We start from the raw sequence: 144179 nt of genomic DNA, 5'->3' as shown, positions 1-144179 counted from the left end.
TCCGTCTCTCTCTCTCTCTCTCTCTCTCTCCCTCTCTCTCTCTCTCTCTCTCTCTCTCTCTCTCTCTCTCTCTCTCTCTCTCTCTCTCTCTCTCTCTCTCTCTCTCTCTCTCTCTCCTCGTCTGTTTCCATATCTTTTTTCTTTCCTTAATCTCACTTTACTTACTTTCTCTTGTTCATTTGTCCTCCTTTCTCCCTACTTTTTATATTCTTCTTCCCACTGTGTCTTTCTCCCCTCCCCTTTTTTCCTTCTCACTCTTGTTTATTCGTTTACATTTTTTCAGATTTTTCTTTCCTTACAAACTTTTATCTTCTCTTTTCCACTACATTCGTTTGCTTAACATTTTTTTCTCTCAGTTTTCTACAACACTTTCACTTCCATTACGTCGTTTCTCTCGTGTCTTTGGCTTTCCGTGTGTCTTCTGTTTATATATATTTTATTTGTTTCTTTCTTTTTCCCTTCCTTTTCCTCCTTGTTTCTCTTCCTGTGTCTCCATTTGTCTTTGTCTCTCTCTCTCCTTTCTCTTCTTTATAAATCATTTCGTTCAATTTATCTCTTCAACAGTTCGTAATTGTATCTTCAGCAGCCTCTTTATCTCTCCTAGTTTTCTTTTCTCCTTTCTTTGCTTCTCTTTGTCTTCTTTCCTCTTATTTCTCCTTCTTTAAATATGCCTATTTCCTCTCTACTTTTTTCTATTCCTGTCTTACATTTCGTTTCTATTTTCCTTTTATATATTATTTAATTCCTTTATTTCTTCTTTTCCTTTACTTTTGCGAGTTTGCTATTGTTTTTTCTATGTTCTTTTCTATTTCCTTGTTTTTTTTTATAATTTAGCTCTTTCTTATATTCTCCTTTTTTTCTCCATATCTCGTTGCCTTGCCGCCATATCTTTTCCAGCTCATCCTTTTCCTGTTTCCTTCTCACCTTTTCTTTCATCCTCTCCACTACTCGTCATCCCTCCATCTCTTCCTTCCATACTCCTTCCCTATATTTTGTTCTGTTTTCTGTTTCATTTTTCAATCCTCTCCTACCTCCTGCCTGCTCCCTTTCCTCCTCTCTATCTCCCCTTTCTTCTCCCTCTATAATTCCTTCTAACTTTCCTCTCCCTTCCTCCTCCTCCTCCTTTATTTTTCTCCATATACCTTTCCCTCCCGTCTTCCTCTCCCTCACACTCCATCCCCTTACTTTCTCCTCACCAGCATCCACTCTTTCTATCTCACCTCTCCCTTCCTCGCTGCTGCTCTCCTCCTCCCCATCTCAACACCTCTCCTCCATTCCTCCCCTCCCCTTCCTCTCTCTCTTACTCCTTCCTCCATCCTCTTCCTCCTCTTACTCTCCCCTCCACATCTTTTACTCTTTCTTCCTTCGCATCCTCCCTTGCTTCTCCTTTGCTCTCTCTTCCTCCACATCTTCAACACTTCCTGCCTCACCTTGCCACTATCCTTTCACCTCTCCCTTCCCTCTGCCTTCTCCCCTTCCTCTTCCTCCTTCTCCTCTCCCTCTCATCTCTTTCCGCATCTTTTACTCTTTCTACTTCCATCACTCTCTTCCTCCTCCTCCTTGCTCTGTCTTCCTCTTCGTCTTCAACACTTTCTGCCTCACCCTCTTCACTCTCTCCTCCTCTCCTTCTCCCTTTCCCTTCCTCCTCCCTCCCCTTCTCCGACCTCAACCCCACCACCATCTCCCTGCATGAATGGCTGGGCAGATTCAGTGCAGGCCGCAATAAACCAGAAACCAAGTGCTGGAAGTCGACGTTTGGGCCGCCATTACTGTTGCCTCTCTGCAGATCAAGGGTTTGGGAGAAAAAAAATATATGTGTGATCTTTTTGCAATGAATACCTCCCGCCCTCTCACTGACCAAAGAAAGAGACTGAAATGTGTATGTGTGTCCGTTTATGTTATCTCTTTCTCCATCTCTTCCACCATTCATTTCCTTGACGAAAAAAATCATGTAAGTGACTCTTTGTATGTAGCACCACCCCAACCCCTCTCCCCTCTCACTGCCTGAAAGAAAATATAGATTCGTTAATGTCTATGTGTGGGTGACCGTCCCCAGCCACCACCCGAAAAGAGAAAGGAAAAAGTTGAAATTAATGAGATAAGTGCTTTTTTACAGCAAAGGAGACAGTTCAAGGAGCATAAAAGGAAACAATAATAAAAAAAGCCCGTTACTCACTGCTCTTAAAAGAGTCCAGAGGTGGCCGAAAGATGGGTCAATTTCGGGAGGAGAGGTGTCTGATACCCTCCTCTTGAAAGAGTTCAAGTCGTAAGCAGGAGGAAATACAGATGAAGGAAGATTGTTCCAGGATTTACCAGCGTGAGGGATGAAAGAGTGAAAATGCTAGTTAACTCGTGCGTAAGGGATTTGGACAGTAAAGGGATGAGCTTGAGTGAAACGTCGTGTGCGGCGAGGCCGCGGGAGAAGCCATGTAGTTGCAAGTTCAGGAGAGCAGTCAGCGTGAAAATATCGATAGAACATAGAAAAGAGGCAATATGGCGGTGGAATTTAATAGGTAGGAGAGTATCAGTAAGAGGAGTTGAGCTGATGAGACGAAGAGCCTTAGACTCCTCTGTCCAAGAGAGCTGTGAGTGGAGCCCCCACACACGTGGATGCATTTTCCATACGAGTGCGGACAAGGCCCTGTATATGGATAGCAACTGTGCGGGGGAGAAGAACTGGCGGAGACGATAGAACGTAACCTCGAAGAAGCTGATTTAGTGAGAGGAGGGGGTCTTGAAGTTTCAGTTAAGATTCTGAGTTGGATAGACCGAGGATGTTTAGTGTTGAAGAAGGTGACAGCTAGTGTTGTCGAAGAATAGGGATAAATGTTTGGATGATTGTGTCGAGTTGATAAATGGAGAAACTGGGTTTTGAGGCATTGAAGGACACAAGGTTCCTTTTACCCCAATCGGAAATGATAGCAAGGTCTTAGGTTAAGCGTTCTGCAGCCTCAGTCAGGAGTCATGTACTTCCTCTTGAGAGGTCTTCTGTTGAAAGAAGTTGAATAATGCAGAGTGGAGTCATCAGCGTATAAGTGGATAAAGACAGTTTGTTATGGAATGAAGATCATTGATGAATAACAGGAAGGGAGTGGGTGATAGAATAGAGCCCTGTGGAACCTTTCACTGTTGATAGGTCAGGGAAGAACAGTGACCGTCTACCACAGCTGAGATAGAACCGCCGGAAAGGGAATTGGAGATAAAAGGAACAGAGAGAGGATAGAATCTAAAGAGATGATTTAGAAATCAAAGACTTGTGGCAGACTCTATCAGAAGGCTTTCGATATGTCTAACGCAACTGAGAAAGTTTCACTGAAGCAGCTAAGAGGATGACCAAGAGTCAGTTAAAGGATCAGAAGATGGACAGTAGAACACCCTTATGGAACCCATACTGGGGATCAGATAGAAGAGGTCAAGTGGAAGGTGTTTTTGAATCTTCCAGTTAAGATTGATTCAAAAGTTTGAGATGGAACAGTCAACTATCACATATTTCAAACTCTAGAGATATTTAACTTGCCAAATATCACTATGAGCATTATTCCCCTCATATGGTACGATCAACCTAATGGGTTACCGACTAATAGGACAGTAGTTTGAGGTTGGAACAGTCACCCTTCTTAGGCACAGGCTGTATGAAGGCGTACTTCCAACAGGAAGGAAACTTAGATGTTGACAGGCAGAGGCAGAAAGAATTTGACCAGGCAGGGTGTCAGCACGGAAGCACAGTTTTGAAGGACAATGGAGGCACTCCATCAGGTCCATAAGCCTTCTGAGAGTTGAGTCTAGAGGGCATAAAGCATCGTTATTGAAATCTCAATAACAGGCATAAAGAGTCAGAGAGAGAATGAGTAATTAAAGAATATACTTAGAATCGTCCAGAGTGGAGTTGTTACAGAAAGTTTGAACGAAGAAGTTCAGCCTTAGAGATAGAAAGAACTGGCGGTGCACTGCTATCAGGGTTAAGGAGGAGAGAGGAGAAGAAGAAAGAAGTGAAGTTGGAGGAGATATTTTTGCAGCTGAGAGTGCCAAAGTCTCTGGAAGAAGTGAGGTAAGCGAGGTTTTGACATTTCCTATGAATGAAAAGAGCTTTGGTAAGAATCGAAGAATAGATTTGGCACGAAATGCGGGCAAATGTGAGAATCATGGTTGGCAGGTGTTCAGAAGGCTCTGGTACCTTTTGTGAGCTTTTTTGCATGAGCACGATAACAAGCGTGATTAAACCAAGACTTTTTAGCATGAGCAGTAGAAAGAACGTGGGTGTATGCACTCCATTCCAGAGACAATCACCCTCTGTGATTCACGTTGGGCACACTGAGAGGTCTCTCCTGGAACCAGTAATCAGTCCACGGGAAATCGGAAGAGTACATCCTCCAGGTCGTCCCCACCGAGCACGAGGGCAAAATCTCAAACATCCTTACTCTTCGGTGGGTCCCAGAAAGATGTAGAGCGATAGGACAGGATACATAAATAAGGTTGTGATCAGAGGGCCCAATGGATAGAACAGTTTGACAGAGTAAGTAGAAAAGGTTAGAGGTACGGGAAGTGGTTTGAGTATGTTGGGCCTGTCTCAAAGATGGTCAGGGAATACGTGTAGGGTGCTGAACCAACTGTTCTGGATAGTTGAGGAAAGCCAAAGTTGTGAGGCTTGTTCACCAGGCTGGTCAGCGTGGCGGTGAAAGAGGATGGAAGCCAAAGCTGGTGGTGATCATTGAAATATCCCTGGGATGGAGATTTCAGCGAAGGAGAGAAGGTGGAGTCAAGATATGCTCCACTTTAGAAGTTAAAAATAGTCCAAAGAATTTTACATAGTTTATAGAAGGTTAGGTGAGAGATTAACAGCACAGATGTATTTAGTAATAGAATGACCAATGAAGTCTTCGCCAGATGGTGGAAGAATTTTGAAGAGTCAATGTCGTTGGGCACACGAGGAGCAAGTGATGTCGTTGCGCACGTAGAGGCAACATCCAGCTTTGGATTGAAGGATTTAGGATGGAGCTGGTAGGAGGGAACATAGTAGAAATTGCTGTCAGTAGCCTCAGAAACCTGTATTTCAGTGAGAAGAGAGAAGGTGAAAGTTTCGAGGGAGGAGAGATGGTGCTCCTGAAATGAAAATTAGAACGAAGACCGCGAACATTGCAGGAAATTGGGAAGAAAAGGAGTTCGATGAGTTATCATGACACCTCTCAAGTTGGCTTGAGCAGAAGGGAGTGCTCCTTGGGGAAATTTGTGGCCCCCCCCATTTTGCGAGGACAGAGCAATGCTATCGTGTGCCATTTTGAATTTCAAATTTTGGGAGAAAAGGTGTGTATGTTGTTTGAATGTAGTTTGGTGCGTAAAAAGATGATCTGTGTTTAGAGAGCATTATGAACTACTCTATGGTGTTGATGAGACAATAAGGGAAACAGTTAGATTAGAGACATGAGAAGGGTTTTGAAGGGCCTCAGCATCCTCCTCGGTTCATATATACACCTCTCACCGAGGTGAGTGGCTTACACACCCATTTCAGTAGAGTGTCTTCCCTACCTACTCCACTCACAGTTTGTAAAGTGTAAGAGGATGACAACTTGACCAAGTGCCACTTTTTACTTGACAGTCTTTGCCTCCCTTCAAACATAATTATATAAAGAATGGGGAAGTGTTGAGAGTAAAGAAGAGAAAAGGAGAAATAGAGGGAGGAAAAGAAGCATATAGATGTGAAATATATTAGGAAAAGAGGAGACTAAGAGAACAAAAGAAAAAAAATATATATATAAAAGGCAAGGGCAAATAAGAGGAAGAGCACAGGACAGAAGGGAGGATGGAGGGGGAGGGAAGGAAATTGACTCTGAATAAAGGGGAAACGAGGGAAGAGGTTAGGGAAGGGACAAGGGGAAGGAGGAAGGGGGCTATTGTGGCGTCAGATAGAGGAAGGAAGGATGGATGGGGCGATGGGGAGGACATGGAAATCAGGCGACTGTGATTTGTGGTGATAAGGGGAGATGGGAGGGGGGAGGGGAAGTGGGTGGGTGGGAGTTTAGAAAAAGGGAATGGGAAGAGGTTGGGAAGTAGGGCAATGATGGGGAGGTGATGAAGGAGAGATAAGAGGGAAGGGAGAGAGAAAAGAGATCATGGAGGAGAGTGAGAGAGAGAGGGTGAGAGTTGTGGTAAGGGGAAGGGGCAGGAAAGGGGAACAGGGGAATAGGAGGTGTGTGGTAGGGAAGGATTTTGTAAGGGAAGAGGGGAGGAGGAGAGGTGTAGAACGGAAGGTGTGGCGGGGGATGGGAAGGGAGGAGGAGGCAGGCGATGAGGGGCCCAGAGGGGGTGAGGGGTTCAGCTCCCTCAGAAATGAGTGAAATACAGTTATGCAGCATTACAAGCGTGACAGAAGTAGGAGCGGTGATGGCAGTGTCACGACTGTGTGTGTGTGTGTGTGTGTGTGTGTCTTCAGTGTGTGTGTGTGTGTGTGTGTGTGTGTTATTCAACTTCACCCTGTTTGCCACACACAAACCTTCCCTGCACATCAACACATTCACATTGGCGCTTGAAGGAAGGAATTTCTGGGTTATTTTTCGTTGTTATTTCATATTGATTTTTAATGTTATTTATAGATCGCTTAGAAATTATTCTTCTTATCATTGTTGTCATTGTTCATATTTTTCGTTTGTTATTTCGTATTAGTTATTTATTGAAGTCTTTGAGCGTTGTTCCTATTCATGTTTTTTCAGTTTTTCATACTGCTGTTATTTATTGATGTCTTATATATATTATTGTTTTGTTCTTGTACAGCTTTTCTTTGTCACGTTTTCCATGGCAGCCCCCTCACTGAAATAAAAAGGTTCCATCTTCTTGTACAGCTTTTCTTTGTCGTTTTCCATACAGCCTCACAAATAAAAAAAAGGTTCCACGCCTTCTAGAAAAGTTTCACACGCCTTCAAAAAATGCCCACACCTTCAAGAAAAGTTTCTACGCATTGAAAAAAAATCCACGGTAATCGCAACGTTCGCACAAGTCTCTGTAAGTAACGAATTAGTGGATAATGAGTGGAAGTGAATCGTGGTGTTAATAACGGTGAAGACGAGGACACGTCTGATGATGAGAGTTAATAATGCGTGGTGGTGATGTGTAGGTAGTGGATTGGGAGGTAATATAGTGATAGTAAATTTAATGGTGTTATCTACTACAGCGAAAGAGTTAAATACGATAAGAGAAACGGACACGTTTGATATGAAAAATAAGCACAGCGAGATTTGGGACAATTGGAAGGATGAAATGAGGACGTAAATGAAAGGTGGGCGTGAGGAAGAAAGGAGTGATGATGAGGTTACAGGGAGGAAAAAGACGCCGTGAGAAAAAGAAGATAAAATGGGAAGAAAAAGAAAATAAGGGCGAGGAGAAAGGGATAATTTGTAGAAGATAAAAGAAAAGGAAGACAATAAGGGGAGGAAAATGAGGGAGCTAGAATACGAACTACAACAAGAAAAGTAACAAGATATGGAAAGAAGAAGGAAGAAGATAAAAGAAGATAACAGTAATAAAAGGAAGAAAGAGGAAGCAGAATATTAAGAAGTGAACGGAGAAGACAAAGAAAAACAAAAAAATGAAGAAGCAGCAGATATAAGAAAACAGAAAAAGAAGAAATAAATTAGAAAGCGGGATAAGTGGGCGCGGAAATGAAACACAGATAAAAAATAGTCTAAAGCTAATGAAACCTGAAGAATGGACAGATTTCCACATAAAAGACCTTGTGAGAGAGAGATTTACGTAGATTTACATAGAAAATCAGACCACACAGACCCCGTGGTCCAGACTAGGTGGTCTGTCCTTAAACCTAAGTGATTCTACATTAATCAGAAGGCTCCAAAACGTTTTTCTATTCTAGTTGATATTAAGTTCAAGGAAGTGACGGTTGAGCTTGTTTTTAAAGGAGTCAATCGTGTTACACTGGACCACTGACGGTGGGAGCTTATTCCATTCTCGCACTACAACGTTGGTGAAGAAAAATTTGGTGCAGTCTGAATTTACTTGTCTACATTTGAGTCTTATGCTATTGCTCCTAGTTCGCAAAGTGTTATCGATCATAAACAATTTTGATCTGTCTACATTCGTGAAACCATTAAGTATTTTAAAACATTCGATCAGTTTTCCTCCAGGCGACGTTTCTCAAGAGAACATATTAAAAATTGGAAAATCTTTCTTCGTAGGATTTGCTGCGTAAGGAGGATCATTTTTGTTGCCCGACCTTCTGAACACCTAATTTACCAATGTCCTTTGCTTTGTGGGGAGATAAACCTACCGCATATTCCAAGTGGGGTCTGACTAAACTTTTGTAAAGCGGAAGTGTTACATCTTTATTCTTGAATAAAAGTTTCTTTAATGAAGCCCAACATTCTGTTCGTTTTATTTGCTGCGTCGATGCATTGCTGTGAGAATTTGAGGTTTGATGCGATTTTGACCCCAAGTCCTTAACGCATTGAACGCTTCTGAGTTTAACGCCGCGCATTTCGTAATCGAACTTCTTATTTCTTGTTCCAACAAAGACCTGGCACTTGTCTACGTTAAGGGCATCTCCCATCTATCCGACCAAGCTGAAATTTTGTGCAAATCCTCTTGGGGCTGCCTGTCTTCGTCAGTGAGAACCGAGTTAAGAACTATCACACTGGGCAAAAGGTTCTGGATCTTCAGTCAAACCACGATTTCCGCTGGCGTGGTTCATATTCCACCGGTTTTTCTGACGTGTCCCCGATCTTCCAAAGCCTGGTAGAGAGTTCGCCGAAGAACGGTATTACTCTGTCATCTATCATCAGCAATAACAAACAAATGAACCCATAACCCGAAATCGCTTTAGTAAACCCACATTCCGCTGGCGTGGTTCTCATATTCCAACAGTTTCTGACGTGTCCCACGATCTTAGCTGGTAGAAAGAGTTCGCCGAAGAAGGAAGACGGTATTACTCACCATCATCATCATCAGCAATAACAAGAAACAAATGAGAACCACGCCAGCGAAATGCCAATCTTTATGTCGTCTGCAAATTTACTAATGCGATTATTGGGTCCAACGTCCACATCGCTGATATAAATAATGAATAGCACTGGGCCAAGAACCGAGCCCTGAGGAACACTGCTAGTGACAGGAGCCCACTCTGAGTTAAATCATCAAACACCATTCTTTGTTGTCTGTTTACTCAACAGACTCGCGATCCATTGGTTCTTGACCGTTAATACCTATTTGCTTTAATTTGTAAAGTAATTTATGATGTAGGACTGTAACAAACGCTTTCTGGAAATCAAGATAGACTATGTCTAATGATTTGGTTACGTCATGAACTGAAAAGAGGTCGTTATAAAAGGTCAGTAGGTTTGGTAGGCAGGATCTCTTGTTACGGAAGCCATGTTGTGAATCCTTAATTAATGAGTGACTTTCAAGGTAACTCACAATTTTGTCTAATTATGCTCTCGAGTAGCTTACCCACTATTGAAGTTCAACTAATGGGCCTGTAATTACCTTGGTTATTTTTGTCTCCTTCCTTAAAAATCGGTGTTACGTTAGCCTTTTTTTTCCAATCCGAAGGGACGATGCCTTGCTGCAAGAATATATTGAATACAGTTCAGAGGGAGGAAAGAGTATTTCGCTCTTCGTCTCTTTAAGCAGTATTGGATGTACTTTGTCCAGGTCAGGGACTTTTATTTTTTTAAAAGTGATTGGAAGCTTTAAGGACTTCATCGGTTGTTATTTCAAAGTTTGTACGATGCATGCTCGAGATTTACATTAGTACTGCAACACACTACTGCTGTTGGTGGTATTCAAGTGGTGGGAAGGCTGTTAATAATATGTACCGAGGAAAAGTAGTTGTTTAGAGGTTTGCAATGTGATGGCTGTCAGTCACTAATTGCACCGTCACTGTTTGTTAAGGTCAATTCCACTTATGAATCGCCTTTCTGTTTGTTTATGTAACTGAAGAAGGATTTCGGATTATTTTTACGGTGTGCCGCAATATTTTCTTCATATCTACGCTTTGCCTGACATACTAATCTTTCACTCGTCGTCTGGCTTCATGATATAGTCTAATAATGTTTTCGGCCGTTCTATGTTCTTTCTTTAGCCATAATAAAACAATTTTCTCTCTTTGACTGAGTATTGTAATTTATCTATTAAACCAAGGTGGGCTTTTATTAGTGTTACTTCGGTTTTTCACTCATAGGGACGAATGTGATCTACTGGTGAGTAAATGATTTTCAAAAGTTTAGCCAAACTTCCTCTTCATTGCCGTCATCTGATAGTTGTATTTCTGTTAGTTTTTCGTCTGATTTCTGAAGTTAGCTCTTCTGAAATTAGGCACCATTATTCTATTTTCAGTCACTGATGTTTGAGCTGTAATGTCGACGCGCACCTTAATTTATGATCGCAAAGAACCGAGGTTTTCTCTACCGTGACATTACTGACTAGGTTATCTTGAGTCGTTATAACAAGGTCTAGTATGTTATTTTGTCGGAGTTGGTTCAAGAAACCTAGATGAATTTTTTCTTATAAAATTCGATCATTCTATATAACTCTCCATCTGTACTGACAGTGTCGCCCGGAGATCGATATGGGGGAGGTTAAAGTCTGCTAATATCACTGAGTCGCTGTTGTTAAGTGACTGCCTTAAAACTGTACATTTCAACATCTTTTCAGTGATTGCCCCGGAGGCCTGTATGTAACACATATATTTAAATTGACTTTTGCAATGTTGATTCGCACGCACAAATGTTCAACGTAATTGTCTCTTGGTGTTCCATCAGTTGATTGCAAATAGTTTTTGACGTAAAGGGGGACACTACCACCTCAACGGTTGACACGATCTTTGTTGAAGAGTTTGTAGCCATCTATATTGTATTCTGAATTTAAATCAATATTTGTGGTGTCGATAAATGTTTCAGTTATGAATTACGTCAAAATTTTTCTGTCAGAGCAAGACATCTCAGTTCATCAAACTTGTTGCAGGCTACGCATTGATACTAAGGACTTTTAAGTTATCTAAAGGAAGCAGTAATAGAGGTGGTGGTACTTGCGGATTCATGGTTACGCGTTTGTTGCGATGCATGACGTTTATTTACACGGGAGGTGTGGAGGGACGTGGCTGAGTCATTTTTGATTGGGTGTCACGTACTGGAAAGAAGAGAGATGGGGGGCAGGGAGGTGTAAATGCAAATCAGGGCGGTCGCTGCCGGAGCCAGGACATAATTTGGTGTGTGCAGGGCGGGTGGCGAGGACAGGGGCAGGCCAGCCACTCCGGACCTTCCGTGCTGGGTCAGGAGAGGTCAGAGCACCCTGCCGCGCCTCCCGTCCCCGTGTGCCCTGGCCCTGCCAACCTTTCCCTAATGTTTCTGCCTTCGTTTCTTGCTTTGATTTACAGAGGACGGAGCAATAGGATTTTGGGACCCGTGGTGAACATAAGTTTTCTTTCTTCTCTCCTTTTTTATTTTTTACTTCAGGAGGAGGGGGTTGTTTGGGGCTGGGTTTTCTGCTTTGTTAGTATAAATGGATTCAGGGATTGATTGTCCTGTTTCAACACTTTTTATACTTACTCGTCAAGTTTAGCAATATTTTACTCAGCGTGTGATATTGCAACAGAAAATGAATCGAAGGATAGTCTTTAACTTCTTTAGGGTAGCTGGGTTTTGTGTGATTAGGAGCAACAAGGATGATGATGATGAGGAGGAGGTGGAATGAGATAAGAAGGACGCATGCGTAATAGGCAGTGGTTGATGGGAATGGACTGTGTTTTGTCTGCTTTTGTATGTTGGAGAAAATGTGATGCGTTTTGGACGTTGTTTCCGTTGCATTATCAAAGGGAAATAACCAGGTGTTTGCTATTTTAATGTTTGAGGAAAAATAATTTGTTCTTCTTTGCTGCAATATGTGAGGTCGTTGTTGGTGTGTTTGCAGAAGAGTGTGTTTGCGTGGAATCCAAAACAAACAAACAATCTAAAACATCTCCGAAGAAGGGAGTTTTCCTTTTGACAAGAGGAATGTTTCCTTGGAGAGAATGTTGTGTGTGTTCACGCGATATTGTGATAAAACCCAGTATTAGTATAGTTTTCTTTTTTGTGTATTTATATTCAAAGGAAGTATTTACTGTGTTGCTTTTGCAAGTTGACCATTCTTTTCAGGTTTCAGAATATTATGCAGAAAATTATAATGTGGTGTAATCGTTGTGATATGTTTGGGGTGCAGTAATGTGTGTGTGTGTGTGTGTGTGTGTGTGTGTGTGTGTGTGTGTGTGTGTGTGTGTGTGTGTGTGTGTGTGTGTGTCGTTGCGGGTTGTGTGCAACAGTAGAAATTTTACTGTGACAGTTTGAAAGATGGAAATACAGTGAATGGAGGTTGGCAGAAAGAAAAGAAAATGAAAATAGTAGATTACGGAATTAAAAAGAAGAAAAAGTGCGTGACAAGATAAAAAAGGAAAAGTTTTGGGTCTTGGTGATACCTTTTTTTCTTTCTTTTTAATCCTGTGGTGAAAATATAAGCGTGGCTCAGTATAAGTAGGAAAAAGATATCTAAGAAGGAAGCTGTTCAAAGTGTATTTTTGCGGAATGAGAATTGAGTAGAGATTTTATGCAACATTTATATATTTTTTCGTGCTTGAGGTAAAATAAAAAAATCGTGGTAGAGCAATAGAAGTAGAAAATGAACATGAAAGAAAACGATAATTGTATTATGCGGGTTGAAAAGTGAGTAGGATTTTTAGCCGCAACTGATATGTCCTTTTCGTGGCGTGGTAGGAAACCTAATCGTAATGCGTTCACCGTAAAAGTGAAAAGAAGCAAAGTAGAAAACGATTAAGTGTATGACGCGGAATGGGAACTGAGTAGAAATTTTCTGTAGCGCGTCTGGCCGTATGAAGTTCTCCTTGGTAATGGACAGGACGAAGCGCGCGAGGAAAAATATGAACTACCAGAACTCTTTTTGTCATAATTACTAATGGATCCGGAGGATTTGATTGAAGGCAGGGTTAGCTAGGACGGCGATTGAGGAAGAGCCGTCGCGGGATACCCTGTTCACATCTTGTCCCTTGTTTTTGTATATATATATATATATATATATATATATATATATATATATATATATATATATATATATATATATATATATATATATATATATATATATATATATATATATATATATATATATATATATATATATATATATATATATATATATATATATATATATATATATATATATATTTCTTTCCTTCCCCTACTTATATATTTTACCTTTTAATATATTCAATCTTATCAAACTTTCTTTCTAGCACATTTATATAATATTTTTTTCTGAGTTACTGTCACCTATCCATTGTCTCCTTTACTCCTTCCTTTACTTCTCTCCTTTATTTCCCGCCATTTCTTATCCAGTCTTCCTCTACCTTTTTGGCTTTTTTCTCGTTTTCATTCATAGATATTTCACTTTCCTCTTATTTTTCCTTCTTAACCTTCACCTCATTTTTGTCCCGTGCATATCTTTTTTATCGGCTTTGCATATTATTTTTTTTAATTCGCCACTAAAGAAGTACTATCGTTTTTATTATCAGCACCAGTGCATTCAGTTATGATATACGTTAATAAAACCATTATTCACTTTTTTTCTGCTGCTAATATATATTTGCTTTATTTTCTACTCACCTATTCACCTTTTAGTAAAAACCTTACTTGGTCTTATTATTATTTTTTCCAAAGCATGAGTTTTCTTCATTCGTAAACTCAGAACTGATCACCTTTTACTCATTTGTTTCCCTCTATTTTCCAATAGACTAATTTAAATGTCTCAGAAAAAACAACCTCCCTTTCATCCGTTCCTTTTAATTATTATTTATATCATCGCCTTGCTGTCCACAAACCTTACATTGTAACCTCAAACAATTTGTCGCTGCCTCTTCCTCTTAGGGTCAAAATCCGTCAATGAAAACTTAATTCGTTGTTAATATAATACTATTCTTTCCTTCCTTCCTCTCTTTGCGGTAATCTCCAGGACACCTTTTGTAACTCAACACGTGTGGGTTTTTACACACACTACAACCTTTTAACCAATATGCCGATACCATTTCCTTTCCTCAATTAAAATCCGTTGCTGAAAACATTACTCGTTCATATTAGTTTAATGAATGTGTTCCTGGCACTTTTCCTTCCATACCTTTTGCATTCACTTCTTATACTCTTTTACAGTTCTTTGGCATTTTTTTGCAAGGTGCCGTGCGTTACTGAAAACCACATTGATCTTATCATCAGGTGCTAATAAAGTTTTGTTCTCATAACTTTGCCTTCGTCTCATTAGTTTTACTACTTGGTGCTCTTCTACCTTTGTCTCCAACACGCTAAATTAAGCATCAGTTATATATTTTCTTTTTTGTCTGCTCCGCGAATATTTTCTGTGTGTCTGTTATAATTCTTCTCCATCCTCCCAATTCCTTCTTATTCTGTTTTCCAACAAAATAATTTAATAATTCGATAAAAGTTTTTTTTTTTTTTTCATTTGTTTATATTTCCTCCATCTATACCTCCACCTCTCCTCTGTTCTTCGCTCTTCCTCTCTCCCACCTTTCCTGCTCTCTTCCCTTTCTCTCTCCTTCACCTTCACTGTTTCTCCCTCTTCTTCTCTCCACTCCTCCCTGTTCCTCCTCCCTTTCCTTCACCTTTCATTCTCCTCATCCTCTCCTCCACCTTTCTCGTTCAATCCTCTCCCTCTCCTACCTTCCCCAATCCTCCTCTCCTTGCTTCCCTCCCCTCCTCCTCCCTCCTCCCACCCCAATCTCCACCACCTCCACCATGACCCCTACCTTCCCTCCTCCTCCATTAACCTCATTCATCTCTCTTTCACCTCTACTCTTTGCCTTCCCTCCTCCTCTTCCCTCTTCTTTCCCTTCTACGTTTAGCATATCCTTCCCTCTTCTTTCATCACTCTTTCAGCACTGTCTCCTCTGTTTCCTTTTCCTCCTCCTTTTTATGTATTCGCTGCCTTCTCTTCCTCTTTATTCATTCATTCTTAATTGACATCTCATCTGTTATCCTTCGTCCTTCTCTTTCGTATTTTTTCCACGATACCTTACTTTTCTCTCTTCCTCCTTCATTCAACCTCTTCCTTCTTCCTCCTTCTTCCTCTTTCATGTACTCTTCCTCCCTCTTTCTCTCTCTTGTCATCACCCTTTTCTCCTTCTTCCTCCTTCTTCCTCTTTCACATGTATACTCTTCCTCCCTCTTTCTCTCTCTTGTCATACCCTTACTACTCCTTCTTCCTCCTTCTTCCTCTTTCACATTTACTCTTCCTTCATCTTTCTTTCTCGTAGTCATCCTTTTTTTCTCCATTCTCGTTTTCTCCTATCTTTTTTCTTTTTCCACATTCATTCAATCATCAGTTTATCCTCTCCTTTCTTCCACATTCTAACAGTTTTCTCACCCCTCCCTCTTTCTCTACATTCACCCTTTCTCACCCTCGTTTTTTTTATTCTCTTTCACATTAACATCCACTTTTCTTTTCTTTTCTTCCTCATTGTTTCTCTCTCCCTCTTCCTGGCACTCTTCGTTCATCTTTCCTTTTTCCTCCTCTGCTCCATTCACAGCCACTCGCCCTTTCTCTTTCTTCCTGCCATCTCCACATTCTTCTTTTATCACACTCTCCTGTCAAATTCATTTCCAGCAGCATACCAGTGTACTTTTTTATCCTAATTTTTCCTTCCGTCTCTTTGTTGGTCTTGCTGGCTCAACTTTTTACATTTTTATCAGCGTCAACAGATTGCCCATCTTCATATTGATGTTTGTTCTTTTCAAGCTGTTTTCCTGTAGCTTACCCATGCAGTATGAGCATGAAATTGTATAATAACATTTGTTAGCCCTGATGAACCCTACAACGGCATTATAAAATAAAGTCAGATGTTTTTTTTTTTTAACGTGCTTGGCCTGTGGCGCCGGTTTGCCTTCATAGTAGGGGCCTGATGGTCAGCCCCAGCCGTTGTGGCGCAGGCAAGTGTTTATAATTAGCGCCATCTTTACTTTTCAGCATTTTACATTTTACACCCTTGTTGCATAATATAAATTGTTGGTTGTGTGTTGGAGGGTCATGCGACGCCGATCTAGCAGTTTTGTGCTTAACACTTGTTTTAGTATTCTACACCACTGTTTAACCTCATGTTGTTTCCTCTATCTTGCATTCATGTTTTTTATTTTTTGATACTCATTTTCCTAAACATTTTTCAAGATTATTCAATTCGATTTTCAGTATTTTTTTAATCCTTGGATTCTTTTTTTTTGGCTTTAGTTCCGTTGTCTCTTCATAATGTTTTGCTTCTTCCTCTGCTCCAACCGTTTAAGATTTAATTAATTTACGCCCCAGTACCGCCTACCTGCCTGCCCTCTATTTTTGCCTGCTAACATTTTCAGTATAGCAATTCTTTATAATCTGTTTAAGTTCAAATCAAAGCTTTCTTTTCTTTTCTTCCTCATTGTTTCTTTCTCCCCTCTTCACAGCCGCTCTCCGTTCATCTTTCCTTTTCCTCCTCTGCTCCACATTCACAGCCACTCGCCCTTTCTCTTCCTTCTGCCATCTCCCACATTCTTCTACTTTTATCACACTCTCCTGTCAGGCTTCATTTTCAGCATACCAGTGTACTTTATCCTAATTTTTCCTTCCGTCTCTTTGTTGGTCTTGCTGGCTCAACTTTTTACATTTTTATCGGCGTCAACAGATTGCCCATCTTAATATTGATGTTGTTCTTTTCAAGCTGTTTTCCTGGCTTACCCATGCATTGTAGACATGAAATTGTATAATAACATTTGTTAGCCCTGATGAACCCTACAACTTGGCATTATAAATAAAGTCAGCTTTTTTTTTTTTTAACGTATTGGCCTGTGGCGCCGGTTTGCCTTCATAGTAGGGCCTGATGGTCGGCCCCAGCCCGTTGTGGCGCAGGCAAGTGTTTATAGTGGCGCCATCTTTACTTTTCAGCATTTTACATTTTACACCTTGTTTGCATAATATAAATTGTTGGGTGTGTGTTGGAGGTCATGCGACGCCGATCTAGCAGTTTTTGTGCTTAACACTTGTTTTAGTATTCTACACCACTGTTTAACCTCACCTGTTGCTTCCTCTATCTTGAATTCATGTTTCTTTTATTTTTTGATACTCTCATTTTCTAAACATTTTCAAGATTATTCAATTCGATTTTCAGTATTTTTTTTTAATCCTTAGTTCTTTTTTTATTTAGTTCCGTTCGTCTCTTCATAATGTTTTTGCTTCTTCCCTCTGCTCAACCGTTTAAAGATTTAATTAATTTGTAATTTTCCCTTACCTGCCTGCCCTCTATTTTTGCCTGCTAACATTTTCAGTACTTAGCAATTCTTTATAATCTGTTTAAGTTCAAATCAAAGCTCGTCTTGTTTTACCTTTGTTGACCAGTTTTTGAAGATTTTTCTTTACTTTTATTCCCAGTCATCCTAACATCATCCGTAGACTTTCATTCAAGATGCCTCCCTTTCTTCTGTCCCTTTTTCTGCTCCCTCCTACCTCCTTCACCATCGTAATCTCCTCTCTCCTCCTCCTGTTGTTCTCCACTTTCGTCTCTACCCTCCCCCCTCCCTCTAATACTCTGGACAACAAACTCATCAACTGGATTTTTTTATGTCAAAAGCGATCCTTCACAAGGGTTCAAAAGGTAAAAGCCGAAAATACACCAGAATATCCGTAGCCTAAAGTTTAGATGCGTTCATCCTTCAGCAAACCCCGTGACCCGTTTTGTGGGTCGAAAGAAAACGGGAGAAGTTTAACCGGTGAGTCCATGACGAGAATCTGTAAAAAGTTTTGCGCTATTATGCGGCTGTCGAGAGATTTTCCGCCCCCCCGCCGCCTACCACAAACACTACCAATAGCGATTCGCCTCTGCTCTGCAGAAAATAGTTGAGTTCACGATTAAAAATTTGTCCGAGGGGAACAAAGAAGAATAATCAAGGTTGAATTTATTAGTATTATGAAACTTACCTAGCCTAACCTAGAAAACAATGGCACTGGAACGTCAGAGAGAGAGAGAATGAACGCCTGAAGATGAGTTAAAGAAAGCGAATGCAGACAATATTTTTATAATCAGAGGATGTGACAGTAGAGAGAATAGTTGAGTTCGTGATGAAAAGAAGTTAGTCCGAGGAAACTAAAGGAAATTACTGCATGATTCACTAGCACAGACAGAAATATCCTACGTGGTACTTTTGTCCGTATATATGTACTCTTGCACATTGGCACGAAGCACCAATGACTGCGGGTTACGTCTCCAGGCATTGCTAGCCACTGAAACATACACCACAACACGAAATCTCGGAGAAACACAAAGTTGGCGGCCTCCCGACGTACCTAGTGACGTCACGACCAATCAACACCCGTTTCAGGTCACGTGATTTTTCCGCAACTTTAATCCATATTTTATACCACATTTACTATTTACATGAAAAAAATAGTACCATAGCTGAATTGGGCCTATTTTATCCATACAGACAGAATTTGAAATAAATATGTTGACCGGAAACATGGCAAGTAATCATGACCAGGTATGCTGAGAATACACGACTTTTAGCGCGTCAGCAATGGACCGTGATGGCTATTCGGCGGCGACTCGGAGACAAGTACTGTTTTGACTTAACTCGGTTCCTCTTTTCTATTTCGGAAAAAAAATGATGGCTGTCGTTTGGAGCCAAATGCCCAAAACGTGGTACCTGGTGAAAAAAAATGTATTTACCCTTTATGGTAAGATTTTAAGGTTTGCGTCTGTGGTGGTGTGTGAGACCACTGAGGGGGCGAATGTATGAGCCACCTGTCTCTAGGCAGCCCAAACAGGCAAAACACAGCTAGGAGGTTTCGTATTTTTTTCTCCCAGGGCTTTATTTTATCTCCAGCAGCTTAAGAATGATTTAACTTGCTGTTAAATAATGTTAGTTTAAGTTTCTGTAGCTATTTTTGACTTCTGGTCTTAAGATAAGTGATTTACAGACGCCTCTCCAGCGAGGAGGTGTCTGTAAACTATCTTAAGACCAGAATCAAACTCTTCTGCTATGTTAACAGCAAGTTAAATCATTCTTAAGCTGCTGGAAAGCAAAATAAAGCCGTGGGCAAAACAATACCCGACAACATGTTTCTGTTTAAACTTTCAACAGCAATGGTGACTGAAGTACCACGACAACATTTAACTCATTTTATTTTACAGAAATGAAAAAGAACAGTTAAATCAAACAGTACTGCTCAATTCACCACCGAATAGCCAATCCTTTTTTTTTTTACATTGGCCTATTGCGCCCGGTAAACTTTCCCGAGTGGATCCTGATGGTCGGTCAAGGCTTCTTTCACAAAGGAACACAAGAAAGAACAACGTTACAACAGCAGACCTGCTGGTCCTTACGAGGTTGTTTGTGACAAAAACAATTATCTAATCTATTCTTGAAGGCCGTAAATGTTGTACTATCAACGACATCACAAGTTATAGAGTTCCAAACATTAACAACTCGATTGAAGAAGAAGTGTTTAGCTTCGTGCGACGAGAATCTTTTACCACTTATCTTCAAATTGTGATTTCTTCTTGTTCTATTTGATCGATCAATTGTAAAGTAATCTTCCGCATTAATATCACTGAATCCCTTGAACATTTTAAACACTTCTATTAGATCGCCTCGCATTCTTCGTTTTGATAGGCTGAATAAATTTACTTCTTTAAGCCTTTGTTCATATGGCAAATTTCTCAACCTAGGAATCATCTTTGTTACTCTTCGTTGGACCCGTTCCAACTTTTCTATGTCTTTTCTGTAGCAGGGAGACCAAAACTGTACACAGTACTCTAGACGGGGTCGAACCAACGAATTATACAGTCTTAATATTACTTTTTCCGATTTATTATTAAAGACTCGTCCGATGAAGCCAACCAATTTGTTTGCAGTTTTAACTACCTCTGAACAATGCTGACCGGGCTTTAAATCGCTTGATATAGTGATTCCAAGATCCTTTTCTTTACTTACTGCAGAAAGTTGTTGGCCATTCATTACGTACCGAACGCGATTGTTATTTTTCCGATGTGCAACACTTTACATTTCTCAACGTTAAATTTCATTTGCCATTGATTGGCCCAACGTGCAAGTCGATCTATATCTGATTGTAAAGCTTCTTCGTCGAGTATTTCAGTTACTTTACTAGCAATTTTTGTGTCATCAGCAAATTTTGATACTTTGCAAGTGAGCCCATCATCGATATCATTAACATAAATTAAGAAGAGCATGGTGGGTCCTGATGGTCGGCCCAGCCCGTTCTGGCGCAGGCGAGTGTTTATAGTGGCGCCATCTTGCATTGGCTCATGCTGCCCTCCCAGAGCTCATCTTTGATCCTAGAATCTAGAGTCCGGGTTGATAGGTGGTCTTCTGGACAGCATGTGGGTAGTTTCAAGCCACTCGGCGGCGGCTGAAAAATCCCAGGTGGCACCGGGCGGGGATTGAACTCCATCCTCCTGAACACGGAGCCGTTACTCTGACGACTCAGCCACCGCCTCCCCGCGCTGATATCCCGTACTGATGATCAAGAGGAGGAGGAGGAGGAGGAGCGGAATAGAGTCAAGGGGAGACTGAGAAAAAGGAGGAGGGGAAGCGAAGGAAGAGGAACGGGTGGAAAGAAGGGAGGAGGAGAGATAGGAGGAACAAAACGTGGCGAAAGAGGAGGAGGAAATAATGGGCGAAGAAATTGAAACGGAGGAGGAGGACGAAAGAAGATGAGTAGAAACAGAAGAAAGGAAACGCGGAGAAGAAACAGAAGAGATAGGAGGAAGAGGAGGGAGAGGAAAATAAAGCCAGAGACAGAGCTAGAGAGAGACACAGAGAGAAAGCGACGTCGCAAGACATACAAATCCCTATCACGTCGTCATCATCATTAGATCTTTCAACACCTGCCCACTCGTGACTCTTAATGACCAGGTGTGACGTGACGGGCAGGTGCTTGGACAAGTGAAGGGCCGGCTCACGTTTTTAATAACCTAACATCACCTGGACCTAATGGATACGGATAGGAGGGGGAGGGAGGGGAGAAGGGCGGGGTGGGGGGCAGCGTAAAGGTAAAGGTGTAAAGGATTAGCTAAGTTAGCGTTAATGAGAGTTGATCTGCAGGTTATTAGTGCAGGTGGAACAGCTGGTGCACCTCTCTTTGATTAATAGTCGAATGTCACTTGGACTAAGTGGGTGCCAATTGTAGGAGGGAGAGAAAGGAGGCATGGACGAATATCTGGGTAAAGTGGAAAGAGGAAGGAGGGAGCAGGAAGGTAAAGGAAGAGGAAGAGAGAGGAAAGGAGATGTGAGAAAGAGAAAATGAAGTAGGAAAAGGATGGGTAGAAAGCAATAGAGAGAAATGAAGGAGACGAGCGGAAGGAATTCGGAGGAGATCAGTAAGGTACAGGAACAGGGGAGGGAGTGGAAGGGAAGCGAGGACAGAAAAGAAAAGAAATGGGGGAACAGAAAGGGGCCTTGAGGTATAGGAAGAGGAGGAAGATGAAAAAGAAGGAAAGGAAAAGGAAGAAGGGTGAGGAGAGGAAAAGGAGGAGGAATCAATGAGTGCGCATGATGGGATACAGATGAAAAGGTTAGAGAGGAAAGGAGTGGGTGGAAAGGTGTAATGGACTAATCAATGGCGTGTATGCTGCAGGCAGTTTCATTAATGTTCAGAAAAACTAAAACATGAAATATAGATCGACATTTACCGGATTATTGCACGCAAGAAGAAATGTAATTGCACTTGAAACACATGAATTGCATTTGCCTGGAAGATGAATTGGTTAAGCAGCGCGGGGCGTGTCGATCATGACTGAAATTGACTATGAATGATACAAATAATGTAAGGTAGACATTTGCTGTCTTAATACATACGGGAAAACAATATGTGATTGTAAAATGTTAAAAATACCAGTAAGTATTAGTAATAAAATAATAGTAATAATATAAACGACACTAAAATAACAACCGCAATAATAATAATAATAATAATAATAATAATAATAATAATAATAATAATAATAATAATAAGAAGAAGAAGAAGAAGAAGAAGAAGAGGAAGAAGAAGAAGTAGAAAAGAAGAAGAAGAAGACACGTTTGCATAACAGTCGACGAATAGATTAAGCAGATACATAAGTTGTGTTGCTGGAAAAAATTATCTCTTTTTGAATGCACTCCACAAACATTGACGAACACTTGCAGAAATAATGCAGACCAGGAGAGATAATAATTACACTGGACACACGCGATATTACGTTTGCATAACAGAGGAAAAAATAGATTAAGCGAAATCCGAAATAAAGTTACTGGGATTTGTACGGAGTTGCGAAATAATATAAATATAAACGAAATAAAGTTACATCATTAATAAAAACGGAAAGAAATAGATAACAATTATAACTGCTTTCTACACACACGAAACTACGTTTCCAGAAAAGATGAGTAGATTAAGCGATGCAGAAATGAGGTTACGTGAAAATATATTCGTATACAAATGAATTATATAAAGTAAACAAACATTTACTAAGTTAATTAGCGCAAGGGAAAGGATTGTAAATGGTTTTGGAACACTAAATTTCATGAAACACTAAATTGCATGTAAGACGACGAAAAGATGAGGCAATAGATAACTTAATTACCTGGAAAATCTACTTACATACGTAAAACAAAACACACACTAAACATAAGCCAACGAGATCATGATAAATAACCAGCAGGGGATGAAAGTGTCTACGGTCTGCACACACACACACACACACACACACACACACACACACACACACACACACACACACACACACACACACACACACACACACACACACACACACACACACACACCATTACGGTGTTTGCACAGAAGGCGACAAACATATCACGCAGCGCCAGAATTCTGTTGCTGGAAAATATACCTCAACGTAAAAAATGCGACTCTAAATACAGATCAACACATGCACATTTTACATGCACACGTGGATAAAGTAAATTCAGTAAAGTTTGTATATAAGAGGAAGAGATTATTCAGCGGCAGAATTATTAATTGAAAATGTACTCAAAATAGAAAAATAATGATACGCCAACTGTAGATAAAGAAAAGTATAATTCATTCACACACGCAGATAAATAAATATAAACAATAATAAAGTTTGCATGAAAGGTGACGAGGTGATTAATCAGTAGTAGAACTGTTATGACACCTGAAAATGTAACGAAATTATTATGCATAGACACTCTAACTATAGATAAACAAAAGCACAGCTGACAGGGAGGAAAGAATGTGATCGGTTGGCAAACACACGCACGTAGTAAAGGTTCCATGAAAGATGACTCGTAGATTATGGAGAAGGTAAACTGTGCAATTGGAAAACATCCCTAAAAATAAGGACACTTAAAATATTGATCAACAACAGCATATTTTATAACTCTAAGGAAAGAAAAAAAATACGGTTAATATACACATCAGTCTCGCTAGTGTAGAAAAGTGAAGAAGAGATTAAGCATTTGAATTAAAATTTGTCCTTGTCTTAAAAATACTCAAAAATATAGATAAGCAGGAATACAAACTATTTTCTGAAGGATAAAAGATTACTATGATTGAACGTTAGCATTACTGATGACGAACAGACTGAGCCATTCACAAACATGTTACTGTACAACACACTGCGTGCGAGGAAGACACAGAAAACAATTGTTAAACCCCAGGGACAAGAAGACTAATTGGGGGTTACTACACACACACACACACACACACACACACACACACACACACACACACACACACACACATGCAACCCCCCCCACACACACACACACATCAGTCAATTTGCATTCAAGGTGACGTGAAAAAAAAAAAAACAGATAAAAGGCAGAAATTATGTGAACGCGAAAATGAACTTGTGTGTTGAAAGGCTCCCCGGCTCGCAGGGTCTGACAGCAAGTGAAAAAACAATGATAATGTAATCTGATCAACGCGAGTGTTTTGTGCCTCGAGAGCATTACCGACGCATACTAATCTACGCGTTTTTTTTCTCAACAAAATCATGTTATGCTGCGTAAAGGCGCGTTTTGAAAAGATCGAAAGTGATGAGCTGAACGGAAAAAAATAACATAATGGCTCTTGATCTGAAAGCAATTATTTTTCGTCCACTATTGAACGTATCTGTAGAGGTAAAGGTGCAAAGAAAAAAGAATGATGAGGAGGAGGAGGTGAAGAGAAAGAAAGCCTCAGGCTCACTGACTGAGTGAGGTCATGTTTTGTTATTTTGTGCCATAAGCTGTCGCCTATTATATGTTTGAAGATGCCCTAAACTTAACCTAACTTAACAAAACAACCATACCATACGTCTTGACTCAGGAAAATGATCTTCTCTTCCTTACTAAACGAGACTTTCTATATAACACAGTGACGGCTTTCTTCGTTATTTTATGCTATAGGTGTCTGGATACCACGTGTTTGAAAGTTCCTTAAATTTAACCTAACCTTTTGGAAATACAGTGTTTGTTGCTTAAAACTTTTTAAGTTTTTAAGTTATATTTACCAAAACTGGTTTGTTTAGTAAGGCAAATACACGTGTGAAAATTTTTAAAATTCCAATAAACTCCCCAAATTTTTCGGCCCTGAAAATTCCCGGAAACCTTCCATGGAAAGTTTATATTTTACCGGAAACTTTCCCACCCTTTGCAACCCTACCCACTAGTCTGTTTAAGTGGAAATCCTATACTTTTTATTGAATTCTGCGTTTATCCCCTTTGTCTATTAAATCCAGGCAGTGGTCAATATCAAATACGTCTTTATATGCGTCACCTCGGGTCCGGGGTGTTTGTGTTGTATCGGTATTTATATGCCAACTCACAAGCACGTTTATCACATTAACTGAAGACAGACAGATAGACACAGACAGACAGTTAAATAGATATACAGTGAAGTTGATAGTTAACTGTTCTGGGCGGATAAATGGCAGATGGAGTTCAATGTAAGGAAGTGCAGTATTCTGAGTGTAGGTAGGAACAACCCCTCTCACAACTATTGCTTAAATGACACTCTCATAAGCAGGTCTGGGTGCGAGAGAGATGTAGGGGTCTTAGTGAGCTCTGATCCTCGTCCAAGGGCACAATGCATTCAAGCTAGAAATCGAGCAAATAGGGTACTGGGATTTATTTCAAGGAGCGTAAGCAACAGAAGCGCCGAAGTCTTCCTCATTTAGCATTAGTTAGACCTCATCTTGACTATGCGGTTCAGTTCTGGTCACCTTACTATAGAATGGATATCAAAATGTTAGAATCAGTGCAGAGGAGGATGACTAAGATGATTCAGGGGTTGAGAAACTTGCCATACGAGGAAAGACTCAAACAGTTAAAACTGCATTCTCTAGAAAGGCGAAGGGTGCGTGGAGACATGATCGAGGTTTATAAATGGATGAAGGGCTTTAATAAGGGAGATACTCATAAGGTTTTGTTGGTAAGAGAACCGGGTAGGACACGAAGTAATGGGTTTAAACTGGATAACTTCAGATTCAACAGGGACATAGGCAAAAATTGGTTTACTAACAGGGTTGTGGATGAGTGGAATAGGCTTAGCAGTCATGTGGTGAGTGCCAATAGAATTGTCACATTAAAAAATAGATTAGATAAATTCATGGACAGCGATATTAGGTGGAGTTAGATACACGGGAGCTTAGGGTCAAAGGAGCTGCCTTGTATAGCCCTACCGACCTCTTGTAGACTCCAACGTTCTAATGTTTTTATGTTCTTATAGTATATAGTTGTAATCTTATTTCATTACCTTATTCTTTATACGTCATTCATTTTTTACTCATGCATTTTTTTTTTGCATTGCCATTCACATTTGGTTCATTCAGTTATTCGTTCATATATTAATTATTCAGTAATTCGTGTATTCCTGTATTTGTTGCTCTGTTTTAATATTCTGACTTACGACGTAATATATTATTTTTTCCCTTTGCAGGCTTCCGGCGGAGGGGAGGAGGTGAGTTGCAACAGTGGCGGCCGTGTTTATGTGTGTGGGAGGGAGGAAATAATGATAGAGAAACAGAGAGAGAGAGAGAGAGAGAGAGAGAGAGAGAGAGAGAGAGAGAGAGAGAGAGAGAGAGAGAGAGAGAGAGAGAGAGAGAGAGAGAGAGAGAGAGAGAGAGAGAGAGAGAGAGAGAGAGAGAGAGAGAGAGAGAGAGAGAGAGAGAGAGAGAGAGAGAGAGAGAGAGAGAGAGAGAGAGAGAGAGAGAGAGAGAGAGAGAGAGAGAGAGAGAGAGAGAGAGAGAGAGCGTTAATGAATAAGAAAATTTCGAAAACGAGGTAAAATGAGTGTTTGGACTGGGCGCGGCGGAGAAAAAACTCTCACTGCCTGAACTGGAATGCGAGAGTCGAATGTTTTTTTTTCATTTAATCTTTTTTTTCCACTTTCCGGAATTTTCTTTGTAACATTTTATGGCGTCAACTTTTTTCTCTAATGATTTTAATTTTTTTTATTAAAGCCCTTTCTTTCAATTGCTTTTTTTTTGTCCTATTTTCTACGGATTTTATCTTTCAATTCTTTCTTTTATTTTCCTGTTATCTTATTTTTTCTTTTCATTTTCAATTATTTTCATATTTTTCTTTTGCTATTTTTTGTTTTGTGTTTTTTCATATTGTTTTCCCTACTAACCATTTTTCTTCTCCTGTGTCACCTCCAATTCTTCATGTTACACCCCTTCTTCCTCTTTTACCTCCTCCTCTTCCTCATTCTTCCCCTCCACCATTTCATCCTCTTCCTCCTCTGCACGCTCTTAGAGAAAATGTTTTCATCTGTTCCGTGGGTCACTGTTGTCCTGACGAACTTAGGATATTACTCAAGCAGGCAACCTCATTATAAACAAAAGAAGACACTCTATTGCCTGCCTTTCTATGTTGCGAAGTTTCCATGTTTCTTCATCTTTTTCTTCCTACACCTCCTCCTCCTCCTCCTCCTCCTCCTGCTATTACCGCTGCTCCTAAAAAATAATTAAAAGAGGTGGCCGAAAGAAAGATCAATTTCGGGAGGAGAGGTGTCCTGATACCCTCCTCTTGAAAGAGTTCAAGTCGTAGGCAGGAGGAAATACAGATGAAGGAAGACTGTTCCAGAGTTTATCAGCGTGAGGGATGAAAGAGTGAAGATGCTGGTTAACTCTTGCATAAGGGGTTTGGACAGTATAGGGATGAGCATTGAGTAGAAAGTCGTGTGCAGCGGGGCCGCGGGAGGGGGGGGAGGCATGCAGTTAGCAAGTTCAGAAGACCAGTCAGCGTGGAAATATCGATAGAAGATAGAAAGAGAGGCAACATCGCGGCGGAATTTAACAGGTAGAAGGCTATCAGTAGGAGGAGGAGAGCTAATGAGACGAAGAGCCTTAGACTCCACTCTGTCCTGAAGAGCTGTGTGAGTGGAGCCCCCCCACACGTGAGATGCATATTCCATACGAGGGCGGACAAGGTCCCTGTATATGGATAGCATCTGCGCGGGGGAGAAGAAGTGGCGGAGACGATACAGAACGCCCAACCTCGAGGAAGCGGATTTAGCAAGAGAGGAGATATGAAGTTTCCAGTTGAGATTTTGAGTTAAGGATAGACCGAGGATGTATAGTGTTGAAGAAGGTGACAGCTGGGTGTTGTCAAAGAATAGGGGATAGGTGTTTGGAAGATTGTGTCGAGTTGATAGGTGGAGAAATTGAGTTTTTGAGGCATTGAAGGACACAAGGATCCTTCTGGCCCAATCGGAAATGATAGCAAGATCTGAGGTTAAGCGTTCTGCAGCCTCCTGTCTGGAGTCGTGTACTTCCTGTTGTGATGGTCTTCTATTGAAAGAAGTTGAATAATGCAGAGTGGAGTCGTCGGCGTATAAGTGGACAGGACAGTTTGTTATGGAAAGAAGATCATTGATGAATAACAGGAAGAGAGTGGGTGATAGGACAGAGCCCTGTGGAACGCCACTGTTGATAGGTTTAGGGGAAGAGCAGTGACCGTCTACCACCGCAGAGATAGAACGGCCGGTAAGGAAACTGGAGATAAAGGAACAGAGAGAGGGATAGAATCCGAAAGAGGGCAGTTTAGAAAGCAAAGACTGGTGCCAGACTCTATCGAAGGCTTTCGATAGGACTAGCGCAACAGAGAAAGTTTCACCGAAACGGCTAAGAGTGGATGACCAAGAGTCAGTTAAGAGAGAAAGATCGCCAGTAGAACGCCCCTTGCGGAATCCACACTGGCGATCAGATAGAAGGTTAGAAGTGGAAAGTTGCTTTTGAATCTTCCGGTTAAGGATTGATTCAAAAGCTAAAGATAGACATGAAAGTAAAGCTATAGGTCTGTAGTCTGAGGGATTGGAACGGTCACCCTTCTTAGGCACAGGCTGTACAAAGGCATACTTCCAGCAGGAAGGAAAGATAGATGTTGATAGGCAGAAAGAAAGAGACGAAAGAGTTTGACCAGGCAGGGTGTCAGCACAGAAGCACAGTTTTTAAGGACAATAAGAGGCACTCCATCAGGTCCATAAGCCTTATGAGAGTTGAGGCCAGAGAGGGCATAGAAAACATCATTTGGACGTATCTTAATAACGGGCATAAAGGAGTCAGAGGGGGGATGAATAGGAGGAATATGCCCAGAATCGTCCAGGGTGGAGTTCTTACAGAAAGTCTGAGCGAAGAGTTCAGCCTTAGAGACAGATGAGACGGCAGTGCTGCCGTCAGGGTTACTGAGAGGAGGGAAAGAGGAAGAAGTGAAATTGGAGGAGATATTTTTGGCTAGATGCCAGAAGTCACGGGAAGAATTAGAAAAAGCAAGGTGTTGACATTTTCTATTTATAAAAGAAGTTTTGGTAAATCGGAGAATAGATTTGGCACGATTCCGGGCTGGAATGTAAAGGTCAAAGTTAGTGGGAGTTCGAAGGCTCTGGAACCTTTTGTGAGCTGCCTCACTATCTTTAATAGCACGAGAACAAGCGTGATTAAACCAAGGCTTCTTAGCATGAGAGGTAGAGAAAGTACGTGGAATGTATGCCTCCATTCCAGAGACAATCACCTCCATGATGCGCTGGGCACACACAGAGGGGTCTCTATCCTGGAAGCAGTAATCATTCCACGGGAAATCGGAAAAGTACATCCTCAGGTCGTCCCTCCGAGCTGAAGCAAAATGCCAGAAGCAGCGCCTCTTCGGCGGGTCCAGAGGATGTACAGGAGCGATAGGACAGGATACAAAAATAAGGTTATGATCGGAGGAGCCCAACGTAGAGAACAGTTTGACAGAGTAAGCAGAAGGATTAGAGGTAAGGAAGAGGTCTAGAATGTTGGTCCGGTCTCCAAGACGGTCGGGAATACGAATAAGGTGCTGAACCAACTGCTCTAGGTCGTTGAGGAGAGCAAAGTTGTAGGCTTGCTCACCAGGCTGGTCAGTGAAGGAGGACGAAAGCCAAAGCTGGTGGTGAACATTGAAATCTCCCAAGATGGAGATTTCAGCAAAGGGAGAGTGAGTCAAGATGTGCTCCACTTTAGAGTTCAAATAGTCAATGAATTTTACATAGTTAGTAGAGTTAGGTGAGAGATAAACAGCACATATGTATTTAGTAATAGGATGACAATGAAGTCTTAGCCAGATGGTGGAAAATTCAGAAGAGTCAAGATCGTGGGCACGAGAGCAAGTGATGTAGTTGCGCACGTAGGCGCAACATCCAGCTTTGGATTGAAATTTAGGATAGAGATAGTAGGAGGGAACAGAGTAGAGGTTGCTGTCAGTAGCCTCAGAACCTGTGTTTCGGTGAGGAAGAGAAGGTGGGGTTTAAGGGAGGAGAGATGGTGTTCCACAGAATGAAAATTAGAGCGAAGACCGCGAATGTTGCAGAAATTGATAAGGAGGAGGTTCGAGGAGTTATCAGGACACCTCCCAAGTCGACAGCCAGAAGGGGAGTCCTCCCTGGGGGAATTTATGTCCCCCCCCCCCCCCAGGCGGGGACTCCGAGGCGGTGTTTTCGTTTCGTTTTTACATACCGTGAATTCTTTATGGGGCATCTCTCTCCGTGGTGTGTGTGTGTGTGTGTGTGTGTGTGTGTGTGGCCTGCACTGAGTAATGAACGGAGGCACAACGCGTCCAGCCCCTCAATAAAACACAAGCGGCCGGAGCCTAGTAATTAGCTTTGTGCGTCATCAGTCTCTGCTAGGTTGTTGTGTGGCTTATGGTTTTATCTACTAAACCATTACCTTCATTTTTTTTCTTTTTTCTATTTGTTTACTAATTGTTTCTAGTTTGACGCTCTCCTTGTTTTTCATTTAATGTTTTCAGGTTCTGATCGTTTTTTTTTCCTGTTTTTTACCCATTTTACTCTGTTTTGTAATTGTGTAGCTGTCTTGATAATTTCCGAGCCCTCATGCAGTCGTTATTTCTCATACATATCCTCATTTATGTACCTAAATATATATATATATATATATATATATATATATATATATATATATATATATATATATATATATATATATATATATATATATATATATATATATATATATAAACTCCATTTTATATATTATTATCTTATTCAATTCCTGTTCTTAGAAATTAGTTCACAATTATTCGTCTGTCAATTCATTTGATGTTGTATGAACTTACTCCGACGATGGTTTCAAGCTCCCCATGGAAATACGAACACTACCCGTTTTCTCCGACACTTATTCGCATTCCCTTACAACAGTTCCTAAAGGTCATAAAGGGTATGATTCGGGTTGTCATGTGAGTTATTTCACATTCATGGTGCAGAAGCCTTGTCAGACTTTCACTATGGTCATAAAATTACCCATGGAAATACTTACACAACCCCTACAAAACCTTACCAGATGTTTGAGAACACGGGCACCTCCTCTCTGCGTTCCTAATTTGACTGTCTCACACACTTCATTCATTATTATTTTACAACAATGTACAAAGGCCACAAAGGAGACAAGTCGGGTTTTCATAAGTTATCTTCACATTCTTGGTGCAGAAGCCTTGTCATTCCACCCCCAGGCTCTACCAAACGTGGGTGTGCCAGCCCCGAAATGTTTGAAGATATGTAAGGCAAGGCAAGTATAGAGAAGAAATCGTCATACAGGCGGGAGGAAATCACTCGTTGGCAACTCCTACAGCCTTCATGCTCGGCCCCGCCACGTCCTCGTTGTCTGCCCAAACCGACGACTTCACACACCTCACTCCCACCCTGTTTCCTGACCTCAACATTCATTTTTACGAAAAACTGTGACCACCATCATCTTCCTGAGAAAATTCTACATCGCACTAGTATAGACTTGTAATAATAATGTAAAATTACACACACGAAAATCAGAGTTAAATGAAGTAGGGAATAAATATTTTCTTGCACTTATTTCCCTTCAACTCCTTAGTACTCAGCTGGTTTTCGTCGCATCACTTTTTTAAGTACAGATCCTAAATCTGCATGCTTTTCTGCTTCTGATGGTGTAGCGTACGTCCCGGGGTAAAAATATACATAGGCTCAAAATCGCCACCGATCATAAGCCGCGCCGTGACGGCGTTCGTGCGCATCGGCTTTTGTTTACTCAAGTCAGACTCGCCGCTCACCTCAAGCCAAAGAGACTATATACGAAGAGATAGTGGTATGTAGTAATTCCTCGGGCGTGCGGAAGTAGCGCCATCTATTGCAGCCCACCAAAATCGTCACTTTTCAGGGGTCGCTTTACTATTTTGAAGTACCCGCCACAGCACCCTATCCGGCCTTTGTTTTTTTCATTATTGTAAAATGATTTTACTAATGGGGTAAAGAAAAATATATTTGTTCTTATGTTTTATTAGGTATTATCTACACTATATCAATTTGTTATTTTAGGAAAAATATGGTAGAAAGCATTTGCTAATATATATATATATATATATATATATATATATATATATATATATATATATATATATATATATATATATATATATATATATATATATATATATATATATATATATATATATATATATATATATATATATATATATATATATATATATATATATATATATATATATATATATATATATATATAGTATATATATATATATGTGTGTGTGCGCAGCAAACATATCCAGTGCTTTAAATGCAAGCAAAGCATACAACATTCTATGCATGCTAAATTACTATAATGCCTTTGCAACTGTGGTAACCCGGATGTCACACTGGTCCTGTGTCCCAGGGTAATGGGTTCCCTAACACCACAGGCTCAAGGGCCAATGTTACGGAGATGAGCACCGAGGCCACGCGCTGCTACTGCGTATGCCCCCAACCGTACCTTTACCTTTTGCAACATGCTCTTAGCTGAGTAAAAATATCATACAAACTGTACAAGTGCCAAATAATGGCAAGCTTTGCATACTGCTTGACAGGGCAGAGAACAAAAGCTTCTAAGCATTACAACTGAAATAAACAATGGGAGACACTCAAAGCCTGTTAACTGAATATGACCCGATTTATAACAGGCAAAACCAACAACGGTGCGTTATATACAATAAAAACTGTATAAAAATGTTGCAAGGCACATCAATATAAGAGTAAGGCATCATAAAACATGCTGAAATACATGATGGAGGACATCAAGAAGGTAACACATGAGTTGTCTTAAATGGAATGCAATAACTTGGTGGTCCTGGGAGACAGCCGAGCCGGGAGGTGAAAATGGGATGTAGGACACGGTATGATCTCACAAGCTCTGACCTTGGTGTCAGGGTCATGAAGATATTAAGCTCAGCAGGCACAACTATGCAGCAGAGGCACATATGATAAAAGCAAATGAGACAAAATAAGGCAACTCATAGTGTAAGAAAATAGCAGGAAAGTTATGCTGCAGTATGTGACACACCAAATTACAGGACAGAGAGTGATATGTATTTCATAGGCTACATCAGTAAACATGTAGCATTTATTGCAGGAAGCACACATTAAAGTTGGATGTAATAAAATATGTTTTTAGCACACATAAAAGTTGGATGTAATAAAATCATTTAATATGAAACTCCTTGAACTGGCCAACCAAACAAACCACTCTCTGTCCACCCCACCCCCCTCAAAAAAGCATTAATTTTTACAAGGTTTATGAGTCATTAGTCAAGAATATCAACTGCCATTACATTTTGTCAAAAAATATCATACCTATGTGATTATGTATATCATATAAAGCAGAAAAAAACATTGCATGCTGTAATACAAACAAGATTACTCCTGGAAGCCACATTAATGATGCCAGACATATGATGATAGACACTTAGTGTGATGAAATTACAAGCTGTACTTCACATCATGAAACCAAGCCAAGTGTCACTGCAGCACATATTAGGTAAGGCAGACACCAAAAGCTTGTTACCTGAACAAGATTAAATATAACAGGCAAAATCCACAATAAAGTATTGCATACTGTTGGGTAGGGAAGAGAACAAATGCTTCCAAGCATTACACCTGAAATAAACAATGGCAGATATTCAAAGCTTGTGAGCTGAACAAGATCTGATTTATAACAGGCAAAACCAACAATGGTGCATTACATGCGATATCTGGCAGGGGATTCCTTGCATTACAACTGGAAAGTGGCAGACACCTAAAGCTTGTTAACTGAACAAGATCTGATTTATAACAGGCAAAACCAACAATGGTACATTACATGTGATATCTGGCAGGGGAGATAAATGATTCCTTGCATTACAACTGGAAAGTGGCAGACACCCAAAGCTTGTTAATTGAACAAGATCTGATTTCTAACAGGCAAGACCAACAATGGTGCATTACTTGCAATATTTGGCAAAGTATATGGAAAAAATTTATTGCCGTAACAAGAGTAATACTAAATAATGGCAAATCCCACGAAGTATCTAATCTTTTGACAAAGCCTGTGCTCTTTGCTGCAGGGCTGTCAGAGTCTGTTTGCTCCAGCCAACATTTACTGAAATACCCCTGAGTCATGAGTGAAGTGTTGAAACTGAAGGCAAGTGAAATACTGTGCTTAGAAATCTATTAGCATTTGGACTTTGATAGTATAAGGCCAGAGCAAACCTCCTCTCTTGTAACCCACATCTCCTACTAGGCTTAGATCTTGGCATCTTGCAGCATGTTGAACCTGACCTTAGAAAAAATCCACCTCTATTGGATCTAAAAAATTGCTGGCTCTGGGCAAAAACTGCCCAGGAGTTGTAACAGCCTGGGCTTTGAGCTGCCTTGCCTCCCGGTGCAGACGGCAGACTGTTGTGTGCAGCAATTTTCACTTTTCATGTCTGAAAATACATGCAAAAATATTTAATCACAATTAATCACAATTCTAAATAATAAAATATGTGCATGTGATTGCATTATTTTCAGTGCTATAAGGACAGTGAATCTAAGCATTGACATTATGTCTGCACGCCAGCTTCGATGGAAGGCTTCACTTAGATTGCCTGACAAGAGTAATATTTTCAGGAGATGGGGGAGAGGATACAACTGGAGACTCTTGACAGATATAATGTCAAGATCTAAAAGCACCCATTTTCCATATATATATCTTTATGTTCAGTCCATACTAAAACATTTATCAATGTGTTGCCACACTAAAAATCTAAAAATTCCCTGTTTCTGCAATGTTAGTCATACCTAAGCCCTGCTAAACCATCCAAGTGAAATGAGTTCCGGGGGGCAGCATGAGCCAATACTAAATGGCGCCACTATAAAAAAAATTGCCTGCGTCATGATGGGCCTGGGCCAACCGCCAGGTCCCTGAAGAAAACCTACCGGCGCTATAGGCGGGTGGGAAAAAAAAAAAAAAAAAAAAAGGATCACATCAGAAGAATGGACAAAGGTTTGTTAGTTTAAAATGGAACAGGATAAACAAGAAACAGGCAGGTATCTGTGGACACTACTGTTACTATCAATTGCCAGCCTATGGCAAAATTTGAACCTATGCTATCAAAAACATAAGACCCATATGCTGATAACTCGACTAATCGTAACGGTACTACAGCCATAGAAACATAATAGAGTTTAAATATATCATTCAAAATGTCAACCTTTTTACATACCTTTTTTTTTAGATGTGTAGCCTACTGGTGTAACAGTTAAATATTGAACTCAATTTGTATGCAGAGATGTGAGGTATGTTATTAAGCTGTAATGTTTCCAACACATTAGTTGTGATTAAAGCAACACAGAATAGTAACTAAAGAGGATAAATTATCACTGAGAACAAGAGGTTCCTTACTATATTGTGGTGAGCTTGATGGCCGAGTCGAGTTTCCTCCAGCCCCATCAAATTCAAATCCTGTTGCGAGGCAATTTTTTAATCAAAGTGAAAAATGGATGCAAATGGTCACTAAAACTAGTTATTATACTTGGTGTCACAAAGTCGGGCAAAGAATTTAGGGAAGGACTCCCGGACTTGGCGTCACTGATGAGGTAAATGATCTCGTGCACTCATTGGGCTATAATATATACATTGTTATAATGTGTATTATTGTCTTGTTACTATATATTACCTACTGATAATGGAAATACATGTCAGGATTAATCATCAAATACAAGGAAAAAAGAATCATGTATGGAAATTGTGAACTTTTAAGTTCATGTAACAAACAAAGTTTATTATACACAAAAAGGTTGGATACTTCAGATGTAAAAGATTTTTGGATATAACATCACCCCCTTCCTCCATATTGGTTCTTTAAAGCAAGGGTTGACTACAGCTGATTATTATTTGCGGCAGGTTACACGACACTTTTTTTAGTGCAAACCATTTGGAAATCAATGATCATTATAAGGAATACTTCTCATGAGTAGCTACTAAAACTTGACAACCTAGAAGGATGCACCATCAGACTGTAAAGGATAGATATATTATAAGACATAGCTACATTGGTGGATCCAAAGGGGGGCCCAGGGGGCCCGGCCCCCCCCCCCCCCATGGTCCTGAGTGATACAGGAAAACTAGCTCAAAAGCACGCTGCGGCTAAAACAATGCTTTGGCACAAAGTCCAGGCCGTTATACCCATTGATTTAGGTCACCACCAGTTTTTCAAGACCAGGACTGCCGAGAATGGCTAATCGGTAATGCTAATGCTCCTTCCACCCGCAAAAAGTCTGACGTCCTCCCAAAAACTAATTTCCTGGATCTTCACCCAAAGACATACCGTAACATGGTTCAGTGATCATGGACAAAAAAAAAATGTCAAGACAATCAATATCCAATCATTTCAGGATACATAAATCAGCATCCATATGAAGGAATTCTACAACTTAAAAGTGATGTTGAGCAGGGCATGTGTTAAGTGACTTGCACAGTCTATTTTGTGAAGTCATAATTAGATTAATAACACAACAATCAACAAACACTAGATGAAGTATTCATACCAAAATCAGTACATGGAGCTGGTGCACTGCAATGGGGAGCACATTCCTGCAGCTCACCAAGAGGGTTGGATGCTGCCATGTAGTTCAGGGAGTGGCTAAATGTCTTCACCCTTGGCCTCTTTCTTGGCCTCTCCCCCTTCAGCTGCCACATTCTCTTGGATGATATCGGACGTGTTCGGATCTGTTGGGATGTGGTTGTGTTAGATGTGGGATAACATACGACAGTGGAACATGGAAGGAAAGAGTATGTCCACACGGTAAAATACAGAGAAGAGGATTGCACTGCATTAGTTGAGTGATTACAAGATGTAAATTGAAATTCTTTGGATACTGAAAGGATGTACGGGGACAACTGGGTGAGAAGGGAGAGAGATGCAGATTTTTGTTATATAGCTAGATACACCAATAAAGACTTAGGACATACACATTCAGAAAGACCACAATTTTGGCTGCTAGACAGAAAAACACTAGATGTCAAAGTGCCAGGACATTGAAGGAAGTAATAATAAGAAAAGCAATAATAATTAATGAGTATAAATATATTTCTGATATTTTTGTTTATCTTAATGCTAGTATTGGAATTTGCAAACACTAAGAATATAATAAATAAATATTGATAAATTAATTAAAATAAATACATTAATTATTGTACTAATACTACCACTAACAATATTAACAGCACTGCATCTAATAGACTGAGCAATAAACTGAGTCTGATTTGTAGCCATAATTAAACTGTCTCTGTCTGAGTGGCCGAAAGGAAGGTCAATTTCGGGAGGAGATGTGTCCTGATACCCTCCTCTTGAAAGAGTTCAAGTCGTAGGCAGGAGGAAATACAGATGAAGGAAGATTGTTCCAGAGTTTACCAGCGTGAGGGATGAAAGAGTGAAGATGCTGGTTAGCTCTTGCATAAGGGGTTTGGAAAGTATAGGGATGAGCATGAGTAGAAAATCGTGTGCAGCATGGCCGCGGGAGGAGGGGAGGCATGCGGTTAGCAAGTTCAGAAGAGCAGTCAGCGTGGAGATATCGATAGAAGATAGAAAGAGAGGCAACATCGCGGCGGAATTTAAGAGGTAGAAGACTATCAGTAGGAGGAGGAGAGCTGATGAGACGAAGAGCCTTAGACTCCATGCACTCTGTCCAGAAGAGCTGTGTGAGTGGAGCCCCCCACACATGAGATGTATACTCCATACGTAGGCGGACAAGGCCCCTGTATATGGATAGCAACTGCGCGGGGGAACAGAACTGGCGGAGACGATATAGAACGACCAACCTCGAGGAAGCTGATTTAGCGAGATGGGAAATTTAAAGTTTCCAGTTGAGATTTTGAGTTAGGGATAGACCGAGGATGTTTAGTATTGAAGAAGGTGACAGCTGAGTGTTGTCGAAGAATAGGGGATAGGTGTTTGGAAGATTGTGTCGAGTTGATAGGTGGAGAAATTGAGTTTTTGAGGCATTGAAGGACACAAGGTTCCTTCTGCCCCAATCGGAAATGATAGCAAGGTCTGAGGTTAAGCGTTCTGCAGCCTCCAGTCTGGAGTCGTTTACTTCCTGTTGTGATGGTCTAGTATTGAAAGTAGCTGAATAATGCACAGTGGAGTCGTCGGCGTATGAGTGGACAGGACAGTTTGTTATGGAAAGAAGATCATTGATGAATAACAGGAAGAGAGTGGGTGATAGGACAGAGCCCTGTGGAACATCACTATTGATAGGTTTAGGGAAGAGCAGTGACCGTCAACCACCGCAGAGATAGAACATTAGGAAAGGAAACTGGAGATAAAGGAACAGAGAGAGGGATAGAATCCGAAAGAGGGCAGTTTAGAAAGCAAAGACTGGTTAAGAGAGCAAGAAGATCGCCAGTAGAATTCCTCTTGCGGAATCCATACTGGCGATCAGATAGAAGGTTAGAAGTGGAAAGGTGCTTTTGAATCTTCCGGTTAAGGATTGATTCCAAAGCTTTATATAGACATGAAAGTAAAGCTATAGGGCGGTAGTTTGAGGGATTGAAACGGTCACCCTTCTTAGGCACAGGCTGTACAAAGGCATACTTCCAGCAGGCAGGAAAGATAGATGTTGATAGGCAGAGACGAAAGAGTTTGACCAGGCAGGGTGTCAGCACGGAAGCACAGTTTTTAAGGACAATAGGAGGCACTCCATCAGGTCCATAAGCCTTCTGAGAGTTGAGGCCAGAGAGGGCATAGAAAACATCATTTAAAAGAATCTTAATAACAGCCATAAAGGAGTCAGAGGGGGGATGAGTAGGAGGAATATACCCAGAATCGTCCAGGGTGAAGTTCTTACAGAAAGTCTGAGCGAAGAGTTCAGCCTTAGAGACAGATGAGACGGCAGTGCTGCCGTCAAGGTTAAGGAGAGGAGGATAAGAGGAAGAAGTGAAATTGGAGGATATGTTTTTGGCTAGATTCCAGAAGTCACAGGAAGAATTAGAAGAAGCAAGGTGTTGATATATATATACATATATATATATATATATATATATATATATATATATATATATATATATATATATATATATATATATATATATATATATATATATATATATATATATATATATATATATATATATATATATATATATATATATATATATATATATATATATATATATATATATATATATATATATATATATATATATATATATATATATATATATATATATATTATTAAACAGCCAAGGCTGTTTAATAATGGAACCGTCTGTTATTGTTTGGCTTTCCGGAACATTTAATAACGACAAACGTGTTAATGACAGTGACGACCGCGACGGTGATAGTGATGCCGATAACGACGGTGATGATGACGATGATGATGATGATGATTATGATGTGTGATGTCGTAGTAATAAGGTCAGCAGTAACAGCAACATACCGTAAATAAAAGCACAACAACAACAACAACAACAATATCAATAACGAAAATAGAAAGCGAAAGGAAGTGAAGTAGAAAAAAAAGATCAAGAAGAAAAAAGAAAATATAGAGGAAGAAATGAAGAGGGAAAAGGAAAAAAACATATGTAAATGAATCAAGTTAGCTGATTAAGGGGCAACAAAAACAACACACACACACACACACACACACACACACACACACACACACACACACACACACACACACACACACACACACACACACACACACACACACACACACACACACACACACACACACACACACACACACACACACACACACACACACACACACACACACACACACACACACACACTCTCCTTCTCTGCCTAAGGAAAGACGAGGAAGAGGAGAGCAATGCACACACTGAGGAAAGAGGAAAACAAAGACCTGAAGAAAACTGAGCAAGAAAAAAGAGAAAGAAAAGGAAGCAGAAAAAAATACCTTACCTAAAAAAAATGAAGGGAGAAGAAAGTGATGAAAAAATTACTTCCTGCTGACTGAAGAATGAACAGAGGAAAGGAAGAGAAGAAGGAAGAAGGAGGAGGAAAAGAAGAAAAAAATAGATTAAATGATGGAGAAAAAATCTTTGCTTGAGACATAAGAAAAAAAACTTGAGAGAAAGAAAAAAGAAGAAAAAAGTGGTGAGATGATAGAAACATAATAAGGTGGCAGAGAGAGAGAGAGAGAGAGAGAGAGAGAGAGAGAGAGAGAGAGAGAGAGAGAGAGAGAGAGAGAGAGAGAGAGAGAGAGAGAGAGAGAGAGAGAGAGAGAGAGAGAGAATCGTAGTTTATTTCCCGCCATTTTCCTTTCAGCATTGAACGTAACTCTCACAAACCAAGACGTTCCATTTCGCCGTCATTCCACTTATACAATTCTTCTGTCATCACTACTTCCAATATCATCTATCACTTCCATATATTGTCGTTGTCATTCCTAAAAGGTTCGTTTATTGAGGCCTTATTTTACTTTTTTTCTGCCATTTAGAGGGAACAAGGAGGAGAAAGGGAAGGAGGAGGAGGAGAAGGAAGTGGTGATAGGAGTTCTTAGTATTGAAGGAGGTGAAATAAAAGTAAAAAAGATAAGGAGCAAAAGGAAGTCAGTGAAAAAAAAGCTGATGTGAAAAAAAAATGAGGCGTAAGAAATGCAGAGAGAGAAGAAACAATCTGAGAAATAAACTGAGGAGGAAGGAATGGAGGAACACAAAGGAACACAAGAAACACAAATGAAGAACAAACATCAGCAGACCCTCTGGTCCTAACGAGGTTGTTAGTGACAAGCTACACAGGAGCGAAGGAACTGAAGAAAATGGGTTCTTTACTAAAGGAGAGAGAGAGAGAGAGAGAGAGAGAGAGAGAGAGAGAGAGAGAGAGAGAGAGAGAGAGAGAGAGAGAGAGAGAGAGAGAGAGAGAGAGAGAGAGAGAGAGAGAGAGAGAGAGAGAGAGAAATACCCAGCACACACAGTGTGAAAAAGAAAAAAAGTACAGCAAAAATGGAGAATGAATGATATAAAGAAGGAAGTGAGTGGAACGTAAACAAGAAAATGAAAATGAAAGGAAGAGAAAGACAGAAATGCTAAAGAAATGCTAAATGAAGGAGGCAGGAGATAAGAGAAAATCAATGTTTAATAGAGGAAGGAGAATGAAGAAAAACGGAAGGAAGGGAAGGATAAAAAGTGAGAAAGAAGAAAGAAAGGAATCATGGATAACTATTAGCTCGCAGACTGAATATGGAAGAGAGAGAAAACACACACACACACACACACACACACACACACACACACACGTGACACATCAATATTTGCAATCATAGCGACCGAAGCTTTACGATGTAGTTAAATCGTATGTGTGTGTGTGTGTGTGTGTGTGTGTGTGTGTGTGTGTGTGTGTGTGTGTGTGTGTGTGTGTGTTTTCTGATGTCTCCATGCGCTAGGGGGAGGGATTACTGTGTGTGTGTGTGTGTGTGTGTGTGTGTGTGTGTGTGTGTGTGTGTGTGTGTGTGTGTGTGTGTGTGTGTGTGTGTGTGTGTGTGTGTGTGTGTGTGTGTGTGTGTGTGTGTGTGTGTGTGTGTGTGTGTGTGTGTGTGTGTGTGTGTGTGTGTGTGTGTGTGTGTGTGTGTGTGTGTGTGTGTGTGTGTGTGTGTGTGTGTGTGTGTGTGTGTGTGTGTGTGTGTGTGTGTGTGTGTGTGTGTGTGTTTTCTGATGTCTCCATACGCTAGGGGGAGGGATTACTGTGTGTGTGTGTGTGTGTGTGTGTGTGTGTGTGTGTGTGTGTGTGTGTGTGTGTGTGTGTGTGTGTGTGTGTGTGTGTGTGTGGGCGAGTTTATGTCTCCATTCGTAAACATTTGGAGTACATTTTGGAAACATTTGTTTGTTTTACTGTTTGTTATAATATTTTACGTCACTTTATTTATGTTTATTTGTTTATGTTGTTACGTACTCCAGTTGGATTCCCTTCGCCTCCCCTTTTGATGTGTGTGTGCGTGCGTGTCCGTAAAATTAGTTCTAAATTGGTTTTGTTCTGGGTTTAATAAATTTATACCCGCAAGGGAGACAAACTGTATGGTGATTGTGTGTGTGTGTGTGTGTGTGTGTGTGTGTGTGTGTGTGTGTGTGTGTGTGTGTGTGTGTGTTTGCTTGGCAGTGGACACACACACACACACACACACACACACACACACACACACACACACACACACACACACACACACACACACACACACACACACACACACACACACACACACACACACACACACACACACACACACACACACACACACACACACACAGGTAAATGTTTCATATAATCATTTCCTCAGCACCACACAATCAAAGCGGCTCGTCTTGGCAACTGTAATCACACACTAATTGCCGCATTTACTCCGGGAACGACGAAAGACACCTTTTCTCACCTTATTTCCTCCTCCCCGTGTCAGGGTTTATTGCCCTCGCCTTCCCACGTCCTTCCCTTCTTCTCGTCGCTTTATTAAACCATTATTTATGCCCAGTCCGCGTCATTTCCATTTAGATTATGTTCTTTATTTTACTCCCTCAAGAAACTCCTCCGTCCCACCTTGTCAGAGAGAGAGAGAGAGAGAGAGAGAGAGAGAGAGAGAGAGAGAGAGAGAGAGAGAGAGAGAGAGAGAGAGAGAGAGAGAGAGAGAGAGAGAGAGAGAGAGAGAGAGAGAGAGAGAGAGAGAGAGAGAGAGAGAGAGAGAGAGAGAGAGAGAGAGAGAGAGAGAGAGAGAGAGAGAGAGAGAGAGAGAGAGAGAGAGAGAGAGATAAAGAGTAAAAATGAGCGCGGGAAAAAGGAGACTGTGAAAAAGGGGAGGAGGGATATGAGGGAGAGGAAATGCAAATGAAGCGAGTCTCAGGGGGAGGAAAGACCAATCCTTATCACACGACCAAAGCAATCACCCCCCTCCCCTCACTTTCTTATTCAGGACCTAAAACCTGGAATTCTATTCCTAATAATATTAAAGCTCTAAACTCAATACACTCCTTTAAAAAACAATTTAAAAAACATATTCTTCTCAATTATAATTATTAAGTCCATGTATCATCTGTCAGAAAGCGTCCTCAGCTTAATCAATTATTACCTTATACTATTATTATTGTATTAATAATATTACATTATCATTTACAGTACTACCATATTGTTTTTATAAATCAATTACAATTTTTGTACTAATGATATTGTGTTAATATTATCACTTTAATTATTATTTACACTACTATTATTTTATAGTTATCACAATGTTAATTATTACTATTATCACTATAACTATTATTATTATTATTATTATTATTATTATTATTATTATTATTATTATTATTATTATTATTATTATTATTATTATTATTATTATTAATATCATTATTATTATTTTTATCATTATATATATATATATATATATATATATATATATATATATATATATATATATATATATATATATATATATATATATATATATATATATATATATATATATATATATATATATATATATATATATATATATATATATATATATATATATATATATATATATATATATATATATATATATATATATATATATATATATATATATATATATATATATATATATATATATATATATATATATATATATATATATATATATATATATATATATATATATATTTTTGCACTATTGACTAAATCTGGCACCTAAGTTTCAGTACTGCGCAAAAAGCTCTAGCTTTAAATGGGCTCCTGCACTACAAAATTATTGTAAATACATAATTGTATAAAGGGATAATAAAATGTTTCAAATGTTTCAAATGTTTCCTCCCCTCTTCTCTCCCTCTTCTTCCCTCTCTCCTTTTCTCACTTCTTTCTTTCTCGCGTTGCCCTCTCACTTCCTTCTTCCCATCTCCACCTCCTTCTTTTCTTCCTCCTCCCTCCTCCCTCTACCCTTCATTCTCCATCCTCCCTCCTTTCCTTTTCTCCCTCATTTTACCTCATAGTATTTCCTCCTTTCACCGTCCCTTTTCGATCGTATCCCTTGAGTTTTCTTCCTCTTCCCTTTATCTTCGTTCCCCAGCCCGGATTCTCCCTTCTTTCTCTCCCGCCCTTCCTTCCCGCCCGTCCTTTCATCAGTTTCCTTTTCTCCTTCCTTACCTCCTTGTAATATTTTTCCTTCCTCTCACTGTCTTTCCCCTCTCCGTCCTCTTTCTTTCCTCCCTCTGCCTATCCCTCTCCTCTCTTCCTAACTCATTTTACCTCCATGTATTTTTTTTTCTCGCTCCCTCTCAGTCAAAGTTGTTGTTCTTCCTCATTCCCATCAGCTTAATCCTATCTTCTTTCTTTTATCTTTCTGTTCTTGCTTATTTCCTTTCGTGTCTTCTCTTTCGCTGTTTTCGTTTATATATTTTTTACAAACTCGTCATGTTTCTTTTTTTCCTGTTTTCGTTCCATCTATCACTTTTCGTCGTGGTCTTCTTTCCGTCATTAGTCATGTTTGCCTTTCCTTCGCTTTCATTTCTTCTCTTTCGCCTTCCCTCCCTTTGCCATCTCTCCTTCCATCCTTCTTTCCTTCATTCCGTCATTCCGTCCTCCCTACCTTGATCCATGCCTCACTGTCTATCATGTTTTCCTTCCTTCGTCATTTCTGTTCTTCCTTCCTTCCATCCTTCTTTTCTTTGTTCCTTCCATCCTTCCTTGCCCTATACATCGCTTCATTTTTTTCTTTTTCTTCCTTCCTTTCTTCCTTCATTCCTTCCTTCTCATCACCTTTTCTTCCTTCTCTTTCTTCTTTCTTCCCCTCCTGCATTCCGTGCTTCCCTCCCTGCTTCCTACCTAGCTCCCGTCTTTCCTTTCCTCTTTTCTTCCTTCCCTTTGTTTCATTCTTTCCCTTCTTTTATTTATTTATTCATCTTCCAATTAGTTATTTTTTCATCTTCCTCTCTTTCCATCTATCTTTCGTTTTTACCTCATTTGTCCTTCAATCCTTCCTTCATTTCTTCCTTCCTTCCCTCCTTCATTCGTTTCTTTCATGATTCCCTTTCCCATTCTTTCTACTTTTTTTACCTCCATTCTTTCAGCCATTCTCTTTTCCTCTCTTTCTTTTCTCTCTTCCCCCCGAATGACTCCCGTTATTGTCTCCTGACAATAACCTTTATTTTTACTCAGTTTGAGAAAGTGTCGAATTTATTTTTTTCTTTTCTTTTCAAAGTGTCTTTTTATAGTCTTGGTGTTGATTGTTTTTTGGCAGCAATGAGAGAGAGAGAGAGAGAGAGAGAGAGAGAGAGAGAGAGAGAGAGAGAGAGAGAGAGAGAGAGAGAGAGAGAGAGAGAGAGAGAGAGAGAGAGAGAGTGAGAGAGAGAGAGAGAGAGAGAGAGAGAGAGAGAGAGAGAGAGAGAGAGAGAGAGAGAGAGAGAGAGAGAGAGAGAGATAGAGAGAGAGAGAGAGAGAGAGAGAGAGAGAGAGAGAGAGAGAGAGAGAGAGAGAGAGAGAGAGAGAGAGAGAGAGAGAGAGAGAGAGAGAGAGAGAGAGAGAGAGAGAGAGAGAGAGAGAGAGAGAGATATATATATATATATATATATATATATATATATATATATATATATATATATATATAAGTGTGTGTGTGTGTGTGTGTGAGAGAGAGTGAGGAGATATTTTATACATTTTCTGTCTCAACTCTCTCTCTGATAATTCACGTTTGCTGGATATTCCTTGAGGGTTTGTAGACCCAGTGTGGAGCGGGAGGCCAGTGGAGGCACGGAGTAGTGGAGGGAAGGAGAGAAAGAGTGGAGGGAAGGAGGAAAGGAGGGGTGGAGGATAGATTGAAAGATAGGTTAGGTGCGTGACGGTAGTGAGGGAGAAAGGGAGGAAAGGTCAGGAAGAAAAATAAAAGGAAATAGGTAAAGGTAGGAAAGGAAGGAGAGGAGAGGAGGAAGGGAGGAGAAAGGATGAAAGAAAGAAGGCTAGGGAATAGACGGTTGGAAGTGGGGGAGGAAAGATTAGGAAGAAGAGGAGGAATGAGGAGAAAGTGAATATAAAGAAAGGTAAGGGAAGAGAGGAGAAACCGTGGAGGAAAGGAAAAAGGGAAGGACTCGAGGACGGGGGCTAGGAGATGGGAAGAAAGGCGGAGAGAAGGGACGAGAGGAAGTGTCCGAGCAGGAAGAAAGGAGGGAGGTAATAAGTAGCAAGGAAGAGAGAGAGAGAGAGAGAGAGAGAGAGAGAGAGAGAGAGAGAGAGAGAGAGAGAGAGAGAGAGAGAGAGAGAGAGAGAGAGAGAGAGAGAGAGAGAGAGAGAGAGAGAGAGAGAGAGAGAGAGAGAGAGAGAGAGAGAGAGAGAGAGAGAGAGAGAGAGAGAGAGAGAGATGCTGCAGTCAATACAACGTTTAATTAATGTTATATACACACACACACACACACACACACACACACACACACACACACACACACACACACACACACACACACACACACACACACACACACACACACACACACACACACACACACACACACACACACACAGCCCCACAGACACACACACACACACACACACACACACACACACACACACACACACACACACACACACACACACACACACAGACACACACACACACACACACCCCACTGACACACACACACACACACACACACACACACACACACACACACACACACACACACACACACACACACACACACACACACACACACACACACACACACACACACACACACACACACACACACACACACACACACACACACACACACACACACACACACACACACACACACACACACACACACACACACACACACACACACACACACACACACACACACACACACACACACACACACACACACACACACACACACACACACACACACACACACACAGCCTCACTGGCACACACACACACACACACACACACACACACACTAATTACCACATCCCTTTTGTCCTATTAACGCCACTCCATCCGTCTCGAGATGCAGGTGTTTAATTAGACAGGTGTACAGGCTCGAATACGAAAAGATAAAACCACACTTTACGACCTAACAACGACAATCGGCGACCTGCAATTTGTGGGAGGTCGCACATGGTCGCGCGTGAGACCGTCATGTGTCTCCGTCCGCCATACGACCGAAAAGGTCGGCTGTAGTTTTTTGGTGCTGCACCAAAGTGTGACTGACGCACCGAACAGCAGATAATTTACATGACAAAATCTGCAACCTATCACGGTTCTGCAGCATCCTTTGGAAATAGTTGAAATGACATGTAAAAAAAAAGTCAGTTTGCTGGTACAAGAGAAAAAGCTGGCAATGGGCACCTCTAGAGGAAGTGAGTCCACAGAGGAAAGAGACCGAAGGAAAGCTGATGAAAGGGAAGGAAAAGGACACTGCAAAAAAGATGAAATGTTTGAACAGACAGTTGCGGTAGGCGGTGGCTGAGTGGTAAACGTGCTGGGCTCACATTCCCACGCCATGGACAACGTCGGTTCGAATCCCCACGCTACCACCTGGAATTTTCAGTCACCGCTGAGTGGCGTAAACTACCCACATGCTGTCCAGAAGACCAGCCATCAACCCGGACTCTAGAAGAAACCGTCCAGTGAATCAAGAATGAGTTCCGGGGGGCAGCATGAACCAAGCATAACTGGCGCCACTATAAAAATTGCCTGCGCCATGACGGGCTTGGGCCGACCATCTGGCAACTGAAGAAAGCCTATCGGCGCTATAGGCGGGGATGTAAAAAAAAATGGTAGAACGGAACATGTCAAGCCTCATATGCTGCGGTTTCATTAGATACATGACAGTTACGAGAAAGGAGTAGAAATGTCAAACGGGTGAATGTATAAGAAGATAGTAAGAGAGAGAGTAACCGTAAGGAGAAATAGATATAAAGACAAATAGATATTAAGTGAGATAAGTAGTGGAAATAGGAGGAAAAGAAGAAAAAGGTCAGTAGATATTGACGAAAGAAAATACTTTCGTATACACATAGCTGAAAGATAAACGATCATGAATATGACGTAAAATCACTTGAATCGTCTGTGGAAGGAAAAAAACTGTCACTAAAAAAAGGAAGGAAAAAGTAAGAGTATAAAGTAAAAGCTATAAAAAGTAAAATTAAAGGAAAAAGTCAAACAATTAAATTGAAAAAGTTAAAAAACTCACTCTAAAAATTAAAGACAGAGAAGCTAAGCAGCCCGAGGTGGCCTTTGTCCTGCGATGCCGCAACCAAAGAAAGGAATTGTGTTGCTTTATTGAGTTAGTGGCCGACCCTGCTACCCCTCCTGCTCCTCCTCTTCCTCTACCTCCTCCTCCTCCTCCTCCTCCTCCTCCTCCTCCTGCTCTTTTTCTTCCTTTCTTCCTCACTACCACTCCACATCCTCTTGTTCTTCTCTGCTCCTAAATCCCTTCACTCCACCTCACCTCCCCTTCCACCACGTTCTTTCACTCTCCTCTCCTTTCCTCTAACCACCCATCTCCACCTCCCTCCTCTGTTCACTTTCCTCCACTTTACCACCCTTCCCCACGTCCTCCACCCACATTCCTCCTCCTCCTCCTATCGCTGTCTCCTCACACCTTCCTGCCCCTCCTCTCCAACCAGTAATGCCCCACCCCCACAGCCCCTATTACCAGTCTCCAACCACTTCTCCTCAATACACGCCCCCTCCACCTCTTCCCTCTCCCCATAACGGACCTCGTGACCGCCTCGTTAGATCCGGGTTGAGTCGTTGGTGGATCTTTACCTCTGAGTTTTCTTTTTTGTTTGTTTATTTATTTTCGTTTTTAGTTAAGTATGAAGGATAGTTTATTTTTATTTTTCTGTGACTTGGTTTATGTGTTATTTCCTCTCTGTTTTGTTCTTGTGGTATGTGACTGTTTTGTTTGTTTGTTGCCGAATTCATTTTTTACAAGATAGATTGTCGCTTCTTCCTGGTGAAGTTGTTTATGTTGTTGTTTCGTGTGCAGCATTTCTCACACAGGTCTGTTAATGATCTCTCCCGGTAAATATTTTCATCACAGTTACTTAAATTTGGGAACAATAGGTTGTCCTCAATTTTCCAAACATTTATTGCACAGTTAGCACACAGAGTCGAGCTTGAATGGTTTCGAACACCGTTACGGTAAATAAAACATATTGTTCGCAATATCATGTTTCATGTAAAGGAAATAATACTTATTTGTAATGTAAAGAAAGCGCAACTGATAGAAAAGAATGTAAAGATAAAATTACTGGGAACATAACACAAGTAATCCACGAGTCCGGTAGGGCCATGCAAGGCCACAGCAAAAAACATCAGGCACAGGCGTTTATGATGTAACACAAACAACTCTTACAATGACATATCAGCTGACTGTGTAGGACTTGAGTGTTGCCGAGCACGGGTGTGGTGCTGTACTCATTCACGAATCCTCCAACATTGAACTTTTTTTCTTCATCTCGTTTGAATCACATTCCGTTAATTGTCCTCCGCGGTCTTTCCGGGCCTGCCTTGACGTGCTCAGCTTTCCTTAGCGGCGCCGTGATCCGAGTCGTCTGTGTCCTGACCTTTGCCCTTTGCCCTTGGCCTTGGCCGTGGTGGTAAGCGGCTTTCGCTGCGGACATAACTCCTTCCTCAGCTCCACCACGTCCCCGGCAGGATTAAGAGAATACAGGGTTGGCCCATTTCTGAGTAAAAACGAACAGGGTTGGCGCATGACGTCACGCAGCTGTCTTACACACACACACACACACACACACACACACACACACACACACACACACACACACACACACGGAGAGAGAGAGAGAGAGAGAGAGAGAGAGAGAGAGAGAGAGAGAGAGAGAGAGAGAGAGAGAGAGAGAGAGAGAGAGAGAGAGAGAGAGAGAGAGAGAGAGAGAGAGAGAGAGAGAGAGAGAGAGAGAGAGAGAGAGAGAGAGAGAGAGAGAGAGAGAGAGAGAGAGAGAGAGAGAGAGAGAGAGAGAGAGAGAGAGAGAGAGAGAGAGAGAGAGAGAGAGAGAGAGAGAGAGAGAGAGAGAGAGAGAGAGAGAGAGAGAGAGAGAGAGAGAGAGAGAGAGAGAGAGAGAGAGAGAGAGAGAGAGAGAGAGAGAGAGAGAGAGAGAGAGAGAGAGAGAGAGAGAGAGAGAGAGAGAGAGAGAGAGAGAGAGAGAGAGAGAGAGAGAGAGAGAGAGAGAGAGAGAGAGAGAGAGAGAGAGAGAGAGAGAGAGAGAGAGAGAGAGAGAGAGAGAGAGAGAGAGAGAGAGAGAGAGAGAGAGAGAGAGAGAGAGAGAGAGAGAGAGAGAGAGAGAGAGAGAGAGAGAGAGAGAGAGAGAGAGAGAGAGAGAGAGAGAGAGAGAGAGAGAGAGAGAGAGAGAGAGAGAGAGAGAGAGAGAGAGAGAGAGAGAGAGAGAGAGAGAGAGAGAGAGAGAGAGAGAGAGAGAGAGAGAGAGAGAGAGAGAGAGAGAGAGAGAGAGAGAGAGAGAGAGAGAGAGAGAGAGAGAGAGAGAGAGAGAGAGAGAGAGAGAGAGAGAGAGAGAGAGAGAGAGAGAGAGAGAGAGAGAGAGAGAGAGAGAGAGAGAGAGAGAGAGAGAGAGAGAGAGAGAGAGAGAGAGAGAGAGAGAGAGAGAGAGAGAGAGAGAGAGAGAGAGAGAGAGAGAGAGAGAGAGAGAGAGAGAGAGAGAGAGAGAGAGAGAGAGAGAGAGAGAGAGAGAGAGAGAGAGAGAGAGAGAGAGAGAGAGAGAGAGAGAGAGAGAGAGAGAGAGAGAGAGAGAGAGAGAGAGAGAGAGAGAGAGTCTGTGTGTACATGAGAGTAAGGTGAGTCTGTCGTAGTTACTCTTCCTATCCACCCTTTTTCTTTCTGGTAAACATGCTCCCCCTTCCCCGCCCGTACCCCGTACCCAACCAACCTCCCAGCCACCACCCACCCCGCATCTGAGTGACGTCACGTCAGTGCGCAGAACTCGGGAAGCGAGCCAACCCGTAATTCTCTTAACCCTGTCCCCGGTGCCCCGTGACGGTGCCGCGGCTTTCGGCGTCCCCTTCCTTGGGTGATTCACCCGCACGTCGCGGCGGCCTTCCACCGCGGCGGTGTTTCGGTGTTTTGTAAATTTCTGGCGCAACAAGATAACTTGTCCACATCAGTGTCACTACAGCAAGTTTTCCAGAATGAGACGTTTGCTGGTGGGTCAGCAGCCAGAGCCTTGAGGAAGCTGATTTAGTAAGAGATGAGATATGAAGTTTCCAGTTGAGATTTTGAGTTAAGGGTAGACCGAGAATGTTTATTGTTGAAGAAGGTGATAGCTGAGTGTTGTCGAAGAATAGGGGATAGTTGTTTGGAAGATTGTGTCGAGTGGATAGGTGGAGAAACTGTGTTTTTTGAGGCATTGAAGGACACCAGGTTCCTCTTGCCCCAATCGGAAATAATAGTAAGGTCTGAGGGTAAGCGTTCTGTTGCCTCCAGCCTTGAATCGTTAAGTTCCTGTGGAGTGGGTCTTCTATTAAAAGAAGTTGAGTAATGCAGAGTGGAGTCATTGGCGTAAGAATGGATATTACAGTTCATTTTGGAAAGAAGATCATCAATGAACAACAGAAAGAGAGTGGGAGATAGGACAGAACCCTGTGGGACACCACTGCTAATAGGTTTAGGGGAAGAACAGTGACCGTCCACCATAGCAGATATAGAACGGTCAGAAAGGAAACTGAGATAGGGGTACAGAGAGAAGGATAGAAACCGTAGGAGGGTAGTTTGAAAGAAGACTTGTGCCAGACCCTATCAAAAGCTTTTGATATGTCCAGCGCAATAGCAAAGGTTTCACCGAAACGGCTAAGAGAGGATGACCAAGAGTCAGTTAGGAAGGCTAGGAGATCACCAGTAGAACGCCCCTTGGGGAACCCATACTGGCGATCAGATAGAAGGTTAGAATGGCAAGGTGCTTTTGAATCCTCCGGTTAAGGATTGATTCAAAAGCTTTAGATAGACAGGAAAGTAAAGCTATAGGGCGGTAGTTTGAATGATTGGAACGGTCACCCTTCTGAGGCACAGGCTGTACAAAGGCATACTTCCAGCAAGAAGGAAAGGTAGATGTTGACAGGCAGAGGCGAAAGAGTTTGACCAGGCAGGGTGTCAGCACGGAAGCACAGTTTTTAAGGACAATAGGAGGCACTCCATCAGGTCCATAAGCCTTCTGAGAGTTGAGGCCAGAGAGGGCATAGAAAACATCATTTGGAAGAATTTTAATAACAGGCATAAAGGAGTCAGAGGGGGGATGAGTAGGAGCAATATGCCCAGAGTCGTCCAGGGTGGAGTTCTTACAGAAAGTTTGAGCGAAGAGTTCAGCTTTAGAGACAGATGAGGCGGCAGTGCTGCCGTCAGGGTTGAGGAGAGGAGGGAAAGAGGAAGAAGTGAAATTGGAGGAGATATTTTTTGCTAGATGCCAGAAGTCACGGGAAGAACTAGAAGAAGCAAGATGTTGACATTTTCTATTGATAAAAGAAGTTTTGGTAAGTCGGAGAATAGATTTGGCACGATTCCGGGCTTTTTTTTTTTTCTACAGCAAAGGAGACAGCTCAAGGGCACAAAAAAGTAAACATTAATAAATAAAAAAGCCCGCTACTCGCTGCTCCTAAAAAGAATCCAAAGAGGTGGCCGAAAGATAAGTCAGTTTCGGGAGAAGAGGTGTCCTGATACCCTCCTCTTGAAAGAGTTCAAGTCGTAGGCAGGAGGAAATACAGATGAAGGAAGATTGTTCCAGAGTTTACCAGCGTGAGGGATGAAAGAGTGAAGATGCTGGTTAACTCTGGCATAAGGGGTTTGGACAGTATAGGGATGAGCATGAGTAGAAAGTCGAGTGCAGCGGGGCCGCGGGAGGGGGGGAGGCATGCAGTTAGCAAGTTCAGAAGAGCAGTCAGCGTGGAAATATCGATAGAAGATAGAAAGAGAGGCAACATTGCGGCGGAATTTAAGAGGTAGAAGACTATCAGTATGAGGAGGAGAGCTGATGAGACGAAGAGCCTTTGCCTCCACTCTGTCCAGAAGAGCTGTGTGAGTGGAGCCCCCCCACACATGAGATGCATACTCCATACGAGGGCGGACAAGGCCCCTGTATATGGACAGCAACTGTGCAGGGGAGAAGAACTGGCGGAGACGGTACAGAACGCCCAGCCTCGAGGAAGCTGATTTAGTAAGAGATGAGATATGAAGTTTCCAGTTGAGATTTTGAGTTAAGGATAGACCGAGGATGTTTAGTGTTGAGGAAGGTGATAGCTGGGTGTTGTCAAAGAATAGGGGATAGTTGTTTGGAAGATTGTGTCGAGTGGATAGGTGGAGAAACTGTGTTTTTGAGGCGTTGAAGGACACCAGGTTCTTCTTGCCCCAATCGGAAATAATAGTAAGGTCTGAGGCTAAGCGTTCTGCAGCCTCCAGCCTTGAGTCGTTAAGTTCCTGAAGGGTGGGTCTTCTATTAAAAGAAGTTGAATAATGCAGAGTGGAATCATCGGCGTAGGAATGGATAGGACAGTTCGTTTTGGAAAGAAGATCATCAATGAACAACACAAAAGAGTGGAGATAGGACAGAACCCTGTGGGACACCACTGTTAATAGATTTAGGGGAAGAACAGTGACCGTCTACCACGGCAGAAATAGAACGGTCAGAAAGGAAACTGGAGATAAAGGTACAGAGAGAGAGAGATAGAAACCGTAGGAGGGTAGTTTAGAAAGCAAAGATTTGTGCCAGACCCTATCAAAAGCTTTTGATATGTCCAGCGCAATAGCAAAAGTTTCACCGAAACGGCTAAGAGAGGATGACCAAGAGTCAGTTAAGAAGGCTAGGAGATCACCAGTAGAACGCCCCTTGCGGAACCCATACTGGCGATCAGATAGAAGGTCAGAAGTGGAAAGGTGCTTTTGAATCTTACGGCTGAAATGTAAAGGTCAAAGTTAGCGGGTGTTCGAAAGCTCTGGAACCTTTTGTGAGCTGCCTCTCTATCATTAATAGCACGAGAACAAGCATGGTTAAAACAAGGCTTTTTAGCATGAGGAGTAGAGAAAGAACGTGGAATGTATGCATCCATTCCAGAGACAATCACCTCTGTGATGCACTGGGCACACACAGAGGGTCTCTTCTGGAAGCAGTAATCATTCCACGGGAAATCGGAAAAGTACATCCTCAGGTCGTCCCATCGAGCTGAAGCAAAATGCCAAAAGCATCGCCTCCACGGTGGGTCCAGAGGATGTACAGGAGCGATAAGACAGGATACAGAAATAAGGTTATGATCGGAGGAGCCCAACGGAGAGAACAGTTTGACAGAGTAAGCAGAAGGATTAGAGATAAGGAAGAGGTCTAGAATGTTGGGCCTGTCTCCAAGACGGTCGGGAATACGAGTAGGGTGCTGAAGCAACTGCTCTAGGTCGTTGAGGAGAGCAAAGTTGAAGGCTTGTTCACCAGGCTGGTCAGTAAAGGAGGATGAAAGCCAAAGCTGGTGAACATTGAAATCTCCTAAGATGGAGATTTCAGCGAAGGGAGAGTGAGTCAAGATGTGTTCCACTTTAGAGTTCAAATAGTCAAAGAATTTTACATAGTTAGTAGAGTTAGGTGAGAGATAAGCAGCACAGATGTATTTAGTAATAGAATGACAATAAAGTCTTAGCCAGATGGTAGAAAATTCTGAAGAGTCAAGGTCGTGGGCACGAGAGCAAGTGATGTCGTTGCGCACGTAGGCGCAACATCCAGCTTTGGATTGAAATTTAGGATAAAGAAAGTAGGAGGGAACAGAGTAGAGGTTGCTGTCAGTAGCCTCAGAAACCTATGTTTCGGTGAGGAAGAGAAGGTGAGGTTTAGAGGAGGAGAGATGGTGTTCCACATTATGAAAATTAGAGCGAAGACCGCGAATGTTGCAGAAATTGATAAGGAGGAGGTTCGAGGAGTTATTAGGACACCTTTCAAGTCGGCAGCCAGAAGGGGAGTCCTCCCTGGGGGAATTTATGTTCCCCCCCCCAGGCGGGGACTCCGAGGCTCTTTAATTTTTCGCCATTTTGAATTTTGAATTTTGGGAAAATGTGTGTGTGTTGTGTGAATGTAGTGTGGTGTAGAAAGAGAGAGGAACTGTCTTTAGAGAGCATGCTGAACTGCTCTCTGGTGTTGATGAGACAAAAGGGAAACGGTTAGTGAGGACATGGGAAGGGTCTTTGAAGGGCTTCAGCACCCTCCTCGCTTCCCATATATCCTCACCGGGAGTAGCTCACGCCCGTTCAGTAGGTGTCTTCCTACCTACTCCTGTATATATATATATATATATATATATATATATATATATATATATATATATATATATATAGATAGATATATATATATATATATATATATATATATATATATTCAACAATATAGTAGTAGTAGTAGTATTAGTACTAGTAGTTGTAGTAGTAGTAGTAGTAGTAGTAGTAGTAGTATAAATGGTAGTTAGACCAAATCTGAGTATTGTTTCGTATCTGTCAGGTCTTGATATGCCTTAACTACGCCTAACCACGACCCGGAGGACATATAATCATAAGAGGGCAAAGGACGGAGCCTAAGAGTAATTACTGGGCTGCAAAGTTGGAACAGGGAAGGGAGGGCTGAGTTATCATTAGGCTGAAAGAGTGTCTGGGATGAAGGCAGGAAGAATGGGAAAAGAGGAGAGGAAGGAGGAACTGGCAGGGAGAAAAGGAAGGAGAGGAAGGTTGAAAAGGGACTGAAGAAGGGAAGGAGGAAGAACAAACAGTAGAAAACGGAGGGAATTTAGGAGGGAGAGAAGGACATTAAGAAACGAGAATGGGAAGGAATGGCGGAGATGAACGGGAGGTAGAAAATGTGAGAGGGAGGGGCCGACTTAATCGGCTAGATTTCGATCGCCGATAGAGTCGGTCTGTCGGCACCCCGCTACGGGCCTCCTTTGGCAAAGGGCCGTGCTCCATTCTATAGGGAGGGAACAATCTTTGGAGGAGGAGAAGGAGGAGGACGCTCCCTCGCTTGGTTTCCACAGTGTGCCACACAACGTCTTGTCCCCTTCCTTTCCTTTTCTTCCTTTTCTGTATCAGCTGTGCAACATACTGGAGGGTCATTATGTGCAGTCTCTCAAAGGCCACTGACTGCCACTAGCAGAGGATTCTTCACAGTATCACTGTCGATAAAGTCAATGAGGCTCATGGTGTTGGCTGCAGGGGTAGATTGGTTAGTGTACAGGCAGGTAGACTCATGGTGTTGGCGTTGCTGCTGTAGGGGTAGATTGGTTAGTGTACAGGCAGACAGACTTATGGTGTTGGCGTTGCTGCTGCAGGGGTAGATTGGTTAGTGTACAGGCAGGTAGACCCACTCCTCATTCACATCCCTGTGGGGACACCCAGCAGGTGGTCACGATTAATTGCAGTACATCGTTGCGAAGTCGAACTATAAACGAGAGCCAGTCGAGCAACATTCCTTACCCATTGCAATAATCGTGCGTACGTCGCAGGTGCTCACGATGTGCTCACGATGCATCCCTGCAGGAATTTGCGATAATTGCAGTAAGCTGCGATACCCACTCGATCTTTCCTCGCTTCGCCTGCAATGGTAGCAAAGGTTTACGATTAATGGATCGCAAGATCTTTCTTGTCGCAACAAATCGCACTTCTCAGGTGGCGACCGAGCTGAGACTGTAACATTTTCGGTATCGCAGTTAGCTGCAGAGGAAAAATCGCAGATGTGTGATCCCAGCATAAGATTCCACTCTGTCCAAGAGAGCTGTGTGAGTGGAGCCCTCCCACACGTGAGATGCATAGGCTATATATATATATATATATATATATATATATATATATATATATATATATATATATATATATATATATATATATATATATATATATATATATATATATATATATATATATATATATATATATAACCTATCCATCTACATATCAATTCATCTCTCTCTCCATTTCTATCGTCTAACTTCCCCTTCTTCTTCCTCATCTTTTCGTTCCATCCTTAGCCAGTAAAAGCAGTAACAGGAAAGAGGTAAAGTTAGAGCTTCTTTTCTCTCCTCTCTTCTCACCTCGGCTTTCGCCTCATCATCATCATCTCGCCTCCCTTTCACTCACCTTCTCGTCTCCTCACCTGCCCCTCGTCTCCTTCCAATCCTTACACAGGAAAAGCAGGAACAAGAGAGGAATAAGGTAACTCTTTTGTTGTCTCTCTTCTCACCTTCTTGTCTCCTTTTCATCTCCTCACCTCTACCACACCTTCTTCCCCTCATCTCCTCCTCCTAACCTTCATCCTAGAAAAGCAGGAAGAGGCAGGAATAGGTGCCCTCAGACCTCCCTTTCTCCCCTGTCTTCTCACTTTCTTTCCTCTCTTCTCACTTTCCTTCTTTCCTCTTTTCACCTTCTCTCCTCACCTGTCCTTCATCTCCTTTTTCCAACTCTCACACAGTATAACCAGGAACAGAAGGAGTAGGTTAACTCTGAACTCCATTAATCTCTTCTCACTCATTTCCTCTACTCTTTTCACCTTCTTCCCTCTTCTCATCTCACCTTATCTCCTCACCTGTCCCTCATCTCGTAACCCTCGCCCATGAAAAAAAAGGAAGGAATAGACGAATTCTGAGCTCCTTTTCTCTTCCCTCTTATCACCTTCTTCCCCCTCATCTCTGCTCACCGTGTCTCTTATATTTCCACCTCGCCTCTTTACCTGCCCCTTATCTTCTCTTTCCAACCCTTACACAGGAACACCAGGGAGAGGAAAGAATAGATGAACTCAGAGCTCCTTTTGTCTCCTCTCTTCTTACTTATTCTTTCTCCTCACCTCCTGCTCCTCATCTTCTCACCTCCTCTTCCTCCTCTTTCACCCAAGAACAGGAATAGATGAACTCAGAGCTCCTTTTGTCTCCTCACTTTTACCTTCATATCCTCTTCACCTCCTCATATCCTCACCTTGTAACGGTGAACCGGGGGGCGTTTAAAGGGCGTTGATTAAGACTTCAGTTTCCTTAAGGCGAATATATTCTTAGCCTATATGTACAAAGAGCGTCGGAGCGAGAGCGACTGCCGTTGTGTGTCAGTCGGACTCTCGTGAAGGAGTGACGAGTTATAGCTTGGAAAATAATTAAGTTACAATTGGTCACGTACGTCAAGGTAGCCTCCACGCACATTGAAATGCTTTGTATACAAACTGAGACGGTAAACACTGACGGACGACATTCCTATAAGGTGGCGTGATCTATCTGTCGTGGGTTTTTTCCATTGACAATTGTATGCCTAATTCGTGGTGATACTAAATAATAATAATAATATATTGATATCCTTCTATAACAACCTCCTGCTCCTCATCTCCTCACCACCTTTCCCCTCATCTCCTTTTCCTCTCTTTCACCAACGAACAGAAAGGAATAGGTGAAATCAGACCTCCGTTTCTCTCCTCACTTCTCACATTCATCTCCTCTTTACCTCCTCATCTCCTTCCTCACCCAAGACCATTAAGGACTAGGTTAAATCTGATCTCCCTTCCTCTCCTCCCTCTCACCTTCTTGTCCCCGAGCTGCCTGACGCCGCAGGTGAGGTTGGCCGGGATGCCCACAGGTGTGGTGACCTCGACGGACGTGGGCAGGAAGTAAGGACAGGTGGGACACAGCTGATCCACCTCCAGGGTTCTGTGGGCGGCACCTGCGGAGGGAAAAGGGGGGGAGGGGGTTAGTTTGGTGAGGGAGGCAGCGGTGTGAGGGTTGGAGGAAGGAGGGAGGGTAGAGGGGGAAGGGGGAGGGGGTTGTTTGGTGTAGGAGGCAGGGGTGTGGTGGTGGGGGAGGAGGTAGAGAGTGGGAGGGATTGGGGTAGAAGAAAGGGTTGGGCAACATCTGTGAGGTGGTGAAGTTGGTTGTGCGTTGGTTTGTGGGCGGGAAAAGGGGCTGGGAAACTTTAGGGAGACAACGTAAGGGAAGAGTGGAGGGAAACTTGGGGGAGAGAACGTAAGGGAGAGAAGTGGAGGGGAGGTGAGCTGATTGAAAAGAGAGAGAGAGAGAGAGAGAGAGAGAGAGAGAGAGAGAGAGAGAGAGAGAGAGAGAGAGAGAGAGAGAGAGAGAGAGAGAGAGAGAGAGAGAGAGAGAGAGAGAGAGAGAGAGAGAGAGAGAGAGAGAGAGAGAGAGAGAGAGAGAGAGAGAGAGAGAGAGAGAGAGAGAGAGAGAGAGAGAGAGAGAGAGAGAGAGAGAGAGAGAGAGAGAGAGAGAGAGAGAGAGAGAGAGAGAGAGAGAGAGAGAGAGAGAGAGAGGCAAGTACAGATAGATAGACAGATACAGACAGACAGACAGAGAAACAAACAAAGACAAATACAGGTCAATACACAAATAGACAGACAGACAGGCAGATAGACACGCTGACAGATAAGCAGAAAAAAATCGGGATTCATAAACAAGGTTCATATAGACAGACAAACAAATTCAGACAGACAAACTGGACGACTGACCGACGGATTGCTTGACTAAGAGACTAACGAAGCAACGAACAGAGACACGAAAATGTTTTAAAACGAAGCAGAAAAAAATAAACGAATTGAAAAATACCTGAAAGGAAAGAGATGAGTGATTGATGACTACCAAAGTGACAGACACACACACACACACACACACACACACACACACACACACACACACACACACACACACACACACACACACACACACACACACGGATACAAAAAGAAAGAGCAAGTGATACAGAAAACTGGATCTGGCTTTCCTCTCTTCTTATCCTCCTCCCTCCCTTCCTTCCTTTCTTCCTCTCTCCCTTCCTTCCTTCCTTCCTTCCTTCCTTCCTTCCTTTCTTCCTCTCTCCCCTCCTTCCTTCCTTCCTTCCTTCCTTCCTTCCTTTCTTCCTCTCTTCCTTCCTTCCTTCCTTCCTTTCTTTCTTCCTCTCTCCCTTCCTTCCTTCCATCCTTCCTTCCTTCCTTTCTTCCTCTCTCCCTTCCTTCCTTCCTTCCTTTCTTCTTCTCTCCCTTCCTTCCGGCGTCAGGAGGAAACAAATAGCTCGAGGAACAAATCTTGGCCTATTTCGTAAACACCTCACACTTCCTCTTTGCTCTCTTTCCTCAGCCTTAACCCTCTGTCTCACTCTCCCCTCTCTCTCTCTCTCTCTCTCTCTCTCTCTCTCTCTCTCTCTCTCTCTCTCTCTCTCTCTCTCTCTCTCCACCCTCGTCTGTTTCCTTGTCTTTTTTCTTTCCTTAATCACTTTACTTACTTTCTCTTGTTCATTTTGTCCTTTCTCCGAACTTTTTTTATATTCTTCTTCCCACTGTGTCTTTCTCCCCCCCCCCGTTTTCTCCTTCTCACTCTTGTTTATTCGTTTCCATTTTTCCAGATTTTTCTTTCCTTGCAAACTTTTTTATCTTCTCTTTTTCCACTACATTCACGTTTGCTTATTTTTGTTTTTTTTCTCTCCAGTTTTCTGCAACACTTTCACTTCCATTACGTCGTTTTCTCTCGTGTCTTGGCTTTCCGTGTGTCTTCGGTTTATATATATTTTATTTGTTTTCTTTCTTTTTCCCTTTTTTCTCCTTGTTTCTCTTCCTGTGTCTCCATTTGTCTTTGTCTCTTCTCTCCTTTCTCTTCTTTATAAATCGTTTCGTTAATTTATCTCTTCAACAGTTCGTAATTTATCTTCCGGCAGACTCTTTATCTCCTAGTTTTCTTTTCTCCTTTCTTTGCTTCTCTTTGTCTTCTTTCCTCTTATTTCTCCTTCTTTAAATTTGCCTATTTCCTCTCTGCTTTTCTATTCCTGTCTTACATTTTTTTATTTTCCTTTTATATATTATTTAATTCCTTTATTTCTTCTTTTCCTTTACTTTTGCGAGTTTGCTATTGTTTTTTTTGTTCTTTTCTATTTCCTTGTTTTTTTTTTATAATTTAGCTCTTTCTTATATTCTCCCTTTTTTCCTCCATATCTCCTTGCCGCCATATCTTTTCCATCCATCCTTTCCTGTTTCCCTTCTCACCTTTTCTTTCATCCTACTCCACTACTCGTCATCCCTCCCATCTCTTCCTTCCATGCTCCCTCCCTATATTTTGTTCTGTTTTCTGCTTCATTTTTCAATCCTCTCCTACCTCCTGCCTGCTCCCTTTCCCTCACCTCTCTATCTCCCCTTTCTTCTCCCTCTATAATTCCTTCTAACTTTCCCTCTCCCTTCCCTCCTCCTCCTCCTTTATTTTTCTCCATATATACCTTTCCCTCCCCGTCTTCCTCTCCCTCACACTCCATCCCCTTACTTTCTCCCTCACCAGCATCCACTCTTTCTATCTCCAACTCTCCCTTCCTCGCTGCTGCTCTCCTCCTCCTCCCATCTCAACACACTCTCCTCCATTCCTCCCTCCCTTCCTCTCTCTCTTAGTTCTCGCACACTCCATCCTCTTCCTCCTCTTACTCTCCCTCCACATCTTTTACTCTTTCTTCCTTCGCATCACTCCCTTGCTTCTCCTTTTGCTCTCTCTTCCTCCACATCTTCAACACTTCCTGCCTCACCCTTTCCACCTATCCCTTTCCACCTCTCCCCTTCCCTCTGCCCTTCTCCCCCCTTCCTCTTCCTCCTTCTCCTCTCCCTCTCATCTCTTTCCGCATCTTTTACTCTTTCTACTTCCGCATCACTCTCTTCCTCCTCCTCCTTGCTCTGTCTTCCTCTTCGTCTTCAACACTTTCTGCCTCACCCTCTTCCGCTCTCTCCTCCTCTCCCTTCCTCCCTTTCCCTTCCTCCTCCCTCCCCCTTACTCCTCCCTCAACCCCCACCACCATCTCCCTGCATGAATGGCTAGGCAAGATTCAGTGCAGGCCGCGGCCCAAGCCAGAAACCAAGTGCTGGAAGTCGACGTTTGGGCCGCCATTACTGTTGCCTCTCTGCAGATCAAGGGTTTGGGAGAGAAAAAATATATATGTGTGATCTTTTGCAATGGAATACCCACCTCCCCGCCCTCTCACTGACCAAAGAAAAGAGACTGAAATGTGTATGTGTGTCCGTTTATGTTATCTCTTTCTCCATCTCTTCCACCATTCATTTCCTTAGACGAAAAAAAATCATGTAAGTGACTCTTTGTATGTGTAGCACCCACCCCAACCCCTCTCCCTCTCACTGCCTGAAAGAAAATATAGATTCGTTAATGTCTATGTATGGAGTGACCGTCCCCAGCCACCACCCGAAAAAGAGAAAGGAAAAAGTTGGAAATTAATGAGATAAGTGCTTTTTTTTACAGCAAAGGAGACAGTTCAAGGGCATAAAAAAGGAAACAATAATAAAAAAAAGCCCGTTACTCACTGCTCTTAAAAAGAGTCCAGAGGAGTGGCCGAAAGATAGGTCAATTTCGGGAGGAGAGGTGTCCTGATACCCTCCTCTTGAAAGAGTTCAAGTCGTAAGCAGGAGGAAATACAGATGAAGGAAGATTGTTCCAGAGTTTACCAGCGTGAGGGATGAAAGAGTGAAAATGCTGGTTAACTCGTGCGTAAGGGATTTGGACAGTAAAGGGATGAGCTTGAGTAGAACGTCGTGTGCGGCGAGGCCGCGGGAGGGGGGAAGCCATGCAGTTTGCAAGTTCAGGAGAGCAGTCAGCGTGAAAATATCGATAGAACATAGAAAAGAGGCAATATGGCGGTGGAATTTAATAGGTAGGAGAGTATCAGTAAGAGGAGTTGAGCTGATGAGACGAAGAGCCTTAGACTCCACTCTGTCCAAGAGAGCTGTGTGAGTGGAGCCCCCACACACGTGAGATGCATTTTCCATACGAGTGCGGACAAGGCCCCTGTATATGGATAGCAACTGTGCGGGGGAGAAGAACTGGCGGAGACGATACAGAACGCCCAACCTCGAAGAAGCTGATTTAGTGAGAGAGGAGATGTGAAGTTTCCAGTTAAGATTCTGAGTTGGATAGACCGAGGATGTTTAGTGTTGAAGAAGGTGACAGCTGAGTGTTGTCGAAGAATAGGGGATAGATGTTTGGATGATTGTGTCGAGTTGATAAATGGAGAAACTGGGTTTTTGAGGCATTGAAGGACACAAGGTTCCTTTTACCCCAATCGGAAATGATAGCAAGGTCTTAGGTTAAGCGTTCTGCAGCCTCCAGTCAGGAGTCATGTACTTCCTCTTGAGAGGGTCTTCTGTTGAAAGAAGTTGAATAATGCAGAGTGGAGTCATCAGCGTATAAGTGGATAAGACAGTTTGTTATGGAATGAAGATCATTGATGAATAACAGGAAGAGAGTGGGTGATAGAATAGAGCCCTGTGGAACACCACTGTTGATAGGTCAGGGGAAGAACAGTGACCGTCTACCACAGCTGAGATAGAACCGCCGGAAAGGGAATTGGAGATACGTAAAGGAACAGAGAGAGGGATAGAATCCTAAAGAGGGTAGTTTAGAAATCAAAGACTTGTGGCAGACTCTATCGAAGGCTTTCGATATGTCTAACGCAACTGAGAAAGTTTCACTGAAACGGCTAAGAGAGGATGACCAAGAGTCAGTTAAAGGATCAAGAAGATGGACAGTAGAACACCCCTTGTGGAACCCATACTGGGGATCAGATAGAAGGTCAGAAGTGGAAAGGTGTTTTTGAATCTTCCGGTTAAGGATTGATTCAAAAGTTTGAGGGATTGGAACGGTCAACTATCACATATTTTCAAACTCTAGAGATATTTAACTTGCCAAATATCACTATGAGCATTATTCCCCTCATATGGTACCGATCAACCCTAATGGGTTACCGACTAATAGGACGGTAGTTTGAGGGTTTGGAACGGTCACCCTTCTTAGGCACAGGCTGTATGAAGGCGTACTTCCAACAGGAAGGAAACTTAGATGTTGACAGGCAGAGGCGAAAGAATTTGACCAGGCAGGGTGTCAGCACGGAAGCACAGTTTTGAAGGACAATAGGAGGCACTCCATCAGGTCCATAAGCCTTCTGAGAGTTGAGTCTAGAAAGGGCATAGAAAACATCGTTATTAAGAATCTCAATAACAGGCATAAAGGAGTCAGAGAGAGAATGAGTAAGAGGAATATGCCCAGAATCGTCCAGAGTGGAGTTGTTACAGAAAGTTTGAACGAAGAGTTCAGCCTTAGAGATAGAAGAGACGGCGGTGCTGCTATCAGGGTTAAGGAGAGGAGGGAAAGAAGAAGAAGTGAAGTTGGAGGAGATATTGTTGGCGGAGTGCCAAAAGTCTCTGGAAGAAGTAGAGTAAGCGAGGTTTTGACATTTCTTATGAATGAAAGAGCTTTTGGTAAGTCGAAGAATAGATTTGGCACGATTGCAGGCGGAAATGTAGAGATCATGGTTAGCGGGTGTTCGAAGGCTCTGGTACCTTTTGTGAGCTTTTTTTTGTGAGCACGATAACAAGCGTGATTAAACCAAGACTTTTTAGCATGAGCAGTAGAGAAAGAACGTGGAGTGTATGCCTCCATTCCAGAGACAATCACCTCTGTGATTCGTTGGGCACACACAGAGGGGTCTCTCTCCTGGAACCAGTAATCAGTCCACGGGAAATCGGAAAAGTACATCCTCAGGTCGTCCCACCGAGCTGAGGCAAAATGCCAGAAGCATCGCCTCTTCGGTGGGTCCAGAAGATGTACAGGAGCGATAGGACAGGATACAGAAATAAGGTTGTGATCAGAGGAGCCCAATGGATAGAACAGTTTGACAGAGTAAGTAGAAAGGTTAGAGGTACGGAAGTGGTTTAGTATGTTGGGCCTGTCTCAAAGATGGTCGGGAATACGTGTAGGGTGCTGAACCAACTGTTCTGGATAGTTGAGGAAAGCAAAGTTGTAGGCTTGTTCACCAGGCTGGTCAGTGAAAGAGGAGGGAAGCCAAAGCTGGTGGTGATCATTGAAATATCCTAGGATGGAGATTTCAGCGAAGGGAGAGTGGGTCAAGATATGCTCCACTTTAGAGTTAAAATAGTCAAAGAATTTTACATAGTTTATAGAGTTAGGTGAGAGATTAACAGTATTTAGTAAAAGAATGACAATGAAGTCTTCGCCAGATGGTGGAAAATTTTGAAGAGTCAATGTCGTGGGCACAAGAGCAAGTGATGTCGTTGCGCACGTAGAGGCAACATCCAGCTTTGGATTGAGATTTAGGATAGAGCTGGTAGGAGGGAACATAGTAGAAATTGCTGTCAGTAGCCTCAGAAACCTGTATTTCGGTGAGGAAGAGAAGGTGAGGTTTCGAGGAGGAGAGATGGTGCTCCACAAAATGAAAATTAGAACGAAGACCGCGAACATTGCAGAAATGGGGAAGAAAGAGGTTCGATGAGTTATCATGACACCTCTCAAGTTGGCAGGCAGAAGGGGAGTGCTCCTTGGGGGAATTTGTGGCCCCCCCCATGCGGGGACTCAGAGGCATTTTGAATTTCAAATTTTGGGAAAAGGTGTGTATGTTGTGTGAATGTAGTGTGGTGTGGAAAGAGAGAGGATCTGTGTTTAGAGAGCATGTTGGACTACTCTCTGGTGTTGATGAGACAATAGGGAAACGGTTAGTTAGGACATGAGAAGGGTTTTTGAAGGGCCTCAGCATCCTCCTCGGTTCCCATATATACCTCACCGGTAGTGGCTTACACACGTTTCAGTAGGTGTCTTCCTACCTACTCCACTCACAGTTTGTAAAGTGTAAGAGGATGACAACTTGACAAGTGCCACTTTTACTTGACAGTCTTTGCCTTCCTTCAAACATAATTATATAAAGTGGGGGAGTGTTGAGCGTAAAGAAGAAAAGGAGAAATAGAGGGGAAAAGCATATAGGGTGAAATATATTAGGAAAGAGGAGACTAAGAGGGAACAAGAAAAAAATATATATAAAAGGCAAAGGGCAAATAAGAGAGAGCACAGGACGAAGGGAGGATGGAAGGGAGGGGAAGGGAAATTGACTCTGAATAAAGGGAAACGAGGAAGGGTTAGGGAAGGGACAAGGTGTATGAGGAATGGGCTATTGTGGCGTCAGATAGAGGAGAGGAAGGATGGATGGGGCGATGGGGAGGACATGGAAATCAGGCGACTGTGATTTGTGGTGATGGGGAGATGGGAGGGGGAGGGGAAGGGGGGGGGTGAAAAAAGGGGAATGGGAAGAGGTTGGGAAGTAGGGCAATGATGGGAGGTGATGAAGGGAGAGATAAGAGGGAAGGGAGAGAGAGAAAAGAGATCATGGAGGAGAGTAAGAGAGAGAGGGTGAGAGTTGTGGTAAGGGGAAGGGGCAGGAAAGAGGGAACAGGGGAATAGGGAGGTGTGTGGTAGGGGAAGGATTTTGTAAGGGAAGAGGGGGAGAGGGAAGGTGTAAGAACGGAAGGTGTGGCGGGGGATGGGAAGGGAGGAGGAGGCAGGCGATGAGGGCAGAGGGGGTGAGGGGGGTTCAGCTCCCTCCAAATAGTGAAATACGGTTATGGCATTACAAGCGTGACAGTAGGAGCGGTGATAGCGGTGTACGACTGTGTGTGTGTGTGTGTGTGTGTGTGTGTGTGTGTGTGTGTGTGTGTGTGTGTTATTCGCTTCACCCTGTTTGCCACACACAAACCTTCCCTGCACATCAACACATTCATTGGCGCTTGAGAAGGAAGGAATTCCTGGGTTATTTTTTTCGTTGTTATTTCATATTGATTTTTAATGTTATTTATAGATCGCTTAAATTATTCTTCTTATCGTTGTTGTCATTGTTCATATTTTTCGTTGTTATTTCGTATTAGTTATTTATTGAAGTCTTTGAGCGTTGTTCCTATTCATGTTTTTTTTCAGTTTTTTCATACTACTGTTATTTATTGATGTCTTAATATATTATTGTTTTTGTTCTTGTACAGCTTTTCTTTGTCACGTTTTCTTTACAGCCCCCCTCACAAATAAAAAAAAAGGTTCCCACGTCTTCTTGTACAGCTTTTCTTTGTCACGTTTTCCATACAGCCCCCTCACAAATAAAAAAAAGGTTCCCACGTCTTCTTGTGCAGCTTTTCTTTGTCACGTTTTCCATACAGCCCCCTCACAAATAAAAAAAAAAGGTTCCCACGCCTTCAGAAAAGTTTCCACGCCTTCAAAAAAAATGCCCACACCTTCAGAAAAGTTTCTACGCATTTAGAAAAAAAATCCACGGTAATCGCAACGTTCGCACAAGTCTCTGTAAAGTAACAATTAGTGGATAATAGTGGAAGTGAATCGTGGTGTTAATAACGGTGAAGACGAGGACACGTCTGATGATGAGGTTAATAATGCGTGGTGGTGATGTGTAGGTAGTGGATTGGGAGGTAATATAGTGATAGTAAATTTAATGGTGTTATCTACTACAGCGAAAGAGTTAAATACGATAAGAGAAACGGACACGTTTGATATGAAAAATAAACACAGCGAGAGAGAGAGAGAGAGAGAGAGAGAGAGAGAGAGAGAGAGAGAGAGAGAGAGAGAGAGAGAGAGAGAGAGAGAGAGAGAGAGAGAGAGAGAGAGAGAGAGAGAGAGAGAGAGAGAGAGAGAGAGAGAGAGAGAGAGAGAGAGAGAGAGAGAGAGAGAGAGAGAGAGAGAGAGAGAGAGAGAGAGAGAATTTTACGGGGACAATTGGAAGGATGAAATGAGGACGTAAATGAAGGTGGGCGTGAGGAAGAAAGGAGTGATGATGAGGTTACGGGGAGGGAAAAAGACGCCGTGAGAAAAAGAAGATAAAGTAGAGGAAGAAAAAGAAAATAAGGGCGAGGAGAAAGGGATAATTTGTAAGAAGATAAAGAGAAAAGGAAGACAATAAGGGGAGGAAAATGAGGAGCTAGAATACGAACTACAACAAGAAAAGTAACAAGATATGGAAAAAGAAGAAGGGAAGAAGATAAAGAAGATAACAGTAATAAAAGGAAGAAAGAGGAAGCAGAATATTAAGAAGTGAACGGAGGAAGACAAAGAAAAACAAAAATGAAGAAGCAGCAGATATAAGAAAACAGAAAAGAAGAAATAAATTAGAAAGCGGGATAAGTGGGCGCGGAAATGAAACACAGATAAAAAATAGTCTAAAGCTAATGAAACCTGAAGAATGGACGGATTTCCCACATAAAAGACCTTGTGAGAGAGAGATTTACGTAGATTTACATAGAAAATCAGACCACACAGACCACATGGTCCAGACTAGGTGGTCTGTCCTTAAACCTAAGTGATTCTACATTAATCAGATGGCTCCAAAACGTTGCATTTCTACTCTAGTTGATATTAAGTTCAAGGAAGTGACGGTCGAGCTTGTTTTTAAAGGAGTCAATCGTGTTACACTGGACCACTGAGGTGGGAGCTTATTCCATTCTCGCACTACAACGTTGGTGAAGAAAAATTTTGGTGCAGTCTGAATTTACTTGTCTACATTTGAGTCTTATGCTATTGTTCCTAGTTCGCAAAGTGTTATCGATCATAAACAATTTTGATCTGTCTACATTCGTGAAACCATTAAGTATTTTAAAACATTCGATCAGTTTTCCTCGGAGGCGACGTTTCTCAAGAGAGAACATGTTAAGGGTGGAAAGTCTTTCTTCGTAGGATTTGCTGCGTAAGGAGGGGATCATTTTTGTTGCCCGACGCTGAACACCTTCTAATTTACCAATGTCCTTTGCTTTGTGGGGAGACCAAACCTACACCGCATATTCCAAGTGGGGTCTGACTAAACTTTTGTAAAGCGGAAGTGTTACATCTTTATTCTTGAATAAAAAGTTTCTTTTAATGAAGCCCAACATTCTGTTCGCTTTATTTGCTGCATCGATGCATTGCTGTGAGAATTTGAGGTTTGATGCGATTTTGACCCCCAAGTCCTTAACGCATTGAACGCTTCTGAGTTTAACGCCGCGCATTTCGTAATCGAACTTCTTATTTCTTGTTCCAACTTAAAAGACCTGGCACTTGTCTACGTTAAAGGGCATCTCCCATCTATCCGACCAAGCTGAAATTTTGTGCAAATCCTCTTGGGGGCTTTGCCTGTCTTCGTCAGTGAGAACCGAGTTAAGGGGCTATCACACTGGGCAAAGGTTCTGTGGATCTTCAGTCAAACCACGATTTCCGCTGGCGTGGTTCTCATATTTCCGCGGTTTTCTGACGTGTCCACGATCTTCCAAAGCTACGGTAGAGTTCGCCGAAGGAAGACGGTATTACTCACCATCATCATCATCAGCAATAACAAGAAACAAATGAGAACCACGCCAGCGGAAATCGTGGTTGACTGAAGATCCACGGAAAATTTGCCCAGTGTGATAGCCCCTTTACCAATCTTTGTGTCGTCTGCAAATTTACTAATGCGATTATTGAGTCCAACATCCACATCGTTGATGTAAATAATGAAGAGCTCTGGGCCAAGAACCGAGCCCTGAGGGACGCCACTAGTGACTGGCGCCCACTCTGAGTTAAATCCATCAAACACCATTCTTTGTTGTCTGTTACTCAACGAACTCGCGATCCATTGGTTTACTTGACCGTTAATACCTATTTGCTTTAATTTGTAAAGTAATTTATGATGTAGGACTTTAACAAACGCTTTCTGGAAATCAAGATAGACTATGTCTAATGATTTGGTTACGTCATAAACTGAGAAGAGGTCGTTATAGAAGGTCAATAGGTTTGATAGGCAGGATCTTTTGTTACGGAAGCCATGTTGTGAATCCCAAATTAATGAGTGGCTTTCAGGGTAGCTCACAATTTTGTCTCTAATTATGCCCTCAAGTAGCTTACCTACAACTGAAGTTAGAATAATGAGCCTGTAATTACCTGGTAATTTTTTGTCTCCTTCCTTAAAAATCGGTGTCACGTTAGCCTTTTTCCAATCCGAAGGGACGATGCCTTGTCGCAAGGACATGTTGAATACGGTTCAGAGGGAGGAGAGTATTTCGCTCTTCGTCTCTTTAAGCAGTATTGGATGTACTTTGTCAGGTCAGGGACTTTTATTTTTTTAAAGTGATTGGAGAGCTTTAAGGACTTCATCGGTTGTTATTTCAAAGTTTGGCAATGCATGCTCGAGATTTACATTAGTACTGCAGCACTACTGCTGTTGGTGGTAGTGGTGGGAAGGCTGTTAATATTAAACACCGAGGAAAAGTAGTTGTTTAAGAGGTTTGCAATGTGATGGCTGTCAGTCACTAGTGCACCGTCACTGTTTGTTAAAGGTCCAATTCCACTTATGATCGCCTTTCTGTTGTTTATGTAACTGAAGAAGGATTTCGGATTATTTTTACGGTGTGCCGCAATATTTTCTTCATATCTACGCTTTGCCTGACATACTAATCTTTTTACTCGTCGCCTGGCATCATGATAAAGTCTAATGTTTTCGGCCGTTCTATGTTCTTTCTTTAGCCTGTAAAACAATTTTCTCTCTTTGACTGAGTGTGTAATTTCGCTATTAAACCAAGGTGGGCTTTTATTAGTGTTACTTCGGTTTTCACTCATAGGGACGAATGTGATCTACTGAGTGAGTAAATGATTTTTAAAGTTTAGCCAGGCTTCCTCTTCATTGCCGTCATCTGATAGTTGTATTTCTGTTAGTTTTCGTCTGATTTCTACGAAGTTAGCTCTTCTGAAATTGGGCACCATTATTTTATTTTCAGTCACTGATGTTTGAGCTGTAATGTCGACGCGCACTAATTTATGATCGCAAGAACCGAGGTTTTCTCCTACCGTGACATTACTGACTAGGTTATCTTGGGTCGTTATAACAAGGTCTAGTATGTTATTTTGTCGAGTTGGTTCAGAAACCCTAGATAATTTTCTTATAAAATTCGATCATTCTATATAACTCTCCATCTGTACCTGACAGTGTCGCCCAGTCGATATGGGGGAGGTTAAAGTCTCCTAATATCAGTGAGTCGCTGTTATTAAGTGACTGCCTTAAAACGCTGTACATTTCAACATCTTTTTCGAGTGATTGCCCCGGAGGCCTGTATGTAACACATATATTTAAATTGACTTTTGCAATGTTTACTCGCACGCACAAATGTTCAACGTTACTGTCTCTTGGTTTTCTATCAGTGGGTTGCAAATAGCTTTTGACAAAAAGGGTGACATCACCACCTCTACGGTTTAAACGATCTTTGTTGAAGAGTCAGTAGCCATCTGTGTTGCATTCTGTACTTAAATCAATATTTGTGGTGTCGATAAATGTTTCGGTTATAGCAATTACGTCAAAATTTTCTGTCAGAGCAAGACATCTCAGTTCATCAAACTTGTTGCTTAGGCTACGCGCATTGATACTAAGGACTTTTAAGTTATCTAAAGGCTTGGTAATAGAGGTGATGGTACTTGCGGATTCATGGTTACGCGTTTGTTGCGATGCATGACGTTTATTTACACGGGAGGTGTGGAGGGACGTGGCTGAGAGTCATTTTTTGATTGGGTGTCACGTACTGGAAAAGAGAGAGAGAGAGAGAGAGAGAGAGAGATGGGGGGGCGGGGAGGTGTAATGCAAATCAGGGCGGTCGCTGCCGGAGCCCAGGACATAATTTGGTGTGTTGGGGCGGGTGGCGAGGACAGGGCGAGGCCAGCCACCCGGACCTTCCGTGCTGGGTCAGGAGAGGTCAGAGCACCCTGCCGCGCCTCCCGTCCCCGTGTTGCCCTGGCCCTGCCCGACACACCCTTCCCCCTATAATGTTCTGCCTTCGTTTCGGCACAGACTGAGAGGTGGACGGAGCAATAGGATTTTTTAGGACCCCGTTGGTGCCCATAAGTTTTCTTTTCTTCTCTCCCCTTTTTTTTATTTTTTAGCAGGAGGGAGGGGGGGTTGTTTGGGCTGGGTTTTTTCTGCTTTGTTAGTATAAAATGGGATTCGGGGGATTGGGTGTCCTGTTTCCTTTTTTTATGCTTCTCGTCAGGTTTGTATTATTTTTACTCGGCTTGTCGTGATATTGCAACAGAAAATGGGAATCGAAGGGATTAGGTCTTCTTCTTTTAGGGGTAGCTGAGTTTTGTGTGATTAGGAGCAACAAGGATGATGATGATGAGGAGGAGGTGGAATGAATAAGAAGGACGCATGCGTAATGAGCGAGTGTTGATGGGAATGGACTGTGTTTTGTCTGCTTTTCTGTGTTGGAGAAAATGTGATGCGTTTGGACGTTGTTTCGTGCATTATCAAAGGGAAATAAGCAGGTGTTTTGCTATTTTAATGTTTGAGGAAAAATAATTTGTTCTTCTTTACGTATGTGAGTCGTTGTTGGTGTGTTGCAGAAAGTGTGTTGCGTGGAATCCAAAAGAAAACAAACAAACAATCTAAGAGCATCTCCGAAGAAGGGAGTTTTCCTTTTTGACAAGAGAATGTTTCCTTGGAGAGAATGTTGTGTGTTCCGCGATATTGTGATAAAATTGTATTAGTATAGTTTTCTTTTTTGTGTTATATTCAAAGGAAGTATTTTGTGTTGCTTTTGCAAGGTTGACCATTCTTTCAGGTTTGGGAATATTACAGAAAATTATGTGTGGTGTGTCGTTGTGATATGTTTGGGGTGCAATGTGTGTGTGTGTGTGTGTGTGTGTGTGTGTGTGTGTGTGTGTGTGTGTGTGTGTGTGTGTGTGTGTGTGTGTGTGTGTGCTCGTACGGGTATGTGCAACAGTAGAAATTTTACTGTGACAGTTTGAAAGATGAAATACAGTGAATGGAGGTTGACGAAAGAAAGAAAATGAAAATATGAATTACGGAATTAAAAAGAAGAAAAAGTGCGTGACAAGATAAAAGGGAAAAGTTTTGGGTCTTGAGTGATGCCTTTTTTTTTTTTTTTGTCCTGTGGTGAAAATATGAAAGCGTGGCTCAGTATAAGTAGGAAAAAGATATAGAAGGAAGCGTTAAGTGTATTTTGCGGAATGAGAATTGAGTAGAATTTTTATGCAACATTTATATATTTTTCGTGCCGAGGTAAAAATAAAAAAATCGTGGTAGAGCGTAAGTAGAAAATGAACAGAAGAAAACGATAATTGTATTATGCGGGTTGAAAAGTGAGTAGGATTTTTATGCAACTGATATTTTTTTCGTGGCGTGGTAGAAACCTAATCGTGGTTCACCGTAAGTAGAAAAGAAGCAAAGTAGAAAACGTTAAGTGTATGACGCGGAATGGGAACTGAGTAGAAATTTTCTGTAGAGCGTCTGGCCGTGAAGTTCTCCTTGGTAATGGACAGGACGAAGCGCGCGAGGAAAAGTATGAACACCGGAACTCTTTTTGTCATAATTACTAATGGACGGAGGTTGATTGAGGCAGGGTTAGCGGGACAGCGATTGTTGAGGAAGAGCCGTCGCGGGATACCTGTTCGCTCTTGTCCTTGTTTTATATATATATATATATATATATATATATATATATATATATATATATATATATATATATATATATATATATATATATATATATATATATATATATATATATATATATATATATATATATATATATATATATATATATATATATATATATATATATATATATATATATATATATATATTATATATATTCTTTTCCTTCCCCTTACCACCTTATGTTTACCTTTTTAATATATTCAATCTTATCAAACTTTCTTTCCCAGCACATTTATATAATATTTTTTTTCTGAGTTACTGTCACCTATCTATTGTCTCCTTTACTCCTTCCTTTACTTCTCCTTTATTTCCGCCATTCGTATCCAGTCTTCCACTACCTTTTCACACGAAAACTTTTTTCTCGTTTTCATTCATAGATATTTTACTTTCCTCTTATTTTCCTTCTTAACCTTCACCTCATTTGTCCCGTGCATATCTTTTTTTATCGGCTTCCATAATACTTTTTTTTAATTCGCCACTAAAATTACTATCGTTTTTATTATCAGCTGATGCATTCAGTTATGATATACGTTAATAAAACCATTATTCACTTTTTTCTGCTGCTAATATATATTTTAGCACTATGTGCTTTCTACTTACCTTTTTTCACCTTTTATCAGTAAAAACCTTACTTGGTCTTATTTATTATTTTTTCCAAACAAGAGGTTGGGAAGTAGGGCAATGATGGGAGGTGATGAAGGGAGAGATAAGAGGGAAGGGAGAGAGAGAAAAGAGATCATGGAGGAGAGTAAGAGAGAGAGGGTGAGAGTTGTGGTAAGGGGAAGGGGCAGGAAAGAGGGAACAGGGGAATAGGGAGGTGTGTGGTAGGGGAAGGATTTTGTAAGGGAAGAGGGGGAGAGGGAAGGTGTAAGAACGGAAGGTGTGGCGGGGGATGGGAAGGGAGGAGGAGGCAGGCGATGAGGGCAGAGGGGGTGAGGGGGGTTCAGCTCCCTCCAAATAGTGAAATACGGTTATGGCATTACAAGCGTGACAGTAGGAGCGGTGATAGCGGTGTACGACTGTGTGTGTGTGTGTGTGTGTGTGTGTGTGTGTGTGTTATTCGCTTCACCCTGTTTGCCACACACAAACCTTCCCTGCACATCAACACATTCATTGGCGCTTGAGAAGGAAGGAATTCCTGGGTTATTTTTTTCGTTGTTATTTCATATTGATTTTTAATGTTATTTATAGATCGCTTAAATTATTCTTCTTATCGTTGTTGTCATTGTTCATATTTTTCGTTGTTATTTCGTATTAGTTATTTATTGAAGTCTTTGAGCGTTGTTCCTATTCATGTTTTTTTTCAGTTTTTTCATACTACTGTTATTTATTGATGTCTTAATATATTATTGTTTTTGTTCTTGTACAGCTTTTCTTTGTCACGTTTTCTTTACAGCCCCCCTCACAAATAAAAAAAAAGGTTCCCACGTCTTCTTGTACAGCTTTTCTTTGTCACGTTTTCCATACAGCCCCCTCACAAATAAAAAAAAAAGGTTCCCACGCCTTCAGAAAAGTTTCCACGCCTTCAAAAAAATGCCCACACCTTCAGAAAAGTTTCTACGCATTTAGAAAAAAAATCCACGGTAATCGCAACGTTCGCACAAGTCTCTGTAAAGTAACAATTAGTGGATAATAGTGGAAGTGAATCGTGGTGTTAATAACGGTGAAGACGAGGACACGTCTTATGATGAGGTTAATAATGCGTGGTGGTGATGTGTAGGTAGTGGATTGGGAGGTAATACAGTGATAGTAAATTTAATGGTGTTATCTACTACAGCGAAAGAGTTAAATACGATAAGAGAAACGGACACGTTTGATATGAAAAATAAACACAGCGAGAGAGAGAGAGAGAATGAATTTTACGGGGACAATTGGAAGGATGAAATGAGGACGTAAATGAAGGTGGGCGTGAGGAAGAAAGGAGTGATGATGAGGTTACGGGGAGGGAAAAAGACGCCGTGAGAAAAGAAGAGAAAGTAGAGGAAGAAAAAGAAAATAAGTGCGAGGAGAAAGGGATAATGTGTAAGAAGATAAAGAGAAAACTAAGACAATAAGGTGAGGAAAATGAGGATCTATAATACGAACTACAACAAGAAAAGTAAAAAGATATGTAATAAGAAGAAGGGAAGAAGATAAAGAAGATAACAGTAATAAAAGGAAGAAAGATGAAGCAGAATATTAATAAGTGAACTGAGGAAGACAAATAAAAACAAAAATGAAGAAGCAGCAGATATAAGAAAACAGAAAAGAAGAAATAAATTATAAAGCAGGATAAGTGGGCGCGGAAATGAAACACAGATAAAAAATAGTCGAAAGCTAATGAAACCTGAAGAATGGACGGATTTCCCACATAAAAGACCTTGTGAGAGAGAGATTTACGTAGATTTACATAGAAAATCAGACCACACAGACCACATGGTCCAGACCAGGTGGTCTGTCCTTAAACCTAAGTGATTCTACATTAATCAGATGGCTCCAAAACGTTGCATTTCTACTCTAGTTGATATTAAGTTCAAGGAAGTGACGGTCGAGCTTGTTTTTAAAGGAGTCAATCGTGTTACACTGGACCACTGAGGTGGGAGCTTATTCCATTCTCGCACTACAACGTTGGTGAAGAAAAATTTTGGTGCAGTCTGAATTTACTTGTCTACATTTGAGTCTTATGCTATTGTTCCTAGTTCGCAAAGTGTTATCGATCATAAACAATTTTGATCTGTCGACATTCGTGAAACCATTAAGTATTTTAAAACATTCGATCAGTTTTCCTCGGAGGCGACGTTTCTCAAGAGAGAACATGTTAAGGGTGGAAAGTCTTTCTTCGTAGGATTTGCTGCGTAAGGAGGGGATCATTTTTGTTGCCCGACGCTGAACACCTTCTAATTTACCAATGTCCTTTGCTTTGTGGGGAGACCAAACCTACACCGCATATTCCAAGTGGGGTCTGACTAAACTTTTGTAAAGCGGAAGTATTACATCTTTATTCTTGAATAAAAAGTTTCTTTTAATGAAGCCCAACATTCTGTTCACTTTATTTGCTGCATCGATGCATTGCTGTGAGAATTTGAGGTTTGATGCGATTTTGACCCCCAAGTCCTTAACGCATTGAACGCTTCTGAGTTTAACGCCGCGCATTTCGTAATCGAACTTCTTATTTCTTGTTCCAACTTAAAAGACCTGGCACTTGTCTACGTTAAAGGGCATCTCCCATCTATCCGACCAAGCTGAAATTTTGTGCAAATCCTCTTGGGGGCTTTGCCTGTCTTCGTCAGTGAGAACCGAGTTACCAATCTTTGTGTCGTCTGCAAATTTACTAATGCGATTATTGAGTCCAACATCCACATCGTTGATGTAAATAATGAAGAGCTCTGGGCCAAGAACCGAGCCCTGAGGGACGCCACTAGTGACTGGCGCCCACTCTGAGTTAAATCCATCAAACACCATTCTTTGTTGTCTGTTACTCAACGAACTCGCGATCCATTGGTTTACTTGACCGTTAATACCTATTTGCTTTAATTTGTAAAGTAATTTATGATGTAGGACTTTAACAAACGCTTTCTGGAAATCAAGATAGACTATATCTAATGATTTGGTTACGTCATAAACTGAGAAGAGGTCATTATAGAAGGTCAATAGGTTTGATAGGCAGGATCTTTTGTTACGGAAGCCATGTTGTGAATCCCAAATTAATGAGTGGCTTTCAGGGTAGCTCACAATTTTGTCTCTAATTATGCCCTCAAGTAGCTTACCTACAACTGAAGTTAGAATAATGAGCCTGTAATTACCTGGTAATTTTTTGTCTCCTTCCTTAAAAATCGGTGTCACGTTAGCCTTTTTCCAATCCGAAGGGACGATGCCTTGTCGCAAGGACATGTTGAATACGGTTCAGAGGGAGGAGAGTATTTCGCTCTTCGTCTCTTTAAGCAGTATTGGATGTACTTTGTCAGGTCAGGGACTTTTATTTTTTTAAAGTGATTGGAGAGCTTTAAGGACTTCATCGGTTGTTATTTCAAAGTTTGGCAATGCATGCTCGAGATTTACATTAGTACTGCTGTTGGTGGTAGTGGTGGGAAGGCTGTTAATATTAAACACCGAGGAAAAGTAGTTGTTTAAGAGGTTTGCAATGTGATGGCTGTCAGTCACTAGTGCACCGTCACTGTTTGTTAAAGGTCCAATTCCACTTATGATCGCCTTTCTGTTGTTTATGTAACTGAAGAAGGATTTCGGATTATTTTTACGGTGTGCCGCAATATTTTCTTCATATCTACGCTTTGCCTGACATACTAATCTTTTTACTCGTCGCCTGGCATCATGATAAAGTCTAATGTTTTCGGCCGTTCTATGTTCTTTCTTTAGCCTGTAAAACAATTTTCTCTCTTTGACTGAGTGTGTAATTTCGCTATTAAACCAAGGTGGGCTTTTATTAGTGTTACTTCGGTTTTCACTCATAGGGACGAATGTGATCTACTGAGTGAGTAAATGATTTTTAAAGTTTAGCCAGGCTTCCTCTTCATTGCCGTCATCTGATAGTTGTATTTCTGTTAGTTTTCGTCTGATTTCTACGAAGTTAGCTCTTTTGAAATTGGGCACCATTATTTTATTTTCAGTCACTGATGTTTGAGCTGTAATGTCGACGCGCACTAATTTATGATCGCAAGAACCGAGGTTTTCTCCTACCGTGACATTACTGACTAGGTTATCTTGGGTCGTTATAACAAGGTCTAGTATGTTATTTTGTCGAGTTGGTTCAGAAACCCTAGATAATTTTCTTATAAAAATTCGATCATTCTATATAACTCTCCATCTGTACCTGACAGTGTCGCCCAGTCGATATGGGGGAGGTTAAAGTCTCCTAATATCAGTGAGTCGCTGTTATTAAGTGACTGCCTTAAAACGCTGTACATTTCAACATCTTTTTCGAGTGATTGCCCCGGAGGCCTGTATGTAACACATATATTTAAATTGACTTTTGCAATGTTTACTCGCACGCGCAAATGTTCAACGTTACTGTCTCTTGGTTTTCTATCAGTGGGTTGCAAATAGCTTTTGACAAAAAGGGTGACACCACCACCTCTACGGTTTAAACGATCTTTGTTGAAGAGTCAGTAGCCATCTGTGTTGCATTCTGTACTTAAATCCATATTTGTGGTGTCGATAAATGTTTCGGTTATAGCAATTACGTCAAAATTTTCTGTCAGAGCAAGACATCTCAGTTCATCAAACTTGTTGCTTAGGCTACGCGCATTGATACTAAGGACTTTTAAGTTATCTAAAGGCTTGGTAATAGAGGTAGTGGTACTTGCGGATTCATGGTTACGCGTTTGTTGCGATGCATGACGTTTATTTACACGGGAGGTGTGGAGGGACGTGGCTGAGAGTCATTTTTTCGATCGGGTGTCACGAACTGGAAGAGAGAGAGAGAGAGGGGGGCGGGGGTAGGTGTAAATGCAAATCAGGGCGGTCGCTGCCGGAGCCCAGGACATAATTTGGTGTGTGTGGGGCTGGTGGCGAGGACAGGGCGAGGCCAGCCACTCCGGACCTTCCGTGCTGGGTCAGGAGGTCAGAGCACCCTGCCGCGCCTCCGTCCCCGTGTTGCCCTGGCCCTGCCCGACACACCTTCCCCCATAATGTTCTGCCTTCGTTTCGGCACAGACTGAGAGGTGGACGGAGCAATAGGATTTTTTAGGACCCCGTTGGTGCCCATAAGTTTTCTTTTCTTCTCTCCCCTTTTTTTTATTTTTTAGCGGGAGGGAGGGGGGGTTGTTTGGGCTGGGTTTTTTCTGCTTTGTTAGTATAAAATGGGATTCGGGGGATTGGGTGTCCTGTTTCCTTTTTTTATGCTTCTCGTCAGGTTTGTATTATTTTTACTCGGCTTGTCGTGATATTGCAACAGAAAATGGGAATCGAAGGGATTAGGTCTTCTTCTTTTAGGGGTAGCTGAGTTTTGTGTGATTAGGAGCAACAAGGATGATGAGGAGGAGGAGGAGGTGAAATGAATAAGAAGGACGCATGCGTAATGAGCGAGTGTTGATGGGAATGGACTGTGTTTTGTCTGCTTTGCTGTGTTGGAGAAAATGTGATGCGTTTGGACGTTGTTTCGTGCATTATCAAAGGGAAATAAGCAGGTGTTTTGCTATTTTAATGTTTGAGGAAAAATAATTTGTTCTTCTTTACGTATGTGAGTCGTTGTTGGTGTGTTGCAGAAAGTGTGTTGCGTGGAATCCAAAAGAAAACAAACAAACAATCTAAGAGCATCTCCGAAGAAGGGAGTTTTCCTTTTTGACAAGAGAATGCTTCCTTGGAGAGAATGTTGTGTGTTCCGCGATATTGTGATAAAATTGTATTAGTAAAGTTTTATTTTTTGTGTTATATTCAAAGGAAGTATTTTGTGTTGCTTTTGTAAGGTTGACCATTCTTTCAGGTTTGGGAATATTACAGAAAATTATGTGTGGTGTGTCGTTGTGATATGTTTGGGGTGCAATGTGTGTGTGTGTGTGTGTGTGTGTGTGTGTGTGTGTGTGTGTGTGTGTGCTCGTACGGGTATGTGCAACAGTAGAAATTTTACTGTGACAGTTTGAAAGATGAAATACAGTGAATGGAGGTTGACGAAAGGAAGAAAATGAAAATATGAATTACGGAATTAAAAAGAAGAAAAAGTGCGTGACAAGATAAAAGGGAAAAGTTTTGGGTCTTGAGTGATGCCTTTTTTTTTCTTTTTTTTTGTCCTGTGGTGAAAATATGAAAGCGTGGCTCAGTATAAGTAGGAAAAAGATATAGAAGGAAGCGTTAAGTGTATTTTGCGGAATGAGAATTGAGTAGAATTTTTATGCAACATTTATATATTTTTCGTGCCGAGGTAAAAATAAAAAAATCGTGGTAGAGCGTAAGTAGAAAATGAACAGAAGAAAACGATAATTGTATTATGCGGGTTGAAAAGTGAGTAGGATTTTTATGCAACTGATATTTTTTTCGTGGCGTGGTAGAAACCTAATCGTGGTTCACCGTAAGTAGAAAAGAAGCAAAGTAGAAAACGTTAAGTGTATGACGCGGAATGGGAACTGAGTAGAAATTTTCTGTAGCGCGTCTGGCCGTGAAGTTCTCCTTGGTAATGGACAGGACGAAGCGCGCGAGGAAAATATGAACACCGGAACTCTTTTGTCATAATTACTAATGGACGGAGGTTGATTGAGGCAGGGTTAGCGGGACGGCGATTGTTGAGGAAGAGCCGTCGCAGGATACCTATTCGCTCTTGTCCTTGTTTTGTATATATATATATATATATATATATATATATATATATATATATATATATATATATATATATATATATATATATATATATATATATATATATATATATATATATATATATATATATATATATATATATATATATATATATATATATATATATATATATATATATATATATATATATATATATCTATATATATTTCTAACATTTCTTTCCTTCCCCTTACCACCTTATGTTTACCTTTTTAATATATTCAATCTTATCAAACTTTCTTTCCCAGCACATTTATATAATATTTTTTTTCTGAGTTACTGTCACCTATCTATTGTCTCCTTTACTCCTTCCTTTACTTCTCCTTTATTTCCGTCATTCGTATCCAGTCTTCCTCTACCTTTTCACACGAAAACTTTTTTCTCGTTTTCATTCATAGATATTTTACTTTCCTCTTATTTTCCTTCTTAACCTTCACCTCATTTGTCCCGTGCATATCTTTTTTTATCGGCTTCCATATTACTTTTTTTTAATTCGCCACTAAAATTACTATCGTTTTTATTATCAGCTGATGCATTCAGTTATGATATACGTTAATAAAACCATTATTCACTTTTTTCTGCTGCTAATATATATTTTAGCACTATGTGCTTTCTACTCACCTATTCACCTTTTATCAGTAAAAACCTTACTTGGTCTTATTTATTATTTTTTTCCAAACACTTAAGTTTTCTTCATTCCTTAAACTCCAGAACTGATCACCTTTTACTCATTTTGTTTCCACCTCTATTTTCCAATAGACTAATTTAAATGTCTCAGAAAAACAACACTCCCTTTCATCCGTTCCTTTTAGTGTATTTATATCATCGCCTTGCTGTCCACAAGCCTTACATTTACTTAAGCATCAAACAATTTGTCGCTGCCACCTCTTCTCTTAGAATTAAAATCCGTCAATGAAAACTTTATTCGTTGTTAATATAATACTAACATTCTTTCCTTCCTTCCTCTTTGCAGTCATCTCCAGGACACCTTTTGTAACTCAACACGTGTGGGTTTTTTACACACACTACAACCTTTTAACCAATATGCCGATACCATTTCCTTTCCTCAGTAATTAAAATCCGTTGCTGAAAACATTACTCGTTCATATTAGTTGTGAATGTGTTCCTGGCACTTTTCCCTTCCATAATTTTACAGTTCTTTGGCATTTTTTTTTTACTGTAATTGCCGTGCGTTACTGAAAACACATTAGTCTTATCATCAGGTGCTAATAAAGTTTTGTGCTTTTCATAACTTTGCCTTCGTCTCATTAGTTTCTTTTACTTGGTGCTCTTCTACCTTTGTCTCCAACACGCTAATTAAGCATCAGTTATATATTTTTCTTTTGTCTGCTCCGCAGATATTTTCTGTGTATGTATTTATAATTCTTCTCCATCCTCCCAATTCCTTCTTATTCTTCATTTCCAACAAAATAATTTAATAATTCGATAAAAAGATTTTTTTTTTTTCATTTGTTTATATTTTCCTCCATCTATACCTCCACCTCTCCTGTTCTTCGCTCTTCCTCTCTCCCACCTTTCCTGCTCTTCCCTTTCTCTCTCCTTCACCTTTACGGTTTCTCCTCTTCTTCTCCTCCACTCCTCCTGTTCCTCCCTCCCCTTTCCTTCACCTTTCATTCTCCTCCATCCCTCTCCTCCACCTTTCTCGTTCAATCCTCTCCCTCTCCTACACCTTCCCCAATCCTCCCTCTCCTTACTTCCACCTCCTCCTCCTCCCTCTCCACCTTTAATCTCCACCACCTCCGCCGCGGCCCTGCCTTCCACACTCTCCTCCCATTAACCCTCCCATTCATCTCTCTTTCACCTCCACTCTTTGCCTTCCCTCCTCCTCTTCCTCTTTCTTTCCACTTCTACGTTTAGCATATCCTTCCTCTTCTTTCATCCTCTTTCAGCACTGTCTCCCTCTCTGTTTTCCTTTTCCTCACTCCTTTTGCTGTATTCGCTGCCTTCTCTTCCTCTTTATTCATTCATTCTTAATTGACATCTACATCTGTTATATCCTTCGTCCTTCTCTTCCGTATTTTTTCCACATTCACCTTACTTTTCTCTTCCTCCTTCATTCAGCACTCTTCCTTCTTCCTCCTTCTTCCTCTTTCACATGTACTCTTCCTCCCTCTTTCTCTCTTGTCATCTGTCACGTGGTAAAATAATGTTTTAATAACAGGAGTGTGCTCACAAGGCGGTAGCTAGCCGACAAGGGTTGATTCCCGCGGCACGCCAGGAGACAACGGTGTACACACCCTGACTAGGGGTACTAACACGACTTACCTGCTCAAATCTCCAGTGGGGTTCTTATTTACTCTCCTTATGGGGCTGGAAGGCACATACGCACAGGCAAAAGGTTTACTAATAAAGCTCGTGTACAACTATGCACTAACTTTATTACACACAAAGAAAACACAGACAAATCTCACATACACACTCAGCTGAGCCTAGCGTTACTCGTGCTCGCACAAGACTAACTTGCCCTGGCTACACTAACAACTAGCTACTTAACTTGGTGCGGAGGGAGAAGAGTAGAGGCTCGTTGCACAGCCTTGCTCGAGGTGGCTGCAGCTTGTCCTTCCTGCCGTGGGTCCTCTCATCAGGCGCGTGATGTCGGCGGTAGATGCGGCTTTCAGAAAGAGGCCGCCGCGGACTCGACACACCCAAACTGAGACCCGGTGTGGGCTGTATCCCGAAGTGGCGAAGCCCAGGATCCCCACACTCCAGCAGGAGGAAAACCGCGTGGTGCCAAGAGATAGGCGAGAGTAGAGGAACGTCGCCCCGTGACCTCACCAGACGGCTGTCAGGGGAGGAAGTCCTGAGCCGCGGCGAGTGACCTGACGGGCCCCAACTCGCCCGGCCGAGATGCAAAACGCTGCTGGCGCGGAAAAAAATACAACAGAGGGTGCTGACAGCACTCTGAGCAATACTGCCATAGGCAGATATCGTTACACTTTCCTGACGCGCAGCTATAACTTGCAAGTGCATGGCACCGCAATATAACAGCGGAGCAAGCTACGTACAGACACGTAGAGGAAAGCAACAATCGCGGGCTAGCAACACAGGCCGCGGCGGCGCAACAGCCCCATGGCGGGAAGCACAAAGACAATACAAGACTTCCTCATCAACAGAGGAATAACTAGCTGCAGTATTGCACACTAATGTGCATCTGCAGAGTGGAGTGGTGACTCCTGAAAGTGCGTAAGCGCAGGTAAAACACAGCGGGCGACCCGCAACGAAAATGCACGCCTTGGCATCACTACGCTCGTCGCCTAGGCAACGAACAGGCTGAGTCATCGTGACCCGCCCCGCGCCTAGGTCACGTGACGAACTAGGAAAACGCGTCAGCAGCTTCCCTATAGCAAATAATATAAAAAATAACTTGTCGCGAATCTAAACCGCGACATTCGCCCATGCAAATGAAATTTTATCATGGGCGCTACTCCTAGCGTACATATAAAATTTGAACTAACCCCTAGCTAAACCTAGTTACACAAGCACAAGGTGTACGTCATCGGGTGGCTCCCTTCAGCTTGATGAGTGTAAAAACTCCAGCCTTTTACTAACCAGCATGGAGAAAACTCCTGAAGCTGCAGAGAGGCCCGAGACAAGGCTAGGGACACATGTCCATATGTAGTGTGGTAGTGTGGAGTGTGGTGTGGCACTGTGTAGTGAAGTGTGTCTACTTGTTTCACAGAATCACGGCGACGACCTACACACGACGGTCTACCTACACTTGCAGGTCTGGCTGCACGCCAGAAGGAACTCGGAGGGCGGGCACGCCTTGGCATCACTACGCTCGTCGCCTAGGCAACGAACAGGCTGAGTCATCGTGACCCGCCCCGCGCCTAGGTCACGTGACGAACTAGGAAAACGCGTCAGCAGCTTCCCTATAGCAAATAATATAAAAAATAACTTGTCGCGAATCTAAACCGCGACATTCGCCCATGCAAATGAAATTTTATCATGGGCGCTACTCCTAGCGTACATATAAAATTTGAACTAACCCCTAGCTAAACCTAGTTACACAAGCACAAGGTGTACGTCATCGGGTGGCTCCCTTCAGCTTGATGAGTGTAAAAACTCCAGCCTTTTACTAACCAGCATGGAGAAAACTCCTGAAGCTGCAGAGAGGCCCGAGACAAGGCTAGGGACACATGTCCATATGTAGTGTGGTAGTGTGGAGTGTGGTGTGGCACTGTGTAGTGAAGTGTGTCTACTTGTTTCACAGAATCACGGCGACGACCTACACACGACGGCCTACCTACACTTGCAGGTCTGGCTGCACGCCAGAAGGAACTCGGAGGGCGGGCTTTCCAAGGGCGCCTGGCAAGGGCGCGACCTCTAAGCCCTCGGGTGACACGCCTCCTTCTGCGGCGGCGTCGCCCGGAACCCTCACACAACACTGAACAGTCACTCTTACCTAGACCACGGCGAAGGCGAGACAGCTTGGCGGTGCGGTGGCCTTGTTTTCCGGGAGGTGCTGCGGCGCAACCCAGCGAAGCCTTGACATCGATGTCAGGAGGCTTCTTGCGCGTGGCCGTGGATTCCGAGGCGAGCGAGGGAGAGTCAGGAGGCAGCTGCCCCGCGTCAGGGGGTGCTGAGGCGCAACCTAGCGAGGCCTTGACGTCTATGTCAGGAGGCTTCTTGCGCGAGGCAGTAGGAACCGAAACGGGCGAGGGAGAGGCGGTGGCCAGCTGCCCCGCGTCACTAACCTTCAGCTCCAGCGCCTCCTCCTGCGGCACCGTCAGCAGCGCCGAGGGCTCGAGCTCCCTCTTTTCCCCTGCTCCAGCGCCGGCAGCAGTACTCGGGACGCAAGGCGGCTGCGCGTCTGCGTCGTCCAGTGAGACCGCCGTGCACTCTTGCACCGTCAGGAGCGCCGGGGAGAGAGGTAAAGCCTTCTCCTTCAGGCACTCTCCTTGGTCGTGGTCCTCCCCAGCTACTGCCTGCCGAGCAGGGTCGCACGGCACAGTGCTGACAGCCTCAGGGGAGGGCTGGGGCTCGGCTACCTGCGTGTCCAGGTCGCTGGTGTCGAACCAGGGGCAGGCGAGACGTGCGAGGGCGAGGCGTTGGAGCCTTCCAGACTCCTTCATGGCCCTCTCGTGGGCGCGCTGAGCCTCTTGCATCTCGCGCTCGTGGGAGAGCTCAGCCTCGCGGTCTTTCCTCCAACTCCTCGAAGTAGGCCTCCCGCAGCAGTTCCTCGCGAACCCACGCGACGAGGTCTTGCCCCGTCAGCTCAAGGCGCTCACCCAGCTGAAACCAATACTCGGTAGAAGGCTCACGAGTAACAAACATCCTGCCTGGCTTGCCCTGCACTAACTCTGGCAGAATAAGGTGACTGAACAGCCCAAAAATCTAGAATTATCTAGAACACACTCCCCCTAAATAACCTGAACTCACTACACAGGCTGGAGAGAGAAAACTGGCCCTAACTAGACCGCTGCACCCTGCACAGTCCTGAGCTAACTAAAACCCAGGCTAGGGGTGACTAACTGGCAAAACTAGAGCCTTCTAGAACCCTACACAAACCTGAGTAGCTAGCTGCAGGCAGAGGTGAACTGATCTGGCTAAACTAGCTTATGCACAAATCTCAACAAAAAGAGAACGCACACACCCGGTAAAAATGCAGATGGCGTCTCGTCGAGCTGGTCCCTTCTCACGTCGCCGACCACAAGAGCCACGTGGTCGTCCCACACAGGGAACGGCGACGAGGAGACAAGAAAGTGGAGCCCAGGCACGGCTACTGGAACGGCACAGCAAACCCCACCGAGCCTCCGTCAGGCGCGACTCGCAGACACAGGACTTATGCCCACACTCTGCCGGCGAAGCACAGGGCACCTGCTGTCTTCAGGGAGCGCGATACCTGCGGATAAGGTCACGGTAGCACTGGGGGAAGATAATCTGTCCTAATATCAAACCCTATGCTCACTGGCACTCGGGGCAATAGGAACAGAACAAAAGCTGGCACTAAAACAGAACCTATACCTAAGGACAACACACAAAACTAGTCAGAGGTAAAAACTAACACTCTGCTAGCTAATAAGTCTCACTAACACAGTTATACTAAGCTGTGACCCTAAACACAGACACACCTAGCCAAGTGCACACACTTACCAGCCAGAAGGAGTTTCTGTTTCGGGCGCCAATTGTCACGGGGTAAAATAATGTTTGAATAACAGGAGTGTGCTCACAAGGCGGTAGCTAGCCGACAAGGGTTGATTCCCGCGGCACGCCAGGAGACAACGGTGTACACACCCTGACTAGGGGTACTAACACGACTTACCTGCTCAAATCTCCCGTGGGGTTCTTATTTACTCTCCTTATGGGGCTGGAAGGCACATACGCACAGGCAAAAGGTTTACTAATAAAGCTCGTGTACAACTATGCACTAACTTTATTACACACAAAGAAAACACAGACAAATCTCACATACACACTCAGCTGAGCCTAGCGTTACTCGTGCTCGCACAAGACTAACCTGCCCTGGCTACACTAACAACTAGCTACTTAACTTGGTGCGGAGGGAGAAGAGTAGAGGCTCGTTGCACAGCCTTGCTCGAGGTGGCTGCAGCTTGTCCTTCCTGCCGTGGGTCCTCTCATCAGGCGCGTGATGTCGGCGGTAGATGCGGCTTTCAGAAAGAGGCCGCCGCGGACTCGACACACCCAAACTGAGACCCGGTGTGGGCTGTATCCCGAAGTGGCGAAGCCCAGGATCCCCACACTCCAGCAGGAGGAAAACCGCGTGGTGCCAAGAGATAGGCGAGAGTAGAGGAACGTCGCCCCGTGACCTCACCAGACGGCGGTCAGGGGGAGAAGGAAGTCCCGAGCCGCGGCGAGTGACCTGACGGGCCCCAACTCGCCCGGCCGAGATGCAAAACGCTGCTGGCGCGGAAAAATACAACAGAGGGTGCTGACAGCACTCTGAGCAATACTGCCATAGGCAGATATCGTTACACTTTCCTGACGCGCAGCTATAACTTGCAAGTGCATGGCACCGCAATATAACAGCGGAGCAAGCTACGTACAGACACGTAGAGGAAAGCAACAATCGCGGGCTAGCAACACAGGCCGCGGGCGGCAACAGCCCCCATGGCGGGAAGCACAAAGACAATACAAGACTTCCTCATCAACAGAGGAATAACTAGCTGCAGTATTGCACACTAATGTGCATCTGCAGAGTGGAGTGGTGACTCCTGAAAGTGCGTAAGCGCAGGTAAAACACAGCGGGCGACCCGCAACGAAAATGCACGCCTTGGCATCACTACGCTCGTCGCCTAGGCAACGAACAGGCTGAGTCATCGTGACCCGCCCCGCGCCTAGGTCACGTGACGAACTAGGAAAACGCGTCAGCAGCTTCCCTATAGCAAATAATATAAAAAATAACTTGTCGCGAATCTAAACCGCGACATCATCACCCTTTTTCTCCTTCTTCCTCCTTCTTCCTCTTTCACATGTACTCTTCCTCCCTCTTTCTCTCTCGTCATCACCCTTTTTCTCCTTCTTCCTCCTTCTTCCTCTTTCACATTTACTCTTCCTTCATCTTTCTTTCTCGTGATCATCCTTTTTTTTCTCCATTTTCGTTTTCTCTATCTTTTTTTCTTTTTTCCACATTCGCATTCAATCATCAGTTTATCCTCTCCTTTCTTCCACATTCTAACTGATTTTCTCACCCACTCCCTCTTTCGTCTACATTCACCCACTTTCTTACCCTCGTTTTTTTTTTTCTCTTTCACATTAACATCCACTTTCTTTTTCTTTTCTTCCTCATTGTTTCTTTCTCCCCTCTTCACAGCCGCTCTCCGTTCATCTTTCCTTTTCCTCCTCTGCTCCACATTCACAGCCACTCGCCCTTTCTCTTCCTTCTGCCATCTCCCACATTCTTCTACTTTTATCACACTCTCCTGTCAGGCTTCATTTTCAGCATACCAGTGTACTTTTTTATCCTAATTTTTCCTTCCGTCTCTTTGTTGGTCTTGCTGGCTCAACTTTTTACATTTTTATCGGCGTCAACAGATTGCCCATCTTCATATTGATGTTGTTCTTTTCAAGCTGTTTTCCTGGCTTACCCATGCATTGTAGACATGAAATTGTATAATAACATTTGTTAGCCCTGATGAACCCTACAACTTGGCATTATAAATAAAGTCAGCTTTTTTTTTTTTAACGTCTTGGCCTGTGGCGCCGGTTTGCCTTCATAGTAGGGCCTGATGGTCGGCCCCAGCCCGTTGTGGCGCAGGCAAGTGTTTATAGTGGCGCCATCTTTACTTTTCAGCATTTTACATTTTACACCCCTTGTTGCATAATATAAATTGTTGGGTGTGTGTTGGAGGGTCATGCGACGCCGATCTAGCAGTTTTTGTGCTTAACACTTGTTTTAGTATTCTACACCACTGTTTAACCTCACCTGTTGTTTCCTCTATCTTGAATTCATGTTTCTTTTATTTTTTGATACTCTCATTTTCTAAACATTTTCAAGATTATTCAATTCGATTTTCAGTATTTTTTTTTAATCCTTAGTTCTTTTTTTATTTAGTTCCGTTCGTCTCTTCATAATGTTTTTGCTTCTTCCCTCTGCTCAACCGTTTAAAGATTTAATTAATTTACCTTAATTTTCCCTTACCTGCCTGCCCTCTATTTTTGCCTGCTAACATTTTCAGTACTTAGCAATTCTTTATAATCTGTTTAAGTTCAAATCAAAGCTCGTCTTGTTTTACCTTTGTTGACCAGTTTTTGAAGATTTTTCTTTACTTTTATTCCCAGTCATCCTAACATCATCCGTAGACTTTCATTCAAGATGCCCTCTCTTTCTTCTGTCCCTTTTTTCTGCTCTCTCTTACCTCCTTCACCATCGTAATCTCCCCTCCCTCCTCCTCCTGTTCTCTCTCCACTTTCGTCTCCTTACCCTCCCCTCCCCTTCCCTCTAATACTCTAGGACAACAAACTCATCAACTGGATTTTTTGATGTCAAAAGCGATCCTTCACAAGGGTTCAAAAAGGTAAAGAAGCCGAAAAATACACCAGAATATCCGTAGCCTAAAGTTTAGATGCGTTCATTATTTGGCAAACCCGTTTTTTGTGCGTCGAGAGAAAACAGGAGAAACTTTAGCTGGTCAGTCCATCACGAGAGTATGTAAAGCTCTGCTCCATCATGCTGTTGTCGAGAGATTTTCCGCCCCGCCCCCCGCCGCCACCACAAACACTACCAATAGCGATTCGCCTCTGCTCTGCAGAAAATAGTTGAGTTCACGATTAAAAATTAGTCCGAGGGGGAACAAAAGAGAATAATCAAGGTTGAATTTATATTAGTATTATGGAAACTTACCTAGCCTAACCTAGAGAAAACAATGGCACTGGAACGTCAGAGAGAGAGAATGAACGCCTGAAGATGAGTTAAAAGAAAGCGAATGCAGACCAATATTTTTATAATCAGAGGATGTGACAGTAGAGAGAATAGTTGAGTTCGTGATGAAAAGTTAGTCCGAGGGGAAACTAAAGGAAATTACTGCATGATTCACTAGCACAGACAGAAATATCTTACGTGGAGTACTTTTGTCCGTATATATGTACTCTTGCACATTGGCACGAAGCACCAATGACTGCGGGTTACGTCTCCAGGCATTGCTAGCCACTAGAAACATACACCACAACACGAAATCTCGGAGAAACACAAAGTTGGCGGCCTCCCGACGTACCTAGTGACGTCACGACCAATCAGCACCCGTTTCCAGGTCACGTGATTTTTCCGCAACTTTAATCCATATTTTATACCACATTTACTATTTACATGAAAAAAAATAGTACCATAGCTGAATTTAGGGCCTATTTTATCCATACAGACAGAATTTGAAATAAATATGTTGACCGGAAACATGGCAAGTAATCATGACCAGGTATGCTGAGAATACACGACTTTTAGCGCGTCCAGCAATGGACCGTATTGGCTACTCAGCGGCGACTCGGAGACAAGTACTGTTTTGACTTAACTCGGTTCCTCTTTTCTATTTCGGAAAAAAAAATGATGGCTGTCGTTTGGAGCCAAATGTCCAAACGTGGTACATGCTGGTAAAAAAAAATGTATTTACCCTTTGCTGGTAAGGTTTGCGTCTGTGTGTGGTGTGTGTGACCACTGAGGGTTGAATGTGCCGCGGGCCGCAGTCATGAACGGCCCAAACAGGAAAACACAGCTGGGAGGTTTTGTATTTTTTCGCCCAGGGCTTTATTTTGCTCTCCAGCAGCTTATGAATGATTTAACTTGCTGTTAAATAATTGTTAGTTTAAGTACCTGTAGCTATTTTGACTTCTGGTCTTAAGATAAGTGATTTACAGACGCCCTCTCCAGCGAGAGGGTGTCTGTAAACACTTATCTTAAGACCAGAAGTCAAAATAGCTACTAAAAATTATTTAACAGCAAGTTAAATCATTCTTAAGCTGCTGGAGAGCAAAATAAAGCCGTGTGCAAAGCAATACGAAACATCCAAAGCTGTGTTTTGACTGTTTGGGCGGCTCAAGAGACTGCGGCCCGCGGCACATTACCCTCACACACACACCACACAGACGCAAACCTTAAAACCTTACCAGCAATGGGTGAATACATTTTTTTCTGACAGCAGGTACCACGTTTGGACATTTGGCTCCAAACGACAGCCGGTATTATTTTTTCCCGAAATAGAAAAAAGGAACCGAGTTAAGTCAAAACAGTACTTGTCTCCGATTCGCCGCCGGATAGCCAATACGGTCCAATTTTTTATTTATTTTTTTTTTTTTTACATTGCGGCCTATTGCGCCGGTAGGCTTCTTCCCGGTGGATCCTGATGGTCGGTCCAAGGCTTCTTTCACAAAGGAACACAAAGAAAGAACAAACAACAGCAGACCTGCTGGTCCTTACGAGGTTGTTTGTGACAAGCTACACTAACTATCTAATCAAAGGTGGAAGATGAAGGACAGCAAAGGCGAAGGCTCCTCCCCACCCCCCCATCCCTCCAGCCAAAGCTGGCAGGAAAGGAAAAAGAACCATGCAGCATGGAAAAACTGCATGGAATTTATGTAGGAAAGAGGAAAAAACTACCATTACTGCTACCACTAACTGGGCGATAAAAGCGGACAAGGACACCAGTATTCGAAAGAACTTAACGTTATTACGACAATGAGTAATATCTTAGTTGCTGGTTGGATTCAAAACACTTGTCTAATCTATTCTTGAAGGCCGTAACTGTTGTACTATCAACGACATCACAAGGTAGAGAGTTCCAAACATTAACAACTCGATTGAAGAAGAAGTGTTTAGCTTCGTGCGACGAGAATCTTTTACCACTTATCTTCAAATTGTGATTTCTTCTTGTTCTATTTGATCGATCAATTGTAAAGTAATCTTCCGCATTAATATCACTGAATCCCTTGAACATTTTAAACACTTCTATTAGATCGCCTCGCATTCTTCGTTTTGATAGGCTGAATAAATTTACTTCTTTAAGCCTTTGTTCATATGGCAAATTTCTCAACCTAGGAATCATCTTTGTTACTCTTCGTTGGACCCGTTCCAACTTTTCTATGTCTTTTCTGTAGCAGGGAGACCAAAACTGTACACAGTACTCTAGACGGGGTCGAACCAACGAATTATACAGTTTTAATATTACTTTTTCCGATTTATTATTAAAGACTCGTCCGATGAAGCCAACCAATTTGTTTTCAGTTTTAACTACCTCTGAACAATGCTGACCGGGCTTTAAATCGCTTGATATAGTGATTCCAAGATCCTTTTCTTTACTTACTGCAGAAAGTTGTTGGCCATTCATTACGTACCGAACGCGATTGTTATTTTTTCCGATGTGCAACACTTTACATTTCTCAACGTTAAATTTCATTTGCCATTGATTGGCCCAACGTGCAAGTCGATCTATATCTGATTGTAAAGCTTCTTCGTCGAGTATTTCAGTTACTTTACTAGCAATTTTTGTGTCATCAGCAAATTTTGATACTTTGCAAGTGAGCCCATCATCGATATCATTAACATAAATTAAGAAGAGCATGGTGGGTCCTGATGGTCGGCCCAGCCTATTCTGGCGCAGGCGAGTGTTTATAGCGGCGCCATCTTGCATTGGCTCATGCTGCCCTCCCAGAGCTCATCTTTGATCCTAGAATCTAGAGTCCGGGTTGATAGGTGGTCTTCTGGACAGCATGTGGGTAGTTTCAAGCCACTCGGCGGCGGCTGAAAAATCCCAGCTTGGTGGCACCGGGCGGGGATTGAACTCCATCCTCCTGAACACGGAGCCGTTACTCTGACGACTCAGCCACCGCCTCCCCGCGCTGATATCCCGTACTGATGATCAAGAGGAGGAGGAGGAGGAGGAGCGGAATAGAGTCAAGGGGAGACTGAGAAAAAGGAGGAGGGGAAGCGAAGGAAGAGGAACGGGTGGAAAGAAGGGAGGAGGAGAGATAGGAGGAACAAAACGTGGCGAAAGAGGAGGATGAAATAATGGGCGAAGAAATTGAAACGGAGGAGGAGGAGGACGAAAGAAGATGAGTAGAAACATAAGAAAGGAAACGCGGAGAAGAAACAGAAGAGATAGGAGGAAGAGGAGGGAGAGGAAAATAAAGCCAGAGACAGAGCTAGAGAGAGACACAGAGAGAAAGCGACGTCGCAAGACATACAAATCCCTATCACGTCGTCATCATCATTAGATCTTTCAACACCTGCCCATTCGTGACTCTTAATGACCAGGTGTGACGTGACGGGCAGGTGCTTGGACAAGTGAAGGGCCGGCTCACGGTCTTAATAACCTAACATCACCTGGACCTAATGGATACGGATAGGAGGGGGAGGGAGGGGAGAAGGGCGGGGTGGGGGGCAGCGTAAAGGTAAAGGTGTAAAGGATTAGCTAAGTTAGCGTTAATGAGAGTTGATCTGCAGGTTATTAGTGCAGGTGGAACAGCTGGTGCACCTCTCTTTGATTAATAGTCGAATGTCACTTGGACTAAGTGGGTGCCAATTGTAGGAGGGAGAGAAAGGAGGCATGGACGAATATCTGGGTAAAGTGGAAAGAGGAAGGAGGGAGCAGGAAGGTAAAGGAAGAGGAAGAGAGAGAGGAAAGGAGATGTGAGAAAGAGAAAATGAAGTAGGAAAAGGATGGGTAGAAAGCAATAGAGAGAAATGAAGGAGACGAGCGGAAGGAATCGGAGGAGATCAGTAAGGTACAGGAACAGGGGAGGGAGTGGAAGGGAAGCGAGGACAGAAAAGAAAAGAAATGGGGGAACAGAAAGGGGCCTTGAGGTATAGGAAGAGGAGGAAGATGAAAAAGAAGGAAAGGAAAAGGAAGAAGGGTGAGGAGAGGAAAAGGAGGAGGAGTCAATGAGTGCATGTTGGGATACAGATGAAAAGGTTAGAGAGGAAAGGAGTGGGTGGAAAGGTGTAATGGACTAATCAATGGCGTGTATGCTGCAGGCAGTTTCATTAATGTTCAGAAAAACTAAAACATGAAATATAGATCGACATTTACCGGATTATTGCACGCAAGAAGAAATTTAATTGCACTTGAAACACATGAATTGCATTTGCCTGGAAGATGAATTGGTTAAGAAAAGCGCGGGGCGTGTCGATCATGACTGAAATTGACTATGAATGATACAAATAATGTAAGGTAGACATTTGCTGTCTTAATACATACGGGAAAACAATATGTGATTGTAAAATGTTAAAAATACCAGTAAGTATTAGTAATAAAATAATAGTAATAATATAAACGACACTAAAATAACAACCGCAATAATAATAATAATAATAATAATAATAAGAAGAAGAAGAAGAAGAAGAAGAAGAAGAAGAAGAAGAAAAGAAGAAGAAGAAGACACGTTTGCATAACAGTCGACGAATAGATTAAGCAGATACATAAGTTGTGTTGCTGGAAAAAATTATCTCTTTTTGAATGCACTCCACAAACATTGACGAACACTTGCAGAAATAATGCAGACCAGGAGAGATAATAATTACACTGGACACACGCGATATTACGTTTGCATAACAGAGGAAAAAATAGATTAAGCGAAATCCGAAATAAAGTTACTGGGATTTGTACGGAGTTGCGAAATAATATAAATATAAACGAAATAAAGTTACATCATTAATAAAAACGGAAAGAAATAGATAACAATTATAACTGCTTTCTACACACACGAAACTACGTTTCCAGAAAAGATGAGTAGATTAAGCCAGGCAGAGAAGGCCGCGTGACGTCACAGGGTGCGCAGGAAGAGTCCGAGGCTGCTGTGGCCAGTCTGGGTTCAACAACCGTTGGGTGGTGCAATACCGTTTCATGCCAGCATGACAGTAAGACAGCAAAGAAAAATAAAAGGAAGATCCTGATTGGTCAGGATGAGGAGTTGCGTGAAATATATTCATATACAAATGAATTATGCATAAAAGTAAACAAACTGATTTACTAAAGTTAATTAAAAGGAAAGATCCTGATTGTCAATGGTTATGGAACACTATGAATTTCATGAATTGTCACTAAATTGCATGTATGCTGCAATTTTTCAGATATTACCATTATATTCATACTGTAAAAAGTACACAACATCAATAAGAATTTTATTACTTACAATATTAGTGTGGTAAAATTTTATGCTGCTTAGAGAGAGAAGAAGAACTGGATTACATACAATATGGTGTGGTATTGCAGAGAAGGAGAGAGACATACAGAATTGGATTACATAATATTAGTGTGGTAATATGCTGCAGGAGGAGAGAGAGAAAGAGAAGCTCTGTGAAATACAGACCAACCCGCACACTCGTGTGCAGAAAATAAAATTAATAATATAAAATGTAAACAAAAAAGTTAATTAAAGAAGGATTGGTTTGTTTGGAACACTAAAATTCATGAAACACTAAATTGCATGTACGACGACGAAAAGATGAGGCAATAGATAACTTAATTACCTGGAAAATCTACTTACATACGTAAAACAAAACACACACTAAACATAAGCCAACGAGATCATGATAAATAACCAGCAGGGGATGAAAGTGTCTACGGTCTGCACACACACACACACACACACACACACACACACACACACACACACACACACACACACACCATTACGGTGTTTACACAGAAGGCGACAAACATATCACGCAGCGCCAGAATTATGTTGCTGGAAAATATACCTCAACGTAAAAAATGCGACTCTAAATACAGATCAACACATGCACATTTTACATGCACACGTGGATAAAGTAAATTCAGTAAAGTTTGTATATAAGAGGAAGAGATTATTCAGCGGCAGAATTATTAATTGAAAATGTACTCAAAATAGAAAAATAATGATACGCCAACAGTAGATAAAGAAAAGTATAATTCATTCACACACGCAGATAAATAAATATAAACAATAATAAAGTTTGCATGAAAGGTGGCGAGGTGATTAATCAGTAGTAGAACTGTTATGACACCTGAAAATGTAACGAAATTATTATGCATAGACACTCTAACTATAGATAAACAAAAGCACAGCTGACAGGGAGGAAAGAATGTGATCGGTTGGCAAACACACGCACGTAGTAAAGGTTCCATGAAAGATGACTCGTAGATTATGGAGAAGGTAAACTGTGCAATTGGAAAACATCCCTAAAAATAAAGACACTTAAAATATTGATCAACAACAGCATATTTTATAACTCTAAGGAAAGAAAAAAAATACGGTTAATATACACATCAGTCTCGCTAGTGTAGAAAAGTGAAGAAGAGATTAAGCATTTGAATTAAAATTTGTCCTTGTCTTAAAAATACTCAAAAATATAGATAAGCAGGAATACAAACTATTTTCTGAAGGATAAAAGATTACTATGATTGAACGTTAGCATTACTGATGACGAACAGACTGAGCCATTCACAAACATGTTACTGTACAACACACTGCGTGCGAGGAAGACACAGAAAACAATTGTTAAACCCCAGGGACAAGAAGACTAATTGGGGGTTACTACACACACACACACACACACACACACACACACACACACACATGCAACCCCCCCCCCACACACACACACATCAGTCAATTTGCATTTAAGGTGACGTGAAAAAAAAAAAAAAAACAGATAAAAGGCAGAAATTATGTGAACGCGAAAATGAACTTGTGTGTTGAAAGGCTCGCCGGCTCGCAGGGTCTGACAGCAAGTGAAAAAACAATGATAATGTAATCTGATCAACGCGAGTGTTTTGTGCCTAGAGAGCATTACCGACGCATACTAATCTACGCGTTTTTTTTCTCAACAAAATCATGTTATGCTGCGTAAAGGCGCGTTTTGAAAAGATCGAAAGTGATGAGCTGAACGGAAAAAAATAACACAATGGCTCTTGATCTGAAAGCAATTATTTTTCGTCCACTATTGAACGTATCTGTAGAGGTAAAGGTGCAAAGAAAAAAGAATGAGGAGGAGGAGGAGGTGAAGAGAAAGAAAGCCTCAGGCTCACTGACTGAGTGAGGTCATGTTTTGTTATTTTGTGCCATAAGCTGTCGCCTATTATATGTTTGAAGATGCCCTAAACTTAACCTAACTTAACAAAACAACCATACCATACGTCTTGACTCAGGAAAATGATCTTCTCTTCCTTACTAAATGAGACCTTCTATATAACACAGTGACGGCTTTCTTCGTTATTTTATGCTATAGGTGTCTGGATACCACGTGTTTGAAAGTTCCTTAAATTTAACCTAACCTTTTGGAAATACAGTGTTTGTTGCTTAAAACTTTTTAAGTTTTTAAGTTATATTTACCAAAACTGGTTTGTTTAGTAAGGCAAATACACGTGTGAAAATTTTTAAAATTCCAATAAACTCCCCAAATTTTTCGGCCCTGAAAATTCCCGGAAACCTTCCATGGAAAGTTTATATTTTACCGGAAACTTTCCCACCCTTTGCAACCCTACCCACTAGTCTGTTTAAGTGGAAATCATATACTTTTTATTGAATTCTGCGTTTATCCCCTTTGTCTATTAAATCCAGGCAGTGGTCAATATCAAATACGTCTTTATATGCGTCACCTCGGGTCCGGGGTGTTTGTGTTGTATCGGTATTTATATGCCAACTCACAAGCACGTTTATCACATTAACTGAAGACAGACAGATAGACACAGACAGACAGTTAAATAGATATACAGTGAAATTGATAGTTAACTGTTCTGGGCGGATAAATGGCAGATGGAGTTCAATGTAAGGAAGTGCAGTATTCTGAGTGTAGGTAGGAACAACCCCTCTCACAACTATTGCTTAAATGACACTCTCATAAGCAGGTCTGGGTGCGAGAGATGTAGGGTCTTAGTGAGCTCTGATCCTCGTCCAAGGGCACAATGCATTCAAGCTAGAAATCGAGCAAATAGGGTACTGGGATTTATTTCAAGGAGCGTAAGCAACAGAAGCGCCGAAGTCTTCCTCATTTAGCATTAGTTAGACCTCATCTTGACTATGCGGTTCAGTTCTGGTCACCTTACTATAGAATGGATATCAAAATGTTAGAATCAGTGCAGAGGAGGATGACTAAGATGATTCAGGGGTTGAGAAACTTGCCATACGAGGAAAGACTCAAACAGTTAAAACTGCATTCTCTAGAAAGGCGAAGGGTGCGTGGAGACATGATCGAGGTTTATAAATGGATGAAGGGCTTTAATAAGGGAGATACTCATAAGGTTTTGTTGGTAAGAGAACCGGGTAGGACACGAAGTAATGGGTTTAAACTGGATAACTTCAGATTCAACAGGGACATAGGCAAAAATTGGTTTACTAACAGGGTTGTGGATGAGTGGAATAGGCTTAGCAGTCATGTGGTGAGTGCCAATACAATTGTCACATTAAAAAATAGATTAGATAAATTCATGGACAGCGATATTAGGTGGAGTTAGATACACGGGAGCTTAGGGTCAAAGGAGCTGCCTTGTATTGCCCTACCGACCTCTTGTAGACTCCAACGTTCTAATGTTTTTATGTTCTTATAGTATATAGTTGTAATCTTATTTCATTACCTTATTCTTTATACGTCATTCATTTTTTACTCATGCATTTTTTTTTGCATTGCCATTCACATTTGGTTCATTCAGTTATTCGTTCATATATTAATTATTCAGTAATTCGTGTATTCCTGTATTTGTTGCTCTGTTTTAATATTCTGACTTACGACGTAATATATTATTTTTTCCCTTTGCAGGCTTCCGGCGGAGGGCAGGAGGTGAGTTGCAACAGTGGCGGCCGTGTTTATGTGTGTGGGAGGGAGGAAATAATGAGAGAGAGAGAGAGACAGAGAGAGAGAGAGAGAGAGCGCGTTAATGGATAAGAAAATTTCGAAAAAGAGGTAAAATGAGTGTTTGGACTGGGCGCGGCGGAGAAAAAACTCTCACTGCCTGAACTGGAATGCGAGAATCGAATGTTTTTTTTTCATTTAATATTTTTTTTCCACTTTCCGGAATTTTCTTTGTAACATTTTATGGCGTCAACTTTTTTTTCTAATGATTTTGATTTTTTTTTATTAAAGCCCTTTCTTTCAATTGCTTTTTTTTTGTCCTATTTTCTACGGATTTTATCTTTCAATTCTTTCTTTTATTTTCCTGTTATCTTATTTTTTCTTTTCATTTTCAATTATTTTCACATTGTGCTTTTGCTATTTGTTGTTTTTTTTCATATTGTTTTCCCTACTAACCATTTTTCTTCTCCTGTGTCACCTCCAATTCTTCATGTTACACCCCTTCTTCCTCTTTTACCTCCTCCTCTTCCTCATTCTTCCCCTCCACCATTTCATCCTCTTCCTCCTCTGCACGCTCTTAGAGAAAATGTTTTCATCTGTTCCGTGGGTCACTGTTGTCCTGACGAACTTAGGATATTACTCAAGCAGGCAACCTCATTATAAACAAAAGAAGACACTCTATTGCCTGCCTTTCTATGTTGCGAAGTTTCCATGTTTCTTCATCTTTTTCTTCCTACACCTCCTCCTCCTCCTCCTCCTCCTCCTGCTATTACCACTCAACTTCCTTTCACGAGGTCGTTCAGGAGAGATAATTTGTCGCACTTCCCCGTTTTATTTTATACCATTCTTTTGTCTCTCTCTCTCTCTCTCTCTCTTATTTAAACATACATATATATTTACAAAGACCCAAAGGTGCACTGCCGTGTGCTGCCTATTCAAAGGGCATAGTCTCTATGAGAGGAAAAATATCTAAAGATAAAAACATACATTATATACATATATATCCACACTGCACTGTCATATATATATATATATATATATATATATATATATATATATATATATATATATATATATATATATATATATATATATATATATATATATATATATATATATATATATATACACACTGCACTGTCATGAAGCTTGGGAAGTACTGTTTATTTAAATTAAAGCTGATAAGATGATTTAAAGTATATGAATAAAGTATACCATTTAAGAGGTTGTCTCTCTGAAGGATAATTACAATAAAAAAATAGGTAGAAAAGGGTTGAATTATGGCCGCTGCGCGAAACAAAGAAGGAAAATTAAAAACTAGTCCTAAAATACCCCTGATAAAAAATATGCCTGGAGGAATATTATGCTGATGAGCGGAAACTGTCTCCTGAAAACAGGCGACGACCACGACACACAGACAGATGCCAGGCAGACATGTGTGTGTGTGTGTGAGTGAGAGAGAGAGAGAGAGAGAGAGAGAGAGAGAGAGAGAGAGAGATGAAATTAAAGAAAAAGAGAGTGGAGGAGTTGAAATAGAATCAAACAACAGGGAGAGGATCAAAATGAAAAAAAATAGAGAATACAGTGTCAGCCATAACATTCTACTTAGAAAATGTAACAAATTAGGAATCGATATATTATGGTTTAAAGATTATTTGTGTAACAGGACTCAGTCTGCGAATTGGAGGAAATTTGTCCTCTACACTAGAAGTATCTTTTGGAGTCCCACAAGGATCTATTCTCGGCCCTTTGCTATTTAACGTTTACGTAAATGACCTGTCATAAGAAATTAAAGAATGTTTTATTATACAATATGCTGACGACACACAATTCATTCATACTGGAAATACTGAAAATCTACCTGAATTAATTCTTAGTACAGAATAGACGTTAGAAAAAAATTAAAATTATTTTAACAGGAACGGTCTCTTGCTGAACTCCAAAAAGACTCAATGAATATTTCTAGGCACAAGAGCTCTGATATCACGAATATCGGATAACACCACAATTAAAGTAGGGGGTGCCTTAGTTAAACCTTGCCAAAATGTCAAAAACTTGGGGCTACATTTCGACAGTAACATGTTGTTTGATATGCACGTGACAGAAATTGGTAAAAAAGTATCTGGCATGCTTATGTACATCAATCGTTTTCAAGACTTGCTCAGCAGAGAAGCCAGGCTAATAGTGGTTCAGACACTTGCTTTAAGTCACCTTAACTATGGGATAACTGTTTGGGGCACCACAAATATCACACAGCTGAATAGGGTTCAGAAGCTACAGAATTTTGCTGCAAAAGTGGTTACTGAGGGAGCCAAGTTTGATCATGTTAGCCCACTCTTAAAGGAACTTCAATTGCCAAATATTGAGCAGAAGTGCATTTTTGAACAGTGCATCATAGTATTCAAAGCACTAAAGAATCATTTTCCTGAATGGCTATTCTCCTCTCCACAAGTAGGACAAATAGTTGACACAAACACAAGACAACAAAATCTCCTCTATGTACCAAAAACACATACTGACATCGGGTCCCGATCTATCACAGTCAGAGGGCCAAAACTATGGAATAACCTACCCACAAAAGTAGAGAATTGTCTCAGTTTGCATACCTTTAATTAAGGTCAATCTGAAGAAACACCTCTCTCAAGATAGCACAGGAAACTAATTATACTGATTACTCTTATTACATTTTATCATATAATGTTTTGCATGATGTCCTAGATATTAATTAGTCCACACTTTATTTTTAGCAGCAATTATATTCTAGTTATATTTTAAGGATTATCTGTAAATATGATCGTACTTCATATACCGTGTTCAATAGTTTTAAGCCAGTAAAGAATAACCATTGTATAAATGGAAATAAAGTTTATGATTCGGATTCGGATTCGGATATTCTCTCTCTCTCTCTCTCTCTCTCTCTCTCTCTCTCTCTCTCTCTCTCTCTCTCTCTCTCTCTCTCTCACACCGAATAGCACGCCCTAGGAAGACACAAATGCTCTCTCACGAAGATTTGCTGCCCAGAACACACGAGGGAATTCGAAAGACAGAATGAGGAGTAGGAGGAGGAAAAGCAATACCAAGGTAGCGAGGTAGAGTAAGAAGAGAAGGAAGACTTGAAATGAGGTTAGGAAATGAGAAGGAAGAGGAGGAAGACTAGAAGAAGAAGAAGAAGAAAAAAAAAAGAGGAAAAAAAGAAAACAAAAGGAAGAAGAGGAGCAGGTCAAGAAAAAGTGAACTAGCAGGAGAAAAGAGAAGAAAAAATGGAAACATGGATGTTGATGATGATGAGGAGGAGGAGGAGGTGGAGGAAGTAAAGTGAAAGAAAAATGGAAATAATGCAAAACCAGAAGAAGTGGAAAGAAAAGAACAAAAACGACGAGCCCGAGGCGTCGTATTGAAAGTAAGAGGTGGAGGAGGAGGAGGATGTGGGGGCGATGATGTCGAGGTGCTGTAAGAGAAGGAAGTGGAAGAGGATAATGAGGAGGAAGAAGATTATGGTTACAGAGGAATGTTAAACCGGGAAGCAAAAGAGGAGGAGAAGGAGAGGAAGGAGGAGGATGAAGATTATGCTCTGTAGTAAGAAGAGGAGGAAGAGGAGATGCCTGACGAAAGGGTGTGATGAAAGGAAAGGAGAAAGGGTAATAAGAGGAGAAGAGAGGAGGAAGGAGAAGAGGAGGAAGAGGAAGAGGAGGTGTGCGTAGGTGAGATAGAGGTTTTTGGAAGAGGTAAAGAAAAAGGAAAACATGGATACTCAAAGATAAAAAGAAAAGGAAAAAGAGGAAGAAGAAAAAGAAGAAAAGGAAAAAAATGAGTAAAAGATAACAACAAAAGATAAATATTTGGAAGTGTAAAGAAAAAGTGTGAGAATTAAAGAGACGAAGAGGAGGATGAAAGATACAAAGGCGTGAGATAAGAGAGAGTGAGAAGCAAGGAAGAATAGAGTCAAGGAGGAGGAGAAGGAGAAGGAAGAGGAGGAGGAGGAGGAGGAGGAGGAGGAGGAAGAGGAGGAGGAGGAGGAAGAGGAGGAGGAGGAGCAGGAGGAGGAGGAGCCTGGAGTCAACACTGCTTTGAAACATTTGGCATAAACATTCTCTCTCTCTCTCTCTCTCTCTCTCTCTCTCTCTCTCTCTCTCTCTCTCTCTCTCTCTCTCTCTCATCTCCTCCTCCTCATAGCTTCTATACTGTCAGGTAACTCATGTTCCTTCCAAAAATATTCTTCTCACCTCCTCCTCCTCCTCCTCCTCCTCTTCTTCCTCCTCCTAGCTTCTATACTGTCAGGTAACTCATGTTCCTTCCAAAAATATTCTTCTCACCTCCTCCTCCTCTTCCTCTTCCTCATCTTCCTCTGCCTCATCTTTCTCTTCCTCCTTTTCCTCCTCCTCCCGTTCCTTCTCCTATCCTCACTTTTTTTCCGGCCCTCAACACAAATCCCCACTCTCCGTCGTGTTTAGTTTTGTTTCCCATTCAAACACTCGTCAACGCGTGTGGAGAATGAGATATAAAGAGACGGGAAGAAGAAAAGGAAAGGATGAGGTGAATTTTTAGTGGAGTGTAAAAAACCACTGGAAAAATAGGAGAGGATGAGGCGCAGATTCTGGTGATAGTTTTATGAGGACGGGAAGAAGAAAGGAAAGGATGAGGCGAAGTATTAGTTGGAAAATAGTGCTAAAAAGACGGGAAGAAGATACGGAGAGGATATGAGGCCAAATGTGTGTGAAGGGAAACCATGCCACCAAACGTTTAGAAGAGGCAAGAGATATTCATAGTGTGTGGGAAGGGAAATGATGTGATGATCCTGAAGAAAGAACTGGGAAGACGTGAAACGAGAAGAAACTGGAGAAATAAATGGAAAAAATATAAGAAGAGAAGAAATGGGAGAAAATATGGATGATCAGAAGAAATAAAATATCAAACGAAAAAAATGAGACAAGAGGAGATGATAGAACTGGGAAGATCTGAGAGATGGGAGAATATGAAGGACGAGAAGAAATGAAAACAAGAAAAAGTGAACGAAAGAAATGAGGAAAATTAAAGACTAGAATGAATGACAGGCTACGACAAACAGGAGAAGAAATTGAGAGGAAATTAAGATTAAAGACAGAAAAGAGATATGTGGCGAAGAATTGAATAAAAGTAATGCAAAGATATTATTAAAGAAAAGAGGAAATGAGAGAAGAAATGAAAGAAAGTAGAATTGAAAGACAAAAACTCCCACTCTTAATCCATTCATTCCTTCGCCAACTCCTCCTTCCTCTCTCTTTCCTCCTCCTCTCTCTTTCCTCCATTCTTTCCATTTCATCAAATCATATTAGGCGTGGCCGGCGGGATTAGCGATGTGCCTCATTATCGCCGCCACCCTCTCTCCCTCATATTGTAAACTATTAACTGATTCTAAATGAGTTATAACTACTGTTTACATTTGATTATATGATGCAATCATGTAATTCTATGAAGGATTCGTCTTTTGAGGGCAAAACAACGAGTTTGCACACATTCCTATACGTTGTGGCATCGTGGCTGGCGCGACGATGTCACGGTGACGAGGACACCACGCCGGTCAGGCCAAGGAACCCAGACACAGAATTATCTCATGGGTGGTGCAGGGATTACGTCAAAACATGATAATTTACGAGTGCAAAAATGAGTGAGGGGGGGAAGGAGTGAGGGAGAGTGAGTGATGAGGAGTTAGGGAGGGAGAGCAAGTGCTAAAGGGAGAAATGGCAGCACAGTTGTTTGACACAGTCACGCCTAAAGTGACTTGATACAAGGAAAGACTACAGGACTGATACACGCAGAACTACATGGACAAGACACTCTGCGCCGAGGGAAAGTAATCAGCTGGGTGGGGCGTTACGATGTCACGTGTTACTCCGCGTCGGGGTCTCAGACTCTCAGCAAGGGCAGACTCCCTCCCTCCTGTGTGCGATGTTGTGTCAAGGGTTACACGACGGCGGGGGGGGGGGGGGGGCTGAGCGTGGCGCCAGGCGGGGACGTGAAGCACTGAGGGCGAGGGTGGGGCCAAGGTAAAGGGAGGCAAGCCAGGTATTCTCACGTGGGGGGGCGCAGGACCAAAATTGGTGTGGACTGCGCAGACAAACCGTGGCGTCACAATCTAGACGTGGAAAAGTTATGATTGTTGCGGGGACTTCAGGCTTGACCCAGCCACCGGCTAGAGGATGTCTGTCTGAGCGGTCCGCTTTCTGTGATATGGGAAACTCTTATTTAGTATGCCTTCGTGCTGCATTGTTCGTGGGTGCAGATCCCTGCATCCTAAAGGGACCACACTGCTTTTTTCAGTCTCCCAAAAGATGAAGTTACAAATAATACACTTTTTGGCTTAGTTCTTTATCAGATCCTAAGCTAATTCAACAGTTTAGTATTGTGTATAATTTCATTAGGCATATATTGTACATAGATAAATCATAAGGCTGTACCCTCATTACATACGTAGCACAACGGAAGCTGCCAAGCTGTAGAGGGGAGGAGTTCATTGAGCTTAGCTGCACTGGGCACCATGGTCTATACCCAAGACTTATTACCGGTGAACAAATACTTTAAAGAGGAATGGGAACCCAGGATTATATGTGAATGCACATGCCCTATAGTCATTCTTATTATTATATGAGTGAATTGTCCTAACACACCAGGGAATATTAATGCAGAGGGCACTAAAACAGTACTGAAAATGCATTCCAGGATCAGAACCTACTTAGACATGCAACGGACTACATTACATCAGGATACCTTTAAATTCTCTCTCTCTCTCTCTCTCTCTCTCTCTCTCTCTCTCTCTCTCTCTCTCTCTCTCTCTCTCTCTCTCTCTCTCTCTCCATCTCTCGTTCTTGTCAAGGCAGTGACGTCACTTAGAATGCGCAGAGAGAGGTGGGGTGGGGGGGATCGAGACTACCTGTTTTCTTCTACCAATGGTGGGGCAGCAGGCGTGGCGGGACAGCAGGACGCCGAGGGTGGGATGAGTGTGGAGTGTTTGTTAGGGTTGTGTGGGGTGAGGGGGAGGTGGTGGAGTGAAGAAAGGTAGGGGAAGGAAGAAGGGGTGCGAGTGGTAGGTAAGGAGCAGGTGATGAGGGGGGGAAGGGGGGGGAGGGGTAAAGGGGTGCGAGTGGTAGGTAAGGAGCAGGTGATGAGGGGGGGAAGGGGGGGGAGGGGTAAAGGGGTGCGAGTGGTAGGTAAGGAGCAGGTGATGAGGGGGGGAAGGGGGGGGAGGGGTAAAGGGGATACGAGTGGTAGGTAAGGATGATGATGATGAGAGGTTAAGAGTGAAGAGTATAATTATATGGCATGATTATTGCTGCGGTTATTGTTTTTTGTTATTTTTGTTAGGTATGTTACCGTAGTAATGGTAGTGGTAATAGTAGCTGCTCTTTTTATTTGTGTTCATTTTGTTTTCGTTCCATGTCTTTAGAGTAATGAAATGGAGGCGGCTAAGAAAATGAAGGAAAAGGGGAGGAAAGTGAGTGGACGGGAAATGAGGAGTGGGGAGGGAGGGGGAGAGGGTGGAATAAAGTGCTCGTTATCTTGTTACTGTTGTTGTTGTTGATTTTACTGTATGTTATTTTATTTAGCTTATCAAGGTATCAAGGAAGAGGAGAAAGATGGGGGTGGGAGGAGGAGAGAGGGGGGTATGGAAAGGGCCCATTATGGTTCATCTTAATTATTAAAACTGCCACTGCTGCTGCTTTACACACACACACACACACACACACACACCCTACTGGCACAGCGTGTTGCCAGGTCAGCCACAGGCGGATCCTAACACACTGGGTACTACTGATCCTGTTTGAAGCTCCGAAAAGTTCTGACTTCCTTGTTGGTTCATGTGCCCCGAAGCCTCGCCTCTGTGTTCGAATCTGGTTCATAGGGAGTTGGATTCAATCACTGCCTCTCGTCTGCTTTCGCGGCTCACTGAAGTTGTTGTTTTTTAATTAAGCGTAACGAGTAAAATGATTATAATGGTAAAATGTAGGAATGAAATTGTTAGTATTGTAAGAGATTAATCAGGTACAGATTGAGGAGTGCGGACACCATGAGCCGCCTGTCCAGCAGCCCCCAGACACCTGAGACGCCGGGGAGAAAGTGAAAGTGACGTGAGAGAAGGAGAAAGAGCACGAAAAACATCGATTATAGGAACAGAGGGACAGAGGTAGTGTAATGTAAATAGTAGTAGACAGTATAGTGATAGTAGATAGTAGTGACCTCAATGATTTTATTATTACAGTACCGTACTGTTATTAGCAGTGTTTAGCGGGCTTTTTTGTTTTCGTTTATTTTTGCATTTGAGTTGCTTCTTTTAACGCAAAAACTTACAACTATTGTTACTGTTTCGTTCATGATGCTGTTACCACGTGTTGCATTATGTTTACTCTCGTTACTATAATTGTGCTTGTTATTGCACCTTACACGTATTAGCTTTATTAGCCTGCTGCTGTGAATGTGGCAGAATGAAATATTATACTTAAGCGTTTCTTTGTACTGAACCGACTAGCTAATATTTATTTTATTGTTTATGTAATGTTTAGAGATTGAAAGAAAGGTGTGACAAGAGATGAGAAGAGGAAGAGAAACAGTATGACGAAGAGGTGAAGCAGGGGGAAGAGGAGAGAGAGGAGGAGGATTAGGAGGAGGAAGGGAGAATAAACTATATAGACATAGTAGGTCGCTAAAATGGCACCGTAGAGAGAGAGAGAGAGAGAGAGAGAGAGAGAGAGAGAGAGAGAGAGAGAGAGAGAGAGAGAGAGAGAGAGAGAGAGAGAGAGAGAGAGAGAGAGAGAGAGAACCGTCGCCCACAGGAGGTATTTGTATCATTGCCACGCCCACCGCCTCAGGTTACAAGCTTTTGCCTGGAGGAGGAGGAGGAAATGAGATTAAAAGGAGATATAACATAAATGGTCGTCTGGTATTTAAAATAAAGTAAAATAGGAGGAGGAGGAGGAGAATAATGAAGATTTAATGATGGCAGAAGATTAGGAAAAGAACGTACTGCGGAGAGAATGTCGTTGTTGTTATTTTTTATTTACAGTAAAGGAAGCAGCTCAAGGCCTGAAATAAATGAGAAAAAATGAAAATGAAAAAGAAAATATTGAAAAAGAAGGAAAATGGATTAAGATAAACATGAAACGAAGGAGTAACAACTAAAGAGGGATGAAGAAGATGAAGAAAAGTATTGACAAAAAGGGAGGAGGAGGAGGAGGAAATAAAAGAGGATCACAGTGAGAGGTTACTGTATGTAGAGATGAAAGGGAATTTTTTACAAGAAATACACAAAAAAGGTGGATAAGATAAGCAAATTTATTATAGAGCATAAATAACAACAGAATACAACATACGTGGAGATGGAATAGGAAAAGTAGAAGGAGTAGAAGGGTGGGGGTGTAGATAGATAGATAGATAGATATTGGTAAGAGTGCGTTTGCTGTTATGTGTTGGTATGGGCGGGTCTCTTCTGGGGTGAAGGAGACTCATTCGTATCAGCACACAGCACCAAGGAAGGGCGATTTCAGAACAACTCCACGACAGGAATATTACAGGTGAAAAACACCGAAAATAAGGAAATAAACTAAAAGAACATCAGAAATAGGATAATACAGGAGAGGAATTCCAGGAAACAGATAACATAGAAGCACAGATGAGAAAAGGGAAAAAAATAAAGCACAAACACAGGAAAATCCAGCATGAAGGCCTTTGGTGTGGTATATTGGTATGGGTGAGTCTTCCCTGGGGTGAAGGAGACCCCTGTAGCAAGATACGGCACCAGGTAGAGGCGATGTAGATACTCTACACAACACTGTCACACGACAAATAAAGAAAAATAACACCGGAGACAGGATAATACAGAAAAGGAATGCCAGAAAAAAAATCCGATACAAAACACAAAATTAGCAAAACGAACAACAAGGATTAAGGACTTTGGTGTTGTATGTTGGTACGGGCGAGGCTTCTCTGGGGTGAAGGAGACGCGTCTGTAACAGGATACGGCACCAAGAAAAGCCGATATACAGTAGAAACAACACCAAAAATATGAAAATGAAGAGAGAAAACCAGCACAATGAAAATACAGAAAAAAACACCAGAGAGAAACACAACATCTTAAAAAGGAAAAAGTCATCATCCACATTTTCGGCTCACAATGGGATGCTGACCCTGACTTAATTGTCGGGGTGGGCTGCTGACCCCAGCTTGAATGTTGGGGTGGGATGCTGACCCTGACTTAACTGTCGGGGTGGGATGCTGACCCTGACGTAAATGTCGGGGTGGGATATTGACCTTTAAAGGAAGGAAAATGAGTTGTTGCGATGTCGTAGTTTTACTAACAAAAGAATCGACTTTTTGAGAACGAAGAAAGGATAACGAGTTATTGCGACGTGTTTTTATCGACAAAGGAATCGACGTTTTGGAAACAAGGAAAGGAAAATAAGTTTTTGAGTTGGTTTAGTTTTATCGACAAAGGAATCAGAATTTTGGGAACAAAGAAAGGATAACGAGTTATTGCGACGTGTTTTTATCGACAAAGGAATCGACGTTTGGAAACAAAGAAAGGAAAATATGTTTTTGAGTTAGTTTAGTTTTATCGATAAAGGAATCAATATTTCGGGAACGAAGTAAGGATAACGAGCTATTATGAGATGTTTTTATCGACAAAGGAATCAACATTTTGGAAACAGAGAAAGGATAACGATTTATTATGACATGTTTTATCGACAAAGGAATCAACATTTTGGAAACAAAGAAAATATAACGAGTTATTGTGACGTGTTTTTTTCGACACAGGAATCAACATTTTGGGAGCAAAGAAAATATAACGAGTTATTATGACGTGTTTTTATCGACACAGGAATCAACATTTTCGGAACGAAGAAAGGATAACGAGTTATTGTGACGTGTTTTTTATCGACACAGGAATCAACATTTTGGAAAGAAAGAAAATAGCTTCATAAGACTGATAGAAATAATCAGTGTAAACAAACAAGGAGTAATGCAAAAAAAAATCATTTATATAAAAAATAAAAATTGATTTGAATAAAAAAAAAAAAAAACTATTTAAATCAAATAAATCGATTTATTTTTCAAAAAAATCATGATTTTTTCCAACCCTGCCTGCGCGGCGTTGAGTTGTGAAACTGTAACTCGTGACCTGTGAAGAGTTTTGTGAGAGATGGAAGTTTTTGATTTTAATGTTGATTTTATTTACTTTTTATATTATGATTTTTTAATTCCTATTTATCGCTTCGGCTCCTTACCTCTCTCATATTCATCTCCCTCCTTCTTCTCCTCCTCCTCCACTTCTTTCTTTTCCTCCTCCTCTTTCTCCTCTTCCTTCATCCTTATCAAGTTGGTTGCACATTTCCCTCACGTGTGTCTTCCTCCTTCTCCCGCTCCCTTTCCTCCTCCGACCTTTCACTTCCTCACCCTTCCTCCTCCCTTCCTCTTCCTCTCCCGCCGTACGCAGATGGACTAGCAATATTACTCGCTCCCAGACTTTGTGTTGAAATCTTTTTCGCGGATCTTTCTCTGCACAATGCTTCATCAGGCCAGCCTTTGACCCCCTCTCTCTCTCTCTCTCTCTCTCTCTCTCTCTCTCTCTCTCTCTCTCTCTCTCTCTCTCTCTCTCTACCCCCCTGCACTATTGTCACAAAAACTATATATAAGTTTCTTTGTTGTGTGAGTGTGTGTGTACAAAACTTTTTTTTTACAACAAAGGAGGCATCTCAAGGGCACAAAATAGAAAAATAATAAAAAAGCCCGCTACTCGCTGCTCCTAAAAAATAATTAAAAGAGGTGGCCGAAAGAAAGATCAATTTCGGGAGGAGAGGTGTCCTGATACCCTCCTCTTGAAAGAGTTCAAGTCGTAGGCAGGAGGAAATACAGATGAAGGAAGACTGTTCCAGAGTTTATCAGCGTGAGGGATGAAAGAGTGAAGATGCTGGTTAACTCTTGCATAAGGGGTTTGGACAGTATAGGGATGAGCATTGAGTAGAAAGTCGTGTGCAGCGGGGCCGCGGGAGGGGGGGGAGGCATGCAGTTAGCAAGTTCAGAAGACCAGTCAGCGTGGAAATATCGATAGAAGATAGAAAGAGAGGCAACATCGCGGCGGAATTTAACAGGTAGAAGGCTATCAGTATGAGGAGGAGAGCTAATGAGATGAAGAGCCTTAGACTCCACTCTGTCCTGAAGAGCTGTGTGAGTGGAGCCCCCCCACACGTGAGATGCATATTCCATACGAGGGCGGACAAGGTCCCTGTATATGGATAGCATCTGCGCGGGGGAGAAGAAGTGGCGGAGACGATACAGAACGCCCAACCTCGAGGAAGCGGATTTAGCAAGAGAGGAGATATGAAGTTTCCAGTTGAGATTTTGAGTTAAGGATAGACCGAGGATGTATAGTGTTGAAGAAGGTGACAGCTGGGTGTTGTCGAAGAATAGGGGATAGGTGTTTGGAAGATTGTGTCGAGTTGATAGGTGGAGAAATTGAGTTTTTGAGGCATTGAAGGACACAAGGATCCTTCTGCCCCAATCGGAAATGATAGCAAGATCTGAGGTTAAGCGTTCTGCAGCCTCCTGTCTGGAGTCGTGTACTTCCTGTTGTGATGGTCTTCTATTGAAAGAAGTTGAATAATGCAGAGTGGAGTCGTCGGCGTATAAGTGGACAGGACAGTTTGTTATGGAAAGAAGATCATTGATGAATAACAGGAAGAGAGTGGGTGATAGGACAGAGCCCTGTGGAACGCCACTGTTGATAGGTTTAGGGGAAGAGCAGTGACCGTCTACCACCGCAGAGATAGAACGGCCGGTAAGGAAACTGGAGATAAAATCCGAAAGAGGATAGAATCCGAAAGAGGGCAGTTTAGAAAGCAAAGACTGGTGCCAGACTCTATCGAAGGCTTTCGATAGGACTAGCGCAACAGAGAAAGTTTCACCGAAACGGCTAAGAGAGGATGACCAAGAGTCAGTTAAGAGAGAAAGAAGATCGCCAGTAGAACGCCCCTTGCGGAATCCACACTGGCGATCAGATAGAAGGTTAGAAGTGGAAAGTTGCTTTTGAATCTTCCGGTTAAGGATTGATTCAAAAGCTAAAGATAGACATGAAAGTAAAGCTATAGGGCTGTAGTCTGAGGGATTGGAACGGTCACCCTTCTTAGGCCCAGGCTGTACAAAGGCATACTTCCAGCAGGAAGGAAAGATAGATGTTGATAGGCAGAAAGAAAGAGACGAAAGAGTTTGACCAGGCAGGGTGTCAGCACAGAAGCACAGTTTTTAAGGACAATAAGAGGCACTCCATCAGGTCCATAAGCCTTCTGAGAGTTGAGGCCAGAGAGGGCATAGAAAACATCATTTGGACGTATCTTAATAACGGGCATAAAGGAGTCAGAGGGGGGATGAATAGGAGGAATATGCCCAGAATCGTCCAGGGTGGAGTTCTTACAGAAAGTCTGAGCGAAGAGTTCAGCCTTAGAGACAGATGAGACGGCAGTGCTGCCGTCAGGGTTACTGAGAGGAGGGAAAGAGGAAGAAGTGAAATTGGAGGAGATATTTTTGGCTAGATGCCAGAAGTCACGGGAAGAATTAGAAAAAGCAAGGTGTTGACATTTTCTATTTATAAAAGAAGTTTTGGTAAATCGGAGAATAGATTTGGCACGATTCCGGGCTGGAATGTAAAGGTCAAAGTTAGTGGGAGTTCGAAGGCTCTGGAACCTTTTGTGAGCTGCCTCACTATCTTTAATAGCACGAGAACAAGCGTGATTAAACCAAGGCTTCTTAGCATGAGGGGTAGAGAAAGTACGTGGAATGTATGCCTCCATTCCAGAGACAATCACCTCTGTGATGCGCAGAGTACACACAGAGGGGTCTCTATCCTGGAAGCAGTAATCATTCCACGGGAAATCGGAAAAGTACATCCTCAGGTCGTCCCTCCGAGCTGAAGCAAAATGCCAGAAGCAGCGCCTCTTCGGCGGGTCCAGAGGATGTACAGGAGCGATAGGACAGGATACAAAAATAAGGTTATGATCGGAGGAGCCCAACGTAGAGAACAGTTTGACAGAGTAAGCAGAAGGATTAGAGGTAAGGAAGAGGTCTAGAATGTTGGTCCGGTCTCCAAGACGGTCGGGAATACGAATAAGGTGCTGAACCAACTGCTCCAGGTCGTTGAGGAGAGCAAAGTTGTAGGCTTGCTCACCAGGATGGTCAGTGAAGGAGGACGAAAGCCAAAGCTGGTGAGAACATTGAAATCTCCCAAGATGGAGATTTCAGCAAAGGAGAGTGAGTCAAGATGTGCTCCACTTTAGAGTTCAAATAGTCAATGAATTTTACATAGTTAGTAGAGTTAGGTGAGAGATAAACAGCACATATGTATTTAGTAATAGGATGACAATGAAGTCTTAGCCAGATGGTGGAAAATTCAGAAGAGTCAAGATCGTGGGCACGAGAGCAAGTGATGTAGTTGCGCACGTAGGCGCAACATCCAGCTTTGGATTGAAATTTAGGATAGAGATAGTAGGAGGGAACAGAGTAGAGGTTGCTGTCAGTAGCCTCAGAACCTGTGTTTCGGTGAGGAAGAGAAGGTGGGGTTTAAGGGAGGAGAGATGGTGTTCCACAGAATGAAAATTAGAGCGAAGACCGCGAATGTTGCAGAAATTGATAAGGAGGAGGTTCGAGGAGTTATCAGGACACCTCCCAAGTCGACAGCCAGAAGGGGAGTCCTCCCTGGGGGAATTTATGTCCCCCCCCCCCCCCAGGCGGGGACTCCGAGGCGGTGTTTTCGTTTCGTTTTTACATACCGTAAATTCTTTATGGGGCATCTCTCTCCGTGGTGTGTGTGTGTGTGTGTGTGTGTGTGTGTGTGTGTGTGTGTGTGGCCTGCACTGAGTAATGAACGGAGGCACAACGCGTCCAGCCCCTCAATAAAACACAAGCGGCCGGAGCCTAGTAATTAGCTTTGTGTGTCATCAGTCTGTTAGGTTGTTGTGGGGCTTAAGGTTTTATCTATTAAACCATTACCTTCATTTTTTTCTTTTTTATTTGTTTACTAATTGTTTCTAGTTTAACGCTCTCTTGTCGTTTTTTATTTACTGTTTTCAGTTTCTGATCGTTTTTTTCATCTGTTTTTACCCATTTTACTATGTTTTGTAATTGTTTAGCTGTCTTGACAATTTTCGAGCCGTCAAGCAGTCGTTATTACTCTTACATATCCTCATTTATTTACCTAAATATATATATATATATATATATATATATATATATATATATATATATATATATATATATATATATATATATATATATATATATATATATATATATATATATATATATATATATATATATATATATATATATATATATATATATATATATATATATATATATATATATATATATAACTCCATCTTTATATATTATTATCTTATTCAATTCCTGTTCTTAGAAATTAGTTCACAATTATTCGTCTGTCAATTCATTTGATGTTGTATGAACTTACTCCGACGATGGTTAAAGCTCCCCATGGAAATACTAACACTACCCGTTTTCTCCGACACTTTATTCGCATTCCCTTACAACTGTTTCTAAAGGTCATAAAGGATATGATTCGGGTTGTCATGTGAGTTATTTCACATTCATGGTGCAGAAGCCTTGTCAGACTTTCACTATGGTCATAAAATTACCCATGGAAATACTTACACAACCCCTACAAAAGCCTTACCAGATGTTTGAGAACACGGGCACCTCCTCTCTGCGTTCCTAATTTGACTGTCTCACACACTTCATTCATTATTATTTTACAACAATGTACAAAGGCCACAAAGGAGACAAGTCGGGTTTTCATAAGTTATCTTCACATTCTTGGTGCAGAAGCCTTGCCATACCACCCCCAGGCTCTACCAAACGTGGGTGTGCAAGCCCCGAAATGTTTGAAGATATGTAAGGCAAGGCAAGTATAGAGAAGAAATCGTCATACAGGCGGGAGGAAATCACTCGTTGGCAACTCCTACAGCCTTCATGCTCGGCCCCGCCACGTCCTCGTTGTCTGCCCAAACCGACGACTTCACACACCTCACTCCCACCCTGTTTCCTGACCTCAACATTCATTTTTACTAAAAACTGAGACCACCATCATCTTCCTGAGAAAATTCTACATCGCACTAGTATAGACTTGTAATAATATTGTAAAATTACACACACGAAAATCAGAGTTAAATGAAGTAGGGAATAAATATTTTCTTGCACTCATTTCCCTTCAACTCCTTAGTACTCAGCTGGTTTTCGTCGCAACACTTTTTTAAGTACAGATCCTAAATCTGCATGCTTTTCTGCTTCTGATGGTGTAGCGTACGTCCCGGGGTAAAAATATACATAGGCTCAAAATCGCCACCGATCATAAGCCGCGCCGTGACGGCGTTCGTGCGCATCGGCTTTTGTTTACTCAAGTCAGACTCGCCGCTCACCTCAAGCCAAAGAGACTATATACGAAGAGATAGTGGTATGTAGTAATTCCTCGGGCGTGCGGAAGTAGCGCCATCTATTGCAGCCCACCAAAATCGTCACTTTTCAGGGGTCGCTTTACTATTTTGAAGTACCTGCCACAGCACCCTATCCGGCCTTTGTTTTTTTCATTATTGTAAAATGATTTTACTAATGGGGAAAAGAAAAATATATTTGTTCTTATGTTTTATTAGGTATTATCTACACTATATCAATTTGTTATTTTAGGAAAAATATGGTGTAGAAAGCATTTATATATATATATATATATATATATATATATATATATATATATATATATATATATATATATATATATATATATATATATATATATATATATATATATATATATATGTGTGTGTGTGTGTGTGTGTGTGTGTGTGTGTGCAGCAAACATATCCAGTGCTTTAAATGCAAGCAAAGCATACAACATTCTATGCATGCTAAATTTCTATAATGCCTTTGCAACTGTGGTAACCCGGATGTCACACTGGTCCTGTGTCCCAGGGTAATGGGTTCCCTAACACCACAGGCTCAAGGGCCAATGTTACGGAGATGAGCACCGAGGCCACGCGCTGCTACTGCGTATGCCCCCAACCGTACCTTTACCTTGTGCAACATGCTCTTAGCTGAGTAAAAATATCATACAAACTGTACAAGTGCCAAATAATGGCAAGCTTTGCATACTGCTTGACAGGGCAGAGAACAAAAGCTTCTAAGGTCTAAGCATTACAATTGAAATAAACAATGGGAGACACTCAAAGCCTGTTAACTGAACATGACCCGATTTATAACAGGCAAAACCAACAACGGTGCGTTATATACAATAAAAACTGTATAAAAATGTTGCAAGGCACATCAATATAAGAGTAAGGCATCATAAAACATGCTGAAATACATGATGGAGGACATCAAGAAGGTAACACATGAGTTGTCTTAAATGGAATGCAATAACTTGGTGGTCCTGGGAGACAGCCGAGCCGGGAGGTGAAAATGGGATGTAGGACACGGTATGATCTCACAAGCTCTGACCTCGGTGTCAGGGTCATGAAGATATTAAGCTCAGTAGGCACAACTATGCAGCAGAGGCACATATGATAAAAGCAAATGAGACAAAATAAGGCAACTCATAGTGTAAGAAAATAGCAGGAAAGTTATGCTGCAGTATGTGACACACCAAATTACAGGACAGAGAGTGATATGTATTTCATAGGCTACATCAGTAAACATGTAGCATTTATTGCAGGAAGCACACATTAAAGTTGGATGTAATAAAATATGTTTTTTGCACACATTAAAGTTGGATGTAATAAAATCATTTAATATGAAACTCCTTGAACTGGCCAACCAAACAAACCACTCTCTGTCCACCCCACCCCCCTCAAAAAAGCATTAATTTTCACAAGGTTTATGAGTCATTAGTCAAGAATATCAACTGCCATTACATTTTGTCAAAAAATATCATACCTATGTGATTATGTATATCATATAAAGCAGAAAAAAACATTGCATGCTGTAATACAAACAAGATTACTCCTGGAAGCCACATTAATTAATGATGCCAGACATATGATGATAGACACTTAGTGTGATGAAATTACAAGCTGTATTTCACATCATGAAACCAAGCCAAGTGTCACTGCAGCACATATTAGGTAAGGCAGACACCAAAAGCTTGTTACCTGAACAAGATTAAATATAACAGGCAAAATCCACAATAAAGTATTGCATACTGTTGGGTAGGGAAGAGAACAAATGCTTCCAAGCATTACACCTGAAAAATATGTCATGGCAGATATTCAAAGCTTGTGAGCTGAACAAGATCTGATTTATAACAGGCAAAACCAACAATGGTGCATTACATGCGATATCTGGCAGGGGATTCCTTGCATTACAACTGGAAAGTGGCAGACACCTAAAGCTTGTTAACTGAACAAGATCTGATTTATAACAGGCAAAACCAACAATGGTACATTACATGTGATATCTGGCAGGGGAGATAAATGATTCCTTGCATTACAACTGGAAAGTGGCAGACACCCAAAGCTTGTTAATTGAACAAGATCTGATTTCTAACAGGCAAGACCAACAATGGTGCATTACTTGCAATATTTGGCAAAGTATATGGAAAAAATTTATTGCCGTAACAAGAGTAATACTAAATAATGGCAAATCCCACGAAGTATCTAATCTTTTGACAAAGCCTGTGCTCTTTGCTGCAGGGCTGTCAGAGTCTGTTTGCTCCAGCCAACATTTACTGAAATACCCCTGAGTCATGAGTGAAGTGTTGAAACTGAAGGCAAGTGAAATACTGTGCTTAGAAATCTATTAGCATTTGGACTTTGATAGTATAAGGCCAGAGCAAACCTCCTCTCTTGTAACCCACATCTCCTACTAGGCTTAGATCTTGGCATCTTGCAGCATGTTGAACCTGACCTTAGAAAAAATCCACCTCTATTGGATCTAAAAAATTGCTGGCTCTGGGCAAAAACTGCCCAGGAGTTGTAACAGCCTGGGCTTTGAGCTGCCTTGCCTCCCGGTGCAGACGGCAGACTGTTGTGTGCAGCAATTTTCACTTTTCATGTCTGAAAATACATGCAAAAATATTTAATCACAATTAATCACAATTCTAAATAATAAAATATGTGCATGTGATTGCATTATTTTCAGTGCTATAAGGACAGTGAATCTAAGCATTGACATTATGTCTGCACGCCAGCATCGATGGAAGGCTTCACTTAGATTGCCTGACAAGAGTAATATTTTCAGGAGATGGGGGAGAGGATACAACTGGAGACTCTTGACAGATATAATGTCAAGATCTACAAGCACCCATTTTCCATATATATCTTTGATGTTCAGTCCATACTAAAACATTTATCAATGTGTTGCCACACTAAAAATCTAAAAATTCCCTGTTTCTGCAATGTTAGTCATACCTAAGCCCTGCTAAACCATCCAAGTGAAATGAGTTCCGGGGGGCAGCATGAGCCAATACTAAATGGCGCCACTATAAAAAAAAATTGCCTGCGTCATGATGGGCCTGGGCCAACCGCCAGGTCCCTGAAGAAAACCTACCGGCGCTATAGGCGGGTGGGAAAAAAAAAAAAAAAAAAAAAAAGGATCACATCAGAAGAATGGACAAAGGTTTGTTAGTTTAAAATGGAACAGGATAAACAAGAAACAGGCAGGTATCTGTGGACACTACTGTTACTATCAATTGCCAGCCTATGGCAAAATTTGAACCTATGCTATCAAAAACATAAGACCCATATGCTGATAACTCGACTAATCGTAATGGTACTACAGCCATAGAAACATAATAGAGTTTAAATATATCATTCAAAATGTCAACCTTTTTACATACCTTTTTTTTTAGATATGTAGCCTACTGGTGTAACAGTTAAATATTGAACTCAATTTGTATGCAGAGATGTGAGGTATGTTATTAAGCTGTAATGTTTCCAACACATTAGTTGTGATTAAAGCAACACAGAATAGTAACTAAAGAGGATAAATTATCACTGAGAACAAGAGGTTCCTTACTATATTGTGGTGAGCTTGATGGCCGAGTCGAGTTTCCTCCAGCCCCATCAAATTCAAATCCTGTTGAGAGGCAATTTTTTAATCAAAGTGAAAATGGATGCAAATGGTCACTAAAACTAGTTATTATACTTGGTGTCACAAAGTCGGGCAAAGAATTTAGGGAAGGACTCCCGGACTTGGCGTCACTGATGAGGTAAATGATCTCGTGCACTCATTGGGCTATAATATATACATTGTTATAATGTGTATTATTGTCTTGTTACTATATATTACCTACTGATAATGGAAATACATGTCAGGATTAATCATCAAATACAAGGAAAAAAGAATCATGTATGGAAATTGTGAACTTTTAAGTTCATGTAACAAACAAAGTTTATTATACACAAAAAGGTTGGATACTTCAGATGTAAAAGATTTTTGGATATAACATCACCCCCTTCCTCCATATTGGTTCTTTAAAGCAAGGGTTGACTACAGCTGATTATTATTTGCGGCAGGTTACACGACACTTTTTTTAGTGCAAACCATTTGGAAATCAATGATCATTATAAGGAATACTTCTCATGAGTAGCTACTAAAACTTGACAACCTAGAAGGATGCACCATCAGACTGTAAAGGATAGATAAAAAAATTATATTATAAGACATAGCTACATTGGTGGATCCAAAGGGGGGCCCAGGCCCCCCAATGTTCCTGAGTGATACAGGAAAACTAGCTCAAAAGCGCGCTGCGGCTAAAACAATGCTTTGGCACAAAGTCCAGGCCGTTATACCCATTGATTTAGGTCACCACCAGTTTTTCAAGACCAGGACTGCCGAGAATGGCTAATCGGTAATGCTAATGCTCCTTCCACCCGCAAAAAGTCTGACGTCCTCCCAAAAACTAATTTCCTGGATCTGCACCCAAAGACATACCGTAACATGGTTCAGTGATCATGGACAAAAAAAAATGTTAAGACAATCAATATCCAATCATTTCAGGATACATAAATCAACATCCATATGAAGGAATTCTACAACTTAAAAGTGATGTTGAGCAGGGCATGTGTTAAGTGACTTGCACAGTCTATTTTGTGAAGTCATAATTAGATTAATAACACAACAATCAACAAACACTAGAGGAAGTATTCATACCAAAATCAGTACATGGAGCTGGTGCACTGCAATGGGGAGCACATTCCTGCAGCTCACCAAGAGGGTTGGATGCTGCCATGTACTTCAGGGGGGGTGGCTAAATGTCTTCACCCTTGGCCTCTTTCTTGGCCTCTCCCCCTTCAGCTGCCACATTCTCTTGGATGATATCGGACGTGTTCGGATCTGTTGGGATGTGGTTGTGTTAGATGTGGAATAACATACGACAGTGGAACATGGAAGGAAAGAGTATGTCCACACGGTAAAATACAGAGAAGAGGATTACACTGCATTAGTTGAGTGATTACAAGATGTAAATTGAAATTCTTTGGATACTGAAAGGATGTACGGGGACAACTGGGTGAGAAGGGAGAGAGATGCAGATTTTTGTTATATAGCTAGATACACCAATAAAGACTTAGGACATACACATTCAGAAAGACCACAATTTTGGCTGCTAGACAGAAAAACACTAGATGTCAAAGTGCCAGGACATTGAAGGAAGTAATAATAAGAAAAGCAATAATAATTAATGAGTATAAATATATTTCTGATATTTTTGTTTATCTTAATGCTAGTATTGGAATTTTCAAACACTAAGAATATAATAAATAAATATTGATAAATTAATTAAAATAAATACATTAATTGTACTAATACTACCACTAACAATATTAACAGCACTGCATCTAATAGACTGAGCAATAAACTGAGTCTGATTTGTAACCATAATTAAACTGTCTCTGTCTGAGTGTTAGGTGAAGCTTGTTCCATGCACAATGATAGGAATGGCATAGATGCATGCAGGTTGCTGAGATACTTACAGTCACCAGCCACTTGTAGATATGGCACCAAAATGTGTTGGAAGCATTGGCCAACTTCCATTTATTTAACTATTATTTTCTTTAAACAAAGGAGACAGCTCAAGAGCAACAAAGCGTACTAGAAAAAAAAGCCCCACTACTCGCCACTCCCAAACAGACAAAAGTAGAGTCTTGATACACTCTTCTTGAAGGTCAAATTATAGGCAGGAGGAAATGCGGACAATGGAAGGCTGTTCCAGAGTTTATCAATGTAAGGGATGAAAGGGTGGAGATGCTGGTTAACTTTTGCATAAGATGTTTGGCAAGATAGAACATGCAGTAATTGACTTAAATTAGAAAAGTATAGATTTAGGAGGGAAATGGGCAGGCATTGGTTTAGTAATAGGGTGGTGGGGGAATGGAATAGACTCAGCAATCACATAGTGAGTGCAGGGACGATAGCTTGTTTTAAGAGTAGACTGGATAGCTACATGGACGAGGCTGACAGGTGGTAATGGGGAGGAATCTGGAGCTGCCGTGTGTAGGCCATTCGGCCTCTTGCCGCGGGAGGAGGGGAGGCATGCATTTAGCAAGTTCAGAACAGCTGTCAGCGTGAAAATGATTAGAATTTCCACATTATCATTATTTATATATATCACTTACCCCGGCTGGCATCCTTCCGTAATAAATGTAGCTTCACACCAGGCTGTGTCCTCTTTATCACCACAAAGGGACATGATTTGAGGCTCCGGCTGGTAAACGTGGCGGCCGCGGCGGTGTTATGATTTTTGAACGAGGCAGCGTTGCAATCGGAGCAGAGAAAGATATTGCTGCGAATAGCGGTATAATAAACAGTATAAGTTAGACCGAGATAATTATATTCACCCACTCTTTCCCCCTACAACCCAATGATTCAATGTAAATCATTACTGATGGAAGTCAGCGTGCGTGCTAAAACAATGAGTTTGGAAGAAAAACATGATCATATATATTTTAAAGAACGGCAGTAGGGCTACAACCCTGGTTCATTCCAGTATGTATACAGAAAGGTTAAACACATAAAACACATCTAACCACTGGTAGCCTTCCACAAATGCAGAGAAAGTAATATAATTGCGGTATAATAATATAACAATAATAGCATTACTCATGACATGCAGTCAACCTAGTAAATATATATATAGTTCCTACTGTTCATTTTAATATTTATCTACCTCTATTTTTTTATTTAAAATGGTAAATAACCAGACTGAAGAAAAAAGTAGCAACATTTGCTGCTTGATCCCATGTAGTAACACTGCTGATGGGTTCTGGGGGTTGGGGGTGGGTCTGGAGGGGGTAAGGCGCCTGGATGTAAACAACGCTGCTCCTGCGCCATCTGTTGCAACCGACATACACCACCACCCGCCCACGGTCTCCCATAGAGGCCCCCTCTCCTGTTCTATAGCCTCCTTGTACTAGGCTATATGGGTCCCAGCGCGTGGCGGCCATGTTCCGCGTGGCCAAGCCCTCCCCCCCCTCCACTCCCTCCCCGCTCTCTGCTCTGAGGGAGCACAACACCCCGTGTGATTTGATTGGTCCGCTCGCGGGCGACCCCGGCGTTGTGTTCTGCCTTCAGCGTCACTTTTCCTGCCTCCCTTTATGCGCAGACGAGCCGCCAGCATCCGTAAGTGACTGTTACTGTGTCCCCAGGGCACTGACGAGGGCCAGAGAAGGCCAGGGCCGGGGACTGACAGGCAGAGAGCGGGGCGAGGGAGACCGACTGTGTCGCCTGGCGGCGGGCTGGTCACCAGAGGCCACTTTGCGCTTTATCTCTCACCCATTACTGTGCCGGTACTGGCGCCTGTCACACCGAGACGAGGTAATGTGAGCTTCAGGCCAATGGTGGCACCCCGCCGGGCAACAGCAGAGGACGGGCAGGGCAGCGGAAGGCCGGGGCTGTGTGGCGGCGGTGGCGGAGGGCGGGGCGACTGCGCAGCGGCAGCCCGTGACGTAATGGCCGCTACGCTGTGCCTCATTCACGGGGATACACTAGCGTGGACGGCTTTCTTGTGGCTGCAGGCTTTTGGCACTCTTCCTAGTGGGTGTTGTGCTTTAAAAAAAACATCAGCATGAAGATGACGGAGGAGCGGTAAGCTTGTGAGAGCCCCTGGCATGGCGGGGCACTTGTGGGGCGGCCATTTTACAGTGCGAGGCGAGACAGAGTGATGGAGCCCCGCAGGGTGTGCAGTGCTCGCCGCGCCCCGGCGTCGCTCATGCGATGGTCAGCTGACACGGGCATCTCGGAGTGTCCCGGGGCGTCCAGTGACTGTGTATGTTGATGGCGTGACACAGCTGCAGCCTTTGAACTCTAATGACACCTCGGGAGGCGACACACACACACACACACACACACACACACACACACACACACACACACACACACACACACTGTCCCCACCTCCGCCACACTCTTCTAAAAGGACGGAACAATAATAATAACAATAATAACAGTAATAACAGCCTTCAAAAAAGAAAATCCCAAACTCGGCGGCGACTCTGCCAGCCTGTACTTCTCGGCCTCCGTAACTACCCCGCGCCCCGCCTCGCCGCTCTCTCCCGGCTAATATTTGAGCAGTTTCTGGATTCAACATCAACAAAGCTTTCCACGGCGGCGGGGGCAAAATGTGTAATTGTGTACACAGTTTCGAGCGGGCTATTTATCGGCCTACCTTTCCCTCACCCGTGAATGGCCGCGTCGATAGAGTGAAGGAAAAATCGTTTTGACGGGGAAACGAAGAGAATAATAGTATTTAACTGTTGACTTCGGTGGTAGTGGTGGTGGCGGAGATAGGAAATGGTGGTTGTTTTTGGTGGTTGTGGTGATGGTATATAGTGAAAATAGGAAATGGTGGTGGTGTTGGTGGTGCTAATGGATTCATCACCACGCTAACACCAATCAGTCAAGAGCGTGTTACGTTAACTCAAGGAACCATATTTATAACACGGTGCAAATGACTGATTATTTTCTTCTGCTCAAATCTTCTCAGGCGGTGCTTTTGTTTTAGGTCGAAGTAAATTACTTTACATTTGCGTTTATTTCCATCGTCTGAAGTATTCGAAAGTGTTTTTCACATTCACGGTGCAGAAGCCTTCTCAAACTATCATTATCACTACCCATAGAAGCACCCACAACCGCTATGAAAGCCTTATTAAATGTGAATGTTTGAGGATAAGGATCCAGAACATCTATTTTCAGCTACATTTTAAATTCACAACGCCTAAAGTCTTGTTGAACTGCCAAAAAGCTTTTGAAACTACCCGCAACCTCTATGAAAGCCTAATGAAATCTGAATGCTTGAGAATATGAATCCACTGATTTTGCTCTACAAGCTAATTTCACAACGCCAAAAGTGATGGTGAGCCCAGCAACGCGCTAATCCGCTTAACAGCAACGTTAGCTTAACCTGTCCTACATTTGATGGTCTCCCGGTTGTTGTTGTTCTCTTGTCCTCTCTCTCTTCCCGCCTCGCTCTCGTGATTGCCCCAGTAAGGGGACACTGTACGAACCTTTAGATTTGCACGCGTCACCCAGTCCCTCGCGATAAATGTCAGCTGGCCGCCCGCTGCCCCAGGAACCTTGTTAGGCGCCGCGCTCCTGCATTGTTTTGTTCTGCGTCTGGAATGTCCTCGTCCCCTCGTCTCTCTCTCTCTCTCTCTCTCTCTCTCTCTCTCTCTCTCTCTCTCTCTCTCTCTCTCTCACTTATTCCCGCTTATTCACGCACGCGTCCCTCTGCCCTACGAAAAAGAAAAAGCAAAGCAAATATATAGATAAACACTACTCACTTGCTCTCTCCTCCTTACCAAGATGGCGCTAAAGAAATGTTCGACTTGCACAGGAAACTTCTCTGGTCATTTCTTCTCAGGACGATCGACCGTCTGCAAGATCTGCCTGTTGACACAGCAGATGGAAACGAGACTCCTTCAACAGGACGAAAGGCTGACGGCTGGCGAGAAGAAGATCACCGAACTAACAAGTACTGTTGATACCTTGCAAGAGTTTATCCAGGCCAACATCGTCGCCCCTCCTGCAACGGACGTCTCATCACCCTCCTCACCTGCACTCGATGCCCAGCCACCTTCCGAAGAAGGCACGTCACAGGGAACCGGTAGAGCTGACGCTGAATGCTTCACCCCCGTGAGAGGAGGAGCCAGACCAGCCCCTAGAGCCATTTATCCTACTCATTGCTACAACAGATTTGCCATACTGGAGGAGGAGGACGAGGAACAGAGCACCTTCTTGGTCGGTGACTCTATGATTCGCCATCAGGTGGTTGAATTCTGTGGCAGAGTCCCCCGTCGTAGGCGTAACTACTGTTATCCTGGAGCTGGTGTTGACGACATCACAGCTGCCCTGGACGAGGTCTCCGCTGTGGCCTCTAATGACTCACTCTTTGTTCTCCACACAGGTACAAACGACGTCACCACGACCCGGTCTGAGGAACTGCTGGACAAGTACCGTAGGCTCATCCAGCAGTATAAGTCTAAATCCCCTAATATTATGATTTCAGGAATTCTACCACGGACATGGGATGAGGGCGACTTCTACAGTAAGGCCTTCAGCCTCAACAACCGCCTGCAGACTCTCTGCGGAGAGCTTGACGTCGAATTATTTAACGCCTGGAACGATTTCTACGGCCAGAGTAGACTTTTCCAAAGGGACGGCATACACCTGTCCCCCATCGGGGCAGCCAGATTTGGAAGGCTCCTCAACAACGCCGTACGTAACGCCCGAACAACAAAAAACGACTCTCAGCCACGTCCTTCCATCCCGCCCGTGTAAATAGACACCATACACCGCAACAGACTCGTAACATTGAACCCTCCAGTACCTCTATTACCAAGCTTCAAGATAACCTAAGAGTCCTTAGTTTCAATGCGCGTAGCCTAAGAAACAAGTTTGATGAACTGCGATGTCTTGCTTTGACAGAAAACTTTGACGTAATTGCTATAACCGAAACATTTATTGACACCACTAATATTGATTTAAGTTCCGAATACAACATAGATGGCTACAGATTCTTCAACAATGATCGTGTAAACCGTAGAGGGGGTGGTGTCGCCCTTTTTGTCAAAAAGCTACTTGCAACCTACTGACAAAACACCAAGAAACAGTAACGTTGAACATTTGTGCGTGCGAGTAAACATTGCAAAAGTCAATTTAAATATATCTGTCACTTACAGGCCTCCGGGGCAATCACTTGATGGCGATCTTGAAATGTACAGCGTCTTAAGGCAGTCACTTAATAACAGCGACTCACTGATACTAGGAGACTTTAACCTCCCCCATATCGACTGGGCGACACTGTCGGGTACAGAAGGTGAGTCCCATAGAATGATCAAATTCTAGAGGAAAATTATCTAAGCCAAATGGTTTCTGAACCAACTCGACAAAATAACATACTTGACCTTGTTATAGCGACCCAAGATAACCTAGTCAGTAATGTCACGGTAGGAGAACACCTCGGTTCCTGCGATCATAAACGAGTGCGCGTTGACATTAGAGCTCAAACATCGGTGACTGAAAATAAAGTTAAGGTGCCCAATTTCAAAAGAGCCAACTTCGTAGAAATCCGACGAAAACTAATAGATATGCAACTATCAGATGACGGCAATGCAGAGGACGCCTGGCTAAACTTTAAAAATCACTTACTCACTCAGCAGGACACATTTGTACCCTTGTGCGAGAAGCGAATTAACACTAATAAAAGTCCACCGTGGTTTAATAGCGAAATTAAACACTCAGTCAAGGAGAGAAAATTGTCTTACAGGTTAAAGAAAGACCAAAGCACGCCCGAAAACATTAGACTTTACAATGATGCAAGGCGACGAGTAAAAAGATTAGTGCGTCAGGCAAAGCGTAGATATGAAGAAAATATTGCAGCCAACTGTAAAAATAATCCGAAATCCTTCTTCAGTTACATAAACAACAGAAAGGCGATCAGAAGTGGAATTGGACCTTTAACAAACAGCGACGGTGCACTAGTGACTGACAGCCAACACGTTGCAAACCTATTAAATAATTACTTTTCCTCGGTGTTTAATAATAACAGTCCTCCCACCACCACCACCAACACCAGTACTAATGTAATTCCCGAGCATGCATTGTCTAACTTTGAAATAAAACCCGATGAAGTCCTTAAAGCCCTCAAATCACTTAAAACAAATAAAAGTCCTGGACCTGATAAAGTATATCCAACTCTGCTGAAAGAAACAAAGAGCGAAATACTCTCCTCCCTCACAACCGTATTCAATATGTCCTTGCGACAAGGCATTGTCCCTTCAGATTGGAAAAAGGCTAACGTGACACCGATTTTTAAGAAAGGAGACAAAAAAGTAACAGGTAATTACAGGCCCATTAGTCTAACTTCGGTTGTAGGTAAGCTACTTGAGGGCATAATTAGAGACAAAATTGTGAGTTACCTTGAAAGCCACTCATTAATTGGGGACTCACAACATGGCTTCCGAAACAAAAGATCCTGCCTATCAAATCTATTAACCTTTTATAACGACCTCTTCACTGTTTATGACGTAACCAAATCACTGGACGTAGTCGATCTTGATTTCCAGAAAGCGTTTGATAAAGTCCCGCATCATAAATTACTTTACAAATTAAAGCAAATAGGTATTGACGGTCAGGTAAACCAATGGATCGCGAATTGGTTGAGCAACAGATAACAAAGAGTAGTGATTGACGGATTTAACTCAGAGTGGGCGCCGGTCACTAGTGGCGTCCCTCAGGGCTCGGTTCTTGGCCCAGTGCTCTTCATTATTTACATCAACGACGTGGATGTTGGACTCAATAACCGCATTAGTAAATTTGCAGACGACACAAAGATTGGTAACTCGGTTCTCACTGACGAAGACAGGCAAAGCCTCCAAGAGGATTTGCACAAAATTTCAGCTTGGTCGGATAGATGGGAGATGCCCTTTAACGTAGACAAGTGCCAGGTCCTTCAAGTTGGAACGAGGAATAAGAAGTTTGATTACGAAATGCGCGGCGTTAAACTCAAAAGCGTTCAGTGCGTCAAGGACTTGGGGGTCAAAATCGCGTCAAACCTCAAATTCTCACAGCAATGCATCGATGCAGCAAATAAAGCGAACAGAATGTTGGGCTTCATTAAAAGAAACTTTTATTTAAGAATAAAGATGTAATACTCCCGCTCTACAACAGTTTAGTCAGACCCCACTTGGAATATGCGGTACAGTTTTGGTCTCCCCACCATGCAAAGGATATTGCTAAATTAGAAGGTGTTCAGCGTCGGGCAACGAAAATTATCCCTTCCTTGCGCAACAAATCCTACGAAGAAAGGCTTTCTACCCTTAACATGTTCTCTCTTGAGAAACGTCGCCTCCGAGGAAAACTGATCGAATGTTTTAAAATACTTAATGGTTTCACGAATGTAGACAGATCAACATTGTTTATGATCGATGACACTTTGCGCACGAGAAACAATGGCGTAAAACTCAGATGTAGACAAGTAAATTCAGACTGCACCAAATTTTTCTTCACCAACGTTGTAGTGCGAGAATGGAATAAGCTCCCATCATCAGTGGTCCAGTGTAACACGATTGACTCCTTCAAAAATAAGCTCGACCGTCACTTCCTTCAACTTAATATCAACTAGAGTAGAAATGCAACGTTTTGGAGTCTTCTGATTAATGTAAAATCACTTAGGTTTAAGGACAGACCACCAAGTCTGGACCATGGGGTCCAGGGCCCTCACATGGGGGGGGGCAGGGGGGGGCAAATGCCCTGGGGCGGCACTTTTTAGGGGCGGCAAAAATAGCCTGAACTTGCCGCCCCACAAGATTGAAATAATAATAATTAGCGGGTAAAGGATAAACGCTTTGATTTTTTTTTTTTACCGCAAATGATGATTTTTACAATTAAACCATTAAAACCAACAAAAAATAAAATATTTCCCCGATTTTTTTTCTTTTGCAATAAAATTATTCATCCTGACAATGAAAATTATGCACTTAAAAATGTTTGCCTCTAAATATCTCCGTTTTCTTTTACATTTTGTTTATCCACGCTCAGCTGACTGCTTGCGACGACTCGAGACAGCCTGTTCACTGCCACAGTGCCACGCACGGTACCGTATATCTATTGTTATCAGATATTTTGTGACGAATCACTCATAATGTCGATAGATGAAGTCACATAGGTCATGGGTAAAGAGCTTCAGAAGTGTGACAAACAAATATAAAGCATTTATCATTTATGGTGATGTTACGGAAGGGCCGCCATTGGTACAATGGCGAATTTATATTTAGTTTAGAATGATGTAGTATACACAGTTTGATTTTAGGGTATCTAGTACTTTAGGCAGCGATGAGTTTGTTCACATGCATATCTGTGTGTTTGTGTGTGATGGCGTCGTGTGAAGCTGTGTCTCATTGGCTGGTTGTGAACAGCGTTATGCGAGTGTGGTGGAATTTGCGTGGTAGAGGGGGAGTGTGTCTCGCGTTTTTTACTCCGTTTGAGAGGTTCAACAATTGAGTGTTTCAGAATACACGTGTTGAGTTTTTGTCTCTAATTTGCTCTCGACTTTACAGAAGTCGCGTGTTTTTTTTTTTTTTTACTTTACAGAAGTCGCGAAGTTTTCTTGTGTATTATTAATGTAGGCTACATTATTTTTTCTACTAATCAGACTGCATATAAAACATTTCTTTGAATTATAATGTACATTATATATACCAACATCACCACCACCCACCACCACCACCACCAACACCAACACCACCACCACCGCCAGCAACATCACCACCTTTAATATCCCTGTGAGGTACCTGTATAATATATATTGAATGAAATTGTTAATACCGTTAATTTCCAATGATCGTCTCTTGTTTTATTAAGAAAGACAATCCACTATTGCTATAAATATTACTTACTACAAACTAAGTTTGGTTATTCGTTTTTTTCAGATTTCCAGTCTTTAGTACCAGCTATCATAGCCTAGGTATCCTAAGCTATGCCACCAAAGCGTGTTCGGTTAAGTGGGAGCGAGTACAAAAAGAGAAGAATTAAGAGAAAGATAGAAGAGGAGAAACTTGTTGGTTCATTAGATACCTTCATTGTGAAGACTAAGAGGAGTGAGGACCAGTTGAGCGATTGTGAAGATCCTGAGGAAGAGTTCGAAGAGGAGTCTAAGGATAGGGACTTATTGGACGATTCTAAGACTGGGTCTAATAGGGAAGAGAAAGAAACTAGTGATCATGAGACTGAGGAGGATGTAGAAGAAACCAAATGTGAAGGAAGTGCAAAGAATGAAGTTGAGTATATTCAGAGGAGCGACTTTGGTTTGGTTCCGTTTGACCATTTGACGTCGGACATTCGTGACACTCTTGTAACTATTGGAGCTGAAAAATTCCAAAATTCAAAAGGGCCTTTTGTTTCTGGGAGGAAGGGTAGAAAAATGACCGAGGCATGGTTCTATAGGAAACTTGCAGATGGCAAAGGTGAGGCCATTAAAAGAACCTGGCTGCTCTACTCGCCATACAAAATGGCAGCATATTGTTTTTGCTGCATTCTATTTTCACACACTCCACAAAATTCAAAGTCCAAATTTGAATTACCAGAAGGATATAATGGTGGCGGGAAGTGGAAGGATAGTTCCCAAATAGCTATACATGAGGGTACAACCTGGCACAGAAAGGCCTTCCTTGCATGGAAAGAAACCGAGGAACGCCTCAGGAAGGAGAAAGGTATTGATGAGGAATTGGCTCGGCAATTGAGTACTGAGAGAGACAAAGGAAAACATATACTGACACGAATTCTTTCTTGCGTCAGGTTCTTGGCGTCCAGAAATTTGGCATTCCAAGGAAGCAATGATTCAGTTGGTGGTAGTAAAGTTGATACAGACCATGGAGATAGGAAAAGAGAAGGCAACTTTATGGCATTAGTACGATTTGTTGCAGAGTTCGATCCAGTTCTCAAAGACCACTTGGAAAAAAGCAAAGAGGGCGCTAAAGGAAGGGCTACATATATATCTCCTTTGATACAAAATGAGTTCATAGCCATGCTAGGTAATTCTGTACGAGAAAAACTTGTGGGAGATGTCAAGGAAAGTAAGTACTATGGTGTTATGTGTGACTCGACTCCAGATGTTTCACACCAGGATCAACATTCCTTAGTTGTTCGCTATGTAACAGTGAAAGAAGGCAAATTTTCAGTGAAAGAGACGTTTTTAGGATACATGAAACTCGAGGGTAAAGATGCTGAATCAATAGAGGAAGGAATTCGTACAGGATTACATTCTTTTGGTCTGGACTTTAATAATTGCAGGGCTGTTTGCTTTGACAATGCCAGTGTCATGATTGGGAGACACACAGGCGTTCAACGTCGACTATGTGAGAAAAACAAAAAAATAGTGTTTATTAACTGCAATAATCATAGTCTAAACTTAGCAGGTGTAGACGCAGTTAAATCTGATGTAGGTTCAATGACCTTTTTCAACATTCTCAACCAGGTTTTCAATTTCTTCAGTCGAAGCACTGCAAGATGGGACACACTAAAAAAAGTTACTGCTGTAACTCTCAAAAGTAGCACTGACACTAGATGGAGTTCTAGGGCCGAGGCCACCCATGCCCTTCAGAATGAACTGGATGGAGTACTAGAGGTCCTAGAAAGCATATCCTCATCAAATAAATTCACAGCAGAGTCACGGGCAGACAGTGAGGCACTTTTGACAGGAATTCTTAATTTTCAGTTTCTAGCATTTCTGTCATTTTGGACCCCAGTTTTAAGAAAAGTTGATATTGTTCAAAAACGCCTCCAGTGCCCTGAGATGACTGTCAAGGATGCATATGAGGATCTTCAAGCACTAGCCACATGGTTACAAGAGAACCGGGATACCAGTGCCCAGGAAGCAGTCACCAAAAGTTTAGAACTGTGCAACAAGTGGGAAGTAGAAGTAGAAATAAAACGAGTGAGGCGAAAAAAGTGTATGCCTGGGGAATTGGCCAGAGATGAACCACTCACCCCTCAGACTGACATGAAACGAAAACTTCTTGTTGCTGTGGACAGACTTGTTGAAGAAGTGCAGTCACGTAGTGCACGACTTCAGGAGATAGATGGTCGTTTTGGAGTTCTCCTGCGCCCTAAAGAATTATTTAGCAAAAACGAAGAAGAGGTTGATGCAGTGTGCAAAGGCATGGAGCAAAAATATGATGAGACCTGAAAGCATCAGAACTATTGCAAGAGATACAAGATGTAAAGTTCTTGGTAAGGAACAGAAACATAGAAACAGCCCCAGAACTCCTTAGTTTTATTATGAAATATGGTGAAGGATTCGCTAACCTCCGAGTGGCACTTAGGTTGTTGTTGACTGTAGGGGTATCAGTTGCTTCATGTGAAAGATCCTTCAGCAAATTGAAGCTCATTAAGACATACCTGAGAATACTATGAGCCAGGAGAGACTTTCAAATTTGGCACTCCTCAGCATTGAGTCTGAAACACTGATGGCAATGAATTTTGAAAATGTAATTCATGAATTTATATAAGCAAAGCAATAAAATTACTTATATAAATGTATATATATATATATATATATATATATATATATATATATATATATATATATATATATATATATATATATATATATATATATATATATATATATATATATATATATATATATATATATATATATATATATATATATATATATATATATATATATATATATATATATATATATATATATATATATATATATATATATATATATATATATATATATATATATATATATATATATATATATATATATATATATATTCATTTTCTAACAAATAATGAAAATTATATATGTATTTATTTTCTTCTTAATTCTGATATGTAAATAAATCTTGTGAAGATGATAAAATTTATTATGTTACGGTTGAATGTTTCTGTTCTGCTGATGGAATTTTGTTTTGAAATAAATATATTTTCTTTTACTTCATAGTCTTCATTGATGTTAAAGTGTATTTATGAAGCAAAAATTAAGAGCTGTTTACTTTGTAATTTTGTAAGTCACTGAATATAAAATACTTTTCCACCAGTGTAATTAATATGTTATTATATATTTCGATATCCTGTAACTAAGCCTTACAGTATAGTTACGTTTCCATATACAGGGCCATGGGCAGCAAGGTGCTTTAAATAGGGGGTGGATTTGGAACTGGTGGGTTGGGGCTGGGTGTTTGGGTGGGAGGGGGGGGCGGCACTAGGAACTTAGCCCTGGGGCGGCAGTTAGGTATGTGAGGGCCCTGATGGGGTCTGTGTGGTCTGATTTTCTATGTAAATCTATGTAAATCTCCCTTAGTTTTAGGTCCGAGTTCACTAACACTCCCAAATTCCTTTCACACTCTGATCTGCCTATCGCTGTGGAGTCTAAATATACCCGTGTAATGGGTTGCGTGTTCCTCCACTCAGTACGCTCCACTTGATGATATTAAAATTCATCTGTCATGTCTCTGACCAAGCTGACAGTTTGTTGAGATCCTCCTGCAGTGCTCTAGCATCATCCCCTGTCCTAATAGCGCGTCCTATTTTGGTGTCATCTGCAAATTTACCTATGTCACTAATTATCCCATTGTTTATGTCACTGATGTAGATAATGAATAAAAGCGGGCCTAAAACTGAACCTTGAGGATCCCCACTGGTAATATTACCATATTCTGATTTTTTTACCGTTAATGGTAACCCTCTGTTTCCTGTCGCTAATCCACGCCCTAGTCCAATCATAAACATTCCCTCCTATTCCATGAGCCCTGACTTTATTTAACAGTCTCTGGTGAGGTAGTGGTACCTTATCGAAGGCCTTACTAAAATCAAGATAAACTACATCGTAACTCTCATCATTGTCAGCTGCCTCGTTGACTCTATTGTAAAAGGATAAAAGATTTGTGAGGCACGACTTCCCTTAATAAACCCATGCTGTGAGTCGTGAATTAAATTGTCTGTCAATATGGTCCCTAATACTATCAGCTATTATTGACTCAAGCATTTTACCTATAACTGGCGTCGAACTAATCGGCCTATAATTTCCATAGAAGATTTGTCTCCCTTCTTAAATATTGGAGTAACGTGTGCCTGCCTCCAGGAAACAGGCACCACCCCTGTGTCTAGTGACTTCCTGAAAACTTCTGTTAGCTGCCCACTGATTTCAGATTTATAATATGCAGGGTATTAATGAATGTATAGTTTTTTCCTCTTTTCTACATAATTTCCATGCAGTTTTTTCATGCTGCATGGTTCTTTTACCTTTCCTGCCAGCTCTGGCTGGAGGGATGGGGGGTGGGGAGGAGCCTTCGCCTTTGCTGTCCATCATCTTCCACTTTTGATTAGATAGTTAGTGTAGCTTGTCACAAATTGCCTCTTAAGGACGACCAGGTCTGCTGTTGTTTATTCTTTCTTTGTGTTCTTTAGTGTTCTTCCTCCTCCTCCTCCTCCCCTTCCTCCTCTTCCTCTTCTTCCTCATTTGAGCGTCGGCAAATTCTTTTTAAAATTCCATTTCTCTCTCTCTCTCTCTCTCTCTCTCTCTCTCTCTCTCTCTCTCTCTCTCTCTCTCTCTCTCTCTCTCTCTCTCTCTCTCTCTCTCTCTCTCAAAGCTCTTTCTCTCTCACGAGAGAGAGAGAGAGAGAGAGAGAGAGAGAGAGAGAGAGAGAGAGAGCAATAACCTGTCGTAATCAGATAGCGAAGTTAGAATTTGTGCCATTTCTTTAACATCACTTCCAACAATATCAAACACCACCATTGATTGTTTTTGTTCTTGTCTTCTTTCTTTTCACCATCTCTAATTTTCTCTTCTTCATCTTCTTGTTCTGATTTTTGTTGATATTGTTTTTGTTGTGTTCTCTTACTCGCTCTTTCCTCCTCCTCCTCCTCCTGCTCCTCCTCCTCTTCCTTTCTCAGCTCTACAGCACGACTGTTGTTGGGGTCTAAATCTACGTATGTACTTCTTTCTGCGGGAACTCACCCTGGACGATTCTGGGCATATTCCTCCTACTCATCCCCCCTCTGACTCCTTTATGCCTGTTATTAAGATTCTTCCAAATGATGTTTTCTTTGCCCTTTCTGGCCTCAACTCTCAGAAGGCTTGTGGACCTGATGGAGTGCCTCCTATTGTCCTTAAAAACTGTGCTTCCGTGCTGACACCCTGCCCGGTCAAACTCTTTCGTCTCTGCCTATCAACATCTGTCTTTCCTTCCTGCTGGAAGTATGCCTTTGTACAGCCTGTGCCTAAGAAGGGTGACCGTTCCAATCCTTCAAACTACCGCCCTATAGCTTTACTTTCCTGTCTATCTAAAACTTTTGAATCAATCCTTAACCGGAAGACTCAAACGCACCTTTCCACCTCTAACCTTCTATCTGATCGCCTGCCTCCTCCTCCTCCTCCCTTCCCTCCTCTTCCTCCTCTTCCTCCTCCTCCTCCTCCTCCTCATCATCATCATCATCATCATCATCATCTCCTTCTTCTTCTTCTCCTGCTTCTTCTCCTTCTTCTTCTTCCTTCTCTTCACCTCCTTCTTCCTCCTCCTCCTCCTCCTCCTCCTCCTCCTCCTCCTCCTCCTCCTCCTCCCCCCTAGCTTGCAGTCGTAGACGGAAGACCATCCTCCCAGCCGTCTCCTGTGAAGACGGATCACACTTCAACGGATCAAGAATCAACACCAAGGTTAACATAAAACTGGTGGGTGACAGCATTGTTAGAGAACAACTGACTGAGTTCTGTGGACGAAGTATCAAGAACAGAAGACGCTACTGTATTCCTGGTGCAAAACTACAAGATATAAAAGAAACGGTAGACCTCGTCTCAGACCGCACGGAGCAGGACACACTCTTTGTTTTGCACGCTGGCACGAACAACGTTCAAACAATGTCCACGGAGGAAATTATAGCTGACTACCGACGAGTAATCCGCCGCTTCAAGGAAAAGTCAAGCCACATCATTGTCTCCGGGATTCTTCCGAGAATCAACGCCTTCACAGGCTTCCACAGAAAGGCGTCGAACATCAACAACAGATTGAAGCACCTCTGCCAGAACGAGGAAGTTTCGTTCGCAAGTCAGTGGGATCATTTCTATGATATCCCCGACCTTTTCCGTCCTGACGGTCTTCACCTTAATGCGATTGGCTCAGCACGGCTTGGTAGGTTGCTGAACGAGGAGGTACTTTTGTACTCAAAAAACTCCGAGCGCGGGAGGGGCACCAAAGTATCGTAAACAACCAACCAGTAGGGACCGCTCATTACACACCAAGGCCCCCAACAGTGAACACAAGCAGACACCAGACTACTGTGCCGCGAAGCGTTGAAGTCAAGGACATTTCTGTCCTATACACCAACGCGCGGAGCTTAATACCCAAACGGGATGAGTTACTTGCCTATGTTGACGTAGAAAGTCCGGACGTGATTGCCATCACCGAAACGTGGGCCACCTCTGACCACCTAATGACCGAATTCTCAATTCCGGGATACGAGAGCTTCTACAAAAACAGACTTCACAAGAAAGGAGGAGGTGTTATCTGTTACGTCAAGAACAAATACCCTGCCGTGGAAATAACCAAAGAAGACTCAGAGAAATGTGACACTGTATATGTTGAACTGGAGACTAGCAAGCACAACAAAATAACGATTGGAACCGTTTACAGACCTCCAAAGCAGAAAGCAGCGGACGACGAAGCGCTGTACGAGGAAATTCACACCATAACACAAAACAAACAGTCAGTCATTATCGGGGACTTTAACTGTTCCAACATTGACTGGACCACGATGATTGGAGATCGGGAGGGTAACAGATTGCTCGAAATGTTAGAGGACAATTTTCTTACTCAGATTGTTACCCAACCGACGAGGGAAAATAACTTATTAGACCTAGTACTCGTGAGTGATTCAGATCTCACACGTGAATGTCAAGTCGGCGAAAAACTGGATGGTTGCGACCATCACCTAATTCGCCTAAAAATCAGAACAGACCATGAACTCACCGAAAACATGTCCAAGATTCCAGACTACAAAAAAGCCAATTTTAACTTCGCTCGTGAGCTGCTAACCCAGACAACTTGGGAACCCATGAACCTCACTCCGGTGGACGGCGCGTGGAACGGCTTTAAGAACAAACTCCTGGAGGTAGAGAGAACGACTGTTCCCATGAAGACAAGGAGAACAAATAATGCCACAAGCACACCATGGATGACTACCCAAGTTCGACGGGCGATTAATTTGAAGAAGAGAAAATACAACTTGCTAAAGGAAAACAGCACTGACGAGGCACGCGAACAGTACCATCAAAGCCTCAGAGCTTGCAGAACACTCATTCGCCAGAGTAAACGTGACTATGAAAAGCAAATTGCACGCGAAGCCAAGTCCAACCCGAAAAAGTTCTTCACGTATATAAGAACCAAAAAGAAGACAAAAAGCAATATCGGTCCCCTAAAAGATGAAAGTGACGTACTAACACAGGACAGTAGACAAATGGTCGAAATCCTAAACAGGAACATCGCGTCTGTGTTCACGGTCGAGAATACCCAGTCCGTACCCGAGAGCCCTTCCCCACCCTAGAAATTGGTACAATCGACGAACGGGATGTGAAAAAGTACCTAGACAAACTCGAGACAAACAAGTCTACCGGACCCGACGACTTGTCACCCAGGCTGCTCAAGGAACTCAAGCAGCAAATCCTCAAGCCACTCACCGCCATCTACAATCTGTCACTACAACAAAACAAAGTCCCGAAAGACTGGAAACAAGCGAACGTAACACCGATCTACAAAAAGGGAGACAAAAGTGTGGCCCTAAACTACAGACCAATCAGCTTGACCTCAGTGGCGGGAAAAATCCTCGAGAAGATCATCAGAGACAAACTCGTTAGGTTCCTTGAAGACAACAACATCATTTCCGATGCTCAGCACGGTTTCAGGAACAAGCGCTCATGCTTAACCAATTTATTGGACTTCTTCCAAGGTATCTACGAAAACTGGGATAATCATATCCCCAGTGATGTTATATATCTAGACTTTCAGAAAGCCTTTGACAAAGTGCCACATGAAAGACTCCTCAAGAAACTTAAGTCGGCGGGATTAGGCGACGATCTGACAGCGTGGATCAAAGACTGGCTCACTGAAAGAAAACAACGAGTTGTACTCAACGGACAGGCCTCCGAGTGGCTCCCGGTCACAAGTGGAGTGCCACAGGGGTCAGTGCTGGGACCCATACTTTTCATCATATATATCAACGACCTAGAACTAGGATTAAAATCCAATCTTTCAAAATTTGCCGACGACACAAAGGTGGGTGGGAAGGCCCTCACGACAGAAGACTGCGAAATTATCCAGAGACCTGGACCAGATCACTCGGTGGTCAGAAAATGGCAGATGTCCTTCAACACTACCAAATGTAAAGTAATGCATATCGGATCCAGAAACAGCAACCACATATACCACATGGGTGGCGAACCACTACATGTTGTGCAAGAGGAAAGAGACCTCGGGGTCACCATCAGCAGTGACTTGAAACAAACAAAACACTGCAAGTCCGCCTGTAAGGAAGCCAATACAATGCTTGGGTTCATATCGAGGAACTTCGAATACAAGACGCCGGGAGTTATGTTATCCTTGTATAATTCGCTGGTAAGGCCCCACCTGGAATACGCCGTGCAATTCTGGTCTCCTAATTACAGGAAAGACATTGAATTACTTGAGAGAGTACAGCGCCGCGCCACGAAGATGATACCATCACTGAGGACGAAACCCTATGAAGAACGACTCGAGCGACTCAACCTCTTCACGTTGGAAAAGAGACGACTGCGGGGAGACATGATACAAGTCTTTAAGTACCTGAACAAGCTCAGCAACGTTGATCACTCCAAACTCTTCACGCTACAAACTAACCTGAGAACAAGAAACAACGGAAAAACAATTCAAGCAAAGCGATGCAATACCGACATCGGCAGGAGTTATTTCTCGAATAGAGTTGTTCGCCACTGGAACAGCCTTCCTGCAGAAGTGGTTAGCGCAGAGACCATCAACTCCTTCAAGAAACGCATTGATCGCCACTTTGCTGCAACAGGAGTGAACTGAACGTTCCCAAGAGTAGGTACACAAGTGCTTTAATCCTTCCCTGCAAGCCACTCCTGTGGCAAACGGATTGATTAAATCACTGAACGCAGGCAGCCTAGTAATGAGCCAACAGGCTTTCTGCTGCCTGCTAGTCCATGTTTCCATGTTTCCATGTTTACCAGTCTTTGCTTTCTAAACTGCCCTCTTTCGGATTCCATCCCTCTCTCTGTTCCTTTATCTCCAGTTTCCTTTCCGGGCGTTCTATCTCTGCGGTGGTAGACGGTCACTGCTCTTCCCTTAAACCTATCAACAGTGGCGTTCCACAGGGCTCTGTCCTATCACCCACTCTCTTCCTGTTATTCATCAATGATCTTCTTTCCATAACAAAATGTCCTGTCCACTCGTACGCCGACGACTCCACTCTGCATTATTCAACTTCTTTCAATAGAAGACCATCACAACAGGAAGTAAACGACTCCAGACTGGAGGCTGCAGAACGCTTAACCTCAGACCTTGCTATCATTTCCGATTGGGGCAGAAGGAACCTTGTGTCCTTCAATGCCTCAAAAACTCAATTTCTCCACCTATCAACTGACACAATCTTCCAAACACCTATCCCCTATTCTTCGACAACACTCAGCTGTCACCTTCTTCAACACTAAACATCCTCGGTCTATCCTTAACTCAAAATCTCATCTGGAAACTTCATATCTCCCCTCTCGCTAAATCAGCTTCCACGAGGTTGGGTGTCCTGTATCGTCTCCGCCAGTTCTTTTTCCCTGCGCAGTTGCTATCCATATCCTTTTCCGCCTTCGTATGGAGTATGCATCTCACGTGTGGGGGGCTCCACTCACACAGCTCTTCTGGACAGAGTGCATGGAGTCTAAGGCTCTTCGTCTCATCAGCTCTCCTCCTACTACTGATAGTCTTCTACCTCTTAAATTCCGCCGCGATGTTGTCTCTCTATCTTCTATCGATATTTTCACGCTGACTGCTCTTCTGAACTTGCTAGCTGCATGCCTCCTCCCCTCCCGCGGCCCCGCTGCACACGACTTTCTACTCATGCTCATCCCAATACTGTCCAAACCCCTTATGCAAGAGTTAACCAGCATCTTCACTCTTTCATCCCTCACGCTGGTAAACTCTGGAACAATCTTCCTTCATCTGTATCTCCTCCTGCCTATGACTTGAGCGCTTTCAAGAGGAGGGTATCAGGACACCTCTCCTCCCGAAATTGACCTTTCTTTCGCCCACCTCTTTTAATTCTTTTTTGGAAGCAGCGAGTAGAAGGCTTTTTGTTATTTTTTCTCGTGCCCTTGAGCTGTCTCCTTTGTTGTAAAAAAAAAAAGACTGAGGATGTTTAGTGTTGAAGAAGGTGATTGCTGAGTGTTGTCAAAGAATAGGGGATAGTTGTTTGGAAGATTGTGTCGAATGGATAGGTGGAGAAACTGTGTTTTTGAGGCGTTGAAGGTCACCAAGTCCTTCTTGCCCCAATCGGAAATAATAGTAAGGTCTGAGGCTAAGCTTTCTGCCGCCTCCAGCATAAAATCATTTAGTTCCTGTTGGGTGAGTCTTCTATTAAAAGAAGTTGAGTAATGCAGAGTAGAGTCATCGGCGAAAGAATGGATAGGACAGTTCGTTTTGGAAAGAAGATCATTATTGAACAAAAGAAAGAGTGGGAGATAGGACAAAACCCTGTGGGACACCCAGTGGCGTAGTAGGGGGGAGGGGCGAGGGGGGCGGTCCGCCCCGGGTGACAGCTTGGGGGGAGTGCCATGATACAGGCTCAAGTCTAATGGCTAAATTCAGTAACGTAGCTAAGGGAAGGGGTGTTGGGGTCATATAAGAAGACCCCCCCAGGCCCCAACAAAGGGACCCGCCGCCCCCCAAAATGGTCCATTTGGGAGCCCCCATTTGTTGCCATACTCATTTGTAGAAGCTAGTGTGTGGGGGGAACCCAACAAGGAGACAAGACCCCCGGGCCCCCGCCCCCCAGATCTCCAGCCATGCCGGCATATATAATGCCGCTGTGGATAATGATGGAGTTTTGATTACCGAGCTCCAGCCACGCGTCAGTGACGGCGCCTTGTGTTTCATATGACTGTAGAAGATGAATTGCTTTGCTTGTAGCAGAGATGTTATTTGCATACTATAAAGAACATATTTTTGCATAATGTTGAAGCTAAAGAACTGTACTTTATCATGTGATGTTAAAAACTTGAGTGTAAATGTTTGTTGTAGCATGAACCTCGCTGAACAGTATCGTAGGTAGGTGAGAGGAGAGACGCCTAAGTGTTTGTTGTAGCATGAATCTCGCTGAACAGTATCGTAGGTAGGTGAGAGGAGAGACGCCTGAGTGTTTGTTGTAGCATGAATCTCGCTGAACAGTATCGTAGGTAGGTGAGAGGCGAGACGCCTAAGTGTTTGTTGTAGCATGAATCTCGCTGAACAGTATCGTAGGTAGGTGAGAGGAGAGACGCCTGAGTGTTTGTTGTAGCATGAATCTCGCTGAACGGTATCGTAGGTAGGTGAGAGGCGAGACGCCTAAGTGTTTGTTGTAGCATGAATCTCGCTGAACAGTATCGTAGGTAGGTGAGAGGGGAGACGCCTAAGTGTTTGTTGTAGCATGAACCTCGCTGAACAGTATCGTAGGTAGGTGAGAGGAGAGACGCCTGAGTGTTTGTTGTAGCATGAATCTCGCTGAACAGTATCGTAGGTAGGTAAGAGGCGAGACGCCTAAGTGTTTGTTGTAGCATGAATCTCGCTGAACAGTATCGTAGGTAGGTGAGAGGAGAGACGCCTAAGTGTTTGTTGTAGCATGAATCTCGCTGAACAGTATCGTAGGTAGGTGAGAGGGGAGACGCCTAAGTGTTTGTTGTAGCATGAATCTCGCTGAACAGTATCGTAGGTAGGTGAGAGGGGAGACGCCTAAGTGTTTGTTGTAGCATGAATCTCGCTGAACGGTATCGTAGGTAGGTGAGAGGGGAGACACCTAAGTGTTTGTTGTAGCATGAATCTCGCTGAACGGTATCGTAGGTAGGTGAGAGGGGAGACGCCTAAGTGTTTGTTGTAGCATGAATCTCGCTGAACGGTATCGTAGGTAGGTGAGAGGGGAGACGCCTGAGTGTTTGTTGTAGCATGAATCTCGCTAAACGGTATCGTAGGTAGGTGAGAGGGGAGACGCCTGAGTGTTTGTTGTAGCATGAATCTCGCTGAACGGTATCGTAGGTAGGTGAGAGGGGAGACGCCTAAGTGTTTGTTGTAGCATGAATCTCGCTGAACGGTATCGTAGGTAGGTGAGAGGCGAGACGCCTAAGTGTTTGTTGTAGCATGAATCTCGCTGAACGGTATCGTAGGTAGGTGAGAGGCGAGACGCCTAAGTGTTTGTTGTAGCATGAATCTCGCTGAACGGTATCGTAGGTAGGTGAGAGGGGAGACACCTAAGTGTTTGTTGTAGCATGAATCTCGCTGAACGGTATCGTAGGTAGGTGAGAGGGGAGACACCTAAGTGTTTGTTGTAGCATGAATCTCGCTGAACGGTACCGTAGGTAGGTGAGAGGGGAGACGCCTAAGCGCGTGACGGAAAGAAAACAAGCTCGTCATGGAAACATCTTCGTCGCGTGCTGTTGTATTATTATCATAACAATAATAATAAAAATAATAATAATAATAATAATAATAATAATAATAATAATAATAATAATAATAATAATAATTATTATTATTATTATTATTATTATTATTATTATTATTATTATTATTATTATTATTATTATTATCTTAAATATTATTCTCATTTTATGTAGAACACCAAAATCGTCGTCAAGTGACTGATGTATCATGCATATACTATATAACAATGTTAACAATAATGATAAGAAGAACTGAAGAAGAAGAGTTACCATTATAATAATAAGAATGATGATAATAATGATGACAGTCAGCCAGTTATTTCTGCTTTTCAGTGGTTGTCTCTGAATTTGTCTGGATGGAATAGTAAACGATGCATGGGGATAATATAATAATAATAATGGCCTAATCAATTAAGACAGGACATTCAAAACCATGAATATATATATATATATATATATATATATATATATATATATATATATATATATATATATATATATATATATATATATATATATATATATATATATATATATATTACAACAAAAGAAACAGCTCAAAGGCACAAAAAAAGGAAACAATAATAAAAAAAAGCCCGCTACTCGCTGCTCCCAAAAAAAGAGTCAAAAGAGGTGGCCGAAAGGAAGGTCAATTTCGGGAGGAGATGTGTCCTGATACCCTCCTCTTGAAAGAGTTCAAGTCGTAGGCAGGAGGAAATACAGATGAAGGAAGATTGTTCCAGAGTTTACCAGCGTGAGGGATGAAAGAGTGAAGATGCTGGTTAGCTCTTGCATAAGGGGTTTGGAAAGTATAGGGATGAGCATGAGTAGAAAGTCGTGTGCAGCGGGGCCGCGGGAGGAGGGGAGGCATGCGGTTAGCAAGTTCAGAAGAGCAGTCAGCGTGGAGATATCGATAGAAGATAGAAAGAGAGGCAACATCGCGGCGGAATTTAAGAGGTAGAAGACTATCAGTAGGAGGAGGAGAGCTGATGAGACGAAGAGCCTTAGACTCCATGCACTCTGTCCAGAAGAGCTGTGTGAGTGGAGCCCCCCACACATGAGATGTATACTCCATACGTAGGCGGACAAGGCCCCTGTATATGGATAGCAACTGCGCGGGGGAACAGAACTGGCGGAGACGATATAGAACGACCAACCTCGAGGAAGCTGATTTAGCGAGATGGGAAATTTAAAGTTTCCAGTTGAGATTTTGAGTTAGGGATAGACCGAGGATGTTTAGTGTTGAAGAAGGTGACAGCTGAGTGTTGTCGAAGAATAGGGGATAGGTGTTTGGAAGATTGTGTCGAGTTGATAGGTGGAGAAACTGAGTTTTTGAGGCATTGAAGGACACAAGGTTTCTTCTGCCCCAATCGGAAATGATAGCAAGGTCTGAGGTTAAGCGTTCTGCAGCCTCCAGTCTGGAGTCGTTTACTTCCTGTTGTGATGGTCTAGTATTGAAAGTAGCTGAATAATGCACAGTGGAGTCGTCGGCGTATGAGTGGACAGGACAGTTTGTTATGGAAAGAAGATCATTGATGAATAACAGGAAGAGAGTGGGTGATAGGACAGAGCCCTGTGGAACATCACTATTGATAGGTTTAGGGAAGAGCAGTGACCGTCAACCACCGCAGAGATAGAACGGCAGGAAAGGAAACTGGAGATAAAGGAACAGAGAGAGGGATAGAATCCGAAAGAGGGCAGTTTAGAAAGCAAAGACTGGTTAAGAGAGCAAGAAGATCGCCAGTAGAATTCCTCTTGCGGAATCCATACTGGCGATCAGATAGAAGGTTAGAAGTGGAAAGGTGCTTTTGAATCTTCCGGTTAAGGATTGATTCCAAAGCATTATATAGACATGAAAGTAA

The 144179-nt window shown here is 42.1% G+C and overlaps 1 long non-coding RNA gene across 2 annotated transcripts; it reads right to left on the bottom strand.

Moving 5' to 3' along the window:
- Positions 1–33367: 33367 nt before the first annotated feature.
- LOC126990691 (uncharacterized) lies at positions 33368–121491 on the bottom strand. Of its 2 annotated transcripts, none has more exons than XR_007744652.1 (4): positions 121259–121491; positions 119796–119978; positions 118659–118718; positions 33368–34283 (listed from the first exon to the last, which is right to left on the bottom strand). It is a non-coding gene; the product is annotated as an uncharacterized LOC126990691 (long non-coding RNA). The 2 variants fall into 2 exon arrangements; XR_007744651.1 differs by lacking the exon at positions 33368–34283 and adding an exon at positions 116942–117697.
- Between the last annotated feature and the right edge of the window lie 22688 nt (positions 121492–144179).

This window comes from Eriocheir sinensis, unplaced genomic scaffold (genome assembly GCF_024679095.1).
Source record: "Eriocheir sinensis breed Jianghai 21 unplaced genomic scaffold, ASM2467909v1 Scaffold19, whole genome shotgun sequence".
Lineage (NCBI taxonomy): Eukaryota > Metazoa > Arthropoda > Malacostraca > Decapoda > Varunidae > Eriocheir > Eriocheir sinensis.
Note: the sequence above shows the minus strand (reverse complement) of the source record. Positions and strands in the feature narration are given on the sequence as shown.